This window comes from Mustela nivalis, assembly GCF_964662115.1.
Source record: "Mustela nivalis genome assembly, chromosome: 10".
In the NCBI taxonomy this organism is placed as follows: domain Eukaryota; kingdom Metazoa; phylum Chordata; class Mammalia; order Carnivora; family Mustelidae; genus Mustela; species Mustela nivalis.
In genome coordinates this window covers 103,841,148-103,973,105 of record NC_139029.1, presented here as the reverse complement: position 1 = coordinate 103,973,105, position 131,958 = coordinate 103,841,148, and the positions used below count along the sequence as shown (strand labels likewise).

At 44.8% G+C, this 131,958-nt stretch overlaps 6 protein-coding genes across 12 annotated transcripts; 2 read left to right on the top strand and 4 right to left on the bottom strand.

Annotated features, from left to right (window-relative positions):
- Positions 1-4,876: 4,876 nt before the first annotated feature.
- On the bottom strand, positions 4,877-16,825 carry OVGP1 (oviductal glycoprotein 1). The gene is made up of 11 exons (XM_082687430.1): positions 16,678-16,825; positions 16,046-16,075; positions 15,451-15,655; positions 15,228-15,284; positions 14,841-15,006; positions 14,216-14,340; positions 12,433-12,541; positions 12,152-12,337; positions 10,460-10,576; positions 6,707-6,842; positions 4,877-5,713 (listed from the first exon to the last, which is right to left on the bottom strand). Exons 1-11 carry the CDS (start codon positions 16,700-16,702, stop codon positions 5,184-5,186), a joined length of 1,686 nt encoding a protein of 561 aa, XP_082543556.1. The 5' UTR covers positions 16,703-16,825; the 3' UTR covers positions 4,877-5,183.
- Positions 16,826-21,576: 4,751 nt separating this feature from the next.
- On the bottom strand, positions 21,577-29,818 carry WDR77 (WD repeat domain 77). The gene is made up of 10 exons (XM_082687431.1): positions 29,660-29,818; positions 29,222-29,407; positions 28,076-28,217; positions 27,739-27,788; positions 25,375-25,445; positions 25,188-25,242; positions 24,638-24,709; positions 23,975-24,083; positions 23,372-23,440; positions 21,577-22,715 (listed from the first exon to the last, which is right to left on the bottom strand). Exons 1-10 carry the CDS (start codon positions 29,772-29,774, stop codon positions 22,556-22,558), a joined length of 1,029 nt encoding a protein of 342 aa, XP_082543557.1. The 5' UTR covers positions 29,775-29,818; the 3' UTR covers positions 21,577-22,555.
- A 147-nt stretch (positions 29,819-29,965) lies between these two features.
- On the top strand, positions 29,966-44,088 carry ATP5PB (ATP synthase peripheral stalk-membrane subunit b). The gene is made up of 7 exons (XM_082687432.1): positions 29,966-30,175; positions 30,455-30,491; positions 34,386-34,531; positions 36,469-36,632; positions 37,032-37,157; positions 42,552-42,731; positions 43,768-44,088. The coding sequence occupies exons 1-7, from the start codon at positions 30,136-30,138 to the stop codon at positions 43,843-43,845; spliced, it is 771 nt and encodes a 256-aa protein (XP_082543558.1). The 5' UTR covers positions 29,966-30,135; the 3' UTR covers positions 43,846-44,088.
- A 13,626-nt stretch (positions 44,089-57,714) lies between these two features.
- Positions 57,715-64,923, top strand: LOC309842733 (transmembrane protein C1orf162 homolog). Of its 3 annotated transcripts, XM_082687428.1 has the most exons (7): positions 57,715-57,843; positions 59,801-59,876; positions 60,671-60,737; positions 61,213-61,307; positions 61,581-61,648; positions 62,054-62,158; positions 62,267-62,570. In XM_082687428.1, exons 2-7 carry the CDS (start codon positions 59,840-59,842, stop codon positions 62,327-62,329), a joined length of 435 nt encoding a protein of 144 aa, XP_082543554.1. In that variant the 5' UTR covers positions 57,715-57,843; positions 59,801-59,839; the 3' UTR covers positions 62,330-62,570. The 3 variants fall into 3 exon arrangements, 2 of the variants coding, with proteins under 2 accessions (XP_082543554.1, XP_082543555.1); XM_082687429.1 differs by lacking the exon at positions 61,213-61,307; XR_014299749.1 differs by lacking the exon at positions 60,671-60,737 and adding an exon at positions 64,909-64,923 and having other exon boundaries at positions 57,739-57,843; positions 62,054-62,736.
- Positions 63,025-130,985, bottom strand: TMIGD3 (transmembrane and immunoglobulin domain containing 3). 5 transcript variants are annotated; one of them, XM_082687403.1, is made up of 7 exons: positions 121,806-121,894; positions 72,880-73,034; positions 71,022-71,369; positions 69,457-69,523; positions 68,834-68,934; positions 68,262-68,323; positions 63,025-66,874 (listed from the first exon to the last, which is right to left on the bottom strand). In XM_082687403.1, exons 2-7 carry the CDS (start codon positions 72,917-72,919, stop codon positions 66,863-66,865), a joined length of 630 nt encoding a protein of 209 aa, XP_082543529.1. In that variant the 5' UTR covers positions 72,920-73,034; positions 121,806-121,894; the 3' UTR covers positions 63,025-66,862. The 5 variants fall into 5 exon arrangements, with proteins under 5 accessions (XP_082543529.1, XP_082543531.1, XP_082543530.1 ...); XM_082687405.1 differs by lacking the exon at positions 121,806-121,894 and adding an exon at positions 130,933-130,985 and having other exon boundaries at positions 66,557-66,874; XM_082687404.1 differs by having other exon boundaries at positions 66,557-66,874; positions 72,880-72,989.
- ADORA3 (adenosine A3 receptor) lies at positions 78,466-121,850 on the bottom strand. Its single transcript, XM_082687401.1, has 3 exons — positions 121,806-121,850; positions 81,097-82,052; positions 78,466-79,581 (listed from the first exon to the last, which is right to left on the bottom strand). Exons 2-3 carry the CDS (start codon positions 81,444-81,446, stop codon positions 78,975-78,977), a joined length of 957 nt encoding a protein of 318 aa, XP_082543527.1. The 5' UTR covers positions 81,447-82,052; positions 121,806-121,850; the 3' UTR covers positions 78,466-78,974.
- Positions 130,986-131,958: the final 973 nt, after the last annotated feature.

The window sequence follows — 131,958 nt, the reverse complement described above, 5'->3', positions numbered from 1 at the left end:
TTCTATAGATTGTCTCTGTATATTTCTTTTTCTATATCACTCTGGGTCTTTCTCATTTTATAGAACCCCCCCCTTAATATTTCTTAGTGGTGACATTTTCTTTCAGCTTTTGCTGGTCTTGGAAGCCCTTTATTCTTGGCTGTATGTTCTTCTCATTTAGTACTCTGAATATGTCTTGCCAGCCCTTTCTGGCTTGCCAGGTTTCTGTGGACAGGTCTGATGTTATTCTGATGTTCCTCCCTCTGTACATAAGGAACCTCTTCCCCCAGTTGCCCTTAAGATATTTTCCCTGGCTTTTAAGATTCACGAGTTTCATTATTACATGCCTGGGGGTCAGTCTGCTCTTCTTGATCTTGGAGGTATTCTCTCTGCCTCTAGAACATAAATACTTGTTTCATCCCCCAGATTAGGGAAGTTCTCAGCTAGGATTTGCTTAAATATATCTCTGGTTCTCTCTCTCTCTCTCTCTCTCTCTGTACCCCCTCAGGGATTCCAGTAATTCTGACATTGGAACATTTCATGGCATCATTTATGTCTCTAATTCTGTTTTCATGGACTCTAAGCTGTTTGTTCCAGGCCTACTCCTGATCCTTATTTTCTATCAATTTGTCTTCTAGATCACTAATTCACTCTTCTGTCTCTTACTCTAGCTGTCAGAGTATCTAGATTTGATTGGATCTCATTGATTTTAAGTTCTGCCAGATCAGCTCTCACTTCTGCCCTTAAAGAATCTATGTTGCCATTAATGGTTTTCTTCAACCTAACTACTGTCTGCATAACCGTTACCCTGAAGTCTATTTCTGACTTCTTGCTTATATCCATATCCATTAGATATCCATTCCTCTTCTGTGGAAGAGGGCACAGTCTCTGAAGCTTTCCTGTGTTGGGGGTTCCTCCTCCTAATCATTCTGGTGAGATGTGGTTGAGGGAATGTACAGATTCCAAACTATTGACCACAACCCAAGCAAGATGCACCTGTTTTATAGGGACCTTAGGGTTGTCAACCTCTTGTTCTGACTTCTAGGGGAGGGGCCTGTCATGCTGTTACTCAGGCAACCTTATTTGGTCAGAGTTGCCTTGCCCCCTGCGGGGCAGGGTGGGGGGGGGGGGGAGGACTCAGTGAAAACTGATTTGGGGGGCTTTGGTTCTCTGGTGGCTTTCCCTGGTGGCTCTCTGTGTCTTTTTAGAGAGTCAGAGCAGAAGTGACTGTATCCAGCCTCTGTCTCAGAACAGAGAGATCACAGTCTGTTCTCCAGAAATTCCTCCAGACCACACTAACTCCACTTTTGTCTGTACTGCTGAAAACCACAGCCTCCTGGGTTGTGCACCCCATAGCAGCACTCTTATCCCTCACTTCCAGGTCCAGGCACGTCTCTGCCCTTTATGCTTCTAAAACTGCCAGCAACCCCCAGTTCACATGCATGCCCCCATAGCTCTAGGTTTCAGTTTGGGGGGCTTCCCTTAAGACCTTTCCCCATGGCTATCAGTCTGCAAGTCTGTGCCTGAGGTGCAGCGTGGGATGCTTTTGAGCTCCTGTGTTATCTCACCTTCCTGATATCTGATATCTTCTGATATCAGTCTGCAGAATCTGCTCCCCACTTCATACCTCAAAACCAGCCACCTGAGGTATTCTGTTGGTATAGAACCTGATATATCTTCTTACATCTCAGGCTGATTTCATGGGTGCTCAGAATGGTCTGGTAGCTATCCAGCCCAATTCAGGGGACTGGTTGAAATAGGGTCCCCTATTCTCCACTATCTTGGCTCCCTCCCCCCGACCCACATCTTATAAATTTTTCCACAGTATTTAACTTTTGTTCCATCAAACTATTTATTATTAAGCCTCATAATGATGGAGCACACCATGAAGCATCTGGATCAAACTCTTAGAGCACAGTAGTAGGTGGCTACACTGACATGACTTGATGGTGAGGTGGACCTCGTATGCCATGTTAAGTAACATGGACTTTATTCCTTAAGCAATAAGGAGCCATTAATTTGTTTTAATCAAGGAAATAAAACACTTAATGCTTTTTATATACCCTTTACTAATTTCTAGATTGTAGCCTTCTAGAAGCATGTGGTGAAAGAAGCCAGTTTACAAAATGACTCCCTACATAAAGTTGTAGCGGGCACGAGAGAAGTTACTGGAACTTTGTCATGAATCTACCTTGAAGCCTTTGAGCTATGCACAAACCCAAAGAGTTTCCAATTTCACATGCATGCTCTAATATTTCTTTATAGAAAGAAATTATTAGAGGGAAACTAGAAGATCTACAGAAGATATGCTTATATCCACAACTCCCACATATCGACCTTGGACCAGACACATATTTCATTTAACCATTGTAACAACCCAAGAAGCTGATTTAACTTCCCCGTGATCACATAGTGAACCAAAGGCAGAGCTGGGACTTCAAGTCCCATTTGCCTCAACTCAACCCGTATCTCAGCATAGCCTCCTCCTCTAAACCTGGGGTCCTCGTGTTCTCTCTGCCTCAATGTGCACAAAAATATCAGCTTTAACGATAATGACAGAGATTTACATGCGACTTAGTTTTCTGTAGAAAGGGATTCCAACATGTTCTTCCACTCCTAGTTGTCCACTGCCTGCCTAGACAATGTAACCCTGCATGCTGCTGCCTCCTGGTGGCAACATTCCTAACTTCACAGAAGCAGAAACAGAAACCTTTCATGGCACTCTTCAAAAGTCTAATGAGAAAGTGACGAAAGCTCCTAACATCAAGTGCACAGCTCACTTTCCTGTGTGGAGATGACTGGTGCCTGCTCATTAGCTACGCCCACTGAGCCTGTGTCCTGCCCCCTTGTCCACCCACCTACAATCTGCCAACCATTCCTGGGACTTGTCCAGCACACATCTGCGTCTCTGACCTCTTATCAATCCCTTAACACTGCAGGCTCTCTTACTGCACTTACCAAGTCTTCTCTGCAGCAAGACATTAGTACATAAGCTCTCTGAGTCGGCTTCCTCAGCACGAGATGCCATGCCTGTGAAGCATAGAGCAACCACTCGTTTCTATCAGAAACAAATCGTGGACTACTTGTCTTCTCTGGGTTTAAAGTCTTGTAGAAGCCTGGGTTCTGAAATATCACCCACTGTGCTGAGCAGAGTGCCTTCCACCCAGAATCATCACTCAAAATTATCTACCAGGAGGGGCGCCTGGGTGGCTCAGTGGTTAAGCCGCTGCCTTCGGCTCAGGTCATGATCTCAGGGTCCTGGGATCGAGTCCCGCATCGGGCTCTCTGCTCGGCAGGGAGCCTGCTTCCTCCTCTCTCTCTGCCTGCCTCTCTACCTACTTGTGATTTCTCTCTGTCAAATAAATAAATAAAATCTTTAAAAAAAAAAAATTATCTACCAGGAGAGGGAAGAGGGTAGCAAGATACACAATCTTCCATCCCCACTTATTCAAGGGGTGCTCAGGGACCTTCTCTTCAAGGTAGTTGGTGTATTAGGATGTCATTGCTCTAGCCCTTTCCATTGGTGAAAGCAGGAAATACATTTTTGTATACACATATTTCCGTATCAATCTCTATATGAACTAATCCATAAATATTTTAAAATCATGATTTCCTGCTGATATATCTGAATCCAACACCCCAGGGTTCATTCTTACCTTTCCTTTTTTCCTATCTGTAACTATTTCTCTGACTGTGAGAAACATGGCTCTTCTTACCCACAGTATGTTTCCTTCTTTGTTTAATTCTGGAATACACATAAGGCAGTTTCAGAACTGCTAACTTATATACCTATAAACAGCAAGTCTTCTAGAGTACTGTATTTGTTCATAGTTCCTTTTGTCTTTAGCTTTTCAGTAGAGGCAAAATGCTATTTTCCAAAGTTACTAAGGTTAGTTCTTTCCTTCCTTAATTCCTTCAATGTGATTATGTTATTCTTGTGTTTTTAACACAGTTAAATACATTTGTTACTCTTTGTATTTCAATTTGGGGTTGATTTTATTTACTTTTGTGGATCATGTGAAGCATTTTCGTGGTTCTAAATTCAGAATTACACAAATATGAGTACTCAGGTAAGCATCAATCCACCCTTCCCCGGTAACCTGTCCCTAGTCTCCCATTCTTTCCACTCTATCTTCACTCAACTCCTACAGGTACCAAACTCATTGTTTCCCGTTTATCCTTTCTGTATTACTTGGGCACAAATGAGCAGACACATGTATTTTCTGTCCCCTTTTTTCTTACATGAAAGGTAGGATACTGTAGATGTTCTTTTGTGCTTTTGTTCTCTTGACAATGTTATAGCTGCTGTTTAAGTGATGTGCTTAGATGACAACACCAGAAGTATGATTGTAAATACAGAAGAAAAGAGAGCCAGAGAAGAGACTCGGTACTCCCCAGCATTAAGCAATCCGGGATGAGAGGAGAAATCAGCAAAGAACATTGTGAAGAAATGACCAGTCAGGTAAAAACAAAAGCTGGAAGTACAGTGAAGAAAGTGTCAAGGAGGACAAAGTGACCAAGTGTGTCAATGCTGCTGCTGTCTCAAGGAAAGTAGGAACAGAGATTTGGTCACTGCAATGAGCAGCATGTGTATCACCAGGGACATTGGCAAGAGTAGTTCTAACATATTCATGGGAGCAGATGTTATACTGGAGTCAAAAAGAGGATTATGGGAAACTGTGCTGGGAGAGATCCTGTCTCTGACCACCCATGAGGGGAGTAGTTGTGCAAGGCAGAGAGGGAAACACATAATCCACATTGAAAAAAACTGGCACTGACTAGACACAAATTTCCTCTTTCCAAAAAAAAAGCTGTAGGGGAAAGTGAACTTGAAAGGCAGAAGCTGACAATTGCATTGTACAGGTCATTTCAAGAAAAGAACTCCAGAAAACTCAGATGGATTCTTGTGTTTCCAGTTTATTCAACAGAAAAAAGAGATGATCTCACTGATATTGGGGTTTGCTCATACCCATGAAGGGTTTATGAATGTCTGGGTAAAAGCAGCTCCCTACAAGAAAAGACAAGGGCTTTTCCCAGCTTCTGCCTTCAACAGAGCCTAGGCTCCTTGACCCACAGCAGAATTTTCTGGGTTTTCTTTTCTTAGAGAGAGAGCACTTGTTGGAAGGGTCATAAGATTGACAGAGGAATTGTTTCCGTAATGGGAATACAGGGATTGTCAAAAGCAAGAGGAATGTGTCCTGGGGCTAGATGACAGGACCAGAGGATGACCTCCTGCTTTCAGCTTCCATGTGAGGAACAACATAATCCAACAGGGGATCAGTGTCCACCTCAGAAATCAAACTCTCTTCTCTAAGGGTCTTGGTCTGCCTATCAGGAATGACTGTCATCTTTCCAGAGGGGATAGTCATCTCAGAGTCTATAGCCCTCTTTCCACGGGGCATGGTTCTTCCAGAGGTCCAAAAATAATTAGGAATCATAGTCGTCTCTCCATTGGTCATGGTTTCTCCAAAGGTCTCAATATTCCCTTCCAGAGTTACAGTGAAACTTCCAAAGGACTCAGTTTCCCTTGTAGGGGTCACAGTCCCACCTCTGTTTCTTGTAGTCATATTTTGAAACTTTCCATGGTTATTAGCGGCCAGAGACTTTCCTCCTGGGAATGAAATCCTCATATCAGCGGTCCAAGCTTTGGTTATAGCTGGCCTTTCAGGGCCAGTTCTTGGAGAAGTCATAGCAGTTGAGAACCAGAATTTTGGTGAAGGAGTTGAGCTGGACTCTAGAGAAAATCATCAGAACAGGATGAGACTCCTACTGCTTCCTTCCCATCCTATTAATTACTGGCAGGACTACAACAGAAGTACATGCTCCCAAAATCCAGAGTTGAAGGATTTTATAATATACCCACTTGAGGGCATAGATAAAATCCCACCATATGGAATACACCTGCTCCTTGACTTCATCACATTAATGTGACCCCAGACACACATGGGGACTCAGCACATTTACTAGATTTCTGGTGAATGACCCTAGGGAGCCTGCCAGTCTTTTATGCTTAAGACCTCACCTCACGTTGACCTCTCTGATTGTGAATTCAACAAGACCTTGTTGCCCCAAGTCCTAATAACAGAAACCTCTTGTGTCCCCCATTGTAGGAGACACCAGGAACAATGTCAAGGGGCAAGGAGGCCACTCTAGGCAGCATTTTGTAAAGAACTGGGTTGGAGTCCTATCTTTGGCCCTGACTAGCAGGGCCACTAGTTAGCCTGACTAGTTAGCTTTCTGAGCCCCAGTTTCTTGGTGTATAAAATGATGGGTAAACCAACTCAAAGAATGTTTCAGCTCTAGCATGTCAGGTTCCATCTCCTAAACACTGGGGCAGTCTCTACTATCAATGAGATGGCAAAAGAAATCTGACTTTCTTTTCTGGCCCTTGTCCCATGAAAAGAGGAGGAGTCAAGAGAGAAATAAACTAGCATATGTTGAACACTAACTATGAGCCCGTAGTTTTCAATCTTCATTTCTTTTCATTCTTGTAATAATGTCGTGAGTATAAAGATCATTCCTGTTTTACAAATAGGGAAACCAAAGCTCAGAGGGGTCACTTGGAGCACACCTCTAAACCAAGAAAATGGACTGGCCTGACATCAGAACTTATTCTCTTCCTTTGAAGTCATGCTGCCTCACCAAAGCCTTCATATCTAACAGAAGGGACCCAGCCAGAGCCTAGTTACACAACTTCTAACCCCAGTTCCAGGCAATAGCTACTCACCATTCTGCACCAGGAGACTATTCAACTTGCTGACAAGGGGGAAAGGGCCAGTGCCACAGAAAGCACCCTTGGTGTCATCCAGGTCCAACGTCCACACCATGGCTCCCCCAAAATTCTCTCTCTTTATGAACATTGCCTGAAAAAGTAGTAGTCAATCAACCTGCTATGCTGGGCAACCACCTGACTGGGTACAATGGCTAAACACTGAAGACAGACCCTCAGGAAACACCACAGGAGCAAGAGAGTCAGTGTTTGAATCCAGCCTCTAACCACTTCCTAGCTGGGGGATCTTGAAAAGGTCACACAAACCTTAGTGCCTTTGGGCACCAGGGTGGCTCAGTCGGTTAAGCGACTGCCTACAGCTCAGGTCATAATCCCAGGGTCCTGGGATCAAGCCCCACATCAGGCTCCCTGCTCAGAGGGGAGTCTGTTTCTCCCTCTCCCTCCATCCCTCCCCTCTACTTATGCACTCTCTCTCTCTCTCATACTCTCATACTCTCTCTCTCTCTCTCAAATAAATAAATATTTAAAAACAGCAACAACAACAGCAAAAAACCTTATGTGTCTCAGTTGACTCATTTGTGAAAAAGGATAGTAAAATTTCCAACATGTTTAGGGGCCAAAGAATTCCTACAAGTACACACTATAGCAAGGATGGAGCTCAAAGACATTATACTGAGTGAAAGAAGCCATCACGAAAGAACAACTACTGTATGACTCCACTCACAGAGGGTCCTCGGAGTTGTCACTTGCATATAAACAGAAAGCAGAGTAGGGATTACCAGCGGCTGAAAAGATGAGAAAGTTCTGGAGATGTTAGGTGGTGATAGTTACACAATAATATGAATGCGCTTAGTGGTACTGAACTGGATGCCTAAAAATGGGTTAAATGGCAAATTTTATGTCATGCATATTTTGCCACAATTTTAAAAATAGATTTAAAAAAAAAAGAATTCCTACCTGTAAAATATTTGGAGCAATACCTTGCACCAAGTAAATGTTCATAAATATTTAAAACTGTTTCTCCAAGATCCCATGGCTAATCAACATTATCATCATTCTAAATAGATGTTGCTATATTATTTTAGAATCACTTCCATGTAGCTTATCTCACAATGCTGCTATAAAGAAGAGAGAAACTACCTTCACAGATAAGAAAATAAAGGCTTTTGTCCATGATTTCTAAAACCTCAGCTATAACTAGACGGCAGGGTTTAGACTCCAATCCGGGTCCTATTACTTCTTTGCTTGTGTTCTCTATCAGGGTTGATGGAAAAGACAGACTCCATCACCTCTGCATAGCTGTATGACTTGGCCAAATCACTTTGGCCTCCTTTCTGGGATTTGCTTTCCCCAAATGTAGAATAAGAAGGAGGAGGGACCCAATTAGAGCTCAGCTGAAACTATGAAGACTCCGAGTTTTTATCCTGCTTACAAATGAACAAATTAGCCTGCCAGCTTTATGTGTACATGTGCACGCACAGGATCTCTGGTTCAGAGAACAGACCAGTGATGCTCGCTGCAACAGAGCAGTTGGAAGAGCACCTAGACCTTGGTCCTAGTGCACCAGTTGCCCAGAGAATAACATGGCAAAGGCCAGATAGTCACGTCCACATGCAGGAAGGTGTCAGCACAGGCTCCTGAACTCATGAGCTCATCGAGGACAGCCAGCAAATCAGACTGTCATCCGGAGAGAGGGAGAGCCTCACTGGAACGTAGACAAGCCCTCTCTGAGGAGGGGACCTCTACATCTGGGACCGTAGCAAAGGCTCTGAGGGAGAGGGAGAGGCAGCTTCCTATTTTCATTAGAGCTCGTCTGCTTCCTTTGCTCAGAGGGCGCAGGAACACTGAGAAATCCAGGGATAATTCTCTCCCGATGATGATCTCTCAGGTTTCTTTCAGCTCTGGGATTCTGGGATGAAATCCCTTAATCAGCCTCACACAGGGTTCTGCCCCCCTCTAGTTTTGCAAGGCATGGTAACAGCCCCTCAAAGCAAGGACACCATCCTGGCTGGCCTGGGTCCTCCCCCAGCATACGTAGGTCAATTACTTCTCCCGTGTCCTGCGGATCATATTCTTAATTCCATCCAACTGGGTAATTCCACTGAGTCATTGAATTTTTCTGTGTGTGTCTTCTGGTCCCAAACCAGAGTAAGATCCTAGAGGCTGAAAGCCATGCTCTCTACCTCTCTCCCTGCAGCAGGCTTCACCCAGTGATAGGCACAGGGGAGCTTATGGTGGATCTTCATGAATGCTGCCCTTCTCTGATGCTTTCTACCCCAAACTTCCCCCAAAGAACAGCTGACACCTGTTACTTCTACATCACCCATAATAGAGGAGACTAGAACTTCTTTTTTTTTTTTTTAATTTTTTTTCAGCGTAACAGTATTCATTGTTTTTGCACCACACCCAATGCTCCATGCAATCCATGCCCTCTCCAATACCCACCACCTGGTTCCCCCAACCTCCCACACCCCGCCCCTTCAAGACCCTCAGGTTGTTTTTCAGAGTCCATAGTCTCTCATGGTTCACCACCCCTTCCAATTTCCCTCAACTCCCTTCTCCTCTCCATCTCCCCATATCCTCTATGCTATTTGTTATGCTCCACAAATAAGTGAAACCATATGATAATTGCTTGACTTATTTCACTCAGCATAATCTCTTCCAGAGACTGGAACATCTAATAAACCCTGATATCCAGGCAGTTGCCAAGTCCTGATCATTTCTTATTCAAAAATTACCTCCTCTTCCAACCACCTGGTCCATGCCCTCACTATCTTCCCTGCACACCTCTGCATTCCCCAGTGCTTTCAGAATGCCAGAATCCCATGGGGACTTACTAAGAACAGTTTTCAAATTCTTTTTAAGACCTGCTAAATACTCAGGGATGGAACCAAGAATTTCTATATTTGTCAAGTCTCAGATGATTCCAAAGCACGGGCAGGTTTGGAAATCACCAAAGGCATGTCATCTCTGTTGTAATTCACTATGGAAACCCACTGGGCTCACTTCCCTTCAACATCCCTTGCATGGGGCGAGGGGGTGATCAGAGTTAGGTTCTAAAGGCTTCAAACTTACAGATCATATGCCTGGTCAGAAACCTGATTTTTTCTTAAAATACCTGCAAGAAGTGGGCCAAACACCTTCACCAGGATTCAAGTCCCTCTATAAACCAGCCTGCACTTCACCACCTTCTCTTACACTTAACAAAAATTCTCTGCCCCCCCCCCAAATTCTTTGAACCTACTTTGAATGAGCTTTCAGTACCCACTGAACCTCTCCCCATGTCCTTATTTCCCCCTGCTGCTCACCTCTGTCAGGAGGCCCTCCCAGACTCTCCTACCCCACATATCAGTGCTACTCATGGAACGCTTAGCATGGTCTACCTTGTATTGCTGTTTGTCTGTTATGAAATTATCTGGTCCAAACAGAAAAGAAGAAACTGTTGCCAAAAATCTGTGTAAACCGAAAGAAGTCATTTCTCCCCTCAAAACCAAAATTCTTTCTCTTCAAAAGGAGAGGGTTGAATAGACGAGATTAGGAAACCTCAGGTTGGTCAGGTTCCTGAGACTCACCTGATCCAGCCACCCTCACCTTTTTATCCTCCAACCAGTACATGCACACACGCATGCGTGTACATATGTGCACATGAGCGCACGCACGCGCACACACACACACACATTGTACAGATAAGAGTCTCATGGGAGCCAGAAGAAAACTATATGCCGAAACAAGAAAGGACCAAGGTCTTACCTTGTGACTGAAGCTGATGGCATCATCATAGCCAACCCACTCCTTCCCCTTGTAGGCATAGGGGACATGCTGAAAATCAATCCAGTGCTTTGTCGCTCTCTGGAGAAAGGAGCAAACCTGCCCGGAGGATCACCAGGTTAGTTCTGGGAAGAGCCATGGGGAGAAATGCCAGCAGGCACTCTGCTCTTTTCCCAGTGGTGAAGAAACCAAGGGCCCCTCCCCAGGGAGTATGAAGAGGAGGACCAAAGAGGTAGCAGGAAGCCACTCACAGAGGACCTTCTCTTTCCTGAACAAATTCCTACTAGAACATGTTCCTTTCTCTAATGTCCATGATGGAAAGGGAGACAGAACCAAGGAATGGCTAACATCCTTAGAAACCAAATCAGGTCTTGGCTAAATAACGTCAATGCTAATACAAACAGTAACCTATCCCACCTGACCAAACCTGGATCTCTTCCAAAGAGTTACCATAAACAATTTCTCTTCATTTATCATAAACAATTTCTCTTCATTAGAAATCAACCTGAAGAGCCCAGTCTCGGTAGTTATCACACTAGCAATATCACACTAACAATAAATTTAAAGTTCTCAAAGGTAGGGAGAACTGGGTAATTACAATCACTCGACCATCCCAGTGACTACTAGGTGCCCGGGCTTGTACTGGAAACCCTACGCCACAAATAAGTCGAAGTGTTCCAGTCCATTGTAGAAGCTCATGTCCCAGGCTTTTTTTCTCTCCTTTCTTCCTCTCTTTGGTTCTTTAAAGGTTCTGTCAACATCTTTTTGGCTGTAATGTTGTTCAAGAATATTATTTCCACTATGCTATCACTTGTAGGAAAACCTTCACTGGCTTAGCAGGAAAACCTCTCCAGCCAGCCAGCAGAGAGCAAAGACTGGGGAGACCCTGTGCCTTCACTCCTACCTAAGGCACCCACATACACCATGTGCCCCAGCACCTGCTGTCCTCTGCCTGGGAGGCCCCTTCCTCTTGTCATTCCTGCGCATCAGGATTCTTCCTGTGCTCCAAAGCTCTGCTCCATGAGACCTTTCCAGATCCCTAAGCCACACCCCCTGTTTCTCTTATTATCCTCCCTCATATTCATATCCCCTTGGGTCCATGTCTCTTCCTTCCACTCAGTAGAAAGCTTTGTTGAGACAGAGAATAAGAGAATGGAACTGGGGGGAGAAGAAAGAATCTGTAGGAAGGAAAGTCTTGAATTGCTTCTAAAGAATCCAGTAGTAGGAGGGAAGGGAATCAGGGAGTGAAAATGAAACAAGATTGGCCAGGAGAGCTTAGTGATTGAAGCTGGGGAGGGGTAGGTGGGAGTTGGGGGGGGGGTTACACTATTCTTTTACTTTTGCAAATGTTTGAAATTATATATATTTCAGATATTATTTTTATTTAGGCCAGATAGTCATAAGTCAGGATTGACTTGCGTAACAGTTAAGATTCTTTCGAGGGCCACCCCCTGCACTTGGACTTGACTGAGCCCCCTTATCCCCTACAAGGGACTCAAATACCTTCCCCTGAAGAAAAAGGAAGTATCTCTGATAGTGGATTTCCCCTGCACTGGTAAACCACTTGTTTGTCCTGGCTCCAGTCCTCACCCTTGCCTCTGCCCTGCTGACCTTGCTCTTGTCCTGTTAGAGGATGGAGAAGCCCTAACAGATAGATGTCCCTATTTCTGTCACCTCATAATAAGCCAGGAAGCCAGATTGCTTGGTGTACTTTCCTGGAGATGCAGGTCCCACGACTTCAGCCTGCAGTCCATTCTTAGAGGCTTTAAGGAGGCGAAAGGTACGCCCATAGGTGGGGAAGCCCATGAGGAGCTTCTCTGGAGGCGCCCCCAGCTTTCGCCAGTAATTCATGGCATACGCCTGCAGGTAGATAGAACACAAACCCCTCTGTGTTACTGAGGGCCGATGCCCCGGGCTCAGGGAAGGCATCTGGGCCCCTTGAGGTCTTTCCTTACCGAAGAGCTGGGGTCTCCAGACAGAGAGTACAGGGGGCTGTTGTGCCCTGTGAGCTTTTCCCAGCCTCCATGAAAGTCATAAGACAAGACATTGATGAAATCCAGGAGTCTGTGGAGGCCAAGAGGAGGAGATAAGCAGATTGGGCTAACGAGATTTTCAAGTCAGATCAACCATGGGACTAGCCAGCTAACTGTGCCCTGGCCACCCAAGCTGCCCTCCCATCTCAGCCCAGGCTGCCCGCCCTTCTGTGTCATCTACTTGAGATGAGCTGCTGCAGCAAACTGCTGGTCAGGGACAGCCATGCCTCAGAACCCTGGTCATCCCGAGGGCTTCCAGGGAAGTAGGCAGGAGTCGGACATGAAAACACATTTGTGGGGCGCCTGGGTGGTTCAGTTGGTTAAGCATCTGCCTTCGGCTCAGGTCACGGTCCTGGGATCGAGTCCTGTGTTGGGCTCCCCGCTCAGGGGGTAGACTGTTTCCACTCCCTCTGCCCCTCCTCCCATGCTCATGCTCACACTCGCTCACTCTCTCAAATAAATAAATAAAATCTTTTTAAAATTTTTCAGAAGGAAACACACTCATGCCTGACGCAAGTACTAACAGGTTGTGTAAATGTCATGAGGAAGGCAGTACTGCCCACAGCAGTTAAAGAGCATCTGTCCTTCCACCATTTGAGGTGCCAGGGAAACCAAGTCTTCCAGAACACTTTCAGAATGAACAAGTGTCAGTAAGCACTTACCAGGTCACAGGCGTAAAGGTGTACAAGGATTCCATCATTTAATTTTAACCTGGTCAATGGCCTCAGTGTCACAGTGGTCTCCGTTTTAGAGCTGAAGATGGTGTGACTCTGACAGGCTCACTAACTTGCTGCGGTCACCCAGCTGCCTGAGGGTCAGCCTCCCTCAATCCTGCCGGCTACCCACACCACTGCTGACAAACTCTATACCGCACGGGGTCTCTCCCCCTGGCCCCCACACTGAAACCCAGCTCTCTGGTGTCATCACACACAGAAACACCCCATCCTCTCTTTCCTTCTGCACGGGCCTCAGCTCCTCCTCTGTAAAATACTCCATTCTTGAGGTTTGAGAAATTAGCCCAGAGCTGGCATGTCCAGAAAGAGTGAGTTCTGAGTGACGCCTGGTGGTTCATGGGTTAAATGACTGCCTTCTGCTTGGGTCCGGATCCCTGGGTCCAGGGATTAAGCCCAGGGTCAGGCTCCCTGCTCAGCGGGGAGTTTGCTTCTCCCTCTCTGCCTGCCACTCCCCCCTGCCGCTCTCTAGCTCTCCTGACAAATAAGTAAAATCTTAAAAAAAAAAAAAAAAAAGTCAGTTAAGAGGTATTCTTTGCTCTGCTTTGTAACTTGCACAAAGACGGGTGCTAGGAAAGCTGGGCCTGGCTGGGCTTTCCTATTTTTGTATTTGTGGCGGTGGGTGATTTTTCATTTGCCTCTGATGCCAGCCATGGGCGGCAGAGCGTATGTCTACAGCTGTCCCCTGGGACGGCAGAGGCCGACCCAGCAAAAGGCTTTGCGGAACGCACTACCCAAGAGGACGTGATGGTTGGGACTGATTCTACACTCCACCTCTGATCTCCTAAAGAAAGCCCGGGCTATGTGGAGCTGAGCTAACCTTTGTCCCCACCCTTGTCCCTCAGCTGGATGCCCCCTCCCCCACCAGCACCTGTGCGAGAACTCAGGGGCAGTGCGGGGGCGGTGCGGCGGTTGTGAGCTTGAGCTGCCTCCTTGCCTCCCACGTCCCGCCCCGCCAGGCAGCACGCACTCACCCTCCTAGAGGGCGCACATCATAAGCGGTCCGGATGGTCTGTGGGTCCCCAGAGACGGCGGCAGAGAGCAGCAGCCTGGGACGCGCCGTGAGCATCGCCTCCTGCCGGAAGGCAGACAGGAGCTCCTACCAAGAAAGACGCGGACGCGGCGACCGCACCGTCAGGAAAAGAAAGTATCAGCCAGGAAAACTATTTACAGAGCCCCTCGAGCCAGGCTCTGAGGACACAGAGGGGAGCCAGACACGGGCCTTTCCCCCAGGCTCGCGAGGGAGGTGGCCTCGAGCCACCATGATAGCTGACTTAATAGAGGAAGGGGTAGAGGCGTGGCCGGCAGGGTCAGGAGCACGGGCTGCAGACTGTGAGCCTGAGGGAGACCCGGCCGCTGCCGAAAGGAGGCGTCACTTGGGCTGGCCTGCTGCAGTAGGACCTGGCTGTGACCAAGAGGAAGAGCCACAAGACTCCTGCTCCTTCGCCTGACACTTATAAGATGATGGTAGTAAAAGAATGTTCTACCACCATTCTCCTGCCCTTGCCCCTGGCCTTGTGCTCCTCCTGCGCCATGAGCCCAGATATGATAAAAATAGAATCATTGCTGGATCCTGGAGCCCGCCGGACTTGGCCTTACTTCAATTAAGAGGAGGAAAGTCCACCGGTCACTCTTGGGGCTGCCTCTCAGTCCAGGGTACAGGAAGAAGAGGTCCAGACCGTCAAACTTATGTCTCCTCAGGAGGGATATAACCGAACCAATAAACCTTCCCCGGTTGGATAATGTGGACAGCATAGTGGTGAACCTGCAGGAGACCCGTGGTGAGGCGGGGAAGGAGGGCTTTCTGCAGAACCGCAACCTCCACAAAGCCCTTTGGTTCTTGCCCCGCGGAGGGCACACAGCTGTGGCTGGAGGAAAGGAAGGCGGGTCCACCCTTCTCAGAAGCCCCTCCCAGCACGGGGCGGGGCGGGGCTAAATACCTGCGTTGGAGGAATTCAAACAGCAGGGAGGGGGCTCCAGTCTCACCTGGTAGTGCCGAAATTCCACCCACCAATGGACAGCAGTGTTCTCAGCTCCCCGTTCCTGTGATGGGGGATAAATGGAGGTAACCTGGGACCCCACTGCAGTGGGTTGTTATTCAACAGGGAGTTCTCACCCTCCCCCTCTACTTTGGGGATGCTCCCAAGGCCCACTTGAGAGGAGGCTAGGACCTCCTGAAAAAATGATCCCCACATGCCAATGAACACACCTCTGCTTGAGTTTGTTGAACTCTGCATACGTAGTTTTCTCATCCTGGGGATCCTTAGCAACAATCTGATTGTTGTTCATTGAGGCAAAGGCAAATATCAGGTGCGTACAGAGAAAGGGGTCCAGGTCCTGGGGCAAGACGGAGGCAGGGCTGGCGCGACCCTGTGCCCAGCTGGTGAAATAACACACCAGTTTGTAGGCAGCGCCTGGCAAGGGAGGACATGTGTTAGCTGGCAGAGACCAAGGGAGGGTATGGAGCTTGGCTTCCGCTGACCGCTGTGACCACAGCCTGGGAGGCCTGGCCACCAGAATACCCCGACCCCCATGCAAACGCAGCCCAAAGCAACCCTGAGGTCTGCCCCCACCCCCACCCCTACTGCTGAGGCCCCAGGGGGAAAAGAATGCTTTATGCAGTCCTGATCAGAATGGATCCTCATCCTGGCACACAGAGCAACACAAATGGCCAGGACTGAAAATCCTCCACTGAACTGCAGCAGATCAATGATCTGGGACACAGGAACCAGGACAGGGAGGGTCTGCAGGGGACACTCCACACAGTGTCTGGAGAAGCTCTGGAGATGACGCAATGTCCTTACCATCGTGCTGTTTCAGCACAAGAACCAGGCCTGCAGGAAACAAAGGATGGAATCACACTCAAATTCCCATGCTCTCCCCAAGTGACATGCCCCAGCCCCACTCCGGTCCTCCAGGGCACCCACGGACTGGGGCCCATAGCCAGACACTGACACACACATGGAGACATGCTGCGTTCACTGGCTTCCTCTTCTCTAAGTTGAGCCATGGTTGCCAGATCTATCGAAGCTCCTATTCACCCCAACAAACACCACATCGATTCATACATGCTGATTAGCATGGGGACAACGATGACTTAGAAGTCCCAGCAAAAGCTCTAGGCCAGTGGTTCTCCCCCTGGCTGTAAGTATAAAATGTAGTAATGTTCTGGCTCCTCCTCTAGAGATTCTGGTATCACTGGTCCAACATGGAACCCGGCGTAAAGATACTTAATGGGTAGCTGGATTGGAGAACCACTGCTCCGATCACTCCTGCCTGGGCCCTTCCAGCCCTTCACTGTGTCCCATCCCACCTCCATCTAACCCAACCCCGAGCCCCTGGCTGCTCCTCAGGCACTCGAGAGGTGACAAACGTAGGAAGCCTGGTATCTCCTGGACTGAGTAATATTGTGGGGGCTGGGACCTGCCACACTCACCAATCCACAGCAACAGTCTGCCCATCTCAGAGGTCTGAGAGCTGTGAGCTTAGGGCTCGAGCCCCTTTATAAGAGCTCTGGGACAGTGCTGGCATAGCCCAGCTACACACACACACAAAGCCAGGGGCAGTGATTAATGGGCTGCTGCCCGAGACACAGTGACCCCGCACCTCCCATCCTCCCTCTCCAGTCGAGCTGTAGCTCTCAGAGCTTGCAAAGTGATAGCTCGGTCTGACACTGGCATGCAGTGGGTGTCTGCCAAGGGCCATGGCGAGGTCAGGGCAGTGCTCAGCCCTGTTCCTGGGATTTGCCCCCCAGGGATTGAGTATGAAGAGGAGTAAACACTGTATGGAGGCAGTAATCCCAGTGTTATCAGGTTATTGGTTAGGGTAGCAATGTAATGAAAAGTTGAAAAGTCCCAGCTTTGGACCTAGGCAGGCCAAGGTTTGAATCTCAGTGTTATCAGTTAGAAGTTTATAATCGTGGGTGTTATTTTGATCTTTGGGCTTCAGCTTCCACGCTTGTAAGATGGAAGTAATAGCCCATACTCACCTCATAAGGTTTTATAGGAATTAAAAAGATAATGTATGAAAAACTGTTAGCTCAGGACTTTGCATGTAATAAGGGCTCAGTGAATGGTAGATGTCACTAAGGATGCTGAAAGAGTTGCGCCCACACCCCCACAGAGTGAGGTTCTCAAACTCACACACTGACACCCACCAGGCAGGTGACACAAATGCCTGGGTGAAGTGGACACAATATAATAGCCCTCTCCACTTTATTATAACAACAAGAGTTCAAGCCCAATGATACACATGAAATAACATGAAACCCCTTGGTCAGGAGACAACAGAGATTGGTATCAACAGGGACAGCACTCCAAGTAGCCACTAATAGTGGCCATGTAGTGAAATAGATCCCATGTTGGAAGATCCCTCAATTTCTTTCCTCCTTCCTTCCTTCTGTTGTCAGAGAGAGAGAGAGAGTAAGCACACAAGCAGGGAGAATGGCAGGCAGAGGGAGAAGGAGGCTCCCCGATGACTGAGGAGCCCAATGTGGGACTTGATCCCAGGACTCTGGGATCATGACCTGAGCCCAAGGCAGATGTTTTACTGAGTTACCCAGGCATCCTAACCTCTCAATTCCTTAAGAAAAGACAAAAATATGAATCTTTGTGTGAGTGAACAATGTTTGATCCAGTATATAAGCCAGTGCTGAGAACTTAAGGAACATAAGGAATATAATTCTGGATACCTAAGAATCAATGTTTAAAAATACAACAACAATATGAGAGATAAACAATATAGATCTGTAGCCAGATGCTTTTATGATATATCGGTCTTCTCTTCCTGCTACAGAGATCCTCTGTCAGGGTCTAAAGCTCAATTGTAGAAGACCAGATTAGATACCCATCTTCTCAGAAACCGATAGTTCACCTGGTCCACATGTCACTGAGGTACTAACCAGATGTCAATATAATAAATGACATGGGGGCCTGCTTCCCTTCATCTCTCTGCCTGCCTCTCTGTCTACTTGTAATCTCTGTCAAATAAATAAATAAAATCTTTTTAAAAAATGACACATGGAAACACAAGTACTAGTGATTGAATTTGAATCCCATCCAGTATGAAGAAATCAGAATCTTAAATCTTGAATCAGAAGATGGCTTGGGTATCGTGGAACAAAAACCTTAAATGATATAGAATGTTTAGGCAAAGGGTATTTCTGTAAAACTCCAGGCAAGCCTGATGGAATAACCCACCTTAAAGAGACTGTGTCTCCATTTGTTCATCCATCCTTGTCTTCCTTTAAATATTCAGCAAATATTCATTGAACATGCACCAGGCCCTGCTAGGCACTCTGGGTACAATGGTGAGCCTGACACCGTTTCTGCTCTCACGGAGCTTCTAGTTTAGTGAACAGACTGATCACACCCCCAAAAGTTAATGTTAGGTCTTCATCTTAAAGAAGTATTTGTCTCTCCCATCTCTCTTGGATAGGGGGAAAGGGGAAAACACGAGTTTTGTTGCTTAACACACTTGAGATCCAGTTCTTACCCTGCACCATCACTGGGGCCACTTGCATGCTCAATGCCATACTCCATTCCTTGGCCTGAGTGACCTGAATCAGGAGATAATTAAGCTTCCTGAGAGCAACACTGGATCAGGCCAGGCAACAACTTGAACCACTGGTAATGTTACCACTGGTGTGGTTTCTAATGCTGATGACCATGTTCTTCCTTCCCAATTCCTAGCCTGAGTCACCTAATTCTTGTTAAGAGGTCTGTGTATTCATTTCTCTTCCTATTCTGTAAACTATAGACACTACAGTTGTTCCTCAGGCCTGGATGCTGACTCAGTCTTGCCACCTGGGGCTCTTGCTGGTTATCTTTCAAGTCCCCCCTTGAAGTGAATGCCTGCCTGTCTCTACTTCTAAGCCTCTCCTCAGGCCCCTTCTGTCCCCCAGATTCCATACCACTTAGATTTCCCACGAGATTTGTGCCCTTCCATCCTGACTCCTGCCAGAAGCACTAGTTCTGAAAGCTGTCTCCTGGACAGAGCTAAATTTGCCTGCCAGTCTGGATCATCTTCATCTGTACTTGGGTCAGTCCTCCGGGATCCTATTCTGCTGCAGCGGGTAAGGCTGGATCTCAGACCTAACCAACCCATGCCTTATGATGACTGAGGATGAAAAGAACACTGCAGTGAAACAATGGACACCCAGGAGTGACCTCTGCTTCGTTCAGCAATGACCATGCCAAGGATGGCAACTGTAACCCTCATGTGTATAGCAGCAGATGATGAATAGTAAATACTGAATGAGGGCTATGTTCAAAGTCACTGCACCATGTCACTCTGTCTGTTCTCAAAAAATACCACCATTGTTATATATTTTACACACCCACCCGGATACTTGATAATACTCCTCCCTAGTGCTTAGCCTGTTCTCACGAGGGAGAAGACATTTATTAATGTCTTCTAGTTGGCTTATGGAAAAAACACCTACAGCAGTGCATCGCCTCCTGTATTTTACAACACTCAACTAGATGAAAGCAAGATGGTGGAGCCGAAACACCTTGCTTTTAAGAGAGCATTTGGCCAAATCTTTGGTGATACACATGTGGATAAACTGAACAAATATGACTTGAATAAAATCAGTTAGTTGAATCTAAGGGCCCAAAGAGTGTTGACTAGATTGGTGCAAACCCATTTTACATCTTTAAAATAGTACAGGGTTGCCTGGCTAGCTCATTTGGTAGAGTGTGCAACTCTTGACCTCAGGATTGTGAATCTGAGCCCCCCTTGTGGTAGGTTTACTTAAAAAAAAAAAAAAAAAAAAAAAAAAAAAAAAAAAAAAGAGCTTGAGCAGTGTTTTCCAATATGTGATATGAGATTTTTGGTTGTGTAGGGATTTTTAACATATTAACACGTATTTAAAAAGTGTGTATTTCCCCCACATCCCTGATTTCATAGACGCTGTTTAAAAACTGAGGCAATTCAGAGTATTGTAATAAATTAATAACGATAGTACTATTGGGATGATTTTGCTGCTCTAATGTGATGGGAGAATCAGCAAGTAATGTTCATATGGCTATTAAAGAACTGGCCTCCTGCTGTCCTGTGGAGCAGGAGACACCGTGGGAATCAGAGCAGTGTCTGGTGCCACCTGAAAGCACACCGAGCTTCCCTCAGCATTTCGCTCCGGGTGCCATCTGAAAGGTGAGCCTGTAACTGCAATGACTGAAGGTCAGCAGTGGACAATCATGGGTCAGGATGATGGGTTTCAGAGTAAGAACAATGAAAATGGGGAAATGGATTGACTCCAGCATTAGACCTCTGAACCAGTGAAATTAAATGCAATATAAATCCCTGTAGGTTTAAGCCAAGTAAAATGAGCCCATTCCCAACCGTCACCGGTCGAGTCCATGCTCACACTACTGAAACTCTCCCCTTGTCCAGGACTTACTGAACCACATGGGCTATCGCATTTCTCATTGGGGAGTCACTTTCTATTTTAAACCACCTTTTTTGCTCACTGTACACAGATATTCAACCCAAACTGGGACAGTCATTCCTACCTGGGCTGGTGATTTTGATCAGATTTGCAAATGTCTTGGTGGCAATCATTAATAGATGTGATTACTCTCATCCACACAGACATGAATCCAAACCGACTTTTTTTTTTTTTACAGTAAGATAATGTGGTTTTTCAAAAACTAGGGTTTCCTTCTTTGCTGTCATTTTAACCACCTTGAAACAGACAATTCCTTGGGTTCTCATCTCCAATGCTTTCCTTTCCACCATTCCTGAGTTCAGGAGGAAAAGAGCTAGGCAAACTTAGTTCCTACCACCTCACCCCTCCTTTCTCTAAGCCATCACAACTTTTTGTGAAGTTTATCTCTGGGAAGAACTTAAGTGTTTTCATCCACCCACCCACCCTATTACCTTCCAAGAAGTTATGGTCAGGAGCAGTGAAGGCTTTCTTCCCATCTTACCCCAAACCCAGTAATCACATATCTACAAATTCCAGTATTTTTACTCAGGGTTATTGTGATGACAGACCTCACATTTGGCAAGGGTGAAGCATGGAAGGTTTACTTACAAATATTTTGTCCATATTCCCCTTCAAACTGGCCCAGTTTCAGGTGATTTTTAGCTGAGCTAAACTCACAAAGCACCAAAGCACATAATGGATTGTTATTTAGTTTCATAACCAGTAATTGGCCATGATTTCTGGGGTTAACTAGTCCACCAACCCAAGCAACCCATTATTTAAGTCCCAAGTAGCTACTCTAAGGGGCTGGGGAAGGACACATACAAATACTGGGCTCTGACTGATACCTGGATGACTCCCATAAGTGAGGTATGTCTAACTACACATAATACACGCACCAAAAGATAGGCCAACAAAGCCTCAGCTTTTTATTTCACCAACTAGTATTTCTGATTCTCTGATGCTGTATTTTAAAATCTTCAGAGTCCCTAGAGACAGCATTCAGACTTCCTATATCCAGAGAAAAGGGTCTAGAAGCCAGGAGAGGTCAGGCCCCAAGCTGTTTTCCAGTGAGAAACAGGGTAGAGGGTAGACCTTTCTCTGTACAAGTCTATGTCAGTTTTTAATTTAACTGAAATGCCTTTATGCTCTCCACCATCCCCCAACCTTTTTCCACGGGATCTATGACAGGAAAACACTCATCTTTCACATATATAATTCCATGGGGTGGTGGGGGCGGGAACGTTATACAGGCACCAGCCAAAATTTTATTCAGCCAGAAAATGGACTTTTGACTCAGTTTAATGGCAAAGAGATGTGCAAAACCACATGAGTCTCCTGGCTTTTCCTTAAGGTGAGCTGGATGGGATTTTTGTGAATGGAAGCATTGCCATTAAGAAAGGCAGATTAAGTTCTATAAAAAATAAAGTTGCTCCTATCTCCATGAGTAGTATATAAGCTGCTTCCAAGAATCCAGGGATGTTCACATCCCACACCTCATCCAGTCATGGCCAATTCTTCATGCACAGCTACATAGGAAGCATAAAACCCTTTTGGACCTTTTTTTTTTTTTTTTTGGTGGGGGGAGGGCTTGGGAAAGATGTAAGATGGGTTTTTTTTTAATTCCCTCCCACCACCAAAAACTATGTATCTACACACACACTCAGACACACATACATATCCAATTTTAAGAAAGTTTTTCTTCCCTATGACTGCAAGATCCCAGCATCCAGCTTCCCTCAGGGTGAGAGACAAAGCCTATTAATTGCCCAGATCTGCTGTACCAACATACTATGTAAGGCTCCTGTGTGGTATTACAGACAGAAAGGGCAGGGGCAGATGGAGTGGATACTCAGGGAGATTTGCTTTTTGTCTTAAATCCACTCTACTCGGCAACACTCTTAGGTCCAAGGGCTGGGAGAGGCTCTGTAGGCAGGATGTGGTGGAGGACCTGATGGTCCCAGCCCACTGTGGTAAGGAGGGAGTGATTGAGCGGGGACCAAGTAGCATCTCTCACGAAGTCTCTGTGGGCTCGGCTTCTAAACCTAGAAGAGAAAAAAGGAAAGTCTGGGCATGATGAGAGACAAGAGGAAAAAGCAGAGTTGGAGAAGAGAGAATCCAACACAACCAGGGCACCTTTCTGGATGTGTGACACAAACTTCACCATATGTGTGGCCTTGTCCTTAGGACAGCAATGTAGTTATCCACAGAGAACTTCATCAATCATTCAATCCAGTGCCCTCATTCCATAAAGAAATGGTGGCTAAAGCAAGGGGAGAAATACGGGCCAGGATTAGAGAGCAAATCATGGCTCTCTTGGTGAGAAGGAAGTATTAATTCCAGTACTGGGTTTGCTGCCTTTCACCCCACAGCACGTTGCATATACGTATGTGTTCTTTATGTGAAAAGGGTAGTCCCTTTCCGCACCTGATTTTAGCCAAAAGGCTGAGAAGCGATGGGTAGTCCCTTTCTGGAGATGGCTAGATCACCAGACTTGGAAATCCCACCTACTACCACACCCCTCCTTACCAGGGACAGAGCTGGCCGTGAGTCAGCCCCAGGAACAGGGAGATAGTGTCTCCCCACTCCCACCACCGGGTCCCCTTGAGGGAGACCATGCACTTTGATGAAGACAGAAAGGACCAGCCACCCATAGCTCTTCTCCCCAATTCTTGACCACAGGATCCCACTTCACACTTACACCTCAGAAAGGCCTGAGTCCAGCACGGCGAGTGAGCAGTCTTCACTGACAGAGGCCAGGAAGGGGGTGCTAGGAGAGCAAGGGGAAGGTTATGACTGGCAAAGCTAGCGTCCCAAGATGAATCCTGCCTGGTCTAGCCCCCACCTCCCACCCAAAAGTGACCTGGAAGAGGTGGCCCGATCCCCACCCTGGGTTAAGGTCTGGCTACCTCTCGAGTCCACATTATAAGTTCCAGGGAAAGAGGAGGGAAATGGAATAAGCCAGGGTGGATAATCATCCTGGTGGCCAACTACCCCATCTGGTCCTCTTTGCAGCTTTAGCAAGAACCCAGAAACTTTCCCAACCACACAGTCTCAGAAGCACACAATATTAATCATTCTGGGTGTTGAGCAGGAAGAGTATCTTATTTTAGCTCTGTGCAGGCAGAAACCAAACTACCCAAAAAAGGACTATGGTCTTCAGAGATCATCCTCTTCTGAAACCTCAGCTAGAGCACCATCTGCTTTAAGGAATGACCTAATCAGCTGATGCTCTGCAAACATAAGCATGACCCAGCACTGTCCCATTCATACCCATCAGGCCGCTGGGGACAAAGGACAGTACCTGTGTGGGGAGAATACCAGCCCAGTGACACACTGAGAGTGCACAGCTGAGCTGAGGGCACACCTTGCACTCTTGGAGTCTACAAGGGAGACGGTCCCACTCTCATCACCTAGAAAAAAGAGGAAGCCCATCACAGTGGATAAGAACATGGGCCCTGGAGTCAGCCATACCTGGATCTGAATGCTAGCTCCTCAACCTTACAGGAGCTAACCACTCTGAGCATCAGTTTCTTCTTTTGTCAAATAGGGTAATTAGTCACTGGTGATTGTGAAAATTAATGAACAAGGTAGTTATCATTTTAACCACTAACTATGTCATCACATGTACAGCCTGGCAGCTATGAGAGCATGGGAGTTATTCCTACTCTCCAACAGAATGCCCTATTTGGCAATCCACTTGTTTTGTGGTCCACTGACTTCTGGCCATGCCCAGAATACAGGAGCTGGAGGACACAATCAGGAATCAAATCTAAAAAGTCATCATGTTTTCCCAAGCCAAACTAAACCCACTCTTGGATCATCCCACCCTTCCCACTGGTATAATTCACATAATGCCCAAGCATGTTGCTGAGACTGAGCAGCTAGGGCCTCATGCATTACGGGGTCAGCGTGCTCTCATCCTCCCCCTTCCCAGAGTCAAATGCTATGGGACAGGCTGCCTTACCAAAGACAAAGACTTCACTCTGCTGAGGATGCCAAGCCAGAGAGGTAGGAAGGTAGCCAGAGGCAGTACAGCCTGCAATGAGAGAAGAGGGATCTGAAACGAGACTCAGAGCCCAGCTCTGTGAAGGAGCTTCTCCTACAAAGTCACTCCAAATCCCAGAAACACCATTATTCACCTTCCCAAACTCTGCTAAGGCAGTTGTGTCCCTGCCTTTGACCCTCACACCCTCATTTATCCTTTGGACCCCAGCCCTTTCTGGACATGAGTCACATGCAGGTTTCAGGCCTAAAGCATGATGGCATCAATTCCGGCCCCTTTACCCACCCATCCCAGAAACGTAAAGTCAATTGGTCACCCACAAACCAACCCTTCCTCTTGGTACCCACTGCACAAAATGCAATCAACAGAGCCTCAGTGGGGAAAGAAGTGATTATGTCCCGTATGTCACACTGACTGAGCATCTGGTGACTTTGCCTCTGTCTCTGGGCAAGGAAGCCTCTTCCAGGTGGGTTCCTAGGACCACCCTCCCACCACTGGCTCTCAGACTCACCCATCTGTGATGCTGGCTTAGGACAGCGGGTATCCCAGAGTAAAATTCTGTTGTCCTAGAAGGAAGAACAGAAAAAGAGCTTCATAACCCCAAAAGCAGCTGCTGGCCAAGTCTCCACACTAGACTTGTGGCCAGAGGGTTCAAGTGTGGTCAGGAAGTAGGGAGGGAAGGAAAGGCTGTATCTCACCTCACTGCATGAAAGGAACATGGAATCCTTGTGGGGGGAGGCTGCAACACAGGTGACCTGTCCGGAGTGAGCTGTGAAGGAGAGAGGTAGGGAGGTATGACAGAGCAGAAGCTGGAGGCATTACTACTGCACAGCCCAGATACTACCCAGGGAGGTGTGAGAAAAGGGCCTTATCTCATGATGCAATTTAAATAAATTTTTGTGAGAGATTCTGGATTAGACAGAACCTAAAAGAAGATGTTGATGGGGAAGAAAATGAATTAGTAAAGAAAAGGAAAGAAGAATTAGAGGCTACGCAAGAAGAGTGAAGGAATTTACATCCCAGAATAGCAATTCCAATACAATAGTAACCACACACCTCCAGATAACATACAGACACTTTCAAAGAAGGTCTGCACACTGAAACATTTGCTGAAATTGACTGAGAAGCAGCCAGGGTCTGCCAGTGCCCCTTTCCTGCCTCCAATTTCACATCCCCCTTCTCCCAGTTGAAGGGACGCACACCTCTCACCCACCCCACATCGCACCCTGGTACAATGCCCAGGTGTCAAAAACCTAAGGTATTAAACCAAAGAGGCTTTTCTCTAAGAGTCAAAGAGCAAAAAAAAGCATCTGGGTAAAATTCACTGCAGGGGCTGGCCTTGCTTCATCCTACCACAAACGCTAGAGTGATTCTGGGACTTACCTCTGTTTCTAACAATGAAAATTTTGAAAACCATGGCAGATGGTTGTCATAAGGACACATCTGACAGGCTGAACTGAACTTAAAAATGAAGTGAGACTTTTTCTAATAGAAAGTTAGATCTAACTCAGCCAGCTAGCCTAACAATGCAGGCAATGCAGGTTGGTTTTTAGCCAGTTAGGTTACTTGGTAGACATTTTGCAGAGATTGAAGGGGCTTAATCTGCTAATCCAGTGCACAATGATGATATGGCCAGAAAGTACCTCCCTTGCAACTACTTAAACTTAAATTAGATGCCAAATTAAAAAATAGGTGAGAGTGTAGTTTTCTGAAAAATTTTCAGGAGGCCTACATGGTAAAAAACTTTGAAGATCACTGTTATTTGTTATTACAGGCTGTGGAAACCACATACAATTTAGCCAGACTACCTGAGATAGCCTGAATATGGCTCTGCCCGACAGGAGATGTAATCAAACTACCTCTCAATGTTCTTTCCTAGCCCTAGCATCCACGGAAAGCCACACAATGAAAAGGAATTGATTGCTCACTTGAAAGCAAAGCTCAGAGATAAGCACCATGGTGGGGGATACAAAAGATAGAATAAGTGGTTCCTCTGCCCTCAAGGGATGTGCAATTCAGTGGAGGGAGTAAGACAGAACTACAAAGAATTAATGAAAAAGGATGAATGGAGGAAGTGCTGAAAGAGTTAGGGCAGAGCAGGAAAAAAATCCCTCATAGGCCTAAGAAACAAAAGGCATCTGTATTAGATGCTAGGTTGGCAATTTAACATTGTTTGACCATTTATAAGTCTCGGACCCTGACGGAGTTTGTGATTTTTGCTGTGGCACACATGTGAACCATACACTTTGTGGTTAGAATTGGCAGGGAATGGTGCTTAGACAATGAGGGAACCAGGTGTTTATCCAACATCTACATCTCTTGGCCACACACACATTAATGCTCCAGGTATTATCTTCATGAAGAGTGGATCCCCGAATAAAGTCAGCGGCTACCACTATTAATGAAATTGAGTAAAAGAAAAATTAAAAAGTAACATTAATAAAAAGTAATAGCTCTCGCCAGAAAAATAGAAATTTTATGCAGGTGAATATTCAGAAGTTCAAGAATCACAAGTCTTAGGGTTTATTCTTGGAGAATGTCAAGGACCTCCTGTGATCCGGTTCAATTAGAGCAGTATGTTTGAAGGGGGAGTGACAGAAGGGCTTAAATGCCCTGAGAAGAAAATGGAATATTAACCCACAAGCCACAAGAACCACAAAAGATGAGGGACTGCAGATGGAGAGAAGAGGTAAGTGCCACCATCTGTGTGAAGTAAAACCTGAAAGCAAAAAAGAGCATCAGAAATGGAAAGGGAAATCACTGACCAAATGGAAAAAGACTCTGAAGAACTCGGGGACCCACTGATCATGAGGAAGCAGCAAGGGCAGAAAAGGACTGAGAGCTGGAGTCTCATGTAGCCAAGAAGATGGTGAAGCCATTACCAGAAATAAGGAAATTGAAAAGGCAATGGATAGATATTGGTGCCTGACTCTAGTTTTGGAAGAAAACTATCAGGCAGAAGCGCAAGGAACTGTTTTCCCTGATATCTGAAGTTCAAAGAGCCCAAGGGGAGAATAAAAACAAAACAGCTAAGGCCAGGACTAAAAAGAATGTGCACTTACCCCGGTATGAATTCAGTACCATCTGCTGGGCAAGGTCCCAAACCTTGATGCTAAGAAGCAAAAGGAAAGAGATTCTTAATTTTGACCTGGAGTATCCACATAAAAACACGTGTTCAAGAACTTCCTTTAACTGACATGACCTATGTCATTGACTACTGGGCTTCTGCTAAGCCCTATTCACAATGGATTGTTGTATCTCTAGAAATGTTGTAGGTATGTCATAATTAATAATCGTGTTCTTACAGCACACCCAAAACATTACTCAATGAGGCTAACAGGAGAATAAAGACACCCAAAAGAGGTCTAAGATGCAGAAGCAATGAGCATAAGCACCCACCAGAAGTCTTTGCTACCGCTGACAGCTTGTGTGCCAGAGCTCAGGACACTGACTGTAGACACAATGTCATCATGCTCATACTTGCAGAACTTGCTGACAATGAGTGTCTCGTTCTCATCCAGCTCCCACAATTCAACAGCACCTGTTGGAAGTGTGGAGAGGGTTGAGGAAAATGAGTGTGGATTACAGTAATACAGTAAGTCACTTCTAGGTTCAAGTGAGTCCACTGTCACTAAACTAACAAAGTAAACTATTACTATTAAAGCAAAGTCCATTATTACTAGAGGATTTAGCTTATTTCCAAGCCATCTGGCTTTACGCTGGCATTACTGTTTCTTAATAACAGACCAGACAATTAAGCAGGGAAAGCTTCTAGGAAGACAGAGAAAGATGGAATGGCTGGCAAAATCCATTATCTGGCTTCTTTGAGAAAACACTGGAAAATAAGTCCCAATAGACAAGGACAAAGTCTCAACAATCTATGTAGCATACAGTCTGGTGTGGTTAAATCTTTCCAATTGCTTGGACATTAGCATTTGTTGAACAATTTGAATAAATGCCCTGTAGCTTCTTTAGAAATGTTGTGAATAACTGAATGTCTTGCACAGTGACAGGTTAAGTACAGAGAGCCCTCCAAAAGTTGTCTTAAGTAGGTAGTGCTCAAGCTCAACTGTCAGAGAGGTTCAGTCTTTAAAGTCCCACTTATCCTTCTATGCAAAGCCTGCCAATATCCAAACACTGGTTTTTTTTTTTTTAAACTCCAAAGACTCCATTGCTGAACCTGACTTTCAGAACAAACAAAGCAGAAGGAAGACATTTAAAAAGAAGAAAATGGGAGGAAATGGAAAGAGACAGCACAGACCCTAAGCATCATCTTTAAGATCAAGATCATCCTTGGTCTGGGTTGAGGGGGGTGATACTGGGAAGATTATAGGAAAGAAAAATGGTTCCAATTCACTTCCTAATTTTGTTAGAAATTCTCATGAGGCAAATTGGAATCTCGGAAACGTTATTTTGCCGCTACACAAGAGCTCTCCTTCGGGCCAACACCCGAAGCACTGAGTATGGGAAATTAAAGATTGAACCCGGTTTGATCTGTACCCCATCGTCCATTCCACCTGTGGGGTTGAGTAGAAAGTGACTCACCTGAATCGGAAGCCACTAGGATACCTCTGTCCCCAACCCAAGTGAGGTCAGCCACTCCGGCCTCCGTCTGGACTCCAGCGGAGCAGAAGCCTTCGTTGGGGGCGGCACAAGGGTCCTTGAATAGCCAGAGGGAGCCAGCCCAGCAGCGGCCACTCAAGCTGGAGGCCCCGAGCAGAAGCGCCCCATCTAAAGGAAGTACAAGCTGTCAGCGCGGGAGGAGTGAAAGAGCTCGTCTCCATGGTGACCGCACAGACCAGCACGCGGGCCGAGTCTGGATCTGTGCTCAGGAACCCGGGGCAAGGGTGGGGACTGAATGAAGAGACGCGAGGCAGGGGTCGGGAAGGCACGCGGGGCGGGGGCAGGCTGGAAAGGCCAGTCCCGGGAAAGGGCAACCCGAGCCAGGGTGAGGGAGCCCCCAGGCCCGGGATCTCCGCTCACCGGACCGATACCGCGCAGCCTCCAACTGCCGTTCCATACAAGCCGGCGCATTAGGGGGAAGGTTCCACTCGCGGACCGCCGGGGGCCCTAAGGGGGGCGGGGTTTCCTTCCGCATCTCCACGGTTCCAGCTCCAACCTAGACCCAAACTGGACGACAGCCCAAGATACGGCACCCGCAGCCCCACGTGGTGCCCCTCTGGGCCTCCGCCCCTCTCCACAGGCTCCAGCCACTCTACATCTCGCGAGAATTGCTTCTACGGTTCCATTCTGCGGTCGGCAGCGGCCCTCTGGCAAAAAGTTCTCCGCCTTCCGCGCGTCTTATCGCGAGAAAAACAATACGAGGCAAAGTTAGTGGACAGAGGGCACAATGTTCTCTTCTCGCGAGATTTGTGAGCGACCATCTTGCTCCCGCCCCTGACAGAGTGTCTTGTTGGGGTCACTGGGACGCAGAGCGTACTGCGCGGACCCTTTTGACCATGCTGTCCCGGGTGGTTTTTTCTGCGGCTGCTGCAGCGGGTGAGATGTCTAGACCCTGGTGGGGGCCATCAGAGTGACTGCAAAGGAGTGTGTCTAGGGTAACTGGAGGAAGTGGGAGGAAAGGAGGTGTAGAAAGGCGCGGCAAGACTTGGGCCTGGGTGGGGAATTAATTACGCCGCTCGCAAGGGGCGCGCGTGGGGGTCTCGGAGTACTGGAGAGGGAGGTGCATGGCCTTAGTGGGCGGGCTCCGCGGGGACGAGGAAGGGACAGACCGGATTTCACCTTGACCTTGCTGACCTGCGCCTTGTTTCTGTGCAGCCCCCTGTCTGAAGAACGCAGCCCTTCTCGGTCCAGGGTAAGTAAGAGGGGTGTAATACCCCCCTTCGTCCTTGTTTTATCACTTCCTTTCACTTCTGTGTAACACCGTCTTAGCTTTAGGCCTGAAATTACCCTTCTTTAGGTAATTTTGAAAGGTTTAAAGCTTCATTGAAACTGCCCGGAACGTTGTCTGGTCATCTTCTGGCAAAGACTAAGAGGGTATGTGATGTGTTAATTAAACTGGAAGCTGGTTTTGGTGTCTTCTAAGCCCCGCCCCTTTCTCTTGTGACCTTCGTCTGGACTTAGCCGCGGGAATTTCTAGATTGCATACCCAGAAGCAAGTTTTAGTAAATAAAATATTGAAGCATGTTGTTTTTAGTGTCTCTCCCATATTCCGACTTTTACTGCCGGATCGTAAGAGTCAGAGAAATTCATTGATTCAGTCAATCTTACCATGCCACTTACTTAACAAAAGATAGAAAAATGAATAAGGCTAACCTGCCTTCCCTGGAGCTCAGTCTCCGAGAGGAGCAGCTACAGATAGTAGTGGTTTAGAGCAAGGACTGTAAAGCTAGAGTTACACCTGGTTCCTTCACGTACCAGCTGTTTCCTCCTCTGCAAAATGGAGATAATAGTACATTATAGTTAGAACCAAGAGACTTAATTCCTGCAAAACTCGAAAAGCAGCACTGGATATAGAGTATGTGCTCAGTGTTAACATCTGTTACTAATGTTTCATAAATCATAAATCATGTTAGTTTCCTTTGGACTTTGTCTTTTTGCTTCCAGACTTAGACCTAAATCTTGACAACATTTGACAACTATTTTTGCCTTGAAAAAAAATGGCTTTTAATTCATTTGTAATTAGTTTTTGTGTGTGCAGTAAAGTGAGATTACAGTCGCTTCCAACTTAGCAGAGAAAAAAGATTCCATACATACAGGTAAACAATTTTAATAGAAGTCATAAACAAAATAATTACATAGGTAAGAGGAACATACTCGATTTCTCTTGTTTCACATTCCCTATCTAATATATCAGCAAGGCTCTTTTTCCAAATTATATATGGACTTGTAACCACTCTTCCAATACCAGTGCTACTGAAGTATGAACCACGGTCAACTTTCTCCTGGTCTGTTTCAGCAGCCTCTTAACTAGTTTCCTAGCATCTCTGTTCTTGTCCCATTATAGCCCATTCTCCTAGTAGCTGTAGGGATTACATGAGCTCCCAACACCAACAAAACCCTCCAGAGCTCCTTGTCTCAGTGAAATAAAATCCAAAGTTAACATAATCCAGAAGGCCCAGCATGAATTGATCTCCTCCTACCTCTTAATTTATCTCCTTATATTCTCTTTTTGGCTTCACTCTCTAGCCATGCAGGCTTCCTTGCTGTTGCTGTGAAAAGCTTATTGTTGCTCAGAATCTTTGTACTTGCTCTCCTCTTTTTCCCCCAGGTCACTGACTTAGATGTCATCTGACCTCACATCAAAAAAGACTTTTACCATTCATTGCTTCTTAGCACCTACCTTACCCCATTTTCCTCCGTAGACTTTCAGCTGCCTGAAGTTGTGTATAGACATACACGCTAACACTATCCACAACCCCACTAGAATGTGAAGGCTGGGGCTTGTCTGCTCATTGTTGTGCCCTCAGCACCTGCCATAAGGGTGAATGAATGTAAGACTGGGGAGACCTTTATTTAAAAAAATATATGCTTGAGATGCTTTGAAGGCTGGTTGGGCTTAGCAGCCATTTAGTGAAAGTCATTTCAGGCAGAAGGAGCAGCATGAGGCATGTGTTTGGGTTTTTTGTTTGTTTATTCTTGAGAGCTCTAAGTAGTTCATATGGCTAGAGGATAGGAGAATGAAGAAAGAGGAGGATTTAGAATCTGACAGTTGTCATGTATACTTTGTTAAGTTTCTTTCCTATAGGCAGGAGAGCCTGAAGAGCTTTAAAGTCAACTTTGCATTTTAAAAACATTGGCACTAGTGTAGAGGGGCTAGGTTTAAAGAGGGTATTTGTTGAGAAGCAGGAATACCAGGTTTTGGATTAAGTAGTTTAGGCAAGAGATGATCAGGGCTTGAACTATGACAGCCAGTTCGGGAGAGGATTTGAGTTGGCCTAAAGCAAGTTCTCTAGTTCTGTGATTTAAATCAGTGGTTCTTGGAGCACCTGGGTAGCTCAGTTGGTTGAACATCCAATTCTTGATTTCAGCTCGTCTCAACTCAGGGTCTTGAGTTCAAGCCCCATGTTGGGCTCCACATTGGGCATGGAACCTACTTAAAAATAAAAAAGGGGTGCCTGGGTGGTTCAGTGGGTTAAGTGTCTGCCTTTGTCGCTAGTCATGATCCCAGGGTCCTAGGATCCAGCCCTTCATCAGGCTCCCTCCTCAGCAGGGAGCCTGCTCCTCCCTCTTCCTCTGCCTGCCACTCCCCCTGCTTGTGTTCTCTCTTTCTCTATCAGATAAATTAAAATCTTTATAAAAAGAATTGAGCATCTGCCTTTGGCTCAGGTCATGATCCTGGGGCACTGGGATCAAGCCCCACATTGGGCTCCCTGCTGGAGGGGAGGCCTGCTTTTTCCTCTCCTGCTCGCCCATCTTGTGTTCCCTCTCTCCCTGTCTTCTCTGTCAAATAAATAAAAATCTTTAAAAAATGAAAAGAAAAAAAATTGTATAAATCAGTGGTTCTCATTCCAGAACAGTATTGCCCTCCAGAGGACATTTGGCAATGTCTGAAGACATTTTTGGTTGTCACCACTGGGGTGGGGTGGGGGGATGCTGACTGGCATTTAGTGGCATAAAGGCCATGGAGATACTGCTGATCACTACAGTGTACACGACAGCTTTCCATTATAACAAAAATTGTCTATAGTGATGAGGTTGAGAAACCCTGATTTAAATGAAAGAATCTTGAGCATGATTCCTAAATTACAAAACTTGGTGGGCTAGCTAATATATTAGGAGGCAGAAATAATCTTCAGAAGCTAAAAGAAACCAAAATGAATGAAATAATATAAATTCTTACACTTTGAAGGGATAGAGGTAGAGTGGGGCTGTGTGGGACAAAAACATACTGAGAATTTGAAGGAGGCTGAGCTTGACAGCATATGTATAAAAGACTAGAGGGTTTTATTTCATCAGAATCTTAATGAACTGTCACTGCTGTAACTACTAAAAATGCAGTCTTGGGCTATTGGACTATGCAAATAGTTTACAAATCCACAGTAATAGTACAATAATTCAAGCTCAGTAATTAGCAAGTTCTCAACACATATTTGTAGAATGAATGAATTGGTAAAGCTGTAGTTAGAGTAATTTTGTTCTGTATACCTTATTGTAGGACACAAAATCAGACAGCTCCTTGTGGACAGTCAGGATGTTTAACCCACATACTTAAACCCACATGTTTAACCCACAATGGGCGTTTTGTATGTTACATATAATAATAAAATTAGAACTAATGGATAGAGGTATCAAGCATATACACAGCATCTCAGAACATAAGTAGAGCTACCCAACACTGGAAAGTCCTGTTTCACACTGTGGTTAATTAGCACCCCATCACAGATTATACTTATAAAGGTCGGAGTTCTGACCATCAGGGTGCTCACAATACATTGGATACGTAATAGCTAATTGCTTACATAGACCTTTATTGTATGCTTAGCACCATTCAGAGCATTTTACCTAAAATCCTCCCAGCAACCCTATAAAATCATATTCTTTATTCCCATTTTACCTAGAGAAAGCTGCAATTACAGAAGCTTCATCTACTTGCTCAAGTGACTGGTGTAGGATTTGAACCCAGATAATCTGTCTGCAAAGTCTACATTCTTACATATTGTAATTCTAATAATAAACATATAAAGTGCTAGACGGATGACCTAGACCTGCAGAATAGCCTTTAATTTTGTCTAATCGCTACCCGTAGGGTATTGCAGGCAACAAGGATCTTCCACACAGGGCAGCCAAGTCTTGCCCCTGTACCACCTCTTCCTGAGCATGGAGGAAAAGTTCGTTTGGGCCTGATTCCTGAAGAATTCTTTCAGTTCCTTTATCCCAAAACTGGCGTAACAGGTAAGCATTTGCCCCGTGTTTGATAGTATGTTTAGGTGGTATAGCTTAGGTGTACGTAGGATTTTAGTGGTCTCTTACCTCTTCCACTTACACAGAAAAATGAAGTCAGCAGTAAATTGTGGAAGTAATTCAGTGGAACAGTTGTGACTTGGTTGCCCTAACTTGTCTGTGAAGTAAAGTGTTTGGGATCTTAACTTGATTTTATAACATTGTCTCCATTTGTTGGTACACACATCCACTGAATGCCTGCTCTGTGCCAGATACTCTTCTGGGCATACAGTGGTGAGCTGTGGTGGCTGCCATCACAGAACACATGTTCTGTCATAGAATAGACAGTAAAGAAATGAATAACTGTATGATACCATTGTCAGGTAGTGGAAAGAGCTGTGGGTTAAAATAAAGCTAGGTAAGATAGTAGAGGTTATTATATTGTATATATAAGTGGAAAACAGAAATTGAGCCATATTTACCAGTTTTTTTCCTTTTAAGAAAGCATACACTATTCTGAGATCTTACATTTATTATAATGCAATCTGCCTTCACTTTACAGTATTTAATCCTCACAGCAGTCTGTAAGAGATTTTTATTACCAAGAGTAACTAGAAAATAAAGAATTTGCTGAGATTTAGTCTCTCTTTGGTGACTGGGTTGGACTTAAATCCAGGTTCTCCAATTCAATATTCTTTTATGGTATCCATTGCCTTTCTTGCTCCAGCTACTGCTGTGACTAGGAAACACTGGAAACCAAGGTGATTGTTGTCTGTTTTTTTTACCCCTCCAGGGAGTGGCCGAAAAGAACATTGCTGTAACTGAAATTGCAAGAAACATTAGGGTCCTCAAATCCCCAAAGAAGATTTAAAAGAAAAAAAGTTACCTATGATAGGCTTTTTTTTTGCAAGTTCACAGTTAAAATTTTTAATTTATGTTCATTCAAATTTAAAGTTTATGTAATGGAGGCAAATTTTTAAAAGACCTGTTGAAATTTTTTATGGAAAACTGGATAAAATACATTTGAAACTGTTAATGCTTTTTATTCCTGTAATACATCGTAACATCCTTTGGTACTTGTGTTGCTCAGAAACACTTGTAAAGTGCTGCCCTTTAGGGAGCAGTTTTGTCTGTTTCTCATATCTTCTGAGGCATAATATCATGGTGTCCTTTCAGAGCTCACAGCCTGGTTAAAGAAGATAGTTATATTTGAAGCATTGTAATTAGGCATTGTAGGAATTGAGAATCCTAATATTGAATTCATCCATTTACATATATACTATTTTCTGTTAGGGTTTTTTTGTTTGTTTTCTTGCTTGCTTATTTCCAGTGTCAGGTAGGCAGGAATGGATAAATTTTATCCTGACCAGTGTTCCCATTATAGTATATTTAGTTGCACAAATTACTTAATCTGTCACGCCAGGCACTCTGCATACCTTATTTCTCAGTTTCTTCCATCCTGTGAAGAAAGTACTGTTTGCGTTTTACAGGAGGAAACTAAACCTCAGATACTTGCTTAGTTTCTTCTGTGTTGCAGAGCCAGATTTCCTGGAGTCCAGATCCTTGTTTTTTTTCCACCCTACCATGCTGCTCCTCAGTGCAGGGTTATTTATAAATCCAGCTACTCTGAATCATTACATAACACCTTCAACAATCAAATGTAGGACTTTCTTTCTTTCTTCTTCTTTTTTTTTTTTTTTTTTTTTTTTTTAAGATTTTATTTACTTGACAGAGATCACAAGTAGGCAGAGATAGAGGAAGGGAAACAGGCTTCCCGCTGAGCAGAAAGCCTAACGTGGGGCTTGATCCCAGGACCCTGGGATCATGACTTGAGCCGAAGGCAGAGGCTTTAACCCACTGAGCCACCCAGGCACCCCAAAATGTAGAACTTTCTGTCTCTCCTTTCAGATATAGTATATCCATCATAAAGTAACTTTTCCTTTTTTCAGGACCGTATGTGCTTGGAACTGGACTTATCCTGTATTTTCTGTCCAAAGAAATATATGTGATTACTGCAGAGACCTTCTCTGCCATATCAACAATAGGGTTGCTTATCTATGTAGCTAAAAAATACGGTGCCTCTATTGGAGAATTTGCTGATAAACTCAATGAGGTAAGCACTGCAAACCTGATTTCTCATTTTAGATGGTATTAAAAGCATCAGTACCATCAAGTGATGTTTCTGATGTTAATGTTAGGGGACAAGCATTTAGAAATGAATTGATTACAATGATTAAAATTATAGAGTATTAATGTTGGTTACTAATTTGAGACTTTTTTAAATCTATAAAACTTTGTCCAGTTTTTTCATAGTTATGTTCATTCAACAAGATATTGCATAGCTATTATGAGCAATTATTTTTTAAGGATTTGTGCATTTCTGCCTGGATGTGTATACGCTTCTTCATGAGTGTTTTCACAAATGAGGAATATAACTTTGAGAAAGCATAGAATGAAGCTGTTTTTATTGCCCCTAATGCTTTTGCTGATCTTTTTTGTAAAATAATTGCAGCAAAAAATTGCCCAGCTAGAAGAGGCGAAACAGGCTTCCATCAAACAGATCCAGGATGCGATTGATATGGAGAAGTCACAGCAGGCACTGGTTGACAAGCGCCATTACCTTTTTGATGTCCAGAGGGTAGGTTTCAGAACCTTCTAAGGAAAATAAAGTTACTCATTTTTGTGCATTTAAGACAAAAATTAGAATTTTATGAGGAATGGTTGAATATCTTGAGCATAGTTTATTTAGAAATGAGATTCAGGTGGGGCTTGGCAATTACAGCTATTTAGGTGTTTAATATCTACCAAGTAGATAAATAGTTACTCTAAAATTATAATAAAAGCTATAAAAGAACATATTTTGGATCCACACAAAAGGAAAGTAGCCATTAAATTATAGCTGACTAAAAAATGATACTATCTAGGGCCATAGGTGAAATACTCAGGTATGCTTGCTATGAGGAAGTCTGAGACCTTACATTCCAGTTCACAAAGCAAATTCAGATAGCTGTGAAGCTTTTTACAAACATGGTCAGGGCATCATTAGATTCTAAAATGCTTCATTTCTGAAACATTTTTAGGAATATGCTCAAGTATTTTTGTTTAACATCACATTGTTACTTACTTTGAGCCCCTGGTTTATCCTGATATTTACAGTGAGATGCCCTTATATTGAAATTTTATGTTACAGAAGTGCATATGAAATGAAAAGTGAGATGCTAAAGTAAAGAGTATCTGAAATAGTAAAGATCTAGGCTAGTATTACTTAGTGTGGTCTTAGTATCACATGTATCAGTCCTCTTTGGTGCAGGTTTATGGACCCAGGCCAAGACTTGTATGCTCAGAAACACTGTTAGATATTTTTAAAACTGATCCCTAAAGATTCTTAAGCACATAAATGTTTGAAAACCTCAGGAAACTTTAGAACCTCTCCATATATATTTAGGTTTCAACCAGAGAATGCTTCCTATCTCATACATGATATATACACAAAAAATCTGACTTCTCAGGATGTATCTCTTTAATAAGAATCATATGGTAGTCTTTACCTTTTTACTTACTTATGAAATATTTAATGACTCGATTGAGCTTTTCCTGTATAGAGACTCTGGTCAAAGGCAGGTGTTTGGGAATAAAAGAAAAGTCTGCTTTCATGGAGTCTGCCTTCTAGCCAGGGGCTGAGAGAATAGAAAATAATTGAGCAGATAGGAATGTCAGTGATAATGAGTGTTGTGTATTACAACAAACTAGGAAAGGAAGAGAGATCTTAGAAGAAGGGAGTCACTTATAATGGGCAGTCTAGAAAGGCCACTAATTTGTTACTTGAACAGATTTCTGAAGAAGTATTGGTGAAAGCTCTGTGGACTGGTGGGGAAACAGTATTGTAGCAGAGTGAGGAAAAATTTTAAGGGCCCTAAACCTGGAAATTTATTTGGTATAGTCAAGGAGTAGTAAGGAGACCAGTGTAGTTGAAGCAGAATGAGTGAGGAGGAGAAAGGAAATTAGTGGTCAGGGAGGGGCTAGAGTGGGTCGAGTCTTATAGCCTTCTCTGTGGACTGTGATCTACTGTGAGTAAGAAAGACATTGAAGCTTTAAGCAGAGGAGTAACACGATCTCACTTGCCTTGATGCAAATAGCCTTTGGTCTTGTAGCATTGGCTTGAAATGCCTACAAGTTAGTGAAGTAGAGTTGTTAGGTGTAGACCATTGGATATAGGAGTTTGGAATTTATGAGGAGAAGTCCAGAATTCCAGGCTGGAGATTTGGGAGTCATAAGCTGACAGGTTGTACTTAAAGTTTTAAGACATGATGGGGAAGAACCAGTGAAAACAAGGACAGTTCCAATGAGTAGTCATCCTAGTTATGGTCAGGAAATAAACGGCTTACAAATTTGCCATGGATTTAGCAACATGGAAGTTCTTGGTAATCTTGGTAAGGGCTGTTTTAGGAAGTAATGGGAGTTGGTTGAAGAAAACATGGAAGGGAAGAGATTGGAGTCAGTATATACAACTGTCAAAATTGTCAAAGTTTTACTGTAATGGTAGGAAAAGGAATTAGTTGCTAGGAGGGGAGGATATAGGAATCAAGAGCTTTTTTTAAAGGATAGAAAGTATTGTTACATGTTAGTGTTTGATAAAAGGAGAGAGAACAATTGATGCAGAAAAAAGGGAGAGAAATTTGCTGGAGTAATGCCCTTCAGTAGGCCAGAGGACTTGCAGTAAACGTGCGGGTGACGGGGCTGGCATTGACAGCTCAGCTGCAGTTACAGAAGGAAGGCAAAGTACACAAGTATGGGTTCAGACTGGTTTACATGGTGTGAGAAGTTTGTAGAAGCTCTTTTACTGCTCCCCTTTTCTTGGTGAACTAGGATGAAGGTCATGTGCTGAGAGTGAAAGTAGTCGAGATACCAGAGATGTAGGAGAAAAAAGACCGGGAGGATGAATGGACTAAAGAAATGTACTTAGAGGTATTAAGGGCCTCCTTGAGATTAAAACAGGCAAACCTGTAAAGATTCTCATTACAGACTAGAAGATAACAACATCCCTGTCACTGTTGTTAAATCTATTATTTTCCTGGAGATAGTAGCTGGATGCAAGAGTATCGACATAATTATTAAAATAATAACCAAATTCAGTCAGGTGTCTAGGTACACCGTTAATATCTGATAAGCAAAATCTGTACTCTTCCATATACAAATAGCAGTCAGTTAGGCAGTACACTGGAAGAAGATAAACTGTATAGGAAAAGATGCCTTGCGTAAACTTCACTAGAAATGTGCAGAGTTTTTCCTTCAAAAAACATAACGATGCTTGTGAGGTATAAGGTTCTAAGAGCCTTGTTCTTAGATTGGAAGGCTCAGTGTTACAAAGACATCAGTTCTCCCTACTTTAATCTTTACACTTAACACATTCCTAGAAGGAAAATAACTAATAGCCTGGAGGGAGGGGATGTTGGGACTTGGACACATTGATTATTAGTTAAAAAAGAAAGAAAGACTATCCAGGAATATTTTGAAAAAGAGAAGTAATAAACAGTCTTGCCAAATATGAAAATCCGTTATAAGATTATAAGGAGTTGTAAATAGTGTGGTGCAGTGCATGAATGGAAAGTCAGTGTGGCACAGTAGAGGAGAAGATCTAGAGATCCATTTAAATGCTAAGAACGCTAATGCAGTGTAGATGTCTCAGTTCCGTTGTAGAGGGGAGAGAATTGGCACCTGTGTAGACACAGCTTTGGTTTCCTACCTTTCACTTTCTATTAAAATAAATTCCAAATGAATTAAAGATCTTTGTAAGAAATGAAGTCATAAGGTAGAAAAAGAGAACATAAAAACAAAAAAAAATACCTTTGGAGTTGACAAAGCCTTTTTTTTTTTTTTAGATTTTATTTATTTATTTGACAGAGATCACAAGTAGAGAGGCAGGCAGAGAAAGAGGGGAGGAAGCAGGCTCCCTGCCAAGCAGAGAGCCCGATGCGGGACTCGATCCCAGGACCCTGAGATCATGACCTGAGCTGAAGGCAGAGGCTTAACCCACTGAGCCACCCAGGCGCCCCTAACAAAGCCTTTCTAATAAAGATTTAAAAATCCACAAACTTAATGGTGACAGATGTTAACTAGGCTTACTGTGGTGGTCATCTCACAGTATATTTGAAATACTGAATCTATGTTAAACACCTGAAATTATGCCTCAGTTCATAAAACCTTTAAATTACACCTCAATTTTTATGAAGTCCATGGATCAAGATGTATGTACACACACACAACCAATAGAGTATTGCTGAGCCCTCAGAAGGAATGAAACCTTGCCATTTACAACAATATGGATGGAGCTAGAGAGTATTATGCTAAGTGAAATAAATCAGAAAAAGAAAAATGCTGTATGATTTCACTCATGAAATTTAAGAAACAAAATAAATGAGCATGGGGGAAAAAAGAGAGGCAAACCAAGAAACAGACTCTTAACTGTAGATAACAAACTGATGGTCACAGAGGGGTGGTGGGTAGGGGTTGGATGAAATGGTTGATGGGAATGAAGGAATGCACCTGCTACAATGAGCGTTGGGTGTTGTATGGAAGTGTTGAATCGCTGTATTCTACACTGAAACTAATATTACACTGTATGTTAACAAACTGGAATTTAAATAAAACTTGAGAGAGAAAAAAAAAAAAAATTTTAAAAACCCAGAAACTATAAGAGGAAAAGTTGTTAAATGGATCTCATGAACGTTTTACATGTAAAAATAATCATACACTAAGTTAAACGACAAACTGGGAAGAATAAGTTTTTTCCATCTGACACAAAAGGGTATTTCCTTAGGAGAGACCAACATCCCAGTAGAAAACTAGGCATAGGACATAGACCATTCATAAATAAATAAGTGTAAGTGGTTTCTGAATATGTAAATGTTCTTAGATAATGACATTAAAATTCCTATTTTTTCTGCTTATGAGGATAGAGAGTAAAAGGTTTAATTATCATTGGTTAGGGTTTGAAGTAATAAGCATTTGTGTTACTGGTAGGAGAATGAAGTGTAGTTCAGCTTTATGTAGAATGTGACAGTATTAATCACAGTTTAAGAGCATGGGTTTTATAGCCTGGCTCCTTGTATTCAGATTTTGGCTTCACAATGTATTACCTCTGTGACTTTTGATGAGTTCCTTAGCTTCTGCTTCAGTTTCTTTGCTGTAAAATGGATATAATAATAGCAACTATCCAGTAGTATGATTATAAGACTTAGCTGAATTGACACAGTTTTTAGAATATAGTAGGTACTATATTGAGTACATGTTATTATTACAGCAAGTTTTTTTTTTTGTTAACTTTGTTTTTTTACTTATTTTAAAGATTTTATTTATTAGAGAAAGAAAGAGAGAGCGTGCACGAGCGGGATGGGGAGGGGAGAGGGAGGAGCAGACTCCCCACTGAGCAGGGAGCCCAGCAGGGGCCTGGATCCCAGCATGACCTGTGCTGAAGGCAGAGGCTTTACCAACTTAGCCACCCAGCCACTCCATTTATAGCAAGTATTTACACATAGGTGCAAAGACATACAGAACAGTTGCAGCATTATTTCTGGTAGAAAAAATTGGAAGCAGTTTAATGTATTAATAGAGTTTAGCTAAATGAACTCTGGATTATGGGACACCGGTGTAATAGAATTCAGGGTAACTTAAAATTGTGGTGGGTCTAGATGTCACAATTAGTAAAAGTGATGTGTGTGCATGGGTATGTGTGCATGCCTGCCTATACCTGTATTTTGTTTACTGAATATATTTGGGAGAGAATACAAGAAATACAGGAAGATGGTGCTCTGTGGGTGGATGAGAGGAAACTCACTTTATGTACTTTTAAGTATATTTTTGCCATATGCTATTAGAATTTATTTACCACATTCATCTCTTATCTGTTCATGTTAAATAAAATATTATCATAAAATACAAGAAAGTGGTGAGGTATTCTAATCGCAGAATCCACAGAGTGGAAGTGATCCTTCAGTGATGCCAAGTATTTCATCGGTTCTGAATTTTGCTTCAGAATAACATTGCTATGGCACTGGAACTTACTTACCGGGAGCGGCTGCACAAGGTATACAGGGAGGTGAAGAATCGCCTGGACTATCACATCTCTGTGCAGAACATGATGCGTCGAAAGGAACAAGAGCACATGATAAACTGGGTGGAGAAGCATGTGGTGCAGAGCATCTCTGCACAGCAGGTATTTGGCGTTCAGAAGCTTCTGGAGTTGTACTGGTTTCTCTTAATGGGCCCCTGCTATTGCTCTCTTAGGATAGGAGTAGCTGTCAAGGAGTCTTTAGCCTAGAGATGCTGGGGTTGCCCTGGTTCATTGTGGGTAGTGGTAACGTGGAAGACACTGCACAGCTACGTTGGTGGCTTTCCTCGTCCTCACAATGTGGTCTCCACAGGGTCCCTCACAGTCTGAGACAGTGGCAGATAATTGAGAACACTGATGGTGGCACACTTGTACTCAGGTTCCATCACGTGGGAAACGTTAACCTACATAGTTCATTTCTCTGTACAGCAGACTGGATAAAACTTTCTGAGTCCCTTCCATTCCCTAATACCATGATCTCTACTCGGTTTCCTCCCAGCTGCTTACATTGTTGCTCTTGAACAGAAAAGAAATGTTTTTTTTTTATTACTTGCCTTAATTTGTTTTCCTTTTTAAAGGTTATATTCCTTTTTTAATTAGGACTTGATTTCTTCTTTCCCAAATATATGGAATATATAGGCATTTCTGATAATTTTCTATATAGCCATCAGGGACTAGAAGAACAGGGTCTACCAACATTTAGTGATTTTTTTTAAGTAAATTGTCTTACCTAAAAATAACATAATTAAGAAATGGGGAAAACCCTAAAGAAAAAAGATAAAATTTTTATTCTTAACATTTCTGTGTTAATGTTTGTTAGGTTGCTGTTTCTCATGCAGCTTTTAGCTATACAAGCTAACAAGTGGCACGTGGTTATAGGAGTGCCTGGCTTCAAATTCTACTTAGATTTCACTCATAAAAACTGTGAGCCAGGAAATTTTAACTAATTCCCTGGATTTGCTTAGAGTAAATTGCATCCCCCCTTGATACGTAAAAAATTTGTAGTAGTCTGTCATGTCATCTTGAGAGTCTGTAGGAACCTCAAGATCTTGTAACAGGAACTGTCATTTAGAATTACAGTATTTATACGTACTTCTGTTATTTGGAGAGGTCTAACTAGAGTTCTCTTTCCTTATCATAGGAAAAGGAGACAATCGCCAAGTGCATTGCAGATCTAAAGCTGCTTGCAAAGAAGGCTCAAGCACAGCCAGTTCTGTAAATGCATCTGTCCCAGTGGAGACAGCTAGAAGCAATTGACTGAAGAAATTAGTCCATGTGACACAATCTTTCTGTATTGCTATCTACTGAAGTTACACTTCACCTTCCCTAAAAATGAAAAGTCTGTTTCTTATAGTGAGAGAATTAAAACAGTCTGTTGGTGAACAAGATGTTTTTCATCCTTCCATGATCACTTTTGAATGAGAAGTTGCTATTAATAAAACTTGTTGGTGGCTAATGATTACCAAGCTATACTTTAAATCTGTAGTTAATTCTACCATCTTGCACTGTATAAGTGATAGTTGAAACTAGGTTTTTCAGGTTGTATAATATTCTGAAATATTTTAACATCATATGGCTAAAAATTGAACGCATCATTGAACTGATGTTTTAGTGGTAAGCTGTTTCTGGCTACTGACAAGTTACAGGAAATTTAAAGCTTTTTATTATTAAAATAACTAAAGGAAGTGTGTATCCAGTCACATTGGTTTTATTATTTTAGTATGTCTGTAGGATATATTATGGACCCAATGTGTTATAAAATTAACCTAAAGAGTCCAGCAGATATGTCAAAAAATTCTGCCCTTACATAGGCTTGTTTTGTTTTTTGTTTTACTTTTATTTTTATTTTTTAAATATTTTATTTATTTATTTATTTATTTGACACAGAGAGATCACAAGGAGGCAGAGAGGCAGGCAGAGGGGGAGAAAGGAGGAAGTAGGCTCCTGCCGAGCTGAGAGCCGGATGTGGGACTCCATCCCAGGACCCTGAGATCATGACCTGAGCCAAAGGCAGAGGCTGAACCCACTGAGCCACCTACGTTCCCCCATAGGCTTGTTTGTATTTAATTCTCCCATACTTATTTAAGGATGTACTTACAAACAAAGGGCAACTTACATAATAGGAAATATTTGAAAATGTGTACCATTTGGGTAACTGCTATTTTCTCTCACTTCCTAGGATTTTAATTCATGTAACAGCCGATGTAGGGTCAGTATTTATTGGTAGCTAATATATTCATCTGCTACAGAAATCAGATTGACATCTTTATTGTTATTAAAGAGATTTTGCTATGGTTGGCAGAGGTGCTCCAAATTCTTTGTTTAACAAAGGATTTATAAATACCTAATTTGTGCTAAGCACCATTCTTCACTGGTCATACAGAGATAAAATTGCCTCTCAGTTAAAAATCTAGAAAAGGCAGTAAGAGTATGTGAACAATAGAGACTTTAGCACCGGTGCTTTGAGAATATAATGGCACTTCAGGTGGTTTCACTAGCCTCGTTTTCCTTTTATAGAACTATCAGTAAGCATTCAGTCGGAGAAGCAGAACTACTAGGACAGAGGTTTGTACGGAATTTGATTTGGCACTGTTGTGGGAGCTGCTTAAGCATGGCTCTCTGAGGCTGTTAACCTTTGTTTCTGATGTAGGAGCTCGAAGTCCAAGAGTAGGCAGGGAAGAGGGGAAGATGGCTGTAAAGTGGGAGACACAGGAACAAGTAGAAATCGCAACCACAGACCGAAACTCTTGTCATTTTTATTACCTCGGACTTTGATGGTATGGCTTCCAGAAAAGCCTGGGTCCTTTTTCACACATATTACGGTGGCCAAAGGTTAGAAAAGCTGAAGAGTGCTCCAGGAAAAGACGGGGAAGTTGTCGGCCAGTTAACAACTGGGAGCCACAGATCACCAACAACACATATGAGCTCCTAAATAGTTGCTGCTTCACATCTGCTCTGTAAACTTGCTCAGGGACCGATTGCTCACTCTAACAGAAATATTCAGGGAAGAGAATTCTGGAAAGTAATTTCGTGTAACCCACTCAACACATTACAAACCACCACAATAACTAGCCTATTAATAAATGTTAGCCTGGATGAATAATACTGAAAGCAAAAATCTAATCCCAAGAAGTCCGTGAACATCCAGTGAAGTGGAGAGAGCAGAAAGGTGACAGGTAAGAAAGGGAAGGCTGAGCTGGTGTTTGAAAGAGAAAGCCAAAAGAGTTAGGGGTTGGGTCCAGAAAGAAGGAGCAGTACTCATGATTGTGGGGAAGCTAATGTAAAAGAGGAACATTTTTAAATCTAAGTTACTCAAGTGAAATACAAATAGGAGTTATATTAGGGTCTTTAAATGTTCTGCTTAGCAGTTAGATTTTGTTCTGAGGACCGGGGAGCAGAGGAATGACAACTAGATTTTAGTTTCAGAAAAGGTACTGTCAACAGTTTGGGGAGAGGCAGAGCTTGCTCAGCGGCAGGATCATTCTAGCCAAAAGACATTGAAGACCTCAACTGAAGGCCTTGTCAGTGTGGTTGGAAAGAAGGTAATTGAGAAACACTAAAGGCAACGTTAATGGGACTTGAGTGTGCAGATAATGGAAGGAAGGAACAATCAATGTGAGTTACAGCTTTCTTGAAGGATAAGTTATAGCCTGAAAGGGAAGAGAATGGGAGGCACTGTTACCGTGACTCAGGAAAGAATGTAAGTAAGTATAGAGCCATGAAAAAATATCAGTGTTTTTGAAATGGTAGAGGATTACACAAAAAAAGGAATAGCCAGTTATTGCAGGAAAACCAGGAGAGAGCAGTGTCAAAAAAATCAAGACCGTGGAGAGTTCTGTGTCAGAAGAGCCACTTTTTCAGGGAGATTAAGAGGACTCAAAGTGCGCATTAGAGTTAATAGCAGAAAGTCTCTGGTGGCCCATATTAGAGTAGGTTTGGTTGAATAGCAGGGCAAAAGATAGATTACGGTTGTGGTAAAGGATTGAGAAGCAGTGAGGAAATAGATCTACATAGAATAATTTTCAGAACATTACTCACCCTCACTGGTATTGTCTACACCCCTGTTGGATTCCTTAAAGACATCTCAAATGTAAGTTAAAAATAGATCTCTTAGTCTCCACCCCCACCCTGCTCTTCCTAAGTCTGCTCTATCCCATAATGGCACCACCTTTCACCCAAGTTGGCCAGCCCAAAAAACTAGCAGTCTACCTTAGTCCTTCTCACTGTTCGTTTTTTTTTTTGTTGTTGTTGTTGTTTTTTCTTAAGATTTTACTTATGAGAGTGAGCAGTCGCAAGCAGGGGATAGGGGGAGGTGGAGGAAAGCAGACGAAGCCAACTCCCTGTTGAGCAAGGAGCCTGAAAATGATAATGTGGGGCTCGATTCCAGGATCCTGGGATCATGACCTGAGCCAAAGGCAGATGCTTAGTCAGTTGAGTCACCCAGGAGCCCCAGGCTTTCACTTTACCCAGTCCATCAGCAAGTCTTGTTTACTTCTACTCAAAAATTATCACAAATATGTCCACTCCTACCACTGCCTAATCCAAGCTGCCATGTTTCACTTGGACTACTACAATTCTCTGTCGTACACTTGCATCCTTTTAACAATTCTCTGCAGCCAAAGTGAGCTTTATAAAATGTAAGTTGAATCCTATCACTACCCTGCCTAAAACTATGTAATGCTCTATCACATTTAGAATAAAATCTGATCCTTATCTTATTTACAAGGTACTGTATGATCTGGTCCCTAGCAATGTCTCTGACCTCATGACCACCACTCTCCCTATTGATTCTGCTTTGGCCACCCTTTCTTTGCTGTTTCTCACACATCTGAACTGTTCCAGTTTGAACGCTTTGCACAAACTCCAAGCTTCCCAGACAGGTTGCCACAGATGGCTAATATGCCGGAGATACTACTTAATATGTGGGGCAGGGGGGCTGACCCTCAGGCCAACGATTTCAGGCTAAGAACAGTTTCATCTGGGGCTTCTCATCAGGCCATTTGGTCTGAGCAGAGTCTAAGAACAGGCCCCACAGTGCCCAGAACCAGAGAACCATATGACCAACGTCTTGCATTCAGCAACACTGACACATTGCCAAGAGAGGGTTTTCCCACCTGGACATAAGCAATGGTGCCCAGTTGTAGAGCACGTGCTGCTTCTCTTGGGCCAGGGGCCATGGATGTGCTAGAGGAATTTGTTTACCTGTGCCCAAGCAGTATGATGTCAACCCAAAGAGGAGGTGATAAGCCAAGCAGGAGTCCTAGAGGCAAAACTCCAGACCCCGGCTCCAAATCTCTACTTCCAAATTATCAGAAATGTATTTCTATGCGGTAGATGTGGTTTGGGACCTACCAACCGGCTGCATGGTGACTGGCTGGCTGGGCAATCTGCAGATGAGAGTATCATGATTATTTCTTAAGTATGTGATATGAAAAAGTCCAGTTGAATTTGAAGTATTTTTGTATGAGCAAAAGAAATCAATTACATTGTTAGTGAAAAAAGGGAAATGTTAGATTCTTTTGTTGTAAGTTTTATACTGAGCAAAACAAATTATTTTCAATGATAAATAATAATCTGAAGACCATTCTAGTCAAGTCAATCACCCTAATTTGGTGGTTATTCTTAACATCCCTCATGGTAAGATAACCCAGAAATGTTTCCTGATGTGATTAAATATAAAGTAGACAATGTCTCCTATGATGTAATCTAGCCAAAAATAATGAACTTGAATCTGTCAAGGCTTAAGATGTAAATTCCAGTTTCCAGGAACTACAGGAGATAGAGGAACAAGATAAATGACACTAAAGGAAGTAATTAAATTAAGGATTATGTTTCTCCATGTATTAGGTCTTAAGTGTTTTCCATTAAAGTTTTTTGATGTTCTCTGTTAAGGTCTGGTACCTCTTTTATAACATTTATTCTAAAAACTCTCTATTCTTTATTAGTATTATAAAATGTACCTTGCTTATATTTTCTATTTGTTGTTGAAGAAATAAAATTAAGATGTGGATTCCTGGAACTTTGTTGGTTGGGGTTAAAATGCAATTGAAATGCAAAATCTTGTAACATTTGCTTCCGGTAATGGTAGATTAGGTAACTCAGACTGTGCAACTGAAGAAATTTTTTAACATCTGAGTGAGATATAATACATATCTTAAGAATATTAAAGCACTGGGGCGCCTGGGTGGCTCAGTGGGTTAAAGCCTCTGCCTTCGGCTCAGGTCGTGATCCCAGGATCCTGGGATCGAACCCCGCATTGGGCTCTCTGCTCAGCAGGGAGCCTGCTTCCTCCTCTCTCTCTGCCTGCTTCTCTGCCTACTTGTAATCTCCGTCTGTCAAATAAATAAATTAAATTTAATTTAAAAAGTTAAAAAAAATATTAAAGCACTAAGAGTTAATGAGATATCATCAGGCCAAGGACCGAAAGACAGTGGAAGTTCAGAGAGGTGAGTTTAGCACTCGGGCCCACATATGCCCTGGAAGCATTTGCCAATCTGAGAGAGATGGCCAGAAGACTAAACTATTCTTTTGGTGACTTCACAGAATAGTGGCTATTCTCAGAGAAATGAAGGATGGAGTCAAGGACCCACTGAGGAGGGGAACCGAGTAAACATCACCACTTCCCACCACCACCAACACACATACAGTCCGCTGTACTTGGAAATAAAGGTGAAGACCAAAAAACCAGCCCTTCCATGGCCAGTGCCCTGTTGTGAGTGGATAACTCCATGAACACTCAGCCTTGAACTTGGATTAAGGTGATCCCAGATTGCTGGTGGCGCCAGGTTCCTGGCAAAAGCAATACAAAAACCTGGTTTAGAGGAATAAAACGTGACCCTACTCTTATATTTCTACGAATGATTTTTCAAACCCAATTTTACAGTAAAATATAATCAGATGATTAGAAGATAAGATACTGTAAGCAAAAACTAAATATTAAGCCATAAACTAAATATGCTTATTGTATTAAAGCAGATAAAAGTCAAGTTTGAAAATGTTGACAGAACTGAGCATACATTTAAAGAAACAGAAAATTTGAAGAATATAAATTCTAGAACTGAAAAAAATATATAGAAAAATTAGCTCAGTTGGCTCTTGTCAATAGCAGATTAGACCATGGTGAAAGGAGCAATTATGAACTGGAAATAACTTAGAATATCTAGAAGGAAGGAGAGAGAGACAAAAAAAAAAGAGAGAGAGAGAGAGAGAAATACCAAATGGAGAGTAGGAGAGAAGATACAACAAGGTCTAATATGCAGTTGGAATTCCCAAAGAAAATGAAGCAGAGGCAATACTTAAAAGAGCTCACAGCCAGAAAATCATGACACGAAGTGGTCGATATATGGGGAGGAAAAAACCAACCAGGATTCCATGGCATTAAAATATCTTTTAAGAATGGACGAGAAATAAAAATTTTGAAAGAACTAAATGAGTTAACAACCAGCAGCACTTCACTGAAACACTAAAAGGTATCCTTAAGACAAGGAAAATGATCCCATAGAAAATGCCAGAAACGGGAAAAGGAAGAAAAACAGCTGTTAAATACGTGAGTAGAGGGGTGCCTGGGTGGCTCAGTGGGTGAAGCCTCTGCCTTCGGCTCAGGTCATGATCTCAAGGTCCTGGGATCGAGTCCCGCATCGGGATCTCTGCTCAGCGGGGAGCCTGCTTCCTCCTCTCTCTCTCTCTCTCTGCCTGCCTCTCTGCCTACTTGTGATCTCATTCTGTCAAATAAATAAATAAAATCTTAAAAAAAAAGAATACGTGAGTAGACCTAAGATAAGTGTAAAGATAAGCTCTTGGGAGATTGAAATATTTTTATGTAGTAGTAGACAAATTCATAATCACATCCATGACTAAAAAATTAGTAAGCAGTTAGGATATAGAATTTGGACAGAACAACAAACTGTACTTAATAGAGACATACAGAATGCTACTGCCAATAACCACAGGCTACACATTCTTCTCAAGTACATATGAAATAGCATTCAAAGGGCCCCTGGATGGCTCAGAGTCACTTAAGCCGCTGACTCCTGGTTTCGGCTCAGGTCATGATCTCAGGGTTGTGATACCGAGCCCTGTGTAGGGCTCCACGGAGTGCAGAGTCTGCTTGAGATTATCTTTCCCTCTCTCTTTCCCTCCTTGTCAAGCTCTCTCTCTCTCACTCAAATAGATAAACAAATCTGGTGGAAAAAAAAAAGATAGTATATAAAAATTGACCATGTAATATTGTATAATGCATGCTTCAACAGATTTTGAAGGATTGAAATCATGCATAGTATTTTTTGTTGATCACAGAGCAGTTGTGCTTAAAAATTAACCAAATGATAAGGAAATCAATGTGTATTTTGAAATTAGGAAATACATTTCTAAGCAATCCATGCCTCAAAGAAGAAATTAGAAAGTATTGTGAAATGAATGACAAAAAACAGAAGATACAAAGGTGCAAGGAGTACGAAATCTGGCCCCAAACTCCCTGAAGTCGGGTTTGTGGTTAGAGAATCCTCAAAAGTTGTTTTGTTTTTCTCTTTCTCCTCTGCCCAGAGCCAAGACTGGAATAAACCAGCGTGACAGGCAGAGTTCTGCAGTGTCCCCCAGTGTCTTCCCTGGTGTTACCCCGGTAAAATCCCTTCCCCTGAGCACTGATGGACTCTGTGACTTGCATCTAATGATACAATATACCAAAGGTGATATGTTGCCACTCCCTCCATTGGGTTATTTTATGTGGCACAGGTGATGAGAAGTCACCCCACTGCTACATTACACTGTAGACCACCATCCTGGCAGCCTGGCAAGACTCTCCTGCCGGCCTCAAAGAAGCAGACTGGCATGTTGTGAACTACCTATGAACAGGGCCACAGGTGGGGAACTACAGGCAGCTTCTAGGACCCGAGTAAGAAGCTAGGGCCCCTCAGTCGCACAGCTGAAAGGAGAAGAATTCGTGCAAAAAATGGAGTTTGGAAATAGATCTTCTCCTAGTCCGGCCTCTGATGAAACCAAGGCCCCAGCCAGTGCCCTCACTGCACTCTGATAAGACCCTAAGCAGAGAACCCTGGTAAGCAGTACCAAAGCCTCTAACTCACAGACACTGAGAGATAATAAATGTGTACTCTTTTAGGCTTCAGAATGTGTGATCATTTGTTATGCTGCTGTTGAAAGCTAGTACAAGGATCCTTAACATGTCCTTCTGTGGCTTTTTTCCTAATCCACCCACTGTGGTTCTCCTTTCAGAGGGTCTGATGCAATCCACCCCCCGACTCCCTCCTTGGTGCAGGCTTTAGATTCGGTTTCCTGATCTCATGCACATGGCCTTTCGACCCTAACTGAGTCAACAAAAATTAGCAGCTGTTCCCAGAGCAAACCCCAGCTCCAGCTCTCACTCAATATGCTTCCTTTGTACTTTTGAGGATTCCCAGCATCCAGTTCAGCCACGCATTTCTCAATTCTGGTGTTTAAAATGTTTCATCAGCATTGGCTGGTGTTCTTTGACAAGAGGATCTCTTTAAAGATCCAGTCTGTTCTATGTCCTGGGATTCGTGTTCACCGTTCAACCCACTGAAGTCTTATTCTCTGCCACTGCCACACCCTAAGCTGTGTTCACAGAAAGGGGTCATCATGATCCCTTCATTTCCAGATCCAGTCCACTCTTTCCAGTCCTCATGTTACTGGGTCTCCCTCTTGGCAGCATCTGGTGCTGTTGGCCACAGCTTTCCTTCCTTCCTTTTCTTCCTGGCTTCTAATAGCTTGTGTTCGCTGTCACTGCTTCCTCTCAGTTTCCTTAGCTGACAGCTGTCTGCCTCCCTCTAAATATTGGTGTTTCTCGGGGTTCTGGCCTATGAATTTTTATTCCCACTCTACAGGCTACGTGGACAGACTTAGCCATTCCCATGGCTTTTACTATCACTTGTATGCAGCTGACTTCCTCACTTCTAACTCAAATCGTGTTAGGCAGGATGGGTTAGGTTAAGGGAGATCAGAAACTATCCCCAAATCTTTGTGTAATGTGGAAATGCTTATTTCTTGCTCATAAAGAATCCACCACAGGTCCAGGTGGCCCTCCGGAGAAACTATCCTCTATATGATGACGCAGTGATCCAGCTTCAAGAGCCTGCAACCTTACCTTCTCACCACAAATCTCCGTGACCACCCTGCAGAAGGGGTCAGAAGAGGTCTTACTTCAGTGATTAAATGCTTCAACTCAAAGGGAATAACTCACTTTCATTCATAGTCTTTTGGCCACAACAAGTCACATAGCAACCCCCCCCCCCAAATCACAGGCGAGGCTCTGGGCCAGAAGGAGAAGAGAATTGATTGTGGGCAAGAACTAGGACTGTCTATCACACAAATCTAGAGCTCTTTTATGAGCGCTAGATCTGTGTGTCCTGTTACCCTTGCCACATTTCTGCCTGAATGTTGCACAAGCACCCTGAAGTCAATGTGTCAAAGAGTAAACACATTATTTGTCCAATTCTACATCACTTCTATATTGGCACTAACTAGTCAGTGATAACGATGCAGAAATCTGGGAGCTACCCTGAGCTCCTCTCTCCCATACCCTCCTCTTACAAGTAGTAAATGACTAGATTCATCACCTCTCTTCCCCATCTCTTCTTTGTCATGGCCACTGCCTCTGGTCAGACCTCTGCAATGGTAAAGGATTTGCTCCCCGCTACCTGGCCCCTCCCCAGGCCCTCCTATGTTCTGTTGCCTAAACCCAATGTGACCATGTCACTCTTCAGCCATCTCTCCCCCCTAAGGTAAGATTTGTTTAGAGTCCTCCATTACCTGGTCTTTTCCTTCCTCCAGCCTTTTCTCTTCCATTCCCCATCCCCACCTGACCTTCATTCCCCACTGCACCAGCCATGGAAAAATACTTGCATTTCTTGGACTGTAACTAACATGACAAAGAATGTTTTACTCATGCAATCCCTCTGCCTGGAATACGCTTCCTTCCTCTGCCTGTCTAGAAAATGTGATTCATCTTTCAAGACACAACTCATACATCATCTCCTCTATGGTGCTTCTCGGGACACGCAGTCTCCCTCCTTATTGTGTAAGCTCAGCCCTTTCTCCATTGGGTCCCACTCTTCTGGTGCAGATATCAGCATTTCATCTACAATATTTCATTATGCTGTTTACTCCATAACTTGGCAATGCATGTGGGTCATAGAAGGTTCTCAGTAAATGTTGAATTAATTAATTAATTGTCACTCTAAGTCTTGAGCTACTACTGTTTCCCTCTCTGGCTCTTCTTCATCTTTTAGCCCTTTGGTAACATCTTTGATCTTTTGCCCTTCCTTGTTTTTGCTTCCACTCCTAGATATCTCTCAAATTCACTTACATCTCAGCACAAAAACAGGCACATAGATCAATGGAGAATAGAGAACCCAAAAATGGACCCTCAACTCTAAGGTCTACTAATCTTCAATAAAGCAGGAAAGAATGTCCAATGGAAAAAAGACAATGTCTTTGGTAAATGGTGGGAAAATTGGACAGCCACATGCAGAAGAATGAAACTGGACCACTTTCTTATACCATACATAAAAATAGACTCTAAAAGGATGAAAGACCTAATTGTGAGACAGGAATCCATCAAAATCCTAGAAGAGAGCACAGGCAGCAACCACTGTAACCTCAGCTGCAACAACTTCTTGCTAGACACATCTCCAAAGCAAGGGAAACCAAGGCAAGAAATGAACCACTGGGACTTCAAGATAAGAAGGTTCTGCACAGCAAAGGAAACAGTCAACAAAACCAAAAGACATAGTGAAATAAGTCAATCGGAGAAAGACAACTATCATATGATCTCCCTAATATGAGAAAGTGGAGATGCAACATGGGGGGTTAAGGGGGAAGGAGAAGAATAAGTGAAACAAGATGGGATTGGGAGGGAGACAAACCATAAGTGACTCTTAATCTCACAAAACAAACTGAGGGTTGCTGCAGCGAGGGGGGTTGGGAGGTTTATGGACATTGGGGAGGGTATGTGCTATGGTGAGTGCTGTCAAATGTGTAAACCTGGCGATTCACAGACCTGTACCCCTGGGGATAAAAATGTATTTTATGTTTATAAAAAATAAAAAATTTTAAAAAAAGACAACAGACAGAATGGGAGAAGATAATTGCAAATGACATATCAGATAAAAGGCTAGTACCCTTTATCTTTACAGATTATAAAGAACTATAAAGAACTTATCAAACTCAACACCCAAAGAACAAATAATCCAATCAAGAGATGGGCAGAAAACATGAACAGACATCCAAATGGCTAACAGACACATGAAAAAGTGCTCAACATCACTTGGTAGCCGGGAAATACAAATCAAAACCACATTGAGATACCACCTCACACCAGTCAGAATAGCTAAAATTAACAAGTCAGGAAATGACAGGTGTTGTTGTAGATACGGAGAAAGTATAAACCCTCTTATGCTTTTGGTAGGAATTCAATCTGGCACAGCCACTCTGGAAAATAGTATGGAGGTTTCTCAAAAAGTTGAAAGTAGAGCTACCCTATGATCCAGAAGATGCACTGCTAGGGATTTACCCCAAAGATACAAATCTAGTGATCTGAAGGGGCACCTGCATGCCATTGTTTATAGCAGCAATGTCCACAATAGCCAAACTATGGGAAGAGCCCAGATGTCCATTGCCAGATGAAGAGATAAAGAGATAAAGAGATAAAGAGATAAAGAGGCTACTACTCAGCCTTCACAAAAATGAAATCTTGCCATTTGCAATGATGTAGATGGAAATACAGGGTATTATGCTAAGCAAAGTAGGTCAATCAGAGAAAGAATTATACAGTCTCACCGATATGTGGAATTTAAGAAACAAAATAGGATCATAGGGGAAGGGAGGGAAAAATAAGACAAAATTAGGGGGACAAGCCATAAGAGACTCTTAATCATACAAAAAAACTGAGGGTCGCTGGAGGGGAGGATGATGGGGGATGGGGTGACTGGGTGATGGACAGTAAGGAGGACACGTGATATAATGAGCACTGAGTTATTATGTAAGACTGATGAATCACTGAACTCTATCTCTGAAACTAATAATACACTAAATGTTAAACAATTGAATTTAATACATTTTAAAAATGCTCCACTCTTGAAAACAATCTCTGGGAAAACATCTCCTGAGTGCCAGCAATCAATCCCCGCCCTGGGGTACCCTATGTGGTTCCTTTCTGCTCCCTCTGTCCAAAACCCATCCATGCTCTAGAGCCCCAGCTATGGGTCCACCAGCATGCAGCCTTGCCTGATTTCACTAGCTCTACAAGCTCTGCCAGCTCTTCCTTTTCCCTTGCCTGTTGAGTTGCTCTGCCCTCTGCCTGAAACTGTCTTTCTGGGGCTCTCTGCCTGCCCAGCTTTTTCCCATCCTCTGGTTCTCAGTGTCTGCTCCTTGGACAGACCATCCCTGCTCCTCCATCTATCTAAAGACCTCCCACCATTTAATCTGCTTCTGTCCCTCATGGCCCTTAACACAATCTGTAATGTCTGTTGTTTTCTTGTTTTTGATTTCTCTTCTCAATTAGACAATAGGCCCCATGAGAAAATTTTCTGCTTTGTTCTCTGAAATATCCATAGCACCTAATTCACACACAGTTTATTTAGCAAGTGTATGTATTAATATTTTAAATCTTTTTTTCAAATTTAGAATGTTTCTTATTTTCAAATACCACATAAAAAAAATAACATGCCTTTCTTGATTAAGAGATCCAGAGGGAGTAATTCCAAGTTAAAGGTGTTTTTACTCTATTTCAATAGTTTCTTTTAGTTGCTGAGAGGAAAATCTAACAAGGATTATCCAATCTGTTCCTCTGATAACTTTGGCCTCATAAGAATTCTTACTTTATTTTCCATTAACTCCACAAATTACAAATTCTTTTGTAAAAAGAATAATAATTTCAGGGATTATTTTCTTTTGTCAAACTTCTTGAATCCTTAAATATCAGATTTTCACTCTCAAGGTTTTCTTACAGAGCCAAACACAAAACACAGTGGAGTGACCAGAACTTCTATGGTGTTCTTAGAAATTACTGTGTGCCAAATTTCTTAAATATCTATGAATATGTATTAGTGAATCTTTCATAAATTCTCTTTTGGATAATATTTCTAAATCCATGTTTATTTTTCTAAATTCTGAATCCATCCTCCCTTTACTTTTTACTACTTCTTTTAAGATGCAGAGTGCTTTATTAACATTATTTTATGGATAAATATTTACAAAGAAATGACTCACCATCACCCTAAAGGGATTGCCCATAACTTTTTTTTTTTTTAAGATTTTATTTATTTATCTTGAGAGAGAGAGAGCACCAGAGCATGAGCTGGGAGGAGGGTCAGAGGGAGAGGGAGAGAGAATCTCCAGCAGACTCCTTGCTAAGCACAGAGCCCCACACGGGCTCAATCTCATGACCCTGAGAACATGACCTGAGTCAAAATCAAGAGTCAGATGCTTAACTGACTGAGCCACTCAGGCACCCTCAGTGATCTCCATAACTCCTAGCACGCTTCATGTCTGCCCAGCTAGTACCTTACGCTTGACTCTGCTTGACCCTGCTCTTTGTCCCTCCTTATCAACCTCATCTCTCTGGTTAGAACAAGTGATATTTGAAGGTGCTTGATGACAATGATAATGCCATATTGCTGGGAACTCCACCTTATCTTGCATGGTACTTAAGTGCTTAATTAGAAATACACTTGTCTTAACCCTCACGTTCTAGTGTTCATCTGTCAAAAGATATGAGAAGCTGTTCATGGGATTAAAAAATATATGGTGTTGGGGCACCTGGGTGGCTCAGTGGGTTGGGGCCTGTGCCTTCGGCTCAGGTCATGATCCCAGAGTCCTGGGATCGAGCCCCACATGGGGCTCTCTGCTCAGCGGGGAGCCTGCTTCCCCCTCTCTCTCTGCCTGCCTCTCTGCCTGCTTGTGATCTCTGTCTGTCAAATAAATAAATAAAATATTTAAAAATATATATATATATATATATGGTGTTATAAAAATAATTAAAACATATATATATATATATAATGTTGGGCTCAAAGGGGAAGTCTGACCTCAAGTTTAGACAAGATCTTTGCAACACACAGCTTGATGGGGTAGTAGCAGTAAATCATGATTTCGTCATCTCTGAAAAGTAGGAGTAGTCACGGAAGCAAGTGAAAAGTTCAGTCTTAGACAACGGGCATCTTATGACCGGACTTTTTCTTAGAAGGTAAATGCATTTACCCCATGCTTTTAATCTAGATGAAATAATTATTCATGCAAGGGAAATGTCGTCTAATTTCTAGTGGTTTCTATCTCTTTTTTTCCTCTTTAACTTTATTTGGTGGGGAAAGGGTTGTATTTGAGTGGCTGCACGTAGCTAGTGGATTTTGTGGCAACTGGTAAGAGTCTCCCAGTACTGGACAAAATGTGCAAAAGTATATATAGTGCTGTTTCTATTTTAATTTATGCTCTGTCAAATGTTTGGGGCGTTGTTTTCAAATGGAAATGTGTTTCCTGCTTTTCTTGGCCTGGATCTGTAAGTATTTATTTTCCTGCTGCTCTGTGTGATGGTTTTGTCTTTCAATATGAGGTGGCCCCCAAAATTTTAAAGGTGGCTGTGGTGGCATTTCTTGGGGATGGTTGTAAACTCAGAGCCACTTATTTGAAAATTAAGACTTTACAGAAACCTACAATCGTCTCATCTCCTACGTCCCCAGTGGTAAAGTTTAATATAAATTCGTAGCATAAGATCATGCTCTTTTTAGGGCAAACACATATTTCAATATTTTAAAAAATAGTCTCTATTTTATGGTGCTCTACAAAGAGCATTGTTGACTTTTAAATTAGAAAAGGAGCAAAAATGCTAGAAAAATTGTTACCACTGATGATTCTGCTGCAGATGATGGGCTTCCTATTGTGTCTCAGAATTCTCACCAGATTTCCCTGTTGGCACTTTACCTTATATTATATTATTTGGTCGAGTCTAACGCACTTATTATTATTGCTGTTGTAAGTGGTAAATGGCGATTAGTTATCCTTCTCCCGACCCTCCCCATGTCCAAGGACTTGGAAATTGATTCACTTTTGAAAGCTGAATAAATAAACACAAAAAATAGATGGCATTTATTATCTAAATAAATTACCTTAAAATACAGCAGGTATAGACAGAGCCAAAAATTCTTATCATGGGTGTGCCTAAATATGAAGTCAAACTGTGGTTTCCTAAAATGCCTTTGTCCTGTTATTTAAATAAAAGTGGAGACCATTTTTATCAGCAAAGAAGCTGGTTAAGCGAGCTATAGTATATAGCTATAACTGAAACACTTATGGTTGCTAAAAATGCTTATAGAAAGTTTTGAATGTCATAGGAGGGATGTTTATGATAAAGAAAAAACTTAAAAACAACAACAGAAAAGGACATATGAAGTCTCAACTAGCTTTTAGAAAATGCATGGAAGATGAACTAAAAAGAAATACTCCAAAATTATTAATATAATAATCAATAGTAGGATTTCAGGTGATTTTACTCTGCTTCTCTTAGGTACTTTACACTTTTTAGTACAAATAAATAAAAGGGAAAATACAGAAAACTTAATGTAAAAAGTAGAACCATAGCCCAGATAAGGACACTGACACTCTTGAAAAGATAATACTTGAACAGAATAAAAATTCTGAAACAGCCTAGAGAAAGGGCCTTCACAAGAAAGAGGGTCAAAGCTTACCCAGCTGCCAGGGAGGAGTGAAGCAAATACATTAGACCTCTATGACATTCAGTATTAAAATCATCCATTCATCTTCTCCCATACTCAGTTCAATTCAATGTTTGCCAAGCAAAACTGTGGTTTTAAATGGCTCTCCCATGTGTTCTGATAGAATGCACTGGTGACACCAACACGTTCCTTATGTCATTTCAGTTTATACATCAGTCTCCTGGGAGTTAGTTGGTATGAGTCAGTTCTGGACCCATCAGTCATTCTGGTTGAATTTTAGCCCTGCTAAAATCAGATTTCTAGACCTGCAAAGCTGAGGACTGTTGGCTGAGCTATAATAACCACACCATGTAAAGTCCATGACCACTGTCCTCACTAGAACACCCACCATGATTAGCCTCTCTCTCATGGATACTGCTCTGGTAACAAAATCACAGCCTCAGAGTTCAGCCCTCTGCTACCTTTCCTTTCTAGCTTTCAAAGAGGAACATTTTTTATTCTCGGGAAGACAGCATGGGAGGATGGAGTTCCAAACCTGAACCCAAAAATGGTAAGTCCAGGGCAGAAACCATTACCTGCCTCACTACTGAGTTAACATGGACTGGATTAACCAGTAATGATACTGGAGAGCTGAATGGGACAACATTTCTGAGGTTGGAAGAATCAAACTTTACCCAATGCCAAGAAGAGTGTCAAGGGGAACCAGGGAGAACAGTCTACCCTCCCAAGTTGAGTAAAGGGTGTCTGTGTGCTCAGTATAAGACCAGCTGGGTAGCTTAGGGCAAGGTAGTTCACTTCCCTCTACTGGCCCCCTATTTATGACACTGGCCTTGCGAGAACTCACTGTGGCTGCCTTTGACTAGACACTGTTAAAAGCCACCCGCAAACTAAGGAACCACTAAAAAAAGGCAGTAGTTTCCAAGGTCAAGTTCCCCAAAACTTTGGGAAATGCTAGTTTTGGGTTTTGCTTTTGGTTCTCTACTCCCTGGCCTTGACATTGTCTGCTTATGTCCGAGGAAGCACATTTCCCTGGGGTCCAGTAAATCTTGGAGGGAGGGACAGGAGATGTGTTTATTTGTCAAAGGGGCACACGGGGCTGCAGAAACGTGAGGCTCCTCTTTCATGGGTGTAGCTGTTTGTTTTTTAAGTTTTTAAGTGAAAGCTCTACTTTTGTTAAAGGATCCAGGACATGAAACACCGTTCTCTCCTTTTACAGAGTGGGACTCTCCATTGTTTATGTCCCCTGGGGGCTTGGATAGGGTGGGGCACCTGGGGACTTAATTTAAGCTGGAAAGATTCACGAGCTGTGGCAGATGCACTAAGTCCCTTCGCATTCTCTCACAGACAAACCAAGTGTCAGCACCACAGCTCCGACAATTGCCTCCACACCCTGCTCCCAGGAGCCCACCAAGTAAGCGAGCCATTCTCCCGCCCATCTCATCTTGCACTACATGGCATTGGATTTTGTGCCGACGGCCCTGCCTGATGGGACTTGGGAGGGCGGGCTGGGGAAAAGGGACCAGAAACAGTTGAAAAAAAAAAAATCGGTTTTTTATATTTAGAGTGTGGTTCTTAACCCGGAGTGCCCCAGGGAGAGAGATCCCTCAGGAGATCCATGAATCCCCTCAGCTCGTTGACAAACTGTGTGTACGGGCGGGCTTGTGAAGATTTTTGAGGGGGACAAGAGCTCATGATTTGCACTGAGGTTTCAGAGAGTTCTGGAACCCCAAAGCAGAAAGTTGAAAAGCAGTGGGTAAAAGTCACCTAGCCAGCATGAAAGCTATTTTAGGGATCGACCCGCAGGCAGGAACGGTGACCCTCTGGCCTTTAGCAGAGGCCTTCAGAAAGCCCAGCTGGTCATTTGCTCCCTTTCTTTGCCAAAACAGCGTACAGCATTTGGTCTTGGCCTTTTTTGTGGGGGTCCTGCTAACACTGCTGCTGCTGGTCCTTGTCTTCCTCGTCGTGAAGAGCTACAGGAAATGTAAGCGGTCTCCGAGAGATGGGACGGCTCTTCTGGCTCTGACATTGAGAATTAGTCTCGGTGTTAGCTCTGAGGGGGAGTAAAACCTTGGTAGCGCACCCTCTCCACAGACTGGGGAACTGATCCCCTTGGCTTCTGTCCCTGCCCTCCCTACCCCTCCACTTTTGCCACCTCCAACACCCACCTCGCCCCCCAGCCTGCAGAGAGGGGCTTCCCATTCCTCCACGCCCCACTGGTGAGACTTGTTCCTCTCTTTCCTGGCCCCTGTGGCAGGCCACTCCAGTCCCTGGGCCCGGAATCCTCCCTTGGACAGTCACTCCAGCCGTGATCCTCCGGCCAAGGTAAGATGATCACACTGTTTAGGGGACCCTGGGCACGTGCATCTTCTGATCTCTTTGATCCTTTATGACCACAGCCTCCAAGTGGCTTCTACAGAGACCATGGCTTTTATTTTTTTTTTATTATTATTTTTTAAAAAACTGTTTCCTTTTTTTAAAAAATATTTTATTTATTTGACAGAGATCACAAGTAGGCAGAGAGGCAGGTAGAGAGAGAGGGGGAAGCAAGCTCCCTGCAGAGCAGAGAGCCCATGTGGGGGCTCGATCCCAGGACCCTGGGATCATGAACTGAGCTGAAGGCAGAGGCTTTAACCCACTGAGCCACCCAGGCCCCCGAGACCCTGGCTTTTAAAGAGACACTGCCCTCCAAACTGAACTCAGTCGTTCCTCCTCCTTCTTCCTCTGCAGCTTTCATCCCCAGAGGAAGCACTTACCTATGCTAGCGTAGCTTTCAAAATCTTGGAAGAGAAGAGTGAACACCTGATGGAGAAACATTCTGCACCCTCGGACAAGGTTGTCTATGCTCCAGTCAAAGGGACAGACTCCCCCTACCTTTCCAGTGAGGCTTGATGCCTGTTCCGCTTCCTCTCGGCTCTGTCTTTATTCATCACTTTCCCTTAGGACAAATTCTGGACCAAAGCATGGTCTGGTTGGAGCTGTTTGGGTGGGATCTGGAAATGTTAGCTGGCAGTTTTGAAGACTGAGGGGGAGTGTTGGCCTGAGAAGACACTGCCAGCCCTCCTGCTTGGATGGACAGCCTCTTAGCCCTTTGAGGGCTGAGACGGCCTCCCTGGTCCTCTTCCAGAGTGTGTGGTACAGAGCTCAGCGCACAAAGGGTGCTCACTTGGTGCCACTGAACAGCTTGGGAGAAGCCAGCCAAATGGGCAAGTGAGCAGGATTTCCAAATAAAACCAACCAGTCTGCAGTGCTGGCTCCTCCGGTATCATTTATTTGTCTGGTCCTGTCACATCCAGAGATCCAGAACTCCTCCATAGCCAGAAGCCAAACAGAGAGGATGGTACCCCAGAACAAGCTCAGGACTGATCAGGGCTCCGGCCTCAACCTCGGCCCCAGCTAGCTGCATTCTTTTGGTAAGTGTAGTTGCTTCCTCGTGAAAACAGAACTAATAACGTTTACCTATTAGTTTGAGAATAAGGAAGATGTACCATCTTCTATGGTACTTTGTACATCCCAAGAGTTTTACACAAATATAAGTTCCACATGTACAAAGCAATGTTCAAATGTGGATGTCCACTTCTTTGATATAGCATAAAAGATATGCAAAGTGATGTTATATGGGAACAAAAAATTTAAATGTGAACCCCCCCAAATCCTAATGGATGATTCCACAGACAGCCCCAGTAAAAATACCAATAGGATTTTCTTTTTTTTTTTTTTTTTAAAGATTTTATTTATTTGAGAGAGAGAGAAAGCACGAACAGGGGGTAGGGACACTGGGAGAAGCAAGCTACCCTGCTGAGCAGAGAGCCCGATGTGGGGCTCGGTCCCAAGACCTCAAGATCATGACCTGAGCCGATGGCAGAGGCTTAACCCACTGAGCCACCCAGGCATCCCCCTCCCCCACCCCAGTAAGATTATTTTTCATTCAGTGAGGTTACTCTAAAGTCCCTATGTAAACAATAAACCAGAAAGCAAATCCAGGAAAATTTATCAAAAGAAGCAAATAAAAGTATATAGGAAGGCTACCCCTAACCAATAACTAAAAGTGTTTTTTTTAAAATCAAGCATGAGTCATTAAAATGTGTTCATGGTTCGCAAATAAACAAATGGGATAGAGTAAGAAGACTAGAAATAGATATACATGAAGAAATTGAGTAAGATTTACTAAAGATTATTAAGATTATTAAGATTTACTAAAGATTTATTAAAGATTGAGTAAGATGGCATATCCGATCATTTGGGGGAAATTGGTTTATCTGTAAAAAGTGTTTTGACAGGTGGGCAGCCATGTGGAAGAAAATAAGATCAGATCCACATCTCCCTCCTTAAATCAAATTCTAGACGCATCAAAAATTTAACTGTAAAAAAAAAAGTGTAAAAGTACTAGGAGAGTATATAGAACTTTAAGAATGAGTGGTCCCTGCCTTGAATATGTGACCCCAAGCCAATAAACCAGAAAAAGTTGATTAACTGGACTTACAAAATACTGTTCAAAATGCCAAGCCTGGAAAATATTTGCAAAGCATCTCATAGCCACAGGGCTGATTTTCTTAATATACTCAGAGCTTCTGTCAGTCAGTCAGGAAAAAAAAAAAAAAAAAATCAGCAACTCAGTAGGAAAATCAAATTGAAGCAAAAAAGCACAAAGGATGAGTCCGGGTTAGTCACAGAAAGGGAAATGTAAGTAGCTTTTCAATAGATGAAGAGATACTCAAGTTTACTCATAATAAAAGAAATAGTAATTAAAACTACAGTTAGGTGTTCTCCATCCATGAGATGAGAAACATTCACAAAGTCTGCTAACAAACCCCTGGGGCAGGACTGTGGGGAACAAAGACACACATTCAAATGATATGGTTGGCAATTTGGCAAAAGCTAACCAGGTTTTAAATCCTATAGCTGCAAATACATCCTGTGGAAGGTTTAAATTGTGCATAGTTTAAATTGTCGTGTTCACCAAACTGCCTAAAACTCGGTGAGGCTCCTCATACTCTAAGTACACTCCTAGTGCCCAACATGTGTGTTCATGGAAGCCTCACAAAAACACTAGGGAGGCTACAATGGTCATTATTTGCATTTTAGAAGAGAAAGGGAGACCCAGAGGGGCCGAGTAATGTGCTGAGTTCTCACTGCTAGCAAGCAGTGGCTCTGGGGCTCACACCCAGGTGGGCTGGCTCCAGAGTGTGCCCGTTTTCCCACTATGCTCAACTCTGCAACAGTGGAAGATCAAGGAAACCCCCAGTGTCTGTTGAGAGGGGACTAGCCAATGGAGTACGATGTAGCCATTCAAAAGAGGGAAGACGCTCTGTGTTCTAGGACAACAAAGATCCCCGCGTTATATCAAACATAAGCGGTTAAACAGAATTCTGCCTGCTCTGTTCGTGTCCAGGAGAGAATGTGTGTGTGCACGCACGTGCGTATGTGTGCACCTATATTTGTCCATATCTAAGTCTCTGAAAGAAAATACCTTTAACTGGTCTCCGTGACTGCCCCTGGCCAAGGGAGCTTGATAACCGAGGGACTGAGGGGCAGGGAGGGGGAGGAGGTATTGTCCCTTGAAAGCCCTTTTGTAACTTTTGAAGTTCTCCACTTCCTTTGTTGAGGATCTTCAGGGGACCAGGTACCTGGTGCGCCCATCCCCACCTGGATTCTGAACCAACTGAGAAGTACCGTCTTCATCACACATCTGGCACTGGAGAACATGGCATGTACGTGGCTGCAGAGAAGGGGACAATCCCCTTCCCTCCCCTCCCCGTCTCTGAACAGTGGCTCAGCTGAGCCCGGGAGTCACAAAAGAGGTCATGTGTACTTTGAAAGCTGCACGCAGAAGGTTAAAAAGGGAAGAGGAAGGGCAGAGCAGGTTCACCCAGATTCTGACCCATGGACTCCCATCAGACGGGTCACTCCTCCAATGGGACATTCCTGAGGAGTGTTACCTTACTGGGGCTCAGTCTATAGCCAAGGAAGCGGCAGTGAGAGAAAAGCAGCCTCCCCAAATCTGAGATAGCACATCAGGCAGTATGTTTAAAGACTGAGGTTGGGAAATTCAAGTTCAAAGAGATTAATAATGTAGCCAGTCTCTCCCATTGAGGAGGTGGCAGAGCCATACTTGTATCCAGTCCTCTGACTTGCAGTCCCCTGCATCTTGCCTCCAGGCCATGCTGCCCCACCCAGAGCAGGCAGAGTGGCAGAGAAACTAGCAAGGGCAAGTCCGGTGACCCGATCCAGAAAAGCTCCTGACAGCTGGTTTTTGAGAAGATGGCGGAAGGGTGGGTCCAGTGTGGGAGGGAATGGACCAAGGAGAAAGACAATTTGGGGATATGGTCTTGTGAAGAGGCCACAGCACAGCAGAGTGACCGCCCGAGGAGGGCAGCAGAGGCTCTTCTGTCGGTGGTTGGGGAAGTGCCTCTCTAGCTTTCACCTGACAGCAAACAACACTACCGACCTTGAAGCTATAAGTCCGGTCAGCTTTCCAGTTGAGCGCCAGGGCTTGTCCCACAGTTCCCAGAGAAGGACGCATTGTCCTAGGACCATCTACTTGGACATGACGTATCATGTTAATTACCCTCCCTCTGTTTTCTAGAAGCTTCCTATTTTTAACAGCAGAACCCTACTCTTACAAAGTTTTAGGTTTTGTCTCCCTCCCATGAAAACTGGTGTGCCCCTAGTCCTGCTGGAGGGTGAAATGAGTAGTTAAATTATTGACCATAGATTTAAAAGGTCTTTGCCAGGGAAGGGAAGAAGAAAAGTCTCTGGAACCTCATTCGTGGAATTAGAACAAACCTGTAGGATTGTGAGGGGCAGCAGAGGCAGTGATGGGGAGCTCCTGAAACTCCCTGAAATAGCAGGGAAGACTTCACATGGGGAGAGAAGGTGCAGACATGCAGGTGGCTCTGGCATTTTGGACAGTACAGCCTCCCTTGTACCCACAGCTCCCGATGCCTCCCTCTGTCTTGATTTGTGCTTCCTGATGTGACTGAATATTTCACTCACCACACCTTGGTTTCTCACTGATCCAGAGCGGCCTCCATTCAGTCTGCAGACAATGTCCCAGAGGGGACAATCTTTCCCCCAAGAAAACCTGACACCTGCTGGTTTGGCCGATACCCCTTCTTCTGATAGCAGGTAATACCAATGCAGAAATAAATATCGCAATATTGTGCTTGAAATTTTCCTGGAAACATACTTCCAGGGATATCCCAGGAGAGGTTAGTCATACCTGAGAGTCCATTCAACACCAGTCAGGAGTTTATTGGCGAACCAAGAAAACACAAGTGATCTCCTGGCCCTCTGAGCCAGGTTTTGCCCCTTTTCTTCACCTGCGCCTGCTGTTCTCAGCTAGCAGCAAGCGATCACTGCCAAGTCAGAGGGTCCTGCAGTACACCTGAGAGATCACAATCGGTTCCCACAAGGTGGGGGTCGGTTGTCATGACAACTTTATTGTAGCATCACTTAAGTCATAAACTAAATAAATCTTCAGTCACATCTGTTCAGCATGAGCCATTTTCTATGGAGTCAGGACACAGGAGGAGGGCTTCAGTGACTTGTCTATTTTGTGGGGAAGAGAAAAAGGAAATCGAGTTGAGATCTGTTGCCTTCCTCTGCTGCATGTTTCTGCCATAGAAGTTGCAAACTCTCTCGTGGTGGCTTTATGGGGACTGAACACCGTAGTTTGTTCTCAGAGCAGAAATCAGCTGTCATTACTTGAAAGCCCTTCGGTCAGTCACCTCTCACCAAGCTTTGGTGATTTAATGCCACTGGACCCCTGCAGAGCCGAGGGACATCAAAGCCAGACGGGTCTTTGATTCCAGCTGCCATGTTCCAATTGCCTGAATGTGAGGAAGCAGGCCACGGCTAATACAGGTCACACAACTCTTTGCTCAAACGGAGTAGGGTTGGATTCCCTTGCCTCAATTTCCACCACTCTGTGTGCCTTTCCTGTCGAGTATTTATGCTGACAGTTTTCATCTGCGTGATGGTTTGTCTCCTTCCCACTTTGCATTATAAGTTCTATGAGGCCAGATGCCATTTCTTTTTCTTGCCTTTGTATCCCCAACACCTAGCATGGTCCCCATGCATTGAAAGAAGAGTGAATGTATGACTAAAAACTCCTGGGGAATATGAGAATGGGGTCCTCAATCTATAGCAGAAAATGGGCCCAGAGAAGTGAAAAGTTACCCAAGATCATGCCTTGAAGAAGTGACACTGGTTTTTGCAAAAACCTACAGTATAATTGTATCTTGAAGGGAGGGGTCTTGCGCACAACTACCTTCCCCATCTCCACCAGTTCCCAAAGCCCTTAGAGGACAAAAGGGAGCCAGGCCTTTGATTTCTTAGGGCTCCTGCTCCGCCATGGGGCCAAAGTATCACAGGGAGAGTATGAGACCTCTCAGACTTAGCTTTGAATTCCAGATTCCTCCAGTTCCACCCCGTGTTTCCGTAGCAGGTGCTTCCAGGTGTGTGTGTGTGTGTGCGCGCGCACGTGTGTGTGTGTGTGGGTGCATGTTTACTCTCATTCTCTGAAGCATTGTTTCCTGCACTTCCAGACCCAGAGGAGGGGGGAACCTGCTCGTAACTATGTATACAGTCCCTCTGTGGCCCGACGTACTTCTGTGACTTCTGAGCATAAAAAAAGAAGAAAAAAAGTCCTACTAGCCAAACAGTGACACTTGTATGTGGTGTTCTCCCTATCCTGTGTCTCCTTGAGAGGTTAGAAGAACCACCACATGGTGGTCTTGAGGATTTTGGTTTCTCTGATGCTGCCCCAAAGGAAAGGTGAACAAAAATAAAAAGAGAGAGAGAGAAAAGGGAAGGTGGGCAGATCCACAGAGTCCCTGCTGAACAAAATTCCTATCCTCTGGTTAGGAAAGGGGATCCCTAAAGATCAGGTAACTGTGAGGCCCAGGGCTCAGGATGAGCCACGGAGGGAACTTACCAGAGGTGTGGGGATCACAAAAGAAGCTTGACTGGTTTTCTGGCTTCTGGTGAGGATTCTACCTGTAATATCCAAGGGCAAAAGGAGGCACAAAGCTTAAGGGCCCTTCCTCTGTTGACTAAAGACCAGAACTGAGACCTGTGGGCCTGTCGTCTCCATTCCTGAACCTTCTCAAGGAGACTTTTCTATGTCTATTTACCCACAGGCCCCAGAGGTCTTTTGACAGTCCCCCCAGGTGAACAAAAGTTTCAAGCAAAGAGTAAGTCTACCTCTGGAAGGTTGTGTGCTGGGGAGGCAGGTGACTTTCCTAACACTGGGACTTACAGTGTGGTCGTCTCAAGGCCTCCCTCCTCCCTAGTCTAAGTGGTCCCACTTACCACGGCCGCCATACTCTCTCTGTCACCTCTCATGGGGCCTTAGTCACCATGAAGCAGAATCTCCCCCAGCCCATGGCTGGCTGCATTGACCTCCATGGGTCCAGGGAACAGGAAGAGGGTCACACTCACTCATTTGAAAGCTACTCCTTGGCCCCTTTCATTTTGCTTAATCCCCACCCCCCAGTGACTACTTACCCCTTCTACTCCTTTGGCTTCTCCTTCTTTTGGACAAATGACTGATTATAAAGATGGACCCCAAGCCCGTGATCAGTATGCAGACGATGAGAATGGACATCCTGGAAGGAGTCACAGACCGACAGAATTCATGTCGCTCGAATTCGGTTCTCTGCCCAGGATCCACTTTCCTGGGATCTGCTCCATCCCCCGCCCCTACCCAGTTCCAGGAGCTCTGCCACCGTGTCCCTTCAGGGTGCTCCTGTCCCCCAGCCCAAGCCTGATCAGACCTGGACTGGTGGGCAGACCGAGCGGGTCTGGCCCCTCCCTCAGAGACTAACAGACTTGGAGCAGGCAGAGCCAAGACTGGCTGGTCTCTTGAGCAGGGGAGACATAAGCTCAGGAGCTAGAAACGGCCAAAATGAAACAGAAAAGGGCAGTGCAGAGAGAGAGGTGGCAAGCACACGTGAGAGCAGCAGATCAGAGACTGAGAAAAAGTCCCAAAGGCGCTCCGGACCACTCCTGAGGGCGCCATGTCCCTCCCTTCACATGTGAGACACTGCTCTCTCCTTAGGACAGATCTTTCTCCACGCTGTGTCACCCTTGCCTGCCTCCCGGCACCTCCATAGCCCATTTGTCCTCACCTGGAGCGATCGGCCTTGCGGACCACTCTGGATGCCTTGCAGCTTCTGGTCTTGTTGCCTGACAGGCCTGCATCAGAAAAAATGTGCTGAGGGTCTAGTGAGCCAGTCCCCAGACCTGCCCTTGCCTTCTGCATCTCTGCATCTCTGGCTGTCATTCCCTCAACCCTCAGAGACTGTGTTCCGAACAGATGCTGGCCCAAGCTGAGGCACCCTAAGTGTGCCCTGCACGGGGCAGAAAGTGGAGGGAACAAGTAGGGGCTGACATCCAGCCCACACTCTGCTCGCCAAGCCATATACCACCGGTCACTGGGTTCCTTGCACCTGGAGATGGGACTCTCTTTGCAGATTTGCACAAAAGCCCTGTGTGGACTAGAAGTGGCCCATGGTTAGAGAGTCCCAGGCTGAAGCCTATGGGAGGGGACACCAGAGGCACAAGAGGGCCAGTCCAATCCTTAAGGAAGGAGCCAATAGATGACATCATTGCCACACTGTGCTCCTGACAGCCACCAAAACCCAATGGGAAAAGCTCTGCCATGGCCACCCACTTGCCTTCTCTGGAAAATCTAGTTGGGGAGGTTGTGGGGGCTTAAACTAAGGAGACATTTAGGTGAGCCTCTTTCATCCCGAGCCTAACTATACAGTAGAAACACACTAGGTGTGAGGATGTCACCCATTGAATAAGATACTTGTTAGACAAAGGAGTAGTTGCTCACGTATGAGCAAGACCCTCTCTCCAGCACCAGAAGGCTTCCTAGAGCTTTCCTTAAGTTCTTGGTTTGTTTTCCTACTGGCATTGTGCTCTGGGCTATGATAAAAAGACCTCCCTCCTAGAAACGGAAAGGACTGAGAAGACAGAGGGAAAAAAGAGAAAGGCTAGTGCTTTCCTTAAGCTCTTTGCCAAGACAGAGGCTTTCTCATGTAGAAAAGAGACTTTGAACAACTGACAGAAGAATTTTGGTGAGCATCTGAAGAACTCAGCCCTGGCCCAAAAGACTGGTTGACTGGCCTGGACAGACCTTCCTCTACATGCCCCAGCCCAACCTTCACCCACCCAGCAGCCTCCATGTAAACTGTACTCCTGACCGGTTTGGCCGTGATCTTCATCCCCGTTTCTGAGGGGGCTCATCCGGGTTCCTGGGTCATCTTTCATAGCCTCACTTGCCTCTCAAGAAATGGAGTTTCAAGATTCTAGACCTACAAGGCTGGCTATGAAGCACAGATGTGTAATACCAACCTTTGAGCCTTCCCTGGCCAGCAGCACAAAGCCCTTCCAATTATTAGCTGCCATGAGCCTCTCCCAAATCCCATGAGCCAGATCGCTGTCAGGAAAGAGAGCTTCCAAGAGGACCCCAGAGCCCACACACCCTACTCTTCCCTGAATTCCAAGCTAATCCCCAACAATCAGCAACCACCCAACTTCGGAAGGAAGGAGAAACGAGGTTACTCCCAAAGAAACTAGGGGGAGCCTGACTTGGTTCTCCCCGGCCTCAGCGAGTAGTTACCACATGTAACGCACACGCACGACTGTGGGTTACCCCTGACTGGACTCCTGACAGGCTCCATACCTTTCCCAGACCAGAGATCATGGGCCAGGCCTCCCGTGCTGTCAGTCACCACCAGCTTGGTAGAATCCATGTCGTCCCTGGCAAAGGCCCGCTGGATGCCGCACCAGTACCAGCCCGCGTCCTCCTTGGTCAGGCAGGACACAGTGATGATGAGCTGGCTTCCCGTGTCTCTCAGGGCCACGCGGTCCGTACTGTTGGGCGTGAAGGCGATGATGGTGCAGTAGTCCCGGAAGTAGCCTCGGCACCAATATTTGGGGTGGTCCTTATAGTGGGCATTGTAGCTGCAGGTGGCAGAAGTTGTGTCCAGCACAAAGCTCTCCTTGACCTTTTCATCCATGACCATAGCATCTGTGAAAACACACAAGGGCAAGCGTGTGCCCGTGCATGCACACGCACATACACGTATCAATGTTCCTCTAAACATGCTGCAGCCCCTGCTGGCCCCCAGAAAAATTAGTTAAAGCACAAAAGCTGATTTTTTCTCTGCCTGTTTTGGGTTAGTGACTATGAGGGGCCAAATAGGGTCCCCCTAAAATTCGTATGTTGAGGTGTTAGCTTCCTGCACCTCAGAATATGACTGTATTTGGGGATTGAGCCTTTTAAGAGGTAATTGAGTTACAGTGGGGTCATTAGAAAGGGCCTAAGGCCACCTGCCTGGTGTCCTTATGAGAAAGCTTAGGATACACACAACAGGCCGAGGGACAGTCATGTGGGACACAACAAGAAAGCCAAGGAGAGCAGCCTCAGAAGAAACCAGACCTGCCTTCACCTTGATCTCAGACTTCCAGCCTCCGGAAATGGGAAGAAATCAATCTCTGTCGTTCAAGTCAGCCAGTCTGAAGTGCTGGCTCCGGCAAGCCTGATGGTTACTACCACAACCCTAGGCAAGTCTTGTGGCCTGGCCCGAGGTGTCCCCCTCTGCACGGATATAGGCAGACTCTCACCACTGCCTGGCAGGGGGCTTGAAGAACCCAAGGCTCACTGTGAGCACATCCTGTGCCCCTAGCCCCCTACCCAGCTGAGGCCCCCTCAAAACCTGAGAAGGGCTTTGAGGGGGCCTCACAGGGCTGAGAGCAGAGGGAGTCAGGTTCTGGTCTTAGGAGCTCAAAACTTTCCATTTCCTCTGTGCAAGGCCTACAGGGGCAGCACTGTCATCTCAGGATGTTGTGTAGTGAGGAAGTCATGCACACCACATCCCCCTTGACCATGGCTGGGGAAGTATCTGAACAAGCAGCAGAGATGGGCAGCAGGGCCCCCTGTCTCTCAGCCTTCCAGAGATGGGCTAGGTCCCCACAAGCACTGCCTGGGACCTGCCTGCATGGCAGGTTCACGTCCCCCATATGAATTGATATTTTATTCTCCTATCCACCCCACAAAGTAGATGGGGTGATGCTCACTCTACAGGCTTGGGTGGGGACCCAAGAAGAGGCACAGCAGCTGTCAAGGTCACCAGGTCAGTCCCCGGGGTCTCACCTCTAGGCTCGGGCACAGGCAGACAGCAGAAAGTCCCGGCCTTATCCATCTGCACAAACACTCTTTGGCGAAGGGGAAGGGACAGGGAAAGGGAACTTAACACTGAGAGAATACAGAGCCCACATTTTAGCTGAGGTTTTCAAATTTCTTGCAACCCTTCTTTTAAAAAAATTTTTCCCTCCCCTCATTACCCTCCTATCAGAGCTAAGAACAAGGATGAATTTGAACAGGATCTCTTTTCTCCTCCTGTTATTTTCCTATCCCATTCCTGCCATGGTTCTAGCTACTGAGCCAGCACTCCAAGTAGAAGAGGAGAAGGAAAGGCAAGGAAATGCAAGGTGTTTGGGAAGTTTGGAGGCTAGAGATGTTCCTTCCCCTGTCTTACCTGAAAAGACAGTCAAGATGAGCAGAATGAAGAACCCCATGACTGGAAGGAAGTGAACAGCCTTCAACTAGAATGATAAACCATTCCCAGGGGTCTCAGGAATCCTGGATCTGATTAAGGGAAATTGAGATCTTTGATCTTCAAGTGGTTTTATCCTGTTTGAAGAGACCAGGCCAAAGGAAACAACCAGTCAATCCAAGCAGTGCTGCAATGTATAGCTATCCAAGTTGTGCACTGCACAAGCATACCTCATCAGAGGGAAGCCTTTTGTGGAAATAAACTTATTTATATAATAATATAGGCAACAGAAAAAATTGTGGGCCTGGCACTCCCAAAATAGCAGTGGAGATTCCCCTTCTGGATAAATGCACCCTGGTGCAACAAAGCCTTGTACCCATTTGGAAGAGCACAAGCACACTCATCAGCATTTACACACATCCAGGTGTGCAACTGTGCCTGTCCTGCCAATGGATCAGGTGAGAATGCTAACTTCCCTGACTCCCAGGTGAACACTGAAGCCTCCCTCGTGGAGTGTGGTTGGGGGTGAAGTGTGAAGCTGTTAGGAACAGATGCATCTGGTATCTGGAGCATGGAGCCATGTACACGTGGGTGTTTGGGTGTCGGCAGCCACAGCTGCTGCGTCCAGACCTCTTGAGAGCTTCCTGGGGCAGAGCTGGGACAAATCAAGGAGATCTGTCTCTGCAGCAGGAGAAGCTTCTCTTGGTTCCTGCTGGGGCTCAAAGCCTGACCACTGATTGTGAAAGTCTGAATTACAGAACCACCCCTCCAGTGAATTTAGGCTGAACACTACTTATCACCTCCCCACCCCAAAGATAGCCCTCCCCATCAAAGGCTGGGCATGGATGTGTGTCCAGGTTGTTCAGCAACGCATGTGGTCCAGCAGCAGGCCTGTTTTCCGTGCCTGTTTTACCTGCGCCTCGTTGACTCCTCATCAAACCTCTGTGAGTTCAACAAATAAATTGCAAGGTGGGGAAAAGGGGCGGGTGGAGGAGAAGGGAGGAAGAAGGAATCTGCCAATTACAAGGGGCTTAGGAAAAGAACGACATATTGCAGTATATGGAACATATTTGAATCCTGACCAAAGGTCTAGACAGTGGCTAGTTGATGATATTAAGAGATTATTGTTAAGTTCTTTTCAGATGTGATAATGACATCATCAAGAGCCAGTTTCTGAGGAGTGCCTGGTAGCTCAATCAGCTGAGTATCTGACTCTTGGTCCCAGCTTAGGTCGTGATCTCAGAGTTTTGAGGTCGAGCCCTGCATTGGGCTCCACACTCAATACAGAGTCTGCTTGAGATTCTTTCTCCCTCCCTCTCCCCACCCCCTACTCGCTCTCTCTCAAATAAATAAACAAGTAAAATCTTTTTTAGAAGGCTGGTGGAACTATGAGTTCCTTTAAAAAATAAATAAATAAAATAAATAAATAAAAAATAACCAACCTCGAAGATGGCTCCTGGCACTCATGCTATTATTCAGTCCCCTCCTAAACTGAATCAGGGCTGGCCTGTGTGATCAAGAAAATCAATAAAAACTGGGGTGTCTGGGTGGCTCAGTCAGTCAGGCACCTAGTTCTTAATTTGGGCTCGGGTCATGGTCTCAGGGTGCTGGGATTGAGCTCTGTGTCGGGCTCCATGTTCCGTGCAAAGTCTACATGTTCCTCTCCCTCCCCTCTCTTGCTTTCTTTCTCTCAAATAAATAAGTAAACAAAATCTTTGAAAAAAAAAAGAAAGAAAGAAAGAAAGAAAGAAAGAAAGAAAGAAAGAAAGAAAAGAAAAATCAGGGTTGCCTGAGTGGCTCAGTGGGTTAAGACTCTGCCTTCAGCTCAGGTCATGATCTCAGGGTCCTGGAATTGAGCCCCGCATTGGGCTCCCTGCTCAGCGGGGAGCCTGCTTCCCCCTTTCCTTCTGCCTACTTGTGATCTCTGTCAAATAAATAAATAAAATCTTTTAAAAAAATTTTTAAAAAGAAAAATCAATAAAAAACATACAGCAACTGATCATTCATACAGACACTGTGGTTGTATTTTTAAAAAATCACTTCTTATCTCTGAGAAAGCCACATCCAGACAGACGCTGGGAAAGGCTTGGAGATAGCACCATGAAACCGAAGAAAGTAGCAACCCAAGGAGAAATGGATTGGGCACCGATATCAGTAAAGTGCCCAACTCATGAAAAGGTAACATTGTCAAGCAAATGAGAGGCCCAGAGTTACGGAGAACGAGTCATGTGCTAGCATTCTGAGTATTCCTTGGTGCTCTTTGTTCTATTGCTGCTTCATCAGGGTAGAATTAAGTTTCACTCCTTAGATGTATAACTTAAGATGATGACTGTATAATAAGAATAAGTCAAGTGATCATTTAAAAAATACCTTTCATAAATAAAGGCTGAAATGTTTGCAGATGAAATGATTTGATGTCCAAAATGTCAAGATAATCAGGGTGCGGCAGGTGGAGAGGGACACAAGTGGAACAGTGTGGGCTGTAAGTTGATCGCTACTGAAGCAGGATAATAGATATCTGAGGGGCCATTATTCTGGCCTCTTCACTTTTGTGTGCCTGAACTTTTCCATCATAAAAAGGGGGAAAAAAAACCAAACCAAACAACACTTAGGTATGACAAGGTTCAGTCCTAGGAACTTGCCTGGGTTCATATGGCTCGTACAACAGCCTGACCTGGTGCTAAGTCTTCCACAATAGTAACGACCCGGCAAAGTACAGAGACATCAGACTTCACAAGGGGACGGGGCATATACCGTGTAAGCTGAGCAGTCGGGACAATGCGCAGCTGTCTTCCCATTTGCACCATACCCAGCATGGTCTCTAAGCACAGAATGTCTCTAGAAAATGTACATCTGGTTGTAAAAAACTGAATGTACCCATGGACAATGGCCAGACCATCTATAAAAATAGAGCTCTGTGCAGAATGTCTGGCCCAGGAAACCAGCATCTTATCTACAGTAACTGGCTGGGGCAGCCAGCCTGCCAGAAGTCAGATTTGTAGGAAATCAGACCATAATCTCCAGCAAAAGTCCAGAACACCGAATGGTAATCCCTGTGACAATCAACCCCAAGTAGCTAGTAATAATGGAGAGCTTGCCAAATTTTTGTCCTGCTTCCACCTTGGGACCAACCAGAGAAAGCCAGATATGCTCTCCTAACCCATCCCACAGGCTGCCCCCCTTCCACGAGCCCTCCCGAAGCTTCCCTAGCCACCAGCCTCCAGCCAGGCCCAGCGGAGCCTCCCTGCGACCCCCAGAAAGATGCCCCCACTCCTCTGCCTGCCTTCGAGTCCCTGCCAAAATGCAAGTGGCCTTCACCTGCTCTCTTTCCATCGCAAGCTTGGCAGTAGCCTTTGCTCGTTCTGACTTGGTCTTCATTTACCCACAGTAGACTTGATAAAAAAAAAAAAAAAATTAAGTCTATAAACTCAACATCTGCTTTTGTTCCAGTGAATTCATACAGAGGAAGAGGAAGCCAACTTCAGTTTTGTCTGGGTATAATCTTTTCCCCTTCTTCCTGGAGCCCCCAAATCCTGCAGCCACCCTCAGCGGCCCTGTGGAAGGGAGCTAGCCAGGAGATGGGCTCCGGGAGGCTGCAAGGACGCTAATCTCTGAGCCTGAAATTCTGGAGTGGAGCTCGGCCACTTCTACCGGAGCTCCTCACCGGGGAGTCTTGGTTCATCTTTCCTGAGTCCACTCCAAAAGGCGTTCTTGCGTTAAGGCTTTCTTCTGGGCTGGTGGAACCTCTTAGCTCAGGATGTTCTCATTTGACCAAAACAAAATTAAAAAATAAATAAATAAATACAACTCCCTGCAAACCCCCCGTGGGTTTGCTAAGCAGTGGCTTTCAGAAAGAGAGAGAGAGAGACGGGGGAGGATGAGGACAAAAGGAGAAGAGAGGGGAAAACAGGTTTTTTTCTGAGACTCAGAGACTACGGCTCATCTTATGACACCGAATGACACAGGACAGACCGCTGTTTCATTTTGAGGGAAGTGGTCGCTTTTATGGTGGTTTCCCTAAAGAGCAGGTGCTAAGTATTGCTATAGCAACCAGCAGAGATTGCTTGTAAACTATGAAGTGCTTCTGTTTGGGACGAAAAAAAACGAAACAGCACTTCCCTCAAGGATCCAACTGGGCAAAGATGCCTTCTGGGCTGAAGCACACACCAGGGTCACCAGAAGCCTCACGGTAAACCCAGGGCATCATCCAAAAGGGGCATTTTAACTAAGCACAACCATGAATTCGGGGTTTGGGGGAGAAGCCTTAACTCAAACAACAGGATGCCATTAAGGAAAAAAATTGTGGTTTGGTTTGCGGACGCGCTTGGATTTTTAGAGAACAAAGATCCCCAGATGTTGAAGGGGAGACTGACGAGATGAAGGTGGCCTGCCATACCTCCAGGGACAATGGAGACCGGTCCTGGTCGTTCACCTTTAAGATACGATTGAGAGCAGTGCAGGAAAGTGGGCAGGTCAGCAAGCAACTCAGCTTGGCATTAGTAGGAAAGTAGACGTAAGTCTTCAGACTTCTCAGATAGTGTTCATTCTTCCTGGGGTGACGGGGCGGGGGGTGGGGGGAGCAGTGAGGAACTTCACTGAAATGAAATGTAATGTTAACTAGATAAATATGACTAATGGGCTATGGCCTAAGCTTGCCGTCAGGATAAACTTTCAGAAGTGGCTAAGAATTACTTTTAAAAAAATCTGAAGTACATTTACCCTCTTTGAAGTGGTTTAATTGAAATCCCCATCTTGTTGTTCTCATTAGGCTCAAACATTCATTGTTTGGGGAGAGTCCACAGTTGCAAATTTGGATGTAAATTATGTACACTATGAAGTGCTTCTGATGTCCCCTTGAATCTATGGAGCCACATTTGGTGCTGAAAGTATGTGACTGGGACTCTGTCCCTGCCTGGTGTCTGGATTAATGAGACATCCGTGACAGTACCTAGGGCAACCTCCCCAAAGATCCAGGAGTCCTTGAGCACACAAGGACTGCATCTGGTAATTGTCCATTAGGTGAACTCGAGAGTTTGGCCTTTGGAGAAGTGACAAGTCCTTCCTCGTGCCTGAGAATAGGTGGTGAGGAGTTTGGGTTCTCCCGAAATGTAAGGCTGAGTTTAAATCTCGGCTTTACACATTACTTGTTAACTGTGTGACTATAGACAAGTTACTTAACCTCTCTGTGCCTCCATTTTCCTTCTGCAAAATGGATAGGAAAATAATGGTGGCACCGACCTCAGAGATAGTCAGGATCAGAAGAGCTCATGTCTGGAAAGTGCTTAGCACATAGACAGCACTCCACAAATAGTAGATATCCCGTGTCTCTTTTCTGCCTCTTTTGATCCTTCTCTTAACAATAGGCAAACGACTCATGAAGTTGGCAAATGCTCCTATGAGCCCAGGAAGAAGGAGCAGGGTGTTCTAGGGCAAGGGGTGAGAGGCCCAGAGTTCAAACAGGTGAACATGGCGTGGTTCCCAGTGGCAAGCAGCTTGAGTGCCAAGAGCAGCCAGCTGGGTCTGCGAACCCCAAATGACCTTGACCCTCAGCAAAGAGATACAGGACAGTTAGCGGTCATCTTTTATTCACTCAAACACAATTACAGGTGAACTCAGCAGTTTCAGTGCCCCTTTGTGACATTCTGTCCCTGCCATCTCCCCAGCCTCTGCTATTGTGGTTTCTCTGCCTGGTGCCATGAAGAGTGGAACTGAGTCACCACCACACCCATGTCCAGTGGGACTGGGAACTTTCATCACTAAGTCCACACGGCATCCTTCAGATTCCATGACTTCTCCTGTTTGGGGAGGAGGAACCACAGGTAGTAGTAACCATAGAACATTCTCCTCAAGTCAGGCATCCAGAACATTGAATTAGAGAAGAAAGACAGGAAAAACAATTGGATTATAGGAAGGGATGTTAGGGGAGGTACAACTGGAGGCAGTCAGTCAAACGCTTCCCACCTCAGTAGAAGGAATTAAGGACATGAAAGGCCGTGGCTCAGGTGGATAGGTCCTCAAGTGTTTACTGATGCTGAATCCGAAGATCAATGGAGAGAAGAGTCATCTTTGCCGGATAACTACTCAGAAGTCTGATCAGTGCTTGGGTCCAAGGAATCCGAGGACTGGCAGATCATACAGGTTTTGAGGATCAAAAGATAGGTCTCCTTGAACTTCTTTATTTTATAAGCATAGACAATAGGGTTCATCATGGAGTTAGCATGGGAGAGCAGAATGCCCAAGTACAGAAAGATTTGCGGCACCTCACCATGAAAGTAGGTGATACAGTTGATAATGGACAAAGGCAGCCAGGACAAAGCAAATAGGAAGAGAACCAGAAACAAAGACTTGGCCGTCTTGAACTCCCGTCCATAAAATGCACCTGTCTCTTTGGAGCTCGAAAAGTTCTGATTGAGTTTATTTCGGATGACATAGAATATGTCAAGGTAGATGGCACACATGACAATCAGGGGGATTAAAATCCAAGTGAAGAAGCTAAAGTAGACCATGTAGTCCATCCTCATGACAGAACGGAACTGGCAGGAAAGGAAGGTGACATTTCGGTCATACTCTGAGGTCAGTTTCATGTTCCAGCCAAACATGGGCGTCAGTCCCACCAGGAAAGACAACAGCCAACAAAGGCCCAGGGCCAACCATATTCTTCTTTGGGTGGTGACCCTCCTGTATCTGTTTGAATGGAAGAGAATGGGTGAGTTCTCAGTAGGAATTGCTTACGAAGGGAGCGGGGTGATCAGAGTGGAGAAAGCTGGTGTTCCAGCTTTCTTCTCTGGGGGACTTTTTAAAGGAAATATGATGTCAAATGGTTTAGACATATGTTGCCACACTCACGGCACCCTTCCAGCCTGAGAATTCTTCAGTTTGTGGAAGGTAAGAGTTTTCTAAGTCTCTTGGGATCACCTACCCAAGATGCTCTCAGAGCATGTTTCCAGCCATGCGCTGTCTTGTTTCTGTTGGGCTGCTGGGCTGCAGGCCATGAGTTCAACTCTTGCCTTTCCCGTGCTGCCCTCCACCTGTGCCCGCCCCTGCTTCTCTATTTGCTCCAGCGCCCCACTTATTGCTCGATATATGGGGGTCTGTGGAGGAGTGGAGTTGAGGCTGAAGTGTTTCCAGGACCTCAAATGACTCCTCCAAAGAGAGGCACCATTCCTCCTCCTGCCAACCTTCCCGGCAACATCCCTCACAGACTACAAGAAGGAAGCTGATTTTGTTACGTACTGACAGTGTACTCAGACTTTATCTCACTCACATTTCACAACAAACCGAAGCTAGTTTTACGACAATCCCCATGTCCTTGCTGGCGACTGGCTGAGGATAACAGTAGTGACAGCTACCCTAGAGTGAGCAGAGACTGGGCGCAGCCATTTTTCTAAAAGCCTTATACGTGTGAACTGTGGGATTTTATGAGGAAGGGGCAATTATTGTCCCTACTTTATAGGTGAAAAAAAGAAACAGGCAGGTGACCCTGACACGCTTAAAGCGGCAGAGGTAAAATGGAAATGAGGTTAAGTCTGAGTTTAGAGTATCCTAACTGCTGTGGAAAGACGAGGAACCAAATCCACAAAAGTCACTTGCCCCAGCTCAGACCTCAAGATCTGGGCTTTGAGCCCGGGCTTTTTAGTATCAAAAGCTTGTCTGTAGCTTCCTCTCCACATCTCTTCCCCAAGACGAGAGAGGCGGCTTATAAGCCAACTGCCGCTCAGGACACCTGGGGACTGAGATGTCTCCATTTGGCGGTCTGTTCTGTTCACATCATCCTAGGAACGGTTGCTACTACTTTCGGCAATGGAGAACTTTTCTTGGTCCCCTCCTCAACTTGGAAGAGGAAGCAAAGTTAAAATAACTTTAAAATAACCTACATCTGCAAAGAGCAGAACCATCTTTAAATCTCCTGTTCTTCTCTGTTTGCTCCTTATTTTAGCTAGTAAGTTTCTTTCATTTCTAAAACTCAAGAATATTTTACTAATTAAAGATGCATCAAGCAAGAGACGCTAAGAAAAAAAAAAAAATAAAGATGCATCATGCTTTCCTCATCTTTAGCTATTCTCCAGTCCCAGCTCACACACCAAATGGTGCAAAGAAGCTTAGTGTCCTCTTTCAAGCTCAGAGGCCAGACTGGATTTGCTTTCACTGAAGCAGCCCCATGTCCCAGCCCTTCACCGCCCCACACTGCCCCCCTCCTACCTGACTGTGAGCTTGACCCGCAGGTATCGATCCACAGCAATGGCTAGCAGGGACATGATGGAAGCGTGCGTGAAGATCAGCAGCAGGCAGGTCATGAAAAGGCAGTTATAAAAGTGGATGGTGATGCCCAGGCTGATGACAATGGCCAAAGGCATGACCAGCACCCCAACGGCGATGTCAGCCAGGGCCAGGGAGACAATGAAATAGAAGGTGGTGGTCTGCAGGCTGGGGTTCAGCTTGACCACCCAGATGACCAGCACGTTGCCCACGATGGCACAGAGCCCGATGAGAATCTCCACGGTTATGTAGGTGACGTTGGCCATCAACAGGGCAGTGCTGTTGACAGCCATCTTGCCCTCCCCAACGCGACCCCCAAGCAACAGGCGTGTGGACGGGATCCGTGTGGCCCGATGAGCCTAGCTCTCACCGGACATCTTGCTAGAGGTCCAGGGGCAGCTGCGACAGTCTGAACATCACGACTCACCCATTCCTTCTCTTCTCTAGTGGAACGCTTCCTGGGAGACCCCTGCTTTTCTTAGAGAGAGCCCATCCAGGGGCAATCACTTTCTGCCCCTTTGTGGGCCACACATCCCTGGGCTATCGGAAGCGTGGAGGACAGTTGGATGTGAGTTGAATCTGAAAGTGCCGCTTGTCTTAGTTCCCCAGACAGACACGCTCGAGGCCTCTGCCTCCTGCCCCCAGAGGGCCACTAGAGCTCCATCAAGATAAGCAACACTCTTCAGGGCTGTTTCAGGAAGTGAGATGGGCCAAGAGGAAGCACAGACCAGGAACGCTCAGCAAGAAGATGGAAAGAGCAGACCAGGGGGTGTGAGCGGCGTGGAGAAGGCTCGGAATTCATTCACTCGGGGGCCAGATGGGAGTGTAGCTCTGCAGGGCAGGGCAGAAGAAGCACAGGCTCGAAAATCCTGGCTTTCTGCTAGTATTGCAGAAAGATCCTGTGACAAGGAGGCAAACAGAAGCCACAGCAAGAAATAGATTTTGGTGGCAGTCTTAGCCAGAATTTATGGTTTCTTTGCCCATGCTACAGATTGAATGATTGTGTCCCACCCCCTCGCACGCACACTCCAAATTTACAGGTTGAGATCTGAGCCTCAAAGTGACGGTATTAGGAGATGGGGTCTTTGGGAGATGCCTGGGTCATGAGGATGGAGCCCTCCTCATGCATGAGATTAGTGTCTCAGAAGAGACACCCCACAGAGCTCCTTCACCCCTTCAGCCATTCATGAACCAAGGAGCTGGCTCTCGCCAGACACCAGATCTACCAGTACCTTGATCGTGGGCTTTCCAGCCTCCAGAACTGAAAATTTCTATGGCTTGTAAGCCACCCAGTCTTTGGTATTCAGTTACAGCAGCCTGGACAGAATAAAACAGTGCAAAGCAGCAAGCCCTGGGAACTGGGCAGCATGGATTGACTCTTGGTCAGGCGCAGCTGGGACCCAGCTTTTGCATCAAAGATCCTTTGACAAAGGAACAAGCTAAGATCTCCTGCTTAGAAGGACAGAAAATTCAGCACCTCCTGGAAGCATATCTGCTGACACTATGTTTCCCTTGGGGGGGGGGGCACACCCACCAACATCTCACATGCCCTCACCCCAGCAACCATCCGGTGACAAACCTTTTTGAGGAACTACAAGACGAAAGGATGACCGGTCAGGCAGAAAGGAGAGAAAGGGCCACAGGCTCACATTCCCACATGGCATACGCCCCCCCACCCTGATCCACCCCCCCAACCACCACCACACCACCTGCTGGAAAAGAGGAAGAAACCTGCTTTCCTGGAAGTCGCTCACCTGGGCTGCAACTTCTGGAAACCAGACACTTACAAGCATTTGGGATTTAAGGTCCACGAAGTTCATGGGTGTCTCAGTCCTGCCCAAAAGGGTGATTTAGAGGAAGGGGTAGGTGGACCTGAGCCAGCACTGTGGATTGAAGGGTTTATAACATTTGCCTTAAATACCAATCTATGTAGCACCCAAATGAAAATTCAACACATGCTCTCCAGGGCCTTGGGCAGATGCCTCGGGCTGCGGCTTCCGCATCATGCTCTGCTTCCCCACCTCATCGCCGTTGGGGATGAATCCTTGTTCATCCCTGAATCCCTGAAGCCTGAATCCCTGGTTCATGCCTTCTAAACTCGCTGCTTCTCTCTGGGTGAACCTCCCCCCACCCCCAGCCCCAGACGTGAAAGTGCAGCAAACGCATCTCTGTCACTCTGGCATTCTCCAGCGTTCACTATGCCCGCATCCCTGCGCCCTGGGAGCTTGGGAAGTTTTGCCAGCCCTCAGCGTGACTTCTCATCAAAGTTTCTACTGCAACTGCTTTCTTTATCTCTGCTTCGGAGAAGGAAGTCACAGAGAGCCATTTCTAGGAGGATGCGTGCTACCGAAAGAAGTCGCCGGAAAGCAATCGCTGAATCTTGATAACGCGCGCTTAAGAAAAATAAAAAAATGCACCCTCCCCTTCAGCCCCTTGCCACCGGGTAGTACCAAACAGCCCTATGTGAGAGAGAGACTGTCTGCTGTAGGGACGACTCGAGTCATGTTCCCCGGTAGGGGTAAAAGGACAGGGAAGGAGTGAATTCCTGGGGGGCTTGGGCCGCTCCAGGTCAGCCTCATAGCTTTGCTCCACGTTTGAGCGCTGGTCAGAGGACGGACAGTTCCTGCACTTAGAGAGAGAGAGATGGGGGCCTCTGTGGGGTTATGGGCCAGAAACGGGGCGCAGGTTAAGACGGCAGAGGCCAGGAAAGAAACTGAGCCACGGATCCAGCCACAGGAAGGGGACCCAGGCATTGGGGAAGGATTGGACAGCTGGCGCTGGAAACCTGACCGCTGTGCTTGCAGATTCTTAACCCCTTTCACCCTCCTTTAGGAGGTAGGTGAGTTCTTTCGGAAACAGCCCATCTCAGCTGGGTTAGAGACACCAAGGAGAGGGCTTTGTGACCCAGCACCAGTGATAAGAACAGTGTGATTGGTGCAGGATAGCCTGTGAGAGAATAATCCAGGGGGGAAAGGAGAGGCAGGGGACATGCTTAGGGCATCTGACCTAGCCACCTCTTCCCACCTGGGAATTCTCTGGAAATTTCCTCTTCATGAGCACGGCAGGCCTGAGCCCATCCCTGCTCAGGGAGGTGACTGGAGGGATAAGAAGACAGGTTTCCACGGTTACTTAGCATTTTGGCCTAAGATTGGCCCTGAGGCAACATTTCCTTCCAGATGGAGCTCCAGAAGGCAGCCTGGAAAAGAAGACAGAGAGGCCAGGGCAGATGGCCATCTTGCTTACCCCCACCCCCACCCCCAACCACACACAGACATGCCACAGCTGCTCTTGGGTAACTTCCCTTATCTTTCAGGGAGAGACCACCTCAGCCCCCAGAGCCACACCCAGATGCAAGTCCCCTCAGCCTCCGTGTAGCCCTCAGATCAAGTCCAACCTCCCTGGAATGGCAGAGTCTCATATCCCACCCTTCGCGATGGGGGGGGGGGTCTCCCAGCTTCTGCAGCTCCTGGTGCCTGGAGCCCCCTCCCCCCCCGAAACCGCAAGCACCACTGAGCTTTCACTTCCTTTCCCCTGTGCATCCAGCTCAGAAAGCCCTTCTCCTCACGTCCATCTAGAACACAAGCACTTTCCCTTCAAGAGTATTCTCAGATGGGACCCCAAAGAGAACTTCCCAGACATCCCCTCCCCATGTTGTGTTTATAAGCCCCTCTCCCCTGTGATCTTGCAAGCTCCTGAAGCGTAGTGACCTCCATTTTTCATTTCTAGCCCCACCACGGAGCCTGGCAGATGGCAGGTGCTCAAGTATATTTTTGCTGAATGAATGAATATGAACACACCTCAGTGAACCAGAGGGCATCAGCTTGGCACTGGTTACAGAAGACCATTAAATCAGCTGGGACCTGTTGAGTATGTTCCTTTATACCATCTAGAGTGCTGAACATTTTGCTTTCATGGTCTTATCCAACACTCCAATGAAATAGACACTATAATCACTGCGGAGGCAACTAAGGCTCAGAAAGGTGACGTAACTGGCCCCGGGTGACGCAGCCAGGAAGTGGCAGAGCCAGCGTTCAAACTCAGGCTCAGGGCTTCAGTAAATGAATGGGCAAGTGAAAAACTGTGGGAAGCTTTCACAAGCGCAAGGCAACCCCAGACTTGTTGATGCCATATTATCCATCGGACGTCCTAAACTCACGCCTGGAAAAGGAAGAGGGGACCAAGACTGTGGGAAGAGAGCACAGAGTCCTTGTAGGTCTGGCACCTGCTCTGAGTTCCAAAAAGGGGGAGGATACAACGGGCCACTTGGTGGGGCTCCAAGGGGAGCTCTGGGACAGAAAGAAAATCTTTCACTGGGCTGGAGTGACAAAAATATATTTTTTTAATAATAAAATAAATTACAAGGGAGACGTGGCTCAGGGAATTTCCCCACCTGAAAGAAGGGGGCGTCTGTGTGTGTGTCAGTTTCACTAAAAGAACCTGGACTCCGTGGAAGAGGCAAGAACCAGGGAAGATCCGTCAAGCTAAACCACTGGAAAAGCATCTGGAGTCCTGGGGGAAAGGCCTCGCCCATCCCAAACCATGGCCTGACACACCTGGACACAGCTCAGCCACCTAGACACAGCTCAGCCACAGGGAGGCAACCTTGCCCTGGTTCTGCTTAATTTCGGGACAGGCTGGCCAGAGAGCCTTTGAGCTCCTTTGCAGCTTCTCAGACAAGCCTGGAGAGCCCAGCAAGCACCCAGGAGCCAGGGGGAGGGAGGGAGACCTGTAGAGACTGAGAACTGGCCCAGGCTGCTGCTGAGACAGGATGTCTGGCAGGTGGGAGGCAGTGGCTTCTGCTTGGGGCTGGCTCACACTGCCTCCACGGCTGTCGGCAGAGTTGCCCAAAACCAGTTTGCTCGCTTCCTCTTGGCCCCATCACCACTTCCCCAAAGGCTTATATTTTTACAGAGCTTCATGCTTGCTAGGCAGCAGTGGAGGCTTAGAAAGAGCGAGATGGCCAAGAAAGCGGCCTCTCCTGGTTCCCCTCCTTATCCTGCTCTCAGCCCAGCAGCAGGAGGCTGGGCTTTCCAGAAGCCATCTCCAGGGGCTGATCTGGAGCCGCTGTCCCCAGGGGGCTTCATACTAGGGAAGTGATCCACATAGGTTTGACCAAGAAGGAACCAGGGATTCCTGAGGCCTTATAGCCTGATTTCAGGAGGCTCACTCAGAGCCAGTGCAAGGGGGAGGGAGAGTTCAAGGTTCCTGCGCTGGGAGCAACAGGAAATCCTGCTCAGCAAAGGGGAACTCCCTGATTAAACGCCCCACCCACCAGACCCCCACTGACACCGCACGTGTCAGAGGCCTCCAGGCCCTAACAGAGAGTCCAGAGAAGAGTTCAGCTAACTGTAAATTTTGTCCAGGTTGTAGGCACCCAGCAAGCAAGAGTCTCAGCGGCTAGAGGCTTCCCGGCACCAGCTTCAAGTGTCTGACAGGCTTACTGGGGCGCCCTGGCTGGGGCGCTATGCTCAGCAATGACCACCAGGTGGCAACACATTCCCACAGCCTCTCAGGATGAGAGCCAAGCTGAGAAGCAGCTCAGAGAAAAACCAGAAGGGAGCACTTGGTGGCACCCCCTTCCAGCACTGTTTAGCCAGAGACCTCAGATGGTTCAGAACATGAAGGAATTGAGAACCGAGGGCAAGGGAAACAACAACAGATTGCCCCCTGCCCAAGTTCAAGCCGATCCCGTGGTGAATTTCTGGGCAGTACTAAATTCACTCCTCTTGCCTCAAGAAGGTTGAGAAGCTGCTTCTACTTTGAGACTTGTGAGTATTCCAGTAAAGCCAGTATCTACGTTTTTCTTTAGTGTGTGCGAAGCTACTCACAGGCTCGCTCCACTTCACTCAATGAACAAAACCACCCTGTGGGGCCACGTTACTCATCTGGGCTCACAGCAGAAGACACTGAGCCCCAGAGGTCGGGGAGGGGGGGGTCTGATCAAAGCCAGAGGGGATGCAGGGATGGGAGCCCGCCGCTGGCCTCCTCATCTCAGGGCAGGTCGAAGAAGACCAGAAGAGGGCCTTCCAGGTGAGGTGGTCCCACACGGATGCTTAGCTGCCCCCTGTCCCCGGTCCCTCCCTTAGCACCTGCCAGTCTCCGCCCAGTCCTCTCCTTTCTGTGGCCAGTCTTGCTGGTCCCACCTCCTGCCTTTCAGAGCCTGCAACTTCTCAAAGCACCTTGAATGTCTTCAACTTAACAGCAGGCTTCTAATCACCCGCACCCGTCAGATGTCTCCTCAAATCCCAACGTGGGGCAGGTCTCGGGCGCCAACTGTAGATCCTGGCGTTGACCCACATTGCCTTTATCTATACTCCAAAAAGTGCAGGAACGAATGAACGGGTAGGACAGGACAACCGCTGATCCTAAATGTCTACAGTGGCAGTGTCTCCTGCCCCCCAACCCATTTTTCTTTTAAACCTTGTACCTAACCTATGCGATGACACTCCGTAATGAACTGGGAACAAAGCAGGAGATACGTAACCTCCCTCTTCTGCTCTGTGGGCGGTCTTCCCTCCTACTCCACAAGGCCTTTCGTATCTATGATCGTGATAGTGTGAGAGAACACCAACACCTTGTAAGTAAGGACTGTTAGATCCGTTCCACAGATGAGGAAACAGGCATGGTGACAAATGAGTGACTTACTCTTGGCAACACCAGCAGTAAATGACAGAGGTGGGGCCCAGACCCAAGTCTACCCTTGGTTCCAAAGCCGTGGCTCTTCCCAGCGCAGTTCCACCTCAGTTATACCAAAACCCAGCTTGTCATTGGAGGCAGACATTCTTCGGTGCTCTACTGGGTAAGTCTTGTGTCACGGGTCAGGCGAGCTGGGGAGAAACGGGGGCAGTGCGTTATCTTGTCGATTGTCTGCTCCCCAGCTCAGCTGAGAAGATGGTGGTTTGGGGTTTGGGTGGGCAGCTGGCACCCCTCTGCCTTCTCCGTGTGCTGCTCCTTCCTCCAGTCTGTGATTAGACAGCAGCATCTCCCTAAATGCCTTCCCAGGTAACCTGATCCTCTCTGCTTTTTATTAAGGGTAAATACAGAAAGCTTTCATAGGAAGTATATCCCAGCATTTCATCACGACTGAGGAGAGCGATCTGTTGCCATGCTCCTTAGAGAAAGTTTCCTGGCGTAAACTTCACCAAGGAGTTTAGGGCTGGCAGAGAGGTTGCTTTTCTTCCTAAACCAGCCTGTTTTGTGTCATCGCTTCGTGCGAGGCTTTGTGTAATTCAGCTTTGCCAAGGCAGCGAAGAGGCTCGGAGCCGGTGTTCTGTCTTCGTGACCACGCTTTTGGGAGACTTTCCCCTGTGTCTTTAGGCTACCTGCCATCCCTCTGCTCCCCAAGTGTGAGCGACTGTCGTGCCATATTCTCCAACTGGGAGGGACCTCCCATCCTTTTTGGAAGTAGGCAGGGTATAATAAATACATACAATTAACGTTAGAAGGAGCCCTGGCGTTTATTTCCAAGGTAGGTCTGTAAGGTGATTCTTTTTTTTTTTTTTTTTAAAGATTTTATTTATTTGACAGACAAAGATCACAAGTAGACAGAGAAGCAGGCAGAGAAAGAGGAGGAAGCAGGCTCCCTGAGGAGCAGAGAGCCCGATGCGGGGCTCGATCCCAGAACCCTGGGACCATGACCTGAGCTGAAGGCAGAGGCTTTAAGCTACTGAGCCACCCAGGCGCCCCTGTAAGGTGATTCTTCTTGGTGTTGCACAAAGATTCTTGTCTTCAAGAACTTCCTGACTTCAGGGTGAAGTTCTCTTCCTCAACAAGTAGTCCACAATCTTATCTTTTTTAAAGATTTATTTATTTGAGAGAGAGAGCACGAGGGGGTAGGGAGAGGCAGAGTGAGAAGCAGACTCCCTGCTGAGCAGAGAGCCAGATATGAGGCTAGATCCCAGGACCCAGGGATCATGACCTGAGCTGAAGGCAGACACTTAACCGACTGAGCCACCCTGGTGCCCCCACAATGGTCTTTTAGATTATCACTCCAGGCAAAAGAAAAAAAAAAATGAGGCGACAGAAAATGCCCCCTGGAGATAACTGAGCTCTTTGAGGAGAGCTTTTCGGTCAGCAGCTTGGAGCACCGCTATCCCGCATACTCTAGCGCATCGTAAACACCCTAGGACTGGTGCCGTGTAGGGCGTGATATTATGATTTCCCTCAGGTAGACTTTATTTTGATTTATGTATACCCTGCCTACTCCACAAAGGATGGAAGTCACTAGCAGACTGAGTTAATAGCTTCCTCCTCTGTACACCCACATCTGCTGACATGTTCCTCCCTTTGAGGACTTACAACACTGTTCATAGTTATTTATTTACTTGACTACTTCTCCCACGAGCTAGTAAAGTCCCAAAGCAAATTCCGTAAGAAATTATACCTGATTCATCTTTAGATCTCCCTCCCACTGCCCTTGTCCCCGGAGTACCAAGAGCCTAAAATAATACCAGGCACAAAGGGCACCCTCGGTAAATCCTCGCTGAACGCATGATGCGTTGACCTTGGGGTCTGGCTGCTCCTCCACCCCCAGGAGCGCTGATCACACTCTCAACATCCAGCAAGGAATCGGGAGGCAGCAAGGAGACCACTTGCTCAGAAAAAAATGGGGGTTTTTTTGCATCTAACGTCAACCTCGAACCAGTTCAGATGGAAAACACCATGTGTTCGGTTAGGGCCTCGGGAAAGAGGCCTTGGGAGAGACTGACTAATAGCTCCATCACATTTCGTAGTTTGGGACAGCCCATGGCATTCATCTCTGTAATATGTCTAAAGTGTGCCCTTTACACACACACTCAACACTTACTCACACACATACTGTCCATTGCCTTACTCTGCTCATTCCCACTACACAATCAGAACCAGTTTACGCACACCTACTGGTCACCGGTCTCTCTGCAGGACCTCAAACTGCCTCTGCCCCCTGGCTGGTTCGGTCGGACACACGAGGGCACAGGATTCACAAAGTATGGTGACTGGGTCACCGTGCTCCATGGAGGGGGGCGGCGTGGGGGGGCCGGCGATTGCAGGACCAGGAATTGGGGAGGGACTGCACATTGGAGGAAACTGGTGCCCAGAGTGGCTAGTTCAAGGTCAGACCTGGAGAAGCAGCCAGGTTTCTTCCCTTGCAGAAACGGTTAGGCATCCGTTCGGCTGGGGATTCATTAAAACGTGCTTCCGGGTTCCTGCGTTTCCTTGGGGCTGATTCTCCCAGTCCCCTGTTGGAGGGGCTCCCTCCCTGTTCTATTTTGCTGGCTCTTTGGTCCCCCGGTCTGCATCTCTCTGAACAGCCTGGGACCTCCCCCCACAGTTGGTCTTTCCTTCTTTCATTGCTGCTCCTGACCCCTGGCAGTCTGCCCGTGGATCCTCGCTCATGGGCCAACAGTGGGTTCAGCCACAGCCAGAGGCCTCTCCACGCAGCGGGAGGCCTGCTCCCGGGCGCTCTGACCCACGAGCTCCAAGGGAGAATTCACTATCAGGTCCCGCCAGGGGCTTCAAGGCAAACCCATCTCTCTTGTTTTAAATTGTTTCTACATGAAAATGTTGAACAAATTGTTTATTCTCCGTGTCTTCATTGCCCCTCTGGTCGATGACAAAGATACCTGAGGGAAGCCCAGGTGAAGTGACTACAGGCACAACAGGTGTTACAGGGGCTCGTGGGCCCCGGTGCTGGCTCACACCCCTGCACAGTGTGTGTGAGGGCCCTGGGGTAGGGAGGGGGCCAGGCTTCACCTCCAGGCTCCCTCCAGCTCCTGGCCCAGTGCTTCACTCAGGACAGGCCTCAGGCCCATAAAGATGTGCCCCAGGGGCCTGTTTTCTCCAGTGCTGCCTCTCAGTCTCTCACCCAAGGGGCTCTTTTCTGGTCCAATCTCCCACAACATGGCTTCAGCAATGGGACGTGTCCAAAGGAGACTTCGGGAGGCGGTAACACCTCTCTTCTTCCTGCTTGCCAGGAAGTGCTTTGTTGACCCCATTCTGAGTGGTTTGTCTACACTGGGAGCAGCACCTGCTTGCCCAGGAAAGCATCCACAGGCCTGCTCGGTGGGCTCACCCACAGAGCCACCTGTGACTCCGCTGGGGCTGGGGAAGGGCAGCCTGCCAGCTCGCTAGCCCCTAAAAGCCTCCTCTTCCGCTGGGGAAGCTCTCAAAGCGAGGGTTTCCAGAGCTGGGTTATCCAGAGCAATAACCAGAGTGTCTGTGTCTCATGTGCCATTCATTCTGGAAGCCCCGGCAGATCACAGGGCGCTCTCCACCTGCTATGAAGGGCAGCCCCTCCTGCGCACGGTGAGAGGTGGCTGGACACACCCCCGACTCCTGCAGAAACAGCTGCATGGCAAACATCCGGGGCCACGGGAGGCCCACGATTTCATTTGCTTTACATTTGTTTGTATTTGCTCTCGACCTTAAATGCTGAACATCATTTAGTCTTTCATTAACGCAGCGATCTTTCCTGATTTCGAAGGAACAAACAAACAGAATTTGTTCTTGGTCAAGGTTCAGCCTCTGGGGCCAGGCGGCAGCCACTCCCAGCCTTCGAGATAGCATCTCATTCCGTCCTTGTCCCTCCGCCATGAGTCCGCTGGCCCTCTCTGGCCCTTCCCAGAGGAAAGCTGGACCTCGTTTCAGGGACCATGACTTGGGCCGGGACAGCAGAACTCTAGGTCACTGCGAGACAATCCAGCCTGCGCTCCTCCCCTCCCCCAGACGCCACCCTGCCCAGTGCCCATGACTAGGGCTTTTTGTGTTATCCTGCACTTGGCACCGTCTCCGTTTCCTGCCCATAATGCTGGCTGTTGTTTCTGAGCAAACGGAACAAATAAATGACCCACGTGAACTCCGTGCCGTCTAGAAACTGGAAACATCTGTAGGGAGGCGAGGGTAGCCACCGGCCCGGGTGGGGCGGCGGGGAGGCAGTGGGAGAGGCATTGTGGGGAAGGTGCGTGACCTTCAGGGAGGAGGGCAGTGCCACATCTGAGCAGGAAAGACAGGCGGCCGGGTCTTGGGGTCAGGCCCAAGGACGGCTGCCAGCCACATAGTTTCTCCTGATTTTCCTTGAGGGAGATCAGCTCCGCTGTGTTGCGATGAAATGGAGAGAGTGTGTGCGTGCCGTTTCACAGATATCATTTTACGTCTGGAATTCTGTCTGTAAGTGGATCGTAGAAAGTGATGGGCCCAACTCCCTGTATTTGCTCTCGACGTCTGGTCCAATCTCCCACAACATGCTAAAGCCCTCAGACGGAATAGATAGAAGGAGTTAGAAGCCAAGTCTAGACTCGTGTCTGGCACAGAGGGGCACCTGGGTGGCTCAGTCCTTGGAGCATCTGACTCTTGGTTTGGGCTCAGGTCATGATCTCAGGGTCGTGGGTTCGAGCCCTGCGTCAGGCTGCGTACTCACTGGGGCGTCTGCTTGAGGTTCTCTCTCCTTCTGCCCCTTCTCTCTCATGCACACGGATGCGTGTTCTCTCCCTCTCTCTCTCAAATAAGTAAATAAATGTTAAAATACTTAAATAAATAAGTAAACTAGCACCTGGCACCACCACCTCTCGCTGTATGTGTGGAGTGTGGTAGGGTGCACACACACGCACCCGACCCTGTCACCTCCCCTCAAGTTGTTGAGGAAGGAAGGGGAAAACATAACAAGGGTCCATTGCCTACTGTGTGCAGGAAGCCAGGCTGGGGGTGTCCCGGGCAGGAGCGCAGGCATCGCCACGAGCCCTCTCGTGGGCTGCTGTGGACCTGGCGCCACGCTAAGGGCTCTGTCACATACTCTCCTTCTGTCCTGGCCGCGGCCATGTCACTGGGCCCATCGTTTCCATCACAACTGCTTGGCGCAGGTAAAGAAGGTGACATTGACATTTCGAAAGGGTAAGGAGGGAGGGGGTTGCTGCTCCTGTCTCAGCAGCCTATTCCCTCCCCCCACAACCCTGAGGGGGGTGGGGTGTCACTCTCCATGGGTGACTGACAGAGGCTGAGCATCTAGAATTCTGAATTCGACAGAGAGATGCCCCCCGGGTCCATGTGTCCCCTAAAGAGGGAATCTCCAGAGTGAAGGCCTAGTTCTTGACCCAGACTCTAACCTGGAAAGGGCTTCCTGAGCATCACATGGAGACTGGCCCATGGGACGCAGCCTGGCTCTTCCCACCCGATTTCATGGGGGTTGCAGAATCAGGGGTCACCTCCTGGTAAGGACTGAGCCTGGGTTTCCCCCTGTGTGGGAGAGGAATCATCTGCTTCCCAAACCGTTCCATGGCTGTCCTCAGCCCTGCTTCTTTGATGGAAAAAGGAGTCACCGGCTGAGAGGTGTTTTCAGGTCCTGGCTTCAGGCCAGCCCAAGAGGTGGGGAGAGGACAGGAGCTGTGTATTCCCCAGTGGGAGCGGAGGTGCTGTCTGTCCCAGCAGATGACAAAGGTGCTCGCTTGCACTCAAGGCAATGGGCCCCTTCTTGGGGCCGCTGCTGGGCTCCATGGCTGCCCCTGAGCTGCCTGGCTGGGGGTCTGGGAAGTGGAGAAAGCCAGGGGCAGAAGCCCCAGAGCTCTGGGGCCCCTGTGAGAGGATGTGTCTCCCAGGCAGCCCCCAGAAGCCCTTGTGCCAGCAGCGAAGCTCTCCTCCTGTATGGCCGGGGGTGTTGGGGCTGGGACCATCAGTATGATTGATCCATGACAAATTCTGAAGATGCTGGGGGTACAGCCAGCCAGATGTGCTCCCCCAGGACTCTGTAAGCCAAGGCCTACTGCAGGGGTGTTCCCCGCAGACGGCAAAGGAGTGTTCTGGTCAGCACAGCACAGCGCAGCCCAGGAAGCACCCCCCCATGGGATCAGCAGGGTGATGACCAGGCTCAGGGCATTTGTACCCTTCTATGTGGCCCTGGAGAGCTCTGGAACAGCAGGTTTCACATGACCCCTACTGGATGACCACTCTGGGAGCACCCCCTGCCCCCAGCATTTAAGCCTGAAGCCAAGAGTCCTGTGACAGTCCTGTCAACCCGCTGTGGCACCCCGCGCCACCCCCCCAGCACTATGCACCCCGGCCCCAGGCCATGTCCCTGCCCTGCACAGCCAGCCCTCACCTCCCAAGAACCCTGCACGCATCATTGTCACCAGTGTTCCCATGGGCCCAGGCAGGAAACTGCTCTCAGGGTCTCTGAGAGAGGAGAGCAAGGGGGAAGGCCAAGAGGAAGTCACAAAGATCAGTTTAAAAATAACCCTCCTCCCGGTCAGCTGTGTGGAGGGGCTTGGGAAGGAGCCAGGTTCCGATGGTGGTGGCTCAGGGCAACCTCCAAAAGGCCCGAAAGCGAATTGGCAGAGGCCCATCCGGGAGCACACTCTGTGTCCTTATCAGCCTTAGCAAGCGCCCTGCCAAAACCGTGTGCTCGCGGAGACGTCCGGCCAGCCAGCATCTGTTTCCTCTCCTCTAGTTAAAAAACCACGTTAGTGAACGTGGGAGAGAGTTTCTGCCCCGGGGAGAAAAACGCAGCCCCCTGCAGGACACACAGGGCAGTAGATGGGTCCGAGGCCCTGTGGCCTGTGCCGCGCCCCTCCTCGGCTTCTGCTGGGCCAACCGCTGGGGAGGTCTGCCCAATGGCCTTCTGGGCGCAAGCAGGTGCAACGTCTGGAGTGAAGGGGACCCCCAGCAAAGCCAGAGAGCCACGAAACAACGCCTACTTCACAGCCCTGGCCCTGAGCTTCCGTGCGTGCGACCCCTTCACGTGGCCCGTCTTGGGACACATCCAGGCCTCTTGGCTATTTTTAGGCACCATTTCCACCTCTCTTGTAAACACAGCTGCTTGTTTAGAGCAAGGGGCACAGCTTCTACCAGGAACATTCTCCTGGGTCTGCTGGCTGCTCAGTCCCAGGCTCTTGGGGTCCCCTCTCGCTGCACACAAAAGCTCCCACGTGCACCCACACGCTCACGGCACTAGCCTCATGAAACATTTAGTGAGGGGAGGGGCAGCTCAGGAATCCTCTAGAAAATCTCTCCTCGTGGCAGAAAGCACCAACACTGAGTAACCTGACCATCCACATCCCCTCTTAGGCTGCCGAGAGAGAGAAAGAGAGAGAGAGAGGGAAGCTTGGCTCGCCATTCTTCTTCCCTTCCTGAACACCGGGAACCCCCGCTGGCCGAGTGTTTTATATCCTGGAACTGGCCCTTCGTTGAGCACTTCTGAACTTCAGCCCACAGCAACACAGGTTGGATCCAGACACCTAGATCCAAAACCCCAGCTCTAGCCTGAAGGCTGTGAGAGTCTAGGCAAGCTATTTGAATTGCTTAGAACCTGTTTCCGTGTCTGTGAAAGAAGACCAAACTAGGTTAATAGAAGCCATTTCAAAAGAGTCATCAAGGGTATTCAGTGAGATGATGCAAACATCTGGCCTCTTGCCCAGCAGCAGCGTGGGTCATTAGCGGCCTGATGAACTTTCTGCCGCTGTGTCAATTACCCATCTATGTTTGGTTTGTGCTCCCCTGCGTGCTTCCTCTCTAAAAATTCCGTTTCTTACTCAGTCAGGGCTCCTCTTGGCATCTGCTCCGTATTTATTCCCCTCCAAACAATAGCAAGTATTGGATGAGCAGTTGCTGTGCAAGGCACACCTGTCCTTCCTGAGGCAGGTAACATTATCACACTTTATAGTCTGTGGTTAAGTGACTTGCCCAGGATGATACAAGCAGTGAACAGTAGATCCAGGATTCGGACACAGGCTGGCTGGCTCCAAAGCCACTGCTTTGAACCTCTTTGCTACACCCACAGTAGCTCTCAGTGGGCTTACTGGGGACGGTTCCTGAACCTCAGACAGACTTCCATGATCCTTGCTTCCCTAGAATCTGGGTTTCCATCTGCCACACCGAATGAAAACTACCACCAACTCAGCATCTACCTAGTAGATGCCGGACATTTTGCATACATTACCTCTAAACGAAGATTTCTCAACCTCAGTTCTGTTGACATTTTGGATCAGACAGTTCTTCGCTGTGGGGATGCTATGTGTGCGCTATAGGATGTTTAGAACATCCTCGGCCTTTCCCACTAAATTCTGGTGGCACCTCTCACCGCCAAGTCATAACGTCATTGGTGTCTCCAGAGACCACCAGATGTTCCCACGGAAGGGTGGGGGAAAGGGAGCAAAATCTCTCCCGGTTGAGAACTCCCACTCTAAACCAGAACTCTGAAGTTCAGAGAGGTTAAATGATCTATTCAAGGTCACGGGCTGGCAGGCAGCGGAGACACCATCTGAACCAACGTCTGCTTGATACCAAGACCAAGTATTTGTCATGATATCATGCTCTCTCCTGGTTCTAAATAAGGAAGGTATCAACTTGACACCGAAATCTATTTGCCCAGAAGAAACAGTATCAATATACTCTGACTCCTCGCCCCAAAGAATGTTCAAATTCTGAACTTACAGCCTCAGGCAGCTACTTCTCTGAGCAGAATCCAGATCTTAGATTTTTGGAGCTAAATCAACTGAGACCCCGGCCGCTCTGCTAAGCCTAGGAATTCAAGCTCTCCTTCACGACCCCACGTCCCCTGAGTGGGCCACCCAGCTTGGCTTGGGATCCACTGTACCAGTCGGTAGGTCCTTCTGGAACCGTGGGAAGGCTGAGGTCCTGGGACACGTAAGGGCAGCTCTTTCTGATGTCTGTCTTTGGCTACTGTCTAGAAAAAGGCAGGGTCCAGATTCACAACTCCAAATTCTGCCTGAGTTTCAACTCCTTTTTGTTCCAGATTCTAATTAAAAATCTTTATGGACGTCAAATGCACTGAATTTGCAAATGACACCACTTCCTGAGACACAGAAAGATGTGTCATTGAAGACAGACTGCCACCTTCATCATCACTACAAGGTTGCACGCAAGAACACGAATTCATGGCCGAGCTGAAACTACCCCAAGCCTAGGTTTCTTCCATGCATTCTCTTCTCTAGCTTTTCCCTCCTCTTAGCTGGACCCCGCTGGGCACAGACACACAGTTACTTACTACTGTCAGTGAGCTGTGTGTTAGGAAACAGGAGCTACTTTCCATACGGCCTCCTTCATGCATAGGCAGGAAAACAACTCAAAGTAAATTCTTCAGGGAGCTAAATAAGGCATCACAAAGGGTAAGTTTAGAGCCGGAGCCCACTTGCTTTCCTTTATGAGGGAAATGATAGCTAGCAGTGGCTGCTACCCTTGCTAGCGTGACTGTAGTAACTGTGCGTCAGCGGCTGCCATCTCACTGTCCCCTGGGAGCCCCCCATAGTGTTCCTCCTGACCAGAGCCGTCACCCAAGAATTTTCAGTCTGAGGTCCTAAAATCAACCATCTCCAAACGAGGAGGTAGGAAGATGGTGGTAAAAGGGTAAGAATTGATCTCGGTCTCCAGAGCAAGAATTTGAAAGCTTAGGCCGTCTACTTTAAGACTCTATAATTTGTCACCACATTAACAGAAGAGGAGGACCTGGGTGGCTCAGGTGGTGAAGCAGCTGACTTCTGGTTTCAGCTGAGGTGGTGATCTCGGGTCAAGAGATGGAGCCCTGCCCTGGGCTCCTCGTGATCAGCATGGAGTCTGCTGAAGATTGTCTCTCCCTTTCCTTCTGCTCCTCCCTGCCCCCTCTCAAATACATAAATAAATCTTAAAAAAAAAAAAAAAGACATAGGAACTAACTCATGGGGGCTTGTCAGTGTCATTAAGGGACTGTTTTGGGCTCAAGCCATGTGTTTTTCAAACAGATCTTAAAAGCAATGTTTTTCAAACTATAGGTATCAACCTAGTAGGGAATTATGAACTCAACTTAGTAGATCGTGATCAGAGTATATTTCCAAATGAATGGAATGAAATGAAATGCATATATCAGATAACATTGTTCAGGGCAAGACTAATTGCGGTCGAATGCTCTACCACTGAGCTATACCCCCTTGGCAAGACTGTTTCAGGAGTATGTTCGGGTGTATGGCCAATAGCACGCCAAAATTAATTCCTTTTGTTTTATACCCTTTTGAAGTACATAATTAACATGCAGTAAACTTCACACATTTAAAGTATACAATTTGATGAGTTTTCACCTATGTATGCACGTGTGAAGCCATCACCACAATCATGATAACATATCCAGGGTGCATGGCTGGCTCAGTCAGTAGAGCATCTCAGGGTCATGAGTTTGAGCCCATGTTGGGCATAGATATTACTTAAAAGTAAATAAATAAATCCTCCCCCAAAAAACAATATTCTATTTTTTAAAAAAGGTAACATATCCCTGTCCCCCCAAAATTTTCCTCATACCTCCTTGTAATCTCTTTCTGCCCACTTCTACCCACTAACTACTGATTTGCCCTCTGTCATTATAGTCCGTACTTTCTAGAAAAGTGTAGAAAGAGGGTCATGCAGTAAGGGCACTCTCTTTTTTGTCTGGCTCCTTTCTATCAGGCTGCTTAGGGTGACATTCATCCAGGTGATTTCATGTATCAGTAGTTCATTCATTGTTATTACTGGGTAGAATCTCACTGCATGAATCCGTCACAAATTCGGTATGCAGTCCTCTATTGATGGGCATCTAGATTGTTTCCAGTCTGGGACTACTACATTCAAAAGTGCCGTAAGCATTTACATTCAAGTTTTTATGAAGGCAATATGTTTTCTTGGATAGATACTTGGTTATGGAATGACTGAGTCATATGGTCGATATATACATAGCTTCTTCAGAAACTGCCAAAACAAAATTGTAAAATAATTGCACCACTCTACATTTCCACCAGTAATGAGTAAAAGTTCCAGGTCCTCTAAATGGACACTTGCCAATGCTTGGAATGGTGAGTTGCATTAATTTTTAAAGATTCTGTGGCTAGGTAGTCATAGCTCATTGCTTTAATTTTCGTATTCCTAATGACCAAGGAGCTTGAGCATCTTTTCATGTTTGATGTTTGTACATCTTCTTTGGTGAAGTGACTGTTAAATCTTTTGCCCATTTTTTAATTGGGCTATTCATCTTCTTAAGGAGTTGTGGGAGTTCTTTATGTATTTTGTTACAAGTCCTTTGTCAGATATATGTTCTGCAAATACCGTCTCCCAATTTGGGGCTAACCTTTTCATTGTTTTAATAGTGCCTTTTGAAGGGCAAAGGATTTAAGATTGATTTTTTTTTTTTTTTTTTTTTTTGCTTAGATAGCCAATTTACTTATTATTGCTTGTATAGTTTGTGGGGTTTGTGTCATATTTAAAAAATCTTTGAGCCAAGCTCAAAACCACTAGGCCCTTCTATGTTTTCTCCCAGAATTTTATATTCAAGTTTATGAACCATTTCAAGTTATTTTTTTTTAAGATTTTATTTATTTATTTGACAGAGAAAGACCACAAGTAGACAAAAAGGCAGGCAGAGAGAGAGAGAAACAGGCTCCCTGCTGAGCAGAGAGTCCGATGAGGGGCTCAATTCCAGGACCCTGAGACCGTAACCTGAGTCGAAGGCAGCAGCACAACCCACTAAACAACCCAGGTGCCCCTCAAGTTAATTTTTATATATGGCATGAGGTAAGGATTGAAGTTCATATTCTTTCATATAGCTAGCTATCTAATTGTTCTAGAACCATTTGTTAAAAAGGATGTCCTTTTCCCATTCAATTGCCTGGGCATCTTTCTTGAAATCAATTGACCCTATACATGTGGGTCTATTCCTGGACTCTATATTCTGTTTCATCAATCTGTTCACTTTTTCTTTATACCATTGTTGTATGTGTGTGTGTGTGTTTTTAAGACTTTATATATTTACTTGAGAGAGAGAGAGAGACAGAGAAAGGGAAAGAGAGAGCACAAGCAGGGGGAACAGCAGAGGGAGAAGGAGGAGGAGGCTCCCCGCTGAGCAGGAAGCAGGAACCCAGGATTGATACCAAGACCCTGGGAGCATGACCTGAACAAGAGACACATACTTAACCTTAACTAACCTGAGCCACCCAGATGCCCCGGATTGTTGTGGCTTTATAGTCAGTCTTGAAATCAAGTAATATCAGAACTCCAACTTTGTTGTTTTGGCTGTTAGGCTTGTTGGATTTTCATATACATTTTAAAATCAGCTTTCCAATTTCTTCAAAAAAGCCTTCTGGAAATCTGAGTGGTATTGTGTTATTCATAGGTCAGTTTGGGAGTGAATTTTCATCTCAACAACACAGAATCTTAACAATCTATGAAAACAATCTATCTCTCCATTTTATTGGTCCTTTTAATATTTCATCCAGGAAGGTTTTGTAGTTTTCAGTGTTTAGGGTTTATGTATGGTTTTGCCGATTGATATAATGATATGGTTTTTTATGTTTTGTAGTCTGTTAATATATGAATTATAGGTTGGGTTCTGAATGGTAAACCAAGTTCCTATTTCTAGGATAAATCCCACTTGTTATCCTTTTTATGTCTTGTTAGATTTAATTTCCTAAGAATTCTAAGGATGTTTTTCATGAAGGATATTGGTCCACAGTTTCCTTTTCCTGTGGTGTCTGTCTGTCTGATTTCAGTATGAAAGCAATACTGGTTCCACAGACTGAATCAGGAAGTCTTTTCATGTGCTGGAAGAGTTTGGGTGGCACTTGATATTTCATCCTTAAATGTTGGATACAATTCACTAGTAAAGCCATCTAGCCCCAGAGTTTTCTTCATGGGAAGATTTTTTTTTTTTTTTTCATAACAAGAAATTCAATTCACTTAGCTTTGATAGTTTGTGTCTTACAAAATATTTCTGTGTCTTCTAAATTATTGAATTTATCAGCAAAGTTATAAATAATATCCACTTATTATCAATTTAGTCTGTATGGGAGCTGCTGTAATGTCCCCCCTTCAGTGACTTTGTCTTCTCTTTTGTCAGTTTGTCAATTTTATTGATATTTTCGAAGAACCAGCATTTGTTTCATGGATTTTCTCTATCATTTTTCCGGTTTTTATTTCATTGCTTTCTGCTGTTATCTTTATTATTTTCTCTCTTATACTTGCTTTGGGCTTAGTTTACTTTTCTTTTTCTACTTTTTAAAGTAGAAGCCGAGGCCATTGTTTTGATCTTTCTAGTAGAAATGTTTAGTGCTAAAAATTTCCCTCTAACCACTGCTTTAGCTATGTCCACAAGTTTTGATGTTATATTTTTATTCTTATTTATTTCAAAATATTTTCTAATTTACCTTCTGTTTTCTTTGACTTACAGATTATTTAGAAGTGCATTAATTTCTAAATATTTGGGAATTTTCCTAATATCTTTGTATTATTTATTTCTAATTTAATTCCATGTGGCTAGAGAACCACTTGTATAATTTAAATCCTTTTGGCTTTATTGGAGCTTATTTCATGGTTTATTGATAAATGTTCTATGTGTACTCGAAAATAATACGTATTCTCTTGTGGCATGGGTAGTTCTATGAATAGCAATTAGGCCCAGTTAATTGATGGTTGTTACTCAGTTTTTCCATAGACTTGCTGACTTCTGTCTACTTGTTTTAATAACTATTGAGTGAAGGGTGTTAAATTCCAACTATAATTGTAGATTTGTCTGTTTCTTCTTAGAGTTCTATGAGTTTTCGCTTCCTTTATTTTGAAGCTCTATTATTATACTCTATTAAACTCCAAATGTTTAAAGTTGTTCTGTCCTCTTGATTGACACTTTTATCACTATGAAATAACCCTTTTTGTCCTTAATAATATTCTTTGCCCTGTAATTGACTTTGATATTAATAGAGCCTCTCCAGATTTCTTTTGGTTAGTGGTACCATGGTGTATTATGGTGTTACTTTTAACCTCTTTATGTGTTTATATATAAAGTGGATTTCTTTGGAAACAACATATAGTTGATTCGTGCTTCTTTATATAATGTGACCATTTCTATGGTCACATTATATATATATATATATATATATATACACATATATACACATATATATATATTCTGCCTTTTAATTAGCATTTAAGGTAAGTATCGATATAGTTGGATTTAAATCTACTTTCTTGGGATGCCTGGGTGGCTCAGTTGGTTAAGCAGCTGCCTTCGGCTCAGGTCATGATCCCAGCGTCCTGGGATCGAGTCCCACATCGGGCTCCTTGCTCGGCAGGGAGCCTGCTTCTCCCTCTGTCTGTGCCTGCCATTCTGTCTGCCTGTGCTCGCTCGCTCTCCCTCTCTCTCTCTCTCTGACAAATAAAAATATAATCTTTAAAAAAATAAAAATAAATAAATAAATCTACTTTCTTGCTGTTTGGTCTTTATTTGTTCCATTTGTTTTGGGTTTCCTTTCTCCACTTTTATGCCTTTTGGATGATTTGTTAGAATTTTTAAAAAATGGATTTTATTTCTTAGGGCAATTTTAAGTTCACAGCAAAACTGAGCAGCAAATACTGAACGCTTCCTCTGCCCCATCTATATAACCTCCACCACTATCAACAACCTGCACAGAGTGGTATACTTGTTATAACCAAAGAATCTATAGTGACACATCATCATCACCAAAGTCCCTACTTTACATTAGGGTTCACTCCTGGTGTTGTGCATTCTATGGGTTTTGACAAATGTGTACTGACCTGTATCTATCATTATAGTATCACCCAAAATAATTTCATGGTCCTAAAAATTCTCTGTGCTCTACCTATTAGTCCCACCCCCTCCACTTCAACTTCTGGCAGCCAATGGGTTTTTTGTTTTGTTTTATTTGCTTTTTCCGGTTTTGCCCTTTTCAGATTGGCTTCTTTCCCTTAGTAATATGCATTTTAGGCTCCTTCCTGTCTTTTCGTGGCTTCATAGTTCATTTATCTTCAGTGCTGAATAACATTCCACAGTCTGGATGGGCCCCAGTTTATCATCCATTCAGCCTACTCTAAGTCATCTTGGTTGCTTCTGAGTTTGGGCAATTATGAAAAAAGTCCCTATAAAAATCCATGTGCAGGTTTTTGTATAGAGATGAGTTGGTTTTGTTTTGTTTTGTTTTGTTTTTTAACTCATCTGGGTAACTACCAATGAGTGTGATTTCTGGATCACATGGTAAGATTGTTTTATTTCATCAGGAACTACCAACTCTCTTCCAAAGTGGTTATACCATTTTGCATTCCCACCAGCAAAACAGGAGAGTTCCTGCTGCTCTACATCCTTGCCAGCATTTGTTGTTGTCAGTGTTTGGGAACTGGGCCATTCTACTAGGTGTGTAGTAGTGTCTCATTTTTACTTGCATTTCCCTGATGACATGAGGAAGAACATCTTTTCCTATGCTTATGTGAAAATCTGCACATTTTCTTTGGGGAGGTATCTTATTCAAGTCTTTTGCCTATTTTTTAAATCTAGTTTTTCATTTTCTTACAGCTGAGTTTTAAATGTTCCTTGTATATTTTGAATGACAGTCCTTTATCAGATATGTCTTTTGCAAATATTTTCTTCCAGTTTGTGGCTTGTCTTCTCATTCTTTTGACAGTGCCCTTTGCAGAAAAGAAAATTTTCAACCTAATGAGGTCCAGCATATGAATTATTTCTTTCATGGATTGTTCCTTTGATGTTGTATCTAAAAAGTCATTTGCCATAATCAAAGTCATTTAGATTCCCTTCTTTGTCATTTTCTAGTTATTTTATAATTTTGCACTTTACATTGAGATATATGGTCTATTTAAATTAATTTTTGTGAATGGTATACAATTTATGTCTAAATGTACTTTTGTATGTGCCTGTCCAGTTCTTTTGGGTCCATTTGTTAAAAAGACTAGCTTTTCTCCATTGTATTGTCTTCACTCCTTTGTTAAAATTCAGTTGACTGAATCTACGTGGGTCTCTTTTGGAGCTTTCTATGCTGTTTCATTGATCTGTTTGTCTGCTCTTTTGTCAATACTGTGTTGTCTTGATTATTGTAGCTTTACAATAAGTTGGGTAGTGTCAGTCCTCCAACTTTGTTCTTCTTCTTCAATATTATGTTGGCTATTCTGGGTCTTTTGCCTCTTCATATATACCCATACAATAAATAAATGATATCCATACAATAAAATTGGGATTTTGACTGGGATTATGTTTAATCTATAGCTCTAGACAGAAAGAACTGATATCTTGACAATATTGAGTCTTCCTATATGTGAGCATGGAATATTTCTCCATGCATTGAGTTATTCTTTTATTTCTCTCATTGAAGTTTTGCAGTTTTCCTCTCACAGATATTTAATCAGATTCATATCCAAGCATTTCATATTTATGTAATAATGCTAATATAAATTATATTGTGCTTTTAATTTCAAATTCCAACTTTTCATTGCTTGTATATAAAATATTTACCTTTTCAAATTAACATATAATGTATTATTTGCCCCAGGGGTACAGGTCTGAGAATCATCAGGCTTATACACTTCACAGTACACACCCTCCCCAATGTCCATAACCCTACCACCCTAATCGTACGCACCTATACCCCAGCAACTATCATTTTGTTGGTGAGATTAAGAGTCTCTTATGGGGGGCGCCTGGGTGGCTCAGTGGTTAAAGCCTCTACCTTTGGCTCAGGTCATGATCCCAGGGTCCTGGGATCGGGCCCCGCATCAGGCTCTCTGCTCGGCAGGGAGCCTGCCTCCTCCTCCTCTCTCTCTCTCTCTCTCTCTCTGCCTGCCTCTCTGCCTACTTGTGATGTGTCAAATAAACAAATAAAAATCTTTAAAAAAAAAAAAGAGTCTCTCATGGTATGTCTCCTTTCTGATCCCCCACAAACACCCTGCCCTGCCTCTCAAATTCCCCATATCAAGATAGCATAATTGTCTTTCTCCAGTTGACTTATTTTGCTCCGCATAATACCCTCTAGTTCTATCCATGTCTTTGCGAATGTCAAGATCTCGTTTATTTTGATGGCTGCATAGTATTCCATTGTGTATTTATACCACATCTTCTTGATCCATTCATCTGTTGATGGACATCTAGGCTCTTCCCATAGTTTGGCTATTCTGGACATTGCTGCTATAAACATTCGGGTGCACGTGCCCCTTCGGATCACTACGTTTGTATCTTTAGGGTAAATATCCAGTAGTGCAATTGCTGGGTCAAAAGGTAGCTCTATTTTCAACTTTTTGAGGAACCTCCATGCTGTTTTCTAGAGTGACTGCACCAGCTTGCAAAGAATTTACTTTCATATATTGACCTTGTATCCTGCAAGCTTGCTATAATAGCAAATTAATCCCAGGAGCTTTTTGTTGATTCATTAGAATTTTCTACATAGACCATCAGGTCATCTTAAAAAAAATTGACAGTTTTATTTCCTCCTTTCCAATCTCTATACCTTTTATTTCTTTTTGTTTTATGGCATTAGCTAGGACTTCCAATACAATGTTGAAAAGGAAGAGTGAGAGGGGACATCCTTGCCCTGTTCCTTTAATAATATTTTTAAAGATTCCATTTTATCCCCTTTTGTTGACTCATTAGCTATAACTCTTCATTATTTTGTAACAAAAGATTTGTAGAATACAGTCCAGCTGCAGATATCCCATTTCACACAAAGCATAAGACCAAAAAGCAGTAGACACCCATTTTCCCCTTCCTGGCCTTTGTGCTATTGCCGTACATTTTACTTCTATAAATGTTATAATTATTGGTCATATTCTGGCTTTTTTACATGACAGGCAATTTTTCTGATTGGATGCACAGCCTTGTGAATTTTACCTTGTTAGTGCTAGATATTTTTGTATTCCTATAAATATTCTTGGGTTCTGTCCTGGAGCATGGTTAAGTTACTTAGAAACAGTTTTATCCTTTCCAGGCTTGCTTCAAACTTTGTTTGGAAGACCAGAGCTGCCTTTAGTCTAGGACTGATTTTGTTCTACAACCAAGGCAGTATCATTACGAGATCTCTGCCGCAAGTCCCATCAAATAGGAAGTTTTCCACTCTGGCGGGGAGGTACATGGACTCTTCTGGTCCTGTCCTCTGCTCCCTTTTGGGTGGTTCTGTCCAGCTACAGCTAATTTCCTCACATGCATGTGCTGAGCCGTACTCGGCTAGACTAGAAGGAGACCCTCTGGGGGTGTCCAGTACTTTCTCTCTCTGCAGACTCTAGCCACCTCAGCTCCCCAGACTCCCATTTCTATTTGCTCCATCACAAGGCTCTGCTGGCTTCCTCTTCTCTGCTTTGCAACCTAGAAACCCTTCCAGAAGTAATCTGGATGACTGGGGGGCTAACTTCATTTGTTTCCCTCTCTCAGAGAACACTGTCTTCACTGCCTGATAGTGTCTAAACACTGCTCATTACTCGTTTGTCCAACTTATTACTTGTTTCAGCCAGGAAAGCAAATCTCGTTCCTCTTAGTCTGTCTTGCTTGGACTTAGAAGTCTAAAATCTATTTTTTGACGGATTGTTGGGGAGGGGGAGTGTAAAAACACTGTCTTTAAAGACACATTTTCATGAGTAATAAAATTCTGTCCATTGCAGAGTAGAGTCATGCAAAGGTCAACCAGCTTTAGAAAATCACCTCTTTAACAGAACCCTCCTGAGTTGTTCTTTTATTTTATTTTAAGATTTTATTTATTTATTTGACAGAGAGAGATCACAAGTAGGCAGAGAGGCAGGCAGAGAGAGAGAGGAGGAAGCAGGCTCCCTGCTGAGCAGAGAGCCCGATGTGGGGCTCGATCCCAGGACCCCAAGATCATGACCTGAGTGGAAGGCAGAGGCTTAACCCACTGAGCTACCCAGGTGCCCCTTGAGTTGTCTTTTTAAAAAGGAGTTAGAAATTTGTATAAAGATTGAGAACTTGAACTCAAGTAGCATAAATCATTAAGATCGCATCCAAGAGATACTGGGCAATTGGGGCTAGCCTTAACAAACCAAAGAGAACGGCCTCACGGTGAGGACAGACCTCCAGCAGAGAAGCAATTCTTAGATACCAATCAGCCCTGACTGCTAATCAATGATTCTTCCTCAGACACGGAGCCGGAAACACTGAAACAGCCTTCTCCTGCCTCCCCTGCAGGCAATGAGCTCGGAGAGCCTGTCCTTGGCCTTGCCATGGGAGAGAAGTGGATTAGCTTAGCTCATTCTACAGGCCTCTGAACACAATTAGAGCAAATTCTTCTTAGGGCTTAAGTTAAATCCTCCGCGTAAATGAGGAACTTTGGGGATACAGCAAGCCACTTCTAGGACCTCGTGGTATCGAGCAGCTGAGGAGATGTAGTTTCCAAATCTTCTATATGCAAATGCCTTTCATACCTGGTAAGGTAGAGGAGAATCTGAGACCTTACATCTTGACAAGGTACTCTGAGTTATGCGGGGCTCTGGCTGCCTATTTATTAGAGAGCTACTTGAATAGAAAATAGTTCCTAGAGCGCCTGGATGGCTCAGTCAGTTATGTGTCTGCCTTCGGCTCAGGTCATGATCCCAGGGCTCTGGGATCAAGCCCCACACTGGGCTCCCTGCTCAGAAGGGAGCCTGCTTCTCCCTCTCCCTCTCCCTCTGCTGCTGTTCCCATTGCTGTGCAGGTTCTCTCTGTATCAGATGAATAAATAAAATCTTAAAAAAACAGTTCCTATTTGCACTTAGAAGGGCAATTAGCATAATTTTTAATGCACAAATTGAATATATAAATTTACCAGCTTTGGAGTTGAATAGACCTAGGTTCAAATCCCAGCTCTGCCACAAGTGGGTGTCCCTGGATAAGGCTTATAACTTCTCTGATGATCAGTTTCATCCATTTATAAAATGGTGGCGATATTCCGCAGCACAGCATGTTCTTGTGAGAAGGGTTCAGGTATGATTTCTGGCACGTAGTAGTCACTCAGTAACTCTAACTCTGATTCTTATAAATTATTATAAAGGTAGCTATCTGGAGATGGAACAGTGACCACAAGAAAGACACAAGAAGGTGGTAACTCTTCATACTTGCCAAAATGAAACCATGCTGTGCTCTAAAGTGAAGTCCTTCCAAGCCTAGGAAAATCTAAGAAAATCTCATTTGTATGCCCCCAAAAGTAGAATTGTCAGAGAGGTCCCAAGTGAGGATGATTGTTGTTTGCCCCGATTGATGGCCCTTCTGAGGCTATCTTTTCCAGAGATTCGGTCTTTCCAGGGACAATGCCCCACACTTGAAGCCCTGGGAGTCACTCAGTGCTGAGTACAGCCTGACCTCCTTGGGCACTGGGAAGGCCCAGATGTGAATGTCAATAGCACACTCCTTCCTCTAGAGACCTTGGCTCTAGTTCAAGGCCAAAGGTGGGTGAGCTGATACCAGACCTAGCAAAGGAGCTACTGGGATCTGCTGGAATGGGGCCACCTCACCAGCAGGCCAGCAGGGTGTCCCTGCGGCTGAATCTGGTCCCTGCTCGCCCACGCTGATGTGTTTGCGATTGGCCCTGTTTATCCATACTGCTCCACAGAAGTGAAGATCAATTTGTATTTGCATTTTTCAGAGACAGGGAGCTCACTTCTGCTCAGTCTCAGGATGGAGACAAGTAAGAGTGTTATGATTGGAATTCTCTCTAGGACCCTCTAACTAGCTCCCGAAAGGACAGTTAATGGTTTAATTTATAAAGCGTGCAAGATAACTCATTTCTGGAGAACATAAGTTATGCTCTCTCTATAACATACATTTTGTTCTGGAGAACCTCAGTTTCCCCCTCACAGAGACTTTGTGTCTAAGTATAGGTCGTTAAAGCTGGACGTGTTAGCAGCTAAGGTCCTCAGTACCCATTTATGACCAATTTCAACTCCTTTCCCTTCTTTGTTGCCTCTCCTGGCTCTTCTGATCTCTTCCTCCCACTTCTCTCTCTCTCCTTTTTTTTTGTTATCCTCTTCAATTTCTTTTTTATGGTAGCAACATACACTTAACATGAAATTTACCATCCTAACCTGTTTTTAAGTGCAGGCTTGGTGGTAATAGACACACTCACACTGCTGTGCAAATACCACCACCATCCATTGCACCCCTCTTTTTTTTTAAATTTAAATTCAATTAATTAACACATACTGTGTTATTTTGTTTTTCTTTTCAACGTAACAGAATTCATTGTTTATGCACCACACCCAGTGCTCCATGCAATACGTGCCCCTCCATAATATCCACCACCTGGCTCCCCCAACCTCCCACCCTCTGCCCCTTCAAAACCTTCAGATTGTTTTTCAGAGTGTGTGTTATTAGTTTTGGAGTTAGAACTTAGTGATTCCTCAGTTGCGTATAATACCCAGTGGTCTTTCCATCCCATGCCCTCCTTAATGCCCATCACCCAGTTACCCCACCCCAAACCTGCCCGCTCCACCAGCAACCCTCAGTTTGCTCCCTCTCTTTTTATCTTGTAAAACTGAAACTGTACCCATGAAGCACTAACTTCAGGCTCCCCGCCCCACCCCCAGCAAGCACCGTCCCACTTCCTGTCTCCAGGCTTCTGACAGCTCCAAGTCCCTTGCTGGCATCAACCTTTTCTCCTTAAGTTAAATCTTGCTCTTACCCTTCTACTCATAGCCAACCCACGTCTCCTTCTCTCCTCCTAGAAACAGACTGTCCAGATTTAATCGCTGTCTTTAGCTGCTAAAGGATTCTTCAAACTCTGAACAAATCACAGGAGAGTCTGACAATAATGTCCCAAAGTACAAAGGTATGTATCATAAAAACGGATTTTCCTGCCCTGTCTCATATTCCACCACCATTTCCACTCCTCTTGGCTAGCCATGGTTAGCAGGTTGCTGTGTGTTTGTCCAGAATGATTCTATGCCTACATGGTATGTAGAGCACAGCATACTGGTTCATGACAGACATTCTAGAGCCAGGAGGCTGGGGCTTTGAATTCAGACTTTGCCCATTTGTTGGATGATCTGGAGCAAGTGATAAACTTCTCCTTCTTTGACTTCTTCATATAAAGTTGAGATAATATTAGTATCCATTTTAAATGGTTGTTGTGAAGATTAGTAAGTTAATAAATGCAAAGCATTTAGAACAAATACTGGTGTGTAATAAACGTTACACAGATTATTGTTGTGAATTATTATTGTTATTATGCTTGTATTTCTATCTGTTACACAAATGGTATCATACCAAGTATCCTATTGTGTGAGTGTGTTGCACCTAATAAACATACCATCAATATCTTTCTTTCCTTTTTTTAAGGATTTATTTACTTATTTGAGAAAGAGACAGAGAGAGCACGTGTGGGGGGAGGGGCAGAGGAACAAGCTGACTCCCCATGGAGCAGGGGAACCCCCCAAAACATGCTGGCTGGACCCCAGGACCCTGAGATCATGACCTGAGCCAAAGTCAGACGCTTAACCACTTAACCAACCAGCCACCTAGGGAGCCCCGCCCCACGGATATCTTTCAAAATTAATTCAACCTCATTCATTGCAATGACACAATATTTGATTATATTGTATAGTTGTAAGAGTGGAGTTATTTTTTTTTTTAAGATTTTATTCATTTGAGAGAGAGGGAAAGAAACAGACAGCACAAGCAGGGGGAGAGGCAGAAGGAGAGGGAGAAACAGAGGCCCTTCTGAGCAGGGAGCCCGATATGGGGCTCAATCTCCAGACCTGGAAGTCATGACCTTAGCTGAAGGCAGATGTCCAACCATCTGAGCCATGCAAGGCCCTCATGAGTTGGAGTTATTTTTAAATGCAGGGTACAAGAGACTGCAGAGCACACGACAGCATATCCCACAATATATATCCCAAGATCTTAATCTTGGCATCCTGGGTTGTAGGCACAGGTCGGGGGGAGACACATCAGAATCTGTGTTTGCTTTTGTCGAAGCTGAGCTCCTAAAGGACAGGACAGATTTCCTTCTATGCTCTGAGAGCTGCTGATGGCACTGCTCCACTCACAGAGGCTTGGCCTTCACAGTTGCTGTCCTTATTGATCAATTCTTGTAAGTGACCCTGTCCAAACATGGTTTTCCGGCAGGCTCTTGGAAGGGAAGTCCTCCCCTTCCTGCCCCTTCCCATGACCTGGACTGGAAAGGGCTGGTCCCTCAGGGAAAGACTCTGTAGAAGCTGGCAGGAAAGGAGCCTGTGAGAGCACACGACTGATGTATCAAATAAACAAATGGGTCGGCTTGTGAGTTTGTGTGCCCATGTGCGTGCGTGTGTGTGTCTGCGCGCACGTGGTATCAACGTCATGCCTTCTTCCCTTGCTTTCCACTCCTATCTACCTTCTATTACTTTCTGCTCATCTTATATCTGGGAAGCAGAGTATAAAGGCAATGAATAGGCAAGACCTGTACCCAGAACGGAAACACAACACATACAACACAATAGGCATCTCCAGAACACAACACAACATTAAGCCAAGAGGCCTGAAAGTTTGGGGAACACCCAGCTCTAGGAAATCAGTATAGTATCTGGCCCTGAGTACCACTCTGGGGAGCCCATTTCAACAACCTATCGGCTTTGTGATTTAATCTCCCTGTGTTTCATAGTTAGGGTGATAAAGATATCTATTTTATAGAGTCATTTTAAGGATTAATGAATTAATTTCATAAGGTGCCTCTACCAGCGCCTGGCACAGAGTGAGCACTGAAGAAATGTCAGCTGTCCCCATTACTGTATCTAAATACATCCGCATATCCCAATGTCTCAGCTTGTTTCCTTTCGGGCTCATTCCTCAAATGAAGGAGCTCGACATGGGACTCAAACCCAGGACCCTGGGAGCATGACCTGAGCTGAAGCAGATGCTTAACCAACTGAGCCACTCAGGAGTCCCAAATTTCATCTATTTAAACAGAAATCATACACACACACACACACACACACACACACACAGCACACAGAAGTTAGCAGAAAAAAAGCCCATAATTTCTAATTTTAGATATTTTTCCCAAAAAGAGGGCCAGAGCCATTTCAGAGACCATCTGATTAGATCCTGTAAGCAGGAGGCACAGGAATCCTTCTGGACTTTTGAAATCAGATGGGCGTTTTCCAACACATTCCTGTATGGGGTAGTTGACAGAATTACAATAACATAGCACAAGGACCCAGCAGTCTGGAGACTTAACCTACCCAAAAGGGTGGGCATAGGCAGGACAAATCATCAAGGTGAAATTGAAGTATTTAATGCTCCCATTCTACTGAAAGCCTCTACTGCATCTACTGCTGAATGACTCACTGAGGCCGAGGGCTCATGAGGGCCTGATAACATCCATTCACGATGCGCTTCTCATTTTCTAGACTTTAAGACAATTACCGGCCAGTATTTTATTCTCCAGACCAATGTGTCCTGTGGGGTGTTTCTCCAAAAGAAGAAATTCAAAAAGGAATCAGAAAGATGCTGGCCATGGGGCTCTAGAAATCCAGCTGCCTTCTCCCAGCTTCTAGAGACACAACAGTCCCATTGTGTGCGGAGAAAAATGAACTGAAGTTTTCTGAAAGCATATTTGAACTTGGACATCCAGTGCGTAGATTACCAGCCAGCTCCCAGTCAAGGCACCCCCTCCTCTCCTCTCCAACTTTGCAAGAGAATTCAGTTCCATTTAAGTCCAGGGGACATGGCAAAAACAACACTCCAAACGCCACTTCCATTTTTGGCAATGGGAAATAGCCCTTCAGCGAAGTCCTCTGCATTCTCTGTACTTCATACATCAGTTTCCTCTGCTGGCTTCAGAGGGAAGGACTAAAGCCTGAGGAGTTAAGGCTCATTTGCTAAGTTGTTTTACAGGAGGAAGAATACCAATATCAGCAGAAAGAACAAAGTCACTGATTTTTAACCCTGGAAGAGTGTTAGCTAGCCACCGATTAGCTCCTGCATTTTTCAGATGCGGAAACCAAGGCCAAAGAGGCCAAGGGCCGGGGCGGCCCTTTGCGAGGTATCCCCAAGACAGGCCACCTTAGGACCCCAGAGAGGCTAAGAGCCATGCCCTTGTTTCCCCTGTTTATTTGCATTATTAACTCCCCATTAACCCTTCGTGGTAATGGCTATATACAAAGTACCATACTCAGAAGGAGGCAAAAGTCTCCCCTACAGAAATGCAGAGTGACTAGTTAATTTCTTTTTCTTTGAATACACGTCATCTCTCATACTCCTCATCCCTGTCAGTGAAATGATAAGCCATTCTTCTTGTCGTGTTGGCTCAGATTCTTAGAGTGAGTCATGTTTTACGTTCGCTCCCTTTCGATACATCCAGTGCTATTAGTTAGCTATTTAAATCTTCTCTCAACAGACATTTATTCGTCTCCCACCACGAGCCAAGCCCTGCCGCTCGCTCTCCATTCCCTCTTCTGTCATCTCATCCCCAGGCGCTACCTCCCTCCAACAGATCAACATCTGCAAGAGCTACCTGGCTGCCTCCAGGCCGACCTCTCTTGTCTCCAACAAGTCACATCTGAGGAATGTTCCTTGAGCAGCTCAACTGGTCACACTGTCCTTCTGCTCCTCAATCCATGGTTGACTGCTTCCCATTACCCACCAATTCAGGTCCAAACTCCACCCCTTGGTTTTCACATTTTTCCCACAACCATCTTATCTATCCAAATTCCTTTCCCCGTGGTTCTCCCCTAACTCTTCTTTAACTGGTAAAAAGCCCCTCCTCCTTCAAAGGATGGCATCAAGGATTCTCTTCAAGTTCCTCTTCCTCTTCCTCAACGCCAGAGTAATGGCTTCTTGGGTTACCTTGGGTGATGAGTTCTAACACAAGAGCGCTCAGATCGCTATATGCGTCCCTGTACCTCAGCCCTCTCCTCGCCTGCACGCCGAGCAGTTCAAACACAGGAGCCGTCCTTTTTGGTTTTTGTTCCAATGTCCAGCCCAGCATAGGGGCTCTGTAAATTTCCACACAGAATGAATGAATGGTTCCCAGCACAGCACTGAGTTCTCGGTGGGCTCTCAAGGAAGACTTGCTGAGCACTTGAAGGTAATCTGACGTCAGAGCTCACCTTCCAGCATTGTAGGCAGGGATGTCAATGGTGCTTGTGACACAAAAAACAAATTCCTTAAAGTATTGTTGCTTTAAAGAGGAAACTTCCCTTGGTCACTGAGGCCAAAGAGGTTCCAAGTGTAAGCAGCACTTTGAAAATTGTCCCTGGGACAAGCTGTCCTAGGACACCAGAGAGTTCTCCTTCCTTTAAGAGGAACCTTCCTTTTTTGACATGTGATTTCACAGAATTAGAAAGAAGGTAGTTTGAAGTCATTTGGAAATGCTGAGGAATACAGGGACTGTTTCTGAGGGAAACAGCCTACTTTGCCAAGACCAAAGAAGACATATCTAATCTGGAATTAGTAAACTTTAAAGAAAATTAAAACAATATAATTAACAACATGAAACACACAGGGACCATGGTAACCAGGATTAAAGTATATGTCATCTTTTTTTTTTTTTTTAACTCAGTGCCTAAGGTGGGGCTTGAACTCACGAACCTGAAATCAAGAGTTGTGTGCTCTACCACTGAGCCAGCCAGGCATCCAAAATAGACGTGATCATTTGTTGCTGGACCATTTTAATTAATATTCATTTTTTCGGGACGCCTGGGTGGCTCAGTTGGTTAAGCAGCTGCCTTCGGCTCAGGTCATGATCCCAGCGTCCTGGGATCGAGTCCCACATCGGGCTCCTTGCTCTGTCTGCCTGTGCTCGCTCTCACTCTCTCTCTCTCTGACAAATAAATAAATAAAATCTTTAAAAAAAAAAAATATTCATTTTTTCAAGGGGATTCCCACCCACCCCCGCCACGTCCTTATTACAAGATGGGCTTCTAATTTTCTTTAAGCCCTGCCCCTAAATACCTAAGCATTTAAAATTAAAGCCTGCTTATTTGCTATTTGTCAGCTCATATGGCATTTTCACAATTTTTAAAAGAATGGTTGCATCACAAAATTGAGCATATCAGGATGATGTCATCGGATGATATGCCATTAAAATCCTATGACATGCAGACAACTACAGAAATTTCACTGAAAAACCACAGTGTGTTCTTCTGAATAAGATATCGACACGTGATTTCAAATAATTAGAAATCATTTATCAATTACATATTACAGGCAAGATACCGTGCAGAAAACTATGTTGTACCCCAGTGACTCCTTGCTCTCAAGTTTAGCAAATACAGGAGGAGGATTGGCATTGGGAAGTTCATCACCCACACCCTTCTCATGGCTACACAAACTGTGTAGTTCAAGCGTTTTATCAAGTTCATTGCTTGGACAAGCCATGTCTGGGTATGACTAATGGTTCTGAGCAGTTCCTGATAAGTGTGTGTCTCTTGCTGTGGCTGCTGAATTGGCCCTCCTGGCATCCGGCCCCACGTAGTGGGCGCCCACTACTACCTACTGTGCCCTAAATGCATTTGGTTCATCTTTGAAGTCCCGGAAGCCAAGCACACAGACTCTCCTTTGGGTTTAGAGCCATGGTGTCTACAAAATAATTGCAACTTCTGCAATCCTTGGAATACATTTGGGGAAACAGTCTCAAGAATTAAAGAGCTAAGGTTGAGGAAAGCATGTTTCCATTTCAGGGCCCTGAAGAATAAAAAGGTTCCCAGGACCTCTGGCGTTCCTCCAGGAAAGGACTGCCACATCACAGAGGAATTGGATTTTTGCCTGGGAGCCTTTGGAATGACCTAAACTGTAAATACTTGTTCAAATAGATGCCCTGCATAGTGACTTGGCAAGAGGAGAATTTACCCAATCTATGATATCGAATTCATCTGATACTTATATTCCCCAGGAAAATTTTATATATTCTACATCCCAGTGAACCTGATCCCCAGGAACAATACAGGAAAATTTTTCCCACTTGGGCCTCCCTTTGCCAATAGCAGTGCTATCCCACCCTTAGCAACAAGCACTTGCCTTAGAGAAACAAAATTCCTTTTGGTTCTATTGAATTAACTTTAACAAATGTAATCTATGTGCCAAAGATTCTGTGTAGCCACTGGAAGTTAGACAGAAAAGGGAGAAGATCTGGTCTCTGATCTGGAGGAACTTATAGGCAAGTGCTATATAATATAATGTCTTGGGGCACCTGGGTGGCTCAGTTGGTCAAGCCACTGCCTTCAGCTCAGGTCGTGATTCGGAGTCCTGGGATCAAGTCCCACATCGGACTCCCAGCTCCATGGGAAGTCTGCTTCTCCCTCTGACCTTCTCCCCACCCGTGCTTTCTCTCATTCTCTCTCAAATAAATAAATAAAATCTTTTTAAAAAGCACAATGTCCTTAAATAAATAAAATCTTTTAAAAAATATATAATGTCTGAACCAAGCAACATAGACTTGGGACCACTGGAACTTAAGAAGAGAGGGTTGTTAGCCCAGCATGGGGGTTTGGGAAAAGCTTCTTGAAAAAGGTGGCATATAACCTAATTTCTAAAGGAAAAATGAGGAGTCACTCCCAAAAAGTAGGAAGGGTGCTTTTGGCAGATGGAACAGTGTAAGCAAAGGTCCAGTGGCATAAGGAGGTGAATGACAATAAGAAATGCAAGCAGTTAGGCAAAAGAAGCACAAGGTAGAAGGTGGGAATAAAGGTGAGACAAGGAAGGGTAAATCTATAGAAGACAAGATGTGGAGAACCTTGAATGGCCTGCTAAGGAATCCAGCACACGGGGAGGACCCATCGATGAGTTTTTCTTTGTTTATGCAGGGAGCTGTTTGGGTAGATAATATTTTATTAAACTTGCCTTTTAATGTTTTATTATCATGAAATTAATACTCATTTATTTTTAAGAAAACTAGGAACTACAGCCCCAAATATCAAAAACAATCTTAAAAAACTGCTGGAGAAATCTTGCCATTTGCAACAACATGGATGAAACTAGAGGGTATTATGCCGAGCGAAATAAGCCAGTCAGAGAAAGACAATTATCATATGATCTCTCTGATATGTGGTATTTGAGAAACAAGGCAGAGGACCATAGGGGAAGAGAGGAAAATATGAAACTACACAAAATCAGAGAGGGAGACAAATCATAAGAGACTCTTAATCTCAGGAAACAACCTGAGGGTTCCTGCAGTAGAGCAGGGGTGGGAAGCATCGGGTAGCTGTGTGATGGACACTGGGGAGGGTATGTGCTACGGTGAGTGCTGCGAATTGTGTAAGACCCCTGAATCACAGACCTGTACCCTGAAGCAAATAATACTTTATATGTTAATTTAAAAAAAAGAAAAATTCCAATTAAAAAAAAATGGTGGAGGTGATGAGGCTGGCTGAGGACAAAGCAAAAGCTGACATCCTCCAACTTTCCCCCACCCAACTCCTGGGTGGGACGTATGTGACATTCTTTAGGACTCCCACCCATCTTAATGTTAATACCTTGCTAGAGGGCAAAACGACCTTGGCGATGGCAAGGCCTCTGTTTCTTTTGCAGGCCCTCTTTAGCATGTGAAAGTTCTATTGAAATCTCCCTTTTCCTTACATCCCCCCAACTCCAGGGTACATAACCTGCCACCCCACACAACCCCCAGGGCAGCAGCTCTTCCTGCCCCAGGGGTCCTGTCCCTGTGCTTTAATAAGCCACCATTTTGCATGGAAGAGTCTCAAGAATTCTTTCTTGGTCATCGGCTCCAGACCTCAGCCCACCGAATCTCACCTATATTCTAGAACTTCATCAGAGGCATCACACTTCCTAATTTCAAAGCCTATTACAAAGCTACCATAATTGAAACAGTGTGTTCCTAATATAAAGACAAATATAAAAGTATATATATATATATATCGAGTCCCGCATCGGGCTCTCTGCTCGGCAGGGAGCCTGCTTCCCTCTCTCTCTCTGCCTGCCTCTCCATCTACTTGTGATTTCTCTCTGTCAAATAAATAAATAAAATCTTTTAAAAAAAATTTTAAAAAAATTATAGATAAAGAGATAGATAGATAGAGACATATACATAGTATACATAATCTCCTAATCCCCAACAATGGAAAAACAACCAATTTAAAAAATGGGCAAATTGAGCTGAATGGTCATTTCTCCAAAGAAGATATACAAATGGCCATTAAGCCCATACAAAGATGCTCAACATCACTACTCCCTAGGGAATTGCAAATCAAAACCACAATGAGGTACCAGTTTGCATCCATTAGGATGGTATTCCTGAAACAAACAGATGAATGAAGGAGGGTTGTGAGGATGTGGAGAAGGGAGAAATCCCCACAGGGGGCGGGGGGGGGGGTGGTACGGAGAATAGTATGGCAGTTACTCAACAATTTAAAGATAGAATTAAGGTATGATCCAAAGATGCCACTTTCGGGTATACTTGAAAGAACTGAAAGAAAAAACTCAGGAGTACAGTCACGTTCATGGCAGCATTACCCACAACAGCCAGAAGATGGAAACAATGCAGATGTCAATTGACAGAAAAATGGAGAAGCAAAATGTGGTGTAGGCATACAACAGAATGTTTTAGGATTTTATTTATTTATTTGACAGAAAGACACACAGCAAGAGAGGGAAAACCAGCAGGGGGAGTGGGAGAGGGAGGCGCAGGCTTCCCACCCAGCTAGGGAGCCTGCTGCCGGCTCCGGGCTGCGTCCCACCCAGGACCCTGGGATCATGACCCGAGCTGAAGGCAGAGGATTAAAGACCGAGCCACCCAGGCACCCCATTATTCAGCTTTTAAAAGGACGGCAATTCTGACAAAGACTACACCAAGGATAAGTTCTGAGGATATTATGCTGGGTGAAGTAAGGCAGGCACAAAAATAAAACAAGAAAACAAAACCACAAATACTGCGTGATTCCACTTCTATGAAGTACCTAGGGTAGTCAATAATCAAATTCATAGACAGAAAGTAGAATGATGCTTGCCAAGAGCTGGGGAGTCTCTAATGGGTACAGAGTTTCAGCATGGGAAGATGCAAACTATTCTGGGGTTGGATGTTGGGAACAGTTTCACAACAATGTAAGTATACTTCATGCTCCTGAACGACTGTACACTGGAAAATGGTTAAAATAACAAGTTTTATGTTATTTAAATGTTATCACCACCTCCCCCCCAAAAAACCCCACCTTCGAACACAGAAAAGCAAGAAAGTTACTCAAGTTACTCGTAGCTATGCACAAGTTCCCCCTGTTCCTACCAAGTAGAATACTCTGGAGTAGTAAATGGGAGAATAGAGGATGTAATTCAATTTGTGCTTGAGACAGGATAAAAAGAAGGATGAATTTCACCAGGACAAAATCAAAGGCAGGGAGACTGGCTAGGTGGTGATAGCAAAAAGCCGAAAGACGAGGAAAGCCTGGATTAGGGAAGTGCTAGGTCACTGCCGAAGAAGAACACACACATTAGAAATATATTTAGGACCTAAAACGAGCCATTTTTGGTGAGTGACTAATGGTGAGGATGGAAGAAATGAACCCAGGTACCCAGCTTTAGAAGTGTAGGGAAGAGGGTGTCATTACTTGAGACTAGATACGTTTGAGATACACAGAAAGACAGAAAATATAAATTGGAAATTTTAAGTAACTTAATCAAAATTTGGAATAATCCAATTAAAAAGTTGGGAATACTTGGGAATGTGATTATGGTGGTTTGCAATTTGTTAATTTGGTTAAAATGACTATTTCTCAGAACTCTCTGTATGTTTCTGGTTGGAAAGCAGAAGAGAAGCTGCTGCCATGTTTTCACACGTGTAAGGTTGGTGCAGAAGCAGGAGGCATGGATGGAACTCATGCTCATTGTCAATTATCTACTGGCTCATCTCCTTGGCGTGGGGCCACAGCCAGTCCTGCAGCTGCTCTACCTCCTCCTGGATCTTCTTCACCTTTTCCAACTCCTGGGACAGGTCAGTATCTAGCTCCATAGCAAAGTAGGCCAGCCCCTCCTGCAGAGGCTGGAGGTGATGAGAAACTGACACAGGTTCTTCTTCATGGACCTTCAGCTCAAGGCCCTGGCTTCTAGCCCATTCCTGTTCTTCCTCCCCCACTTTATCTCCTCCTTCTGTTCCTAACTCCCTGCCTTGCAAACTTCATGCTCTGCACCAGGCACAGAGAACATGACTTCACAGAGACCATATAACCACATCTCACAATGATATGAGGTCAAATCTTGAGTGGTTTTGTTCTCTGATTGAACTCTGATGGAGAATTTAGTGCTGGACAGGGTTTCAGGGTCTAAGGCCTGAAGGATGAGTTCTCTGAATAGGCTCTGGGTTATCTGGAATGCGTTCTCTGATATTATTAGATTTAAAGGTACTACTAATGGTCCCTGTTCCAGTGGTAAAGAGGACACTAGAGTTCTATGTGGCAAAAGCAGTTACACAGATTGTCAGACTTTGTCACCTTTAATCAAATGCCTATAGAATAGGGGTTGGCAAACCCTTTCTGAAAAGAAAGTGACAGTAAAAATAATAGGCTTTGTGAGCCACAGCTGCTCAACTCTGTGGTTGTAACTCAAAAGCAGCCATTAGTAAGAATATGAATGGGTGTTACTGTGTTCTGATCAAACTATTTACAAAGACAGAGCACAAGCCAGGTTTGGTCTGGGAGGCTTAGTTTGCCAACTTCTGCCATAAAAGGTAAAGCTTGGGTGAACAAGAGTCTGCTGCCGTAGGATATTTTAGTGACAATATGAGCTATAATAGGATTGATTGGTTGCTTCTAAGTGTGCTGAAGAACTTAGAGAAGGAAATGATGAGCTCAGAGCTTTCCATTCTTATTCTTAGCTCAAGGTCCATATAGGGGATCTGAAATTGTCTATGAGCACCCTAACAGAATCCTGATTGGTACAGTGAGGCGAGAACTGAAATCAGATAAGTTGCAGGCAAACTGAAAAAGGAGTGATAAATTTGTAGGTGAGGCAATCTGGGATGTGCCACATTTGAGGTGCCTACGGGATCTCCAAGTAGAGATGTTTAGCAGGCATCCACACATACGTGATGGCTATAGCCTCATAAACAAATGAAATAACCAGGAGGGGGAAATCAAGAGAAAAGCAGTGAGCTAAGGCAGAACTCTGAGGGACTCAACCTCCAGGGGATGGGCAGGGGAAGAGGGACCCATAAAAGAGTCTTAAAATCTAAGACCCCTCGAGGAAAAGAGCCTCACAGAAGCTACACACAGAAATGGAGAGTCTCAAGGAGCTGTGAGGGATGACAATAAAACTGGGTCTGGTTGAGGTTGAAAAATTCAGTGAGTCAAGATTGAAAGAGACAGGAAAATGGCTACTGCCTTCAAAAGAAACAACTGTAGAGGAGAAGCAAGATGTGAATTTTAATGTAAGAGGTTTATGTTCCTGCCAGTGTTCCCTTCTTCACATAGCCATTGAACTTGGGGATGATGCGCAGAGGCCAGATAAAGGAGAAGTGGTTGTGTGGCTCCCTTCCACGTAGGCAGAAGGACTGCGTGAATGGGAGACGGAAGCAGGAGGAAGTTGCCTGGCGGCTTCTATTCATTTAACCAAATAGCAGGTGCCGTTGAAGAGAGGAAGTAGAGGGCTGGGTAGAGAGTTTGAAGAGAGAACTGAAGTTTTGGAAGAGTCACCTAAGGGTGGGGAAATATGATTTACAGCAGTATAGACATCATACCACACAGCCACGTGGATGCCCTTGATCTGTGACGTAGGCAGTGAAGGGAGAATTTCTCTTACTCACAGATTTACAATACCAGACGTGTCTGTCCTCAACAAGACCAGTTCTTCGACTTGAAATTTATAATGTATATTTCTTTTGGTAACCATAGAAGATGAAAGAAAAAACAAAAATTTTTCGGGATTTTAGCAGCTCTGAGAGCATCCTTATAAATTTCCTAATTCTCTAGGGAAATTCTCAGACCACTCATAAAGATGAGCTAACCAGGCATGAATAAATACAGTATTGATTCCCATAATATCTTACCAAAATATTACTTGCAGATTTCTGTTTATTTCACCATGAAACGTCTTGGGATTTATTCTTGGAGAGAACTGCAGCCAGCCTTCTGAAATGACAGGTGAGTAACTGTGTAGCTGTATTTCTATCCCTTCACAAACTCAGTTTTCTCCTGATAAAAGAAAACACAAAAACCAGGATTTGGAATTCAAGGGAAAACGTAAATCAAAAATCTATTGGTAGGTTCCCCCAAGAGGTTATAATATCTAGAAAGTTTCTAAAGAAATTTTGCTAACCATACCCATAGCAGAAGTATAAGTTCTTTGGTAACCCAACTGTTAAATGTAGTTTTAGTGGATATTTTTTATGATGAACAAGAGAGAGAGAGAGAGAGGAGAAAAGAAAGAAAAAGAGAGAAAGAAAGGAATTAAAGTTCTATGTGAACTTAGGTGTAATACATTATTTGGAGAAGGGGGAAGAGCTGAGGGAGAGGGAGAGAGAGAGAATCTTAAGCAGGCTCCATGTTCAGCATGGAGCCTGACTTGGGGCTCGATCTCACAACTCTGAGATCATGACCTGAGCTGGAATCAGGAGTTGGATGCTTAACCAATTGAGCCATCCAGACACTCTTTATCAATTTTAGAGTAGTAACTTGTACAATGTAGTAACTTTCTGTATATCCACTGTGTTGTGCAAACATCACCATTATCTAAGTCCAGAACATTTCCAACTCCCTAAAAAGAAACCTCATACTTCTCAATTCACTCCTTCCCCCATTCCCTAGCAACTATTAATCTACATTCTGTTTCTATAGATTTGACCATTCTGGACATTTCTATAAACATAATAATAGAATATGTGACCTTTTGTATCTGAATTCTTTCACTTAGTATAATGTTTTTAAGATTCATCCATGTTATAGCATGTATCAGTACTTCCTTTACAAGGCTGAATAATATTCTATTATATGGCCATACCATATTTTGCAATTCACACTGTTTATAGCTATCTTCACTATCCATGTGCAGAATTATTTTCATCTTCTAAAACTGAAACGCACAATTACTGAGTGTTATTCTCTTTTCCTCTCTCTGCCCAGCCCTGGCAACCACCATGCTACTTTCTGTATCCATGAATTTGATTACTGTAGGTACCTCATGTAAGTGGAATCAAAGAGAGTTGTCCTTCTGTGACTAGCTTATTTCACTCAACACAATGTCCCAAAAGTTTGACCATGTTGCAAGTTGCATCAGAATGCCCTTACTTTTTAAGACTGAAAAATATTCCATTGCATGCCTATGCCACACCTTTTTACCCATCTGGGGATGGACACCTGAGTTGCTTCAGGTTATTGTAAACAGTGCTGCTGTGAACGTGCTTGTACCAACAACTGTTTGAGTTCCTACCTTCAGTTCTTTGGGGTAAATATTCAGAAGTGAAATTGCTGGATCACATGGTGATTCTCTTTTTAATTTTTGAAGAGCCATGGTATGGTTTTCCATGGCCTGCACCATCTTACATTTTCACCAATGGTGCGCAAGTGTTTCGGGGTCTTCAGATCCTCACTAACACTTGTTATTTTGTGTCGTTTTCCTGGGTTTTGGCTTTTTTTTGGGTACTAGCCATACCAGTGGGTTTGAAGTGAAATGATGCCATCTTAACAGTAATCTATCCCTAAGTATTTCATTCTTTCTGATGGTATTGTAAATGGAATTTTTTTTAAATTTCAGTTTTGGATTGCTCATTGCTAGCGTACAGAAATACAACTGATTTTTATATCTTGATCCCGTATCCTTCAACTTTGCTGAACAGTTCTACATGTGTGTCTGTGTGTATCCCATCTGTAACATGGGGTTATAAAAGTACCTGTTGTTATGAGGATTATGTGTTAACACTTGTCAAGTGGTAAGTGCTGGGCCTGGCACATAACAAATGCTAAAAAATTGTTAGAGACTAAATATTTACCAGACAGTAAATATTAAAGGCCTGTTACACACTTATCTGTAGGACTTGTGCAGTGAACAAGTCTGACCACAGGTGTCTTAGTCAATGTGAACTGCTTTAACAAATTACCACAGATTAGGTGGCTAAAATAATAAACATTTATCTCTCACAGTTCTGGCGGCTGGGAAGCCCAAGATCAAGGTGCCAGCAGATACAATGTCTGTTGAGAGCTATCTTCTTGCTTTGTACTTAGCCTCCTTCTGTACCCTCACATGGAAGAGAGATCATCATCTTCTTGGAAGTTCATGAATTCCATTCAGGAGGGTTCTACCTTCACAACGTAATTACCTCCCCCCAAAGCTCTACCTCCAAATACCAACCCACTGGGGATGAGAGCTTCAACAGATAATTTTGGGGGGAGGGGACACCATCATTCAGCCAATAGTAACAGGTAAGATCTCTGATCTTGTAGAACTTACATGAACTATCCCAAACACCTCATACTTGGATTGCTATTTTTCAGATTACTTCTGCTAGGAAATAATTTTTCCCAGGTTTCTCATGTTGCTTCCCCTCTTCCAAGCAGAGGCACAGATGGCTCTATTTTCAGACTGTCTCCCTCTAGAGCAGAGAACAGGTTTGTGTACTGTCTAGTTTAATAAAGAGAATATTTCCTTCCAGGCAAAAGTCAGGCAGAGGCTCTTGTAGACTACTACAGAAGATTTGAGTTTCTTGGGCTTGGGGTTCCTTGGCTGTGATAGCATGCCATGGAGAATAGAACATTCACTCTGCATCACCTCTGTGGGACCCAAGGAGCAAGGAGAATGGATGTGAAACTGAAACTCGTGCTGCTTTTCGTGCCACAAATAATAAAGTCCTTTGTCTCTGACTCCAAAGTCTTGTATCTTCTGCCAGCATCCCCACAAAGGGCTAACTTTGTTGATTGCAGGTAGGGTAAAATGTCAGATCCTTCAGAGTTTTTTATAACTGCCATCCAGGATGCTGTTACAAAGGTATAATCCTGAAACCTAATTTCTACTTAGATATCTAAATTTATCTGGCTTTTAGCCTCCTCCATACCTCTCCAACTGAATTGTCCATCTCATCCTGAGGAAGACCTTCTTCATGGGCCAGGATTTTTAAAACATATAGTATCAGGCTCATTTCTACTTCTGACATTGGGTTCCTATCTCCTCCACTTTGGAATTCCTCCCTCATTCCCTTTTCTCACACTTAGTCAGTTCGAATCCATTTCTCAAGACCTGTTTCAAGTCCCACAGAAAAAGTCCCCATTGACCATTGTTTCTGTGAACATCTATAGGAGTTAAGAACGTGCACACATAACATAGAATTTGAGTACATGTTATTGTCTAATATTGTTTTTTAGGGGTTCCATATGGGTATGCATTGCCTCCTCATTCTAATTGTAAGCAGGAAGCTGGGGACAAGGCAGAAACTGAATGTGATTGACTAAAGGGGGTAAGCGCATGTGCACTGAAGCCAGAGATCCCAGATCCAAATGCCTACTACTTAATGGCTTTGTGACCTTGGGAATATTATTTAACTTATTTATGCCTCCATTTCTTCCCTTTAAAGTGGGAATAATGATTGAGGCTCTTGGGTGGCTCAGTTGTTGGGCGTCCACTCCTGATTTTAGCTCAGGTCCTAGTACTCTTGATTTTAGTTCAGGTCCTAGTCTCAGAGTCGTGGGATTGAGACCCACATCCGGCTCCAAGCTGGGTGTAGAGCCTGTTTGAGATTCTCTCTCTCCCTTTTCCTCTGCCCCTCCCTCCAGATACTCTCTCTCAGAAAAAAGGGGGGGTACTAATGATCATGATAATATCTATCTTACAGACTCATTATAAGAATTAACAGGGGTGCCTGGGTGGCTCAGTGGATTGAGCCGCTGCCTTCGGCTCAGGTCATGATCTCAGGATTTCCTACCTGAGAAACCTTTCTGCTATAAACCACCAGGTAAAATTTAAAAAGCGTTCTGTTTCACAAGAAAGTGAAGAAGATATTCAAGGGTCAAAGATGAAACCACAGCACAAACTCAAAAAGCAGGGTGAATGTTAAAGCGAGGGGCTAAAGCGAGGGGCTATTCTAGATGGTCTGCTGATACAGGGTAATCTATAGCATTTGTTTTAGTGCACTTGGAGGCAGCACAGTAAGTCTGGAGTCCAAGTGAGTTCAAGAGTAATATTTGAGACCCAAACATTTCTCCAGGATTGCAAAGGATTACACATTCAGTGAATAGTTAAAAAATGACACACACATACCTCCCAAAAGAATATAGTAAGAAATAATAATATCCGTTGAGGTATTTGGTACGGGATCCAAAATCTCCTTTGTGAATTTTTAACCACATGTGAGACCCCAGATAAGTTTGGGGCCTGAATTCAGATTTCCTCCATGTTCCAAAAACAAACAAATCAGTTAAATATTTACTCCAAGTGGTCCAAGATTGGTAGTACCCAAGCATCTGGCAAAGAAACCACAAATTCTCTCCACTCAGTCCTCTAAGAACTCCCACAAAGTTCCAAAGAATGTTAGCTCACAATCAAAAATCACAAAATACATGAGGACACAAAATTCCCTGAGACACACAGAAACAACATGTAGGGGGGAAATTACCTTCTAAGACTTTAAGTATAGGTAGCAATGGTTACATAATACTAAATACATTTATATAGTATGTTTATGATTAGGAGAATTAACTAGAAGTATAAGAATAAGAGACTAAAAAATGGTCAGACCCATGTAGAAAAGAACCAAATAGACCTTTCAAAAAAGAAACAAATGTAATAATTGAATTTTAAACTCAGCGGACAGATTAAATAATAGACTGACCCAGAAGAAGAATTTTTAAACTGAAAAACAAAGCTGAAGAAAGTATACAGAATTAATATTACAAAGATAAAGACAAAGAAAGATTAAGAAACATGAAGGACAGGGCGCGTCTGATTGGTTCAGTCGTTGAGCGGCTGCCTTCGGCTTGAGTCATGATCCCAGGATCCTGGGATCAAGCCCCATATCGGGCCTCCTGCTCCATGGAAAGCCGGCTTCTCCCTCTCCCTCTCCCCCTGCTTGTGTTCCCTCTCTTGCTGGGTCTCTGTCAAATAAATAAATCTTTAAAAAAAAAAAAAAAAAAAAAGAAAGAAAGAAACATGAAGGACAAGACAAACAAACCAAAAAACCTCATAAAGGCCAAAGTAACAAAGCTAAAACTGTGTCTATTCAGCTTTCCAAGAGAGAGACTAGAAAAAAATGAGAAGAGGCAGTATTTCATGAAATAATGATCTTTTCAACAAATGGTGTTGGATTGCAGATAAATGAAGTTGGACTCTTAACCTTAATCCAAATGCAAAAATTAACTCAGAGTGGATCAAAACTCTAAATGGATGAGCTAAAAGTGTAAAACTCTTATAATAAAACAGGGGGGGAAATCTTCATGCCATTGGATTAAGGAGTGATATCTTGGATATGACACAAAAAACAGGCAACAAATGAAAAAAAAATATCAGTTGGACTATATCAAAACTTTAAACTTTCCTGCATCAAAGGATACCATCAACAGAGTAAAAAGGCAACCCATGGAATGGGTTATCCCATTCCTAATCCTATATCTATATCCTATATCTAATAAGGAATTAATATCTAGAATAGATAAGGAAGTCCTACAACTCAGTAACAAAAAAACAACCCGCTATTTAAAAAATGGACAAAGAATTTGAATAGACATTTGTCTAAGGATATACAAGTGGCCAATAAGCATATGAAAAGATGGTTGATATCATTAATCATTTGGAAAATGCAAACCCAAACCATAATGTGATACCACATCATACCCATTAGGAAGGCTATTATCAAGAAAGAAAACCAAACCAATCTATCACAAGTGTTGATGAGGATGTGGAAAAATTGGATCCTTTGTTCATTGCTGGTATGAATGTAATATGGTGCCGCCACTATGGAAAATAGTATAGTGGTGCCTCAAAAAATCAAAAACAGGGATGCCTGGGTGGCTTAGTCAGTTAAGCACCTGCCTTTAGCTCAGGTCATGATCCCATGGTCCTGGGATGGAGCCCCACATGGGGATCTCTGCTCAGCTTCTCCCTCTCCCTCTGTCCTTCTCTCCTTCTCTCTCAAATAAATAAATAAACATCTTTTTAAAAAATCAAAACCAGAATTATCTGATCCAGCAATTCCATTTCTGGGTCTATAGTCAAAAGAATTGAAAGCAGGGACTCAAGTAGATGTTTGTACACTCGTGTTCATAGAGGCATTCTTCACAATAGCCCAAAGACAGGAATACAATCCAAGTACCCATCAATGGATGGATAGATAAACAAAATGTGGTATGTACAAACAATGGAATATTGTATTACTCAGCTTTACAAGTGAGGGAGATTTTGACACCTGCTACAATATGAAGGAATCTTGAGGATATTATGCTAAGTGAAATAAAGCAGTCCTGAAAGAACAAATACTGTATGATTCCAGTTTTATGAGGTACCTAGCATAGTCTCATTTGAAGGGACAGAAAATAGCATTGTGATTGTCAGGGTCTTGCGGGGAGGGAGAGTTAGGGTTTAATGAGTACAGGGTTTTAGAAAATAAAAAATGTTCTGGACCTGGATGGTGGTTATGGTCATACAATGATGGGAATACACTTAGTGCTGCTGAATTACACACTTAAAAATGGTTAAAACGGTAAATTTTGTTAGGTATCTTTTACCACAAATTTTTTAAACTTGAAAAAATGATAAGGGTAGATCATTTTCTAGAACTGATAAAGACACAAATGTTCAACTCAGGCAATCACAATGAATCCCTTGTAAAAGAAATACAAATCTAGACACACTGAGGTAAAACCACGGGTGAACAGAGAGAAAATGGTAAAACTAGTCAAAGCGAAAAGGTATCAGCTACAGAGGAAGGATATTTACACTGACGACCGATTTCTCAATACCAAGATTAAAGGCAAAATAGACAAGTATAATGTCTTCCAAAGACTGAGAGGAAATCTAATTCTGCCTGTCAATGTGTGTCTTATTTAAAAAGTCTTACAAAGATAGGAAAAGTATTCCCCATGTCACTCTGAACTAAAAATAACACATTCAGCATTTCAGTATAGGTGATTATGTGTTTGACTCCCATACCAGAATATAAGATAAAGAAGTATGTCTTAGGGCGCCTGGGATGCTCAGTTGGTTAAGTATCTGACTCTTCATTTTGGCTCAGGTCATGAGCTCAGAGTTGTCAGATTGAGCCCCAGGTCAATCTCTGTGCTCAGCAAGGAGTCAGCTGAAGATTCTCCCCATCTCCCTCTGCACCTCTCTATCCCATCCCCCACACTTGTACGCTCTCTCTCTCTCAAAAAAGAAACCGGGTCTCATCTTTGATTTATACAATGTAGCAAAGAATTAGGTAGTTTAAGAACTGTTGCTTGTGTACATAAATAAAGCAAATAACAAATAAATAAAATGCTAATCATTTTTGGTGATGTATAATAAGACATCTATCTTCATGTCCATTAAATTTTTTGAACAAAATCAAGACACACAGTGTGAAAATGGGGCAGGGGCTTTGAAATTGGGAAATAGCCTCAAAACTATGCTGCCTCAGGGCACCTGGGTGGCTTAGCCAGTTAAACGGTCAGCTTAGGTCACTTGGTTTAGGCTCAGATCATGACCTTGAGGTCCGAGGGTTGAGCCCCACAACAGGCTCCACGTTAACCGGGAGTCGGCTTCAGGATTTGCTCTCTCCCTCTGCCCCTCCCTCTAGGTGTGCTCTATTTGTCTCTCAAGTAAATAAATCTAAAAAATATATTAAAAATAAAACTAAAAAAACTATGCTGCCTCACGTTCATGTCCCACAACCATCCCACCAACCAAACCTGTCAGGACTAATATCACCAATCCCCCTGTCCTCTACCCAAACTCACTGCCATATTTCAAGTGAAATTTATCACTTATCAACCCAAGAAAATAAATCGCTTTTATATTACCATGTAAGTTTCTGCCTGGGTCAGGAAACCATACCCTTTTAGTTCCTATTGATAAGCTGGGAATTTACAGCCAAAAATGGCCTTGAGTTACTAATTGCTTCTTTTGCTTTACTTCCAGCTCTCAATCCAGCATTTTGGCAAAATCCGTTCCAATACCTAGTGTTGTGCTAGCAGCTATGTTTCAGAAGGTACCATTGATTGGGCTCTTACCATGTACTAGGTACTGGTTAGGAACTTCAGATGCATTATCTCTTAATTCTCACTACACTTTACAAATGACATCACAATGTCAATATCATGGATGAGAAGATTAAAGAGATTAAATCTCTTAAAGGGATTGCATAAAAGCCCTACACTTCAAGGAAGTATGGAAGCCAAGATTTAAACCCAGAACTGAAGGACTCTGAAGTCTGTGCTCTTTTTTTTTTTTTTTTTAAGATTTTTATTTATTTGTCAGAGAGAGGGAGAGAGAGCGAGCACAGGCAGACAGAATGGCAGGCAGAGGCAGAGGGAGAAGCAGGCTCCCTGCCGAGCAAGGAGCCTGATGTGGGACTCGATCCCAGGACGCTGGGATCATGATCTGAGCCGAAGGCAGCTGCTTAACCAACTGAGCCACCCAGGCATCCCTGAAGTCTGTGCTCTTAACAACAAGCAGCTTACAGTGTATCTGGGGAGCTAAGAAATTCACACATGAAATCATTGAAAAACAGTATTTGTTGAAAGGCCAAATACAGCTCCGTAAGTCACAGATTAGATCAGATTTAGTTTTCTGGACCCTGAGGGACAGTCAAGAGGAAAGGCTCTGAGTTTTATAACAAAATAAAAGTTTACAAGACCCCTGAGTTGTACACAATCAGTAAACGCAGTAATTGGCTGTGGAGGGTGGGCAGACGAGAGAACCCATGGGAAAGTGCCCATGGTGCTAATCACTCGCATCTTTCAGAGATGTAACCGCTTACAGAGCACTTCTGCAGATCTTCACAACAACCCTGGGAGATACAAATTACCTCCATTACACAAATGAGGACAAAGCACCGAGTGAATGGCCTGTCCCACGTCACCGTGTCATGCTCCAGAGTGGTCCATATGCAGACCGAGACCTAGATCTTTGCCTCCAGCCCTTTCACTTTCTGCTCGCTGTCACTCAGGACAGGGAAGCCCGACATCCAGCGTGACTGCTTTTCCCAGAAGCTTCCCTACCTGACGTTTTTCTATTCTGTGCATCCTGCTGGATCTCTTCCATCAGTCCAACTGGTGTCTCCTTTACCAACTGCCGTGGAAGCTTCCAACAACCACATTCCAACCATCAAACCCCTCTGCTTTTGGAGGATCGGGTGTCCTTTGGTCCTGAGGTCAGAGAGTCAGACATCCTCATGATGCCTCAACCTCCTGAAATGGATAATTATCCTTTTCATCCTACTGCAACTTTTACACCATAAACCAAGGAAAAGCTGGTTGTTGGGTAACTTTCCAACGGACGTTTTGAAACTTGAAGTGGGAGAACTATTGAAATTTCGGGAACTCTGCTTCTGAATGCCTGGTTATCTTTTCTCCTCTCCTGAGTTCCCCTGCGATCAACAGTCCTACCATCCTATGATCCGCAAGTATTTACTGAACTCCTATGAGGTGTCAGGGACTGTTTCAGGTTCTGGAAATACATCACCAGACAACACAGGAAAGGGCATGCTCTCGTGAAACCTGCATTCTAGTCAACAGCATGCCAGGTGGTGAAGGGCAGTGTCATGAGAAACGAAGTTCAGGGGTTAGGAAATGACTGGCAGAATGGGGTCTATTTCTGAAAGCGTGGCCGGAAAAAGCAGCTTCGATGAGGTGCTTGAATGCTTTGAGGTAGCAAGTGAAGTTCATTGGCTCTGCAGGGGAAAGGCCATCCAGGCTCAGGGAACATAGTGCTGAAGGTCTGAGGTTAGCACATCTGCAGGACTTCCATTAACGGCCAAGAGCCTGATGGCTGCAGCTGAGTGATCAAACGGAGGGGAGGAGGGAGGCGAGGCCCAAGAGTAGATCAGGGACCAGATTTTGCTGTGCCCTGAAGGCCCAGAGAAGATTGTGGCTGTTGAGGCGTCCAGTCTCGTTCAAACAAACACCTTGAGCAGCTGTTGGAGCCCAGGATTGCTGGGTGCAGAAAAGACGAAGATGAATAAGACAAAGTCCCCACTATCAAGAGGCATAGACTCTAAAGGAAAACAGAGACAAGCAAGCAGGCAA

Coding starts and splice junctions, on each gene's coding strand:
- OVGP1 (XM_082687430.1), bottom strand. CDS start 16,702: ATGGGCAGACTGTTGCTGTGGATTG. Junction 15,285..15,450: donor TTCAACAAACTCAAGCAGAG/GTGTGTTCATTG, acceptor CCCCCATCACAG/GAACGGGGAGCTGAGAACAC. Junction 15,007..15,227: donor TGGAATTTCGGCACTACCAG/GTGAGACTGGAG, acceptor GGTCTCCTGCAG/GTTCACCACTATGCTGTCCA.
- WDR77 (XM_082687431.1), bottom strand. CDS start 29,774: ATGCGGAAGGAAACCCCGCCCCCCTTAGGGCCCCCGGCGGTCCGCGAG. Junction 28,218..29,221: donor CCTAGTGGCTTCCGATTCAG/GTGAGTCACTTT, acceptor CACTTCCAACAG/GTGCTGTTGAATTGTGGGAG. Junction 24,710..25,187: donor TAAGCCAGCATCACAGATGG/GTGAGTCTGAGA, acceptor CTCTCATTGCAG/GCTGTACTGCCTCTGGCTAC.
- ATP5PB (XM_082687432.1), top strand. CDS start 30,136: ATGCTGTCCCGGGTGGTTTTTTCTGCGGCTGCTGCAGCGG. Junction 37,158..42,551: donor ACCTTTTTGATGTCCAGAGG/GTAGGTTTCAGA, acceptor ATTTTGCTTCAG/AATAACATTGCTATGGCACT. Junction 42,732..43,767: donor AGAGCATCTCTGCACAGCAG/GTATTTGGCGTT, acceptor TCCTTATCATAG/GAAAAGGAGACAATCGCCAA.
- LOC309842733 (XM_082687428.1), top strand. CDS start 59,840: ATGGGAGGATGGAGTTCCAAACCTGAACCCAAAAATG. Junction 60,738..61,212: donor TGCTCCCAGGAGCCCACCAA/GTAAGCGAGCCA, acceptor TTGCCAAAACAG/CGTACAGCATTTGGTCTTGG. Junction 61,649..62,053: donor GCCGTGATCCTCCGGCCAAG/GTAAGATGATCA, acceptor CTTCCTCTGCAG/CTTTCATCCCCAGAGGAAGC.
- TMIGD3 (XM_082687402.1), bottom strand. CDS start 72,543: ATGGATAAGGCCGGGACTTTCTGCTGTCTGCCTGTGCCCGAGCCTAGA. Junction 69,524..71,021: donor TGATCTCTGGTCTGGGAAAG/GTATGGAGCCTG, acceptor TTTCTGATGCAG/GCCTGTCAGGCAACAAGACC. Junction 68,324..68,833: donor AAGCCAAAGGAGTAGAAGGG/GTAAGTAGTCAC, acceptor TGGATATTACAG/GTAGAATCCTCACCAGAAGC.
- ADORA3 (XM_082687401.1), bottom strand. CDS start 81,446: ATGGCTGTCAACAGCACTGCCCTGTTGATGGCCAACGTCACCTACATA. Junction 79,582..81,096: donor CGGGTCAAGCTCACAGTCAG/GTAGGAGGGGGG, acceptor CCATTCAAACAG/ATACAGGAGGGTCACCACCC.